This window comes from Corythoichthys intestinalis, chromosome 16 (assembly GCF_030265065.1).
Source record: "Corythoichthys intestinalis isolate RoL2023-P3 chromosome 16, ASM3026506v1, whole genome shotgun sequence".
NCBI classification, from domain to species: Eukaryota; Metazoa; Chordata; class Actinopteri; order Syngnathiformes; family Syngnathidae; genus Corythoichthys; species Corythoichthys intestinalis.
The window spans coordinates 4,588,951-4,733,129 of NC_080410.1; the positions used below are offsets into that span (position 1 = coordinate 4,588,951).

Sequence of the window (144,179 nt, forward strand, 5' to 3'; positions counted from 1 at the left end):
ATGGTGAGAGGGGTAGCGGGAGCCGCTCTGACGTGCAGCCGGTGCAGGGAGAGAGAAAAGAAGAGGGAGGGTGTAATGATAAACTGGTGGAAGTTTCCCCAGACAAGCGCAGGGCAAGTAAAAAGGGATGAAGAGGGTCACTTGCTCAGTATACTGGCAATTGTTATCCACCAGGTAGCTACATTTTAAATGAAATAAATGACAATTAAAGGGTTGGTGCCAGCTAGTCCGTTTGCAATCTTGTCAAGTTACAGTATGCTAGTCCTACTATCACTCTCCTAAGGAAAAATATTTTAGCTGTAAAACAACGTATGCACACGCAGCAGCAATATTAATTGAGAAGAAATATAACAAAATATTATTAAATGAATGGTTTTACGTTAAAGTTTAGCAAGTTAAATTGATATGATATATTTTTTAATCATGTATATATCGTTTTGTTTTCTGGTTAATATTTTCCAATGAAGGTTCTGTATCCAGGATTTATCTTGAAATGTTTATTGTATTTTCAGTGAAATTTATCATTTGTATGGCAAGATTAATTATGGCAGGGGTCTCCAAACCGGTCCTCAAGGGCCGCTGTGGGGCCTGGTTTTTGTTTCAACCGATCGAGTACCGACAGTTTAACCAATGAAGTTTCTGCTAAAACAAGCGGCACCTGACTGCAATCAAATGATTGCACTTGTAAGACACCAGATTGGTGCATAGGTGTTGTCTTGTTTTGTTGGAATGAAATCCTGCGCCCGCTGCGGCCCTAAATCGAATAGTTTGGAGACCACTGAATTATGGCATAAACAATGAAATCATTTTATAGACAGATATATAGAGATATATTATAATAAATTAGATACATAAAACTTGCTTTGAAAAATAAATTCTTTCATTTGTTTTTTCAGGTTGATCATAGAGCTAGTACAGAAAATTAACCCAACTCCAGTTCAGCCTTGCAGTACTTTGAGCGCCCCAAGTCAGACAGTCACAGTTTAGACACATTTGCTTCATTTTCTCTCAAAGTGCACGAAATTGATGCATTTTACAATAAAATGTAAAAAAAAAAAAAAAAAAAAGTCTTTCTTGGCATGCCCCCGGACCCCTAGAGGGTCTGTGTTTCCCTTCGTATAGCGATTCTTGTGGGCTGGGCCGAGTCAAAGTCCTGGGCTGCTTTTTAGTCCCAGTCCGCCCCTGTAGGTACGAGCTTCGTCAAACTTTTTGAGGAGACTCTCAGCGACCTCTGGAGATTCGAGGCGCCCGCTGGAGCATACAGTATACAGTGCTGGTCAAAAGTATTGGCACCCCAGCAATTTTGTCAGATAATGATCAATTTCTCCCAGAAAATGATTACAATTATAAATGCTTTGATATTAATAGTGCTATATAAATAAATTTGCCTTGCTTTGCCTTGCCTTAATTTTTTTTGCTTGCAATGAAAAAACACAAAAGAGAATGGGGAAAAAAATCATTATCATTTTACACAAAACTCCAGACAAAAAAAGTGGCACCCTTTGAAAAATCATGTGATGCTTGTCGAATTTGTGTAATTAAAAGCACCTGTTAATTACCTGTGGCACATAAGCGGTGGTGGCAATAACTAAATCGCACTTGCAGCCAGTTAAAATGGGTTAAAGTTGACTCAACCTCTATATTGTGTCCTTGTGTGCACCACATTGAGCATGGAGAAAAGAAAGAAGACCAAGAACTGTCTGAGGACTTGAGAAGCAAAATTGTGAGGACGCATGGGCATTCTCAAGGCTACAAGTCCACCTCCAAAGACCTGAATTTTCCTGTGACTACCGTGTGCAGTATCATCAATAAGTTTAAAGCCCATGGCACTGTGGCTAACCTCCCATGATGTGGACGGAAAAGAAAAATCGACAAGTGATTCCAATGAAAGACTGTGCAGATGGTGGTTAAAGAACCTCGACTAATATCCAAACAAGTTCAAGCTGTCCTGCAGTCCGAGGGTACAACAGTGTCAACCCGAACTATCCGTCAACGTCTGAATGAAAAGGGACTCTATGGTAGGATACCCAGGAAGACCCCACTTCTGACCCAGAGACTAAAAAAGCTAGGCTGAAGTTTGCCAAAACTTAACTGAGAAAGCAATTAAGTTTTGGAAAAATCTCTGGTCAGATGAGACCGAAGTACAGCTTTTTGGGAAAAGGCATCAACAGAGAGTTCTCAGATTAAAAAAAAAAAGAAAACAAAAAAACCGAGGCCTTCAAAGAAAAGAACACGGTCCCCACAGTCAAAAATGGTGTAGGTTCCCTGATGTCTTGGGGTGTCTTTGCTACCTCTGGCACTGGACTGCTTGACCGTGTGCATGGCATTTTGAAGTCTGAAGACTGCCAACCAATTTTGCAGCATAATGTAGGGCCCAGTGTGAGAAAACTGTGTCTCCGTCAGAGGTCATGGGTCTTCCAGCAGGATAATGACCCAAAACACACTTCAAAAGCACTAGAAAATGGTTTGAGAGAAAGCACTGGAGACTTCCAGTGGCCAGAAATGAGTCCAGATCTGAATCCCATAGAACACCTGTGGAGAGACCTGAAAATAGCTGTTTGGAAAAGGCACCCTTCAAATCTCAGAGACCTGGAGCAGTTGGCCAGAGAAGAATGGTCTAAAATTCAAGCAGAGCATTGTAAGACACTCACTGATGGATACCGGAACCGGTTGTTCGCAGTTATTTTGTATGTGCTGAGGGTGCCAATACTTTTGTCCAGCCCAATTTTGGAGTTTTGTGTAAAATGATTATGATTCAACTTTTTTTCCCATTCTCTTTTATGTTTTTCAGTGCAAGCAAAATAAATGAAGGTATTACTACTGAAGCATTTGTAATTGCTATTATTTTCTGGGAGAAATTGAGCATTATTTGACAGAATTGCAGGGGTGCCAATAATTTTGGCCGGCATTGTACATAATAAATGCATAAAACTACAAATTTATGAATGTACATTTTATTCTCTACCAGTTTTTACATCAACCAGTATACTGTACGGTACACAGTACCATGTATACTGTACGGTACACGATTTGCAACCAATATGTGAAACCTACGTGAGTCGTCGTTGGTGTAACCAAGCACTACATGAGAGTCAGCCCAAAAATATTCTTGATCAATTTTCATGTCAAGCTCACTTCTAAGCCTGACGCTTATTTGTGTAGAAACTACAGCTGCCGAAAGTTCAAGTCTGGGGATACTAGTAATCTTCAAAGGTGCAACTCTTGCCTTTGCCATAACAAGACAGCAATAGACTTCATCCTTATCGGTTTTATATCTAAGATAAGAGCACATACTATAACCTACACAGCTAGCATCCGAGAAATTATGTAATTCTACTCTGGTAATGTGATGGAAGTTAAAGGCCAAATGTGAACTAAGGTTGGCCAACCATGTTTTTGAATAATATCAAAGGCTAAACAATTATAAGCATATTTTCATTATTTTTTTTAACGCAACCCTTCCAGATTCTTTGTTTAACCCATAGCAACGCCCTTGACAACGAAAATGTTTTTCTTCGGCAATCTTCAGAAATCTTCGAAATTACGTCACACCTAGACGTGCGAAGGAAGTCCACCATAGAACAGTATTGTTTGTTGCATTGCTTCTCGGTAAGATGCCACGGCGGTGTGTGGCGATGTTTTGTTCTCCCTCAAACGAAAAGTTGTATGAGTGGCCAAAGGATAGCAGGGCGCGTAAATGGACATCTTTCGTTTGCACGAAGCGAATGAATTTCACGCCATCATCGAGTAGTGTTCTCTGCTGAAAACATTTCGAAGATGCCTGCTTCCTTAACCGGTCTGCTTATGATCAAGGATTTGCCAAAAAGTAAGTGTGATTTTTGGATAGATGACTGATGACTTTGTCAAAGCAGAGCTGCCAACTGTTGTGGAATGAACAGTATAAGCTAGCGACATTAGCCGAGGCTATCCCCGATCATAGTTGTTGTTGCGTTCGCTAGGTTAAGCGTGTTTAAATTGTGCGTCATCTACGATCTTGTCCGAAAGGGTTAATCCACTGTCAATCGGGAAAGGGGTGTGGATGTGCACATAAGCGGGTCGGCGTCGCGGTAATTCACGGTCACGGTGCAGTAAGAGACACACACCGCCGGTGAGTTTGTTTATTTATTTTTTATTTATCTGTATTTGTATTATGTATTTCCACCTCCTTCATGCTTCAAGCATTGCATTGCATTTGTACGGTTCGCCGTTTCTTTCACGGTGATCGCTTTGAAGCCTTCTAGTTTGTGCTTCGCCTCTTTGCGAGAGCCGCTGACAGGTGACAAGTGTTGCTTTTAATGTCTGGCAGCGAATCAGCGAGCGCCCAGGCCACGCAGTGAATCATGGGAAATGTAGTCTCTGGACAACACTGAAGTGGTGCTTTGTAATTTGTTCGCTTGTGTGAAAAAACTATATTTCCTAACGCCATTAGACACCACTTTGTTTTCTTATTGTTGCCACAATAAAGTGGAGAAAGCCATCAGCGACTGTGATATAGTGGTTTTTATTTAGTTGTAATACGGGAGTTCACCAGTAGAGTGTACGCATGTCATTTAGATGTGTTATTGTTTGTGCCTTACTCCTTCACTAAAATAGAGAAAAGTTGTTCAGAGTCACTTGGCAAGACGTTGAGTAAAGTTGTAAAAGCCAATAAAGGTGTCGTGTGGGTCACTCGGTCAAGATATAACAATGACTCATCTCCTTCTTTCCCCCCAACGTTTTTATATTATTATTTTATATGCTCGAGAGCTGCCGGATCTGCCAAAATGAACATGAAGTCTGATTTTTTTTTTTTTAACAATGTCATCAGATAGACAAAAACATAAAATTATGAGCAAATATCTGCATCTTCAAATCATGAAAATAATAACAGCCTATATCTTACCAATGTTGTAATCTCGATGGGTCTTGTACAGGGCCGGAGTGGGACTCATTTTCGGCCCTGGAATTTCATGCCTCAGACCGGCCCACTCATTTAAAATTATGTCATTATGCATACACGTGTTAAGTTCAGTGTTCTCTAAAGCCGTGTACTGTAATTCTGTGTATTCCAATTCAGTGCAGGTCATGGTTGTTTAACAAGGTGGCTTTATTTTAACAAGTGCAACACAACATATTTTGAACAAATTTAAAAATGGATTTTAAAAAAAACTATATTAAATGATACATTTGAAAAATAAATTAGGCCTGTCAAATGATTAAAATTTTTGATCGAGTTAATTACAGCTTAAAAATTAATTGTAATTAATCGCAATTCAAACCATCTATAAAATATGCCATATTTTTCTGTAAATTATTGTTGGAATGGAAAGATGAGACACAAGATGGATATATACATTCAACATAAGGTACATAAGGACTGTATTTGTTTATTATAACAATAAATCAACAAGATGGCATTAACATTATTAACATTCTGTTAAAGCGATCCATGGATAGAAAGACTTGTAGTTCTTAAAAGATAAATGTTAGTAGAAGTTATAGAAATTTTATATTAAAACCCCTCTTAATGTTTTCGTTTTAATAAAATTTGTAAAATTTTCAATCAAAAAATAAACTAGTAGCCCGCCATTGTTGATGTCAATAATTACTTACACAATGCTCATGGGTGCTGAAGCCTATAAAATCAGTCGCACCCAAACGCCAGCGGAGGGCGGCAAAACTCCATAAAGCACAATTAACAAGTGGGCATGTCATTGTACTGTCATTTAAATCTGTCTGAGCAGGGCATGTGCGTTAATTGCGTCAAATATTTTAACGTGATTCATTAAAAAAATTAATTACCGCCCGTTAACGCGATAATTTTGGCAGCCCCAAAATAAATGAATAAATAAGACCTTTTCTGCAACATCAAATATTAACAAAATGAGTGCTTACAGATAAAACAAACATAGCAACATAACAATATGAAAAATAAAGAATACGTATTGCACATTGTAACAACTTCTAATGATACTATTATCCATTTTCCATTTCCACTTTAAAAACGCCACGTAATTGATTATATTAATTCTAATGTTCACTCGCTGAACGACATGGCAATCCTACCTTCCAGCTCTGCACCTGTGGTGTGTTCATTATGGCTAATGCTTGCTGCTACATATCCCTTGTGAGGTGCTACAAGAAGCCAAAGTTTCCACAATTACATATTGTCGTATCACACGGTGCAAGTTGCATTTTATTCGCCATCTGGCCTTACCACTTTCGTTGTAATCCTCTGTAGTTTGAGGCAGCAAGGTCGTTGCATGAAAAAAATTAGCTATTTTCGCGCATTTTGCCAATTCTTTCACGAGTGCTTTTCTCTTTTTAATTCTTATTTTTCAGCGCCACCCTTGCTCTTTTTATCCATCCGAGCACCGAGATAGCAGCTAATTTGGCTCAATACAGACTACAATTAGGGGGCGGAGCTGCATGCTGTATTTTTCGTCTGCACACGTGAGGATGAGTCTGGAAAAAAAAATAATACTGTTTTTTTTTTTTTTAAGACGGCCCACAGGGACAGCGGTAACAGAATGTAAGTTATACTCAGTGACACTGTCATAAATAAATACCAAACAAAAAATGATAACAGTGTAATTTTTTTTTTTTTTTTTTTAATAAAACGCGGACCGGCCCATCTGGCCGGCCGGCCCTTCTGGAATCGTCCAGAAGCTCCCGATTAGTCACTCCGGGCCTGGTCTTGTATCCATTCCATGTCAGGAAGTCTAGGCACATTGTTTGCATCATGATTAGCGTCTGGCTAATAACATGAAATTCCAATCTCCTGTTCTTCCTCCAACTCTTCAAAAACTTGGATCTCCTCCCTTGCGCTTGATCTATCGCTTATATCGCTGTTTGAATCATTGTTTGAAGGGCTTTGTATGGCGGCCGTATCTATGGAGGTGCCATCGCGTTCCCGGTGTGACGTATCACTTCCGGGTTCGTTCCCTTTCAGGCTCGAACTTCGGAAACGCGATTATTTTGTCAAATATACAACATATGAATTAATTTTTCATGGTTTATTTGTTGGACAATGTTTAATTACTTTACTTGTGTCCCTATTTGGCATGTGAAGAAATTACTTCACATTACTGCTTTAAATGGATCGTAACATCTCGGAATTACAACCTCTTTCAATTTGAGATCATTCCTCCATTCCTCCCACCGTGGCTTAATATCTTCTGGGAGTGGATCGTCCCATCCAATGTTGCGTTGACAAAGCTCTTGAAGGATTCGCTTTCCTGTTAGAATGAATGAGGCAATGAATCAAAGTGGTCAGCTACATATACATATATATGGCGGAAAACACAGACCAGGCTGAAAAAGCAGTTTCTGCTCTTGCAACCCTCTTTAAAATAAACTGCTGTATTTTAAGCCAAAAAAACTGTTGTATTTGAAAGAACAATATGTCTATTTGCTGCCATAGCATATTCATGGCACATTAAGCCCCCGAACTATTTTTAATTTGTCCGTTTTACCCTCAAAACCCTCGTTTACAGACATCATGCAACCGCTTTTGTTTCAACCCAGCCATAAAACTTAGGTAATTAATTATATTTATTATTCAAAATGTCTATCATTTTTAGCTTAGAATCATGAATTAATGTCTAATATTTCGTTTAAAAAAAAAAAGACTTCGAAAAATTATTCACTCGCATATTTTAAACTTTTAAACAAATGACGTCACAATGAAAAAATGGTGTCTGTAAAAAAGTCACGGATATCTACCTCATAACTATCGCTTAATTGTATTTTTTGTTACCATCACATTTTCGCCGATATGTTAGATGATAAATAATCGATCCAAACAAAGAAAAATTGAAAAACATTTAAAAGGGTAAATATATGAAAAAGAACATCTCGACCACTCCTTGGTGTCAGCAATTTCTGCATTGCGACCCTTGTTATATTACCATGTTTCACCCATAAAATCCCTAAAAAATCCAGCTGTGGCCATTCACATCTGTGTCTTGACATTTAGTGATACATGCTACGTGGAGTTTTTGGATCAAAACAAAGTAAGTACGCGATAATATCTTGTAAAAGTAATAGAGTCTTTAATTCTGCTCTCGCGTGCTCTCACGCGAGAGCAGAATTAAAGACAGAAAAATGATCATTCTCAGGCTTATCCTCAACCCATTTTTATTTTTTTTATGACTGTTGTCAAGTCCGACCCTTCCTAAAAAGCCGTTTTCAAGGCAAGCTAGGCGCTAATAACGCACAGCTGCACCGCTACCGTAGCGTCTCTTTCGCTTTTTGATGACGTAATTGCTGCATGAATTCTGATTTGAGAGACTGGACAGTACAGACCGCCGTGACCGTCTGGAAAAATGTGGCCCAGATCGGATTTGAATCACACACGAAAGTGATCCAGATCGGATTTGAAATAGTCCAGGTCTATGCGACTTGTCACATTCAGACCGTCAAGTTAATGCCTCACTCGAGTCGGGAAAACACGAAAAAATTGGATTCGTGCATTAAGACCTGTAGTATGAACGTAGCCTAATTGTGCAAGTTCTCCCACTTGAAAATATTACAGAGGCCTGTAATTGTCAACATCGGTAAACCTCAACCATGAGAGACAGAATGTGAAAAAAAAAAAACAGAAAATCACATTGTTTGATTTTTAAACAATTTACAGTATTTGCAAATCATGGTGTAAAATAAGTATTTGGTCAATACCAAAAGTTTATCTCAATACTTTGTTATGTACCCTTTGTTGGCAATAACAGAGGCCAAATGTTTTCTGTAACTCTTCACAAGCTTTTCACACACTGTTGCTGGTATTTTGGCCCATTCAGATCTCCTCTAGAGCAGTGAAGTTTTGGGGCCGTCGTTGGGCAACACGGACTTTCAACTCCCTCCACAGATTTTCTATGGGGTTGAGATCTGGTGACTGGCTAGGCCACTCCAGGACCTTGAAATACTTCTTACGAAGCCACTCCTTTGTTGCCCTGGCTGTGTGTGTGGGATCATTGTCATGCTGAAATACCCAGCCACGTCTCATCTTCAATGCCCTTGCTGATGAAAGGAGATTTTCACTCAAAATCTCTCGATACATGGCCCCATTCATTCTTTCCTTTACACAGATCAGTCATCTTGGTCCCTTTGCAGAAAAACAGCCCCAAAGCATGATGTTTCCACCCCCATGCTTCACAGTGGGTATGGTGTTCTTCGGATGCAATTCAGTATTCTTTCTCCTCCAAACATGAGAACCTGTGTTTCTACCAAAAAGTTCTATTTTGGTTTCATCTGACCATAACACATTCTCCCAGTCCTTCTGGATCATCCAAATGCTCTCTAGTGAACCGCAGACGGGCCTGGACGTGTACTGGCTTTAGCAGGGGGACACTTCTGGTAGTGCAGGATTTGAGTCCCTGGCGGAGCATTGTGTTACTAATAGTAGCCTTTGTTACTGTGGTCCAGGCTCTCTGTAGGTCATTCACTAGGTCCCCCCGTGTGGTTCTGGGATTTTGCTCACCGTTCTTGTTATCATTTTGACGCCATGGAGTGAGATCTTGCATGGAGCCCCAGATCGAGGGAGATTATCAGTGGTCTTGTATGTCTTCCATTTTCTAATAATTGCTCCCACTGTTGATTTCTTTTCCTATTGCAGATTCAGTCTTCCCAGCCTGGTGCAGGTCTACAATTTTGTCTCTGGTGTCCTTCAACAGCTCTTTGGTCTTGGACATAGTGGAGTTTGGAGTGTGACTGACTGAGTTTGTGGACAGGTGTCTTTTATACCGATAATGAGTTAAAACAGGTGCCATTAATACAGCTAACGAGTGGAGCCTCAATAGATCTCGTTAGAAGAACAATGTGATTTTCTGTTGTTTCCCCCCCCCCCACATTCTGTCTCTCATGGTTGAGGTTTGCCCATGTTGACAATTAAAGGCATCTATAATCTTTTCAAGTATGAGAACTTACACAATTGGTGGTTGAATAAATACCTATTTGCCCCACTGTATTTTCAATGGCATAAAAACGTGTGGTGATTTTGAACCATGCACTCACCATTCCAGCCTATTGACATTGAACTGGGTTGGAAGTAAGTTGATGCCATTGAAAGCCATGTATGTCCATGCCATTGACTGCAATGTATGTTGCTATTTTTGATGCCAATGTACTTGGATTCCATTAAGGCATATGTAAATTGATGCCATTGACGCCCATATACGTCCATGCCATTGACTGCCATGTATGTCGATACTATTGATGCCAATGTACTTGGATTCCATTGAGGCATATGTAAATTGATGCCATTGACGGCAATATACATCCATGCCATTGACGTCCATATACGTATATGCCATTGACAGCCATGGATGTCCATGCCATTGACGGCCATGTATGTCGATTCTATGGATGCCAATGTACTTGGATTCAATTGACACATATGTAAGTCGATGCCATTGTCGGACATTTACGTCAAATTTTCAACGGGAACTGTCCTGTTACCGACAGAAATGACCTGATAGATCTGTATCTATCTTGTAAAATCTGGAGAAATTGCAGTCCCTAGGTATAATCATAACATTATAATAAATTTTCCTCAAAACTGAATTAGGTAAAAACAAAAATTAGCAGCAATGAATTTCTTTTTAACCTCTCCTGTTTAGCTGATTTGACACAACGGGAATCTGAGTGTCCTTATGGTCTGAATGCAGCAATGTATTTTCAATACAAAAAATCGGATGAAGATGGACTATGTCCAGGGTCTCCAAACTGGTCCTCAAGGGCCGCTGTGGGTCCTGGTTTTTGTTCATACCGATCGAGCACAGACGGTTTAACCAATGAGGTTTCTGCTAAATCAAGCAGCACCTGACTACAATCAACTGATTACATTCCTGTTTTGTTGGAAAGTACCCCTGGAGTATATCATATATGTTACAAATATATGTAAATTCTTACTATCACTATAAGAGAGTCACCACATGGCGGTAAGGCAAGTCTGTTGCTATTTTGGATGCTATGCTGGAGAGTTGGTGTGTAAAATGTGGAGGTGACAGAAACAGCGTATGGATAACCAAGGTTGAACTAAGTGTTGCTGTTAAAAAGAAGTCACCAATGTCGACATTATACAATTTATTTCATGGTGTCAGAAGTGCTTGATGGATGGAACAATGGCCAAATTTAATCTGCTGGACAGTTGTGCCTTTGATTGCATGAATGGGGTGAGTGAAAACAACAGTTTTACTGCTACTGTCTTGCAATGAAACTGAATAAAGAAGATGGCAAAGTTCAAGTCAGTTGCTCGATACACGCCATGGGTCCAAGGGGCCGAAAATGTTTTCAAGTCATTCACGTCATCAGAGAATGATCAGAATAACTTTGACGTTGTGTTACAAAAAATACGACGTGTAGCGGATGAAGTGTGTGAGTAGGAGGCGGCGAGATGAGCCGGTGTGTCGCGTCTCTTCTGCTCGTGTCTGTAGTCTGTCTGACCCAGAAACTGCGCATCAAATCGTTCCCCCAGGAAAACAACCCCCCCCCCCCCCCCATTAGTTCTGTGGGTTAATTATGTAGAGAGATGTAGTGATCGCTACACAGGCCCCCCCAGAATACACCCACAAAGGACGCCAGGCGTAACCTGACCAACTAGGTGGACACCCGGGACGCCAGGTGGAAGACACACAATCGGGACAATCGGGTGGATGTCCAAGATGCCAGGCGTTGGACGACTGAAAGGGACAATCAGGGAGACGTCTGGGATAACAGGCGTGGGACGACCGAAACGGACAATCGGGAGGACGACCGGGATTCCAGGCGTGGGACAACCAAACGGGACAATCGGGAAGACGTCCGGAATGCCAGGAGTGGAATGACTGAACAGGATGAACGGGTGTATGACCAGGACGAGGAGCGTGTTGCGCAGCACTGCCCAGTCGTGGGGGTTGACGAGAGCGGTGTCATGTGTTGCCCAGCCATGGCCGGGGATGGGGGCAACCGGCACAATTAATCGAGCTCACCAGTTGTGGCAGGAGCGAAGGAAACACCAAAACTGGAGAGAAGTCAAGATTTGCATGAGCTGCCAGAGGAGCGACACCGGTGACTTCCGGAGGCGTTGGAGCGATGGTAGCAGCGGCGCCATCCAGAGACGCTGGCACAGAAGCGACGTCAGTTGTGACAAGAGACATTGGCACAGGATCGACGTCATCAGCGTCATCAGTAGAACCAAGAGCAGATGCATGGTCGCTCAGAGGACCAGGAACGGACGCAGCGGTGTCGTTGGGAAGGCCAGGAACAGACATGGCGTCGTCGAGAAAGCTAGGAACGGATGCAGTGTCATCGAGAAGCGGGGGAGCTCAAGCGAGCAGGAGTGGCGCTGGAGCCAGGACGGAGAAAATGGCGTCGGGAAGTCCCAGAGCAGGAGCTGGCACTGGGACGAGAGCATGACTGCAAGGAAGCGTGGTGGAAGGGCTGCCGTCGTCGTCAGGAACCTTGGGCAGTTGGGCCATCGTAACAGGTACCTTGGGCGTCTTTGAAGTCGCCAATGTGTACGACCAGTCAAAGATCCTGAGAAGGTACGTCTTGAGCCCCTGATTCTTGATCCCCTTTGGCTGGAAGACAATGATGCATTGATCCTTGACTGCCGCTGAGTACCCAAGCGCAGACAACACGTGCAATGTTGTCCAATGCAGAGTCTTGACTCTTGACAAGGTGATGATGCTGGAACTTTCGTTTGGTGCTGTTCCAGTGAGATTTACAAAGATGACAGCCTGAAGAAACATTGAAAATTCCTCAGTCCTTGATGATATGGGGCTGCATGTCAGGCAAAGGCACTGGGGAGATGGCTGTGGTTAAATTTTTAATAAATGCACAAATTTACATTGAAATTTTAGACAGCTTTCTTATCCGTTCAATTGAAAATATGTTTGTCATTTTCCAAGATGACAATGCATCATGCCACGGAGCTAAAACTGTTAAAGCATTCCTTGGAGAAAGACTCATACAGTCAATGTCATGGCCTGCAAATAGCCCAGATCTCAACCCTATTGAAAACCTTTGGTGGAAATTGAAAAAAATAGTCGGACAGCAAGGCTCCGACCTGCAAGGATGATCTGGCAACTGCAATCAGAGTTGGCACCAAATTGATGAGGAATACTCATCAAGTCCATGCCTCAGAGACTGCAAGCTGTCATAAAAGCCAGAGGTGGTGCTACTAAATAATAGAGATGTGTTTTGATTGTTATTTCTTCGTTTATTTCTCATGATTCCATATTTTTCTCCTCAGAATGGATTGATTCCATATACATTTCCCTGCACTTGCTCTCTTAAAGTAACATTTATTGACCACCACAATGTTTTTTATTCATTTCTTTCAGTGTTTCTCAGTGCTAAAGAGTTGCAGTTTTGAACTATTTTATTGTTTTTTCAAGCTTTTTGAGTTTGTTCTACATGATAAAATGTCTGAGTGATAGCCTGTCCGAGACTGGTGATTCCATACTTTTTGCTAGGGGTTGTACGACCCTCCGCTGTAGCCTGTCTTGTTCCTTCTCAATTTTCACTTCACGTCGGGTCAACGCATGTGACATGGTGGAAATGGACTGTGATTGGACCGCTCAGACTGTTATTTCCGGTTCAGCGCGAAATCACCGTCAAACATGATTTTGTTACACGCAAAAATGGACCAAGGCGACGAGAGTATCAACGAAGAGCAAGTACTACAACTTCTACAATGTCTCGTCAAGACATTATGAAGATTGCCAAATAGCAAGCAGTTCATGGGAGGAGATTGCTGCCAAATGGCAAGCAATTCATGAGAGTAGATTGCTGAAAATACGGGGCTGGAGGTCAGCCAGCGATTGAATAAAAAAATGTAAGAACCACCGAGACAAGTATGTGTGTGTTCGGAATCGAGTGGCCACACGAAGCGGTGACCCAATCAGCCAAAAACTGCCAGCTCTTCATCACTGTTTGTCGTATTTTCTATTGGTGCACTTCATCATTTATTGTGTACATATTTTTGATGCGAATCTGTGACTTATTTACGTGTCACACTTCAAGTATATGAATAATAAAGCACAGGTTTGGTGTCAAAAGAGTTGTTTTGATGTTTAATTTTCAACAACAGACAGTTCACAATCGATACATCATCACTGATTGAGAGTGCCTCGGTGCTTTTATGATAACGTTAACATCAAGGCTTCCAACGCAGTTTGGGAAGTTTCATAGCCGCCAGTAATCTGCTATGGCTTCCCACTGGCTGGTTGAAAGACACGGTAAAAAATCGGGCTGGAGGGCTTCACAGGCCTCAGACAAAATGCTGGACGCAGTGCTCAATGCCAGTTTAAAGCTAACCGCGACAGCTTGCTGGTTTCCACCCTAGGCTAGAACGCTGTGCGGCATCAAAAGTCAGACAGACCGGCTTTTGTATGATCAACATTTATTCAATGTTAATAAGCTGAAGATCCATATTCAAGCGTTCCATCTTGCATTGTTTATTTATTTTTCTCTGTTAAACTAGAGAAAATCAACAAGCGTGCCCAAAACCGTACAAACACAACGCCACACCCCTCTAGTGGCTTGGCGGTGAGTTACAGAGCAACGCGTTCCCTCACCTTAGAACTATCGAATGCTCATTGACGCCGTAGTCACTTCGCTGTCACCGCAACGCAGGAGCATAACTCACACTTGACTGAGTCACAACAAGAAAGTGTTGCTGACAGTGTTGATTTCTATTTACTGTTCCCCCCTCCCAATTAAAGTCCGTCACAGTCACAGCCAATTTATGCTGTAAAGCTGGTTAAACTGGAATTTATGTTGTTGTAAGGTGTATTACATTTTTGTTCATGTGCCCCTTTTGATTGATGAGCACCTACCCCTCCATCGGTCTCTGCAAGGTGAAGGGGATAGTTACCTTTCTCGCAGACACTGTATAACTGTTTGCATTAGTCTAACACATTATAGTAAAGCATTTAACCATAGTTTAGGCAGACTTCACTCCATGCCCTTTGACACAGTAAATGGGACCAAATTGTACCGGTCCGTGGCGCATTTGCTACCGGGCCGCACAGAAATAATAATTTATTAAGGACCGCATTCTGGCCGAATTAACCCTGTGCCCCTGCTTAACACACCAATATCCCTGTCTACTCTAGATATAATAACTACAGGATAGATTTGATGTCGTCATAGAAATACATTGATTTGACTGCTAGCAGTACATCTTGTTTTGTGTATATAATATATCTATATGCGCTTGTCCTCGATAGTAACGTATAACTAGGTCGCGGGCGCAGCACATTTGTTCCCGGAAATAATTAGCCCGCACACGAGCGAAGATGACTGGAAAACAGACGTCTTTGGACATATTTTCTTACGGCGAAAAGGGCACCTGACGAGCCAGAAGATGAGCCTACAACCTCGAAGACCCACGAACTACGAAGGAGTGAATTCGTGACCCGTCGGTGAATAAACTGAGTGATTCAAGCATGTCTGTGCAACAGGAGGATCAGCTTGTAGAGATCGCAAATGACGGCGACCTTAAACATACATTTGAGACACCAACTCTACCGAGGTTCTGGATTAAAGTCATTCCGAAATATCCTGACATAGCTACGAGAGCATTGAAAACCTTGCTACAATTTCCAACATCGTGTCTTTGTGAAGCGGGCTTCTTAATTAATGCTTAACGACAAGGCAAAGTCGTTAATGGTGAGAGAGCGGTGTGCAGTTGTTGTGTGCAGCTAACATGGCAGGATGTATCTGAGGAGAACTTTTCTACATGTCCTTCCATGAACAAACGTAAGTTTATATTCCTTTCTTTAAAGAAAGTTTGTTGTGTTTACTTTGGAATCGCTGCATTTACGGCTATGTTTAACGTTACGCGCATGCGCAGAACCGCATCGTTGCAATTTTTGATGGGTTGCAAAATTTGTCAGAACACCAGTCCGTGAAAAAAGACCCAAATAACACCGGTCCGTGGTGCAAAAAAGGTTGGGGACCCCTGCCTCAGACGTCAAGACGCCTCAGTTGCCATGGCAACCACGTCCCAGCCACGAAGGATGACACACGAACTTGACTGCCCAAACCTGCCACAGAAGGATTATCCCAAGACAACACCGAGGCACGCCTTCCGCCTGGCCCACTACACCACAGCTTTCAGAAGACTGAACTTTTAGCGAACAACTGTCGCTTCTCGGGAACATTCTGAAGTATCCTTTGTTTTGCGGACCCTGGATCCAGCATTGCCTCTCCGTCGTCTGTTTTTGCCTTGCTTTTTGATCACTGTCGACGGATAAATTGTCAACTTGTTCGCTGTGAGCTTTTCTTTAAACCGTTCAAAATGGAGTCAGTACAAATGGTTAACGCTGGAGTGAACGCGAGGGGTTTGGCCTTCCGGCCGATTTGCTGGAGCTGCGCCAGCGGGACGCCTTCTGGTTCGGCTGTCGCTGTTCCGGCGGCTTGGCTGGGAGGCCGAATTCCTTCGGCCTCCCAGCCAAGCCAAAGTAAGTTGAATAATCTGACACATTAAGCTGTTAACCAGTCTTTAACGCTCAAAACAAGATGGAGAAAATTATTTGCCTAAATTTAGAAAAAATAATCTCATTAAACCGTTAAAAATTTGCAGTGTGCTGCTGCCTGTCTTGGCTAGGACTCTCTCGTAAGAGATTTTTAATCTCATCTCCTTTTTTCCCAGTTAAGCAAAGGTTAAATAAATAAAATCAAGCCCATGAATGTCAGCTAATGAGTTAATCAGATGTAAGTGCAAAGGTGAACCATAATAAAGAGTCAAACACTCCATTTTCTGCTAAATGAAGTACACTTTATTTTTGTCCATTTTAGTACATAACCATTTCAGAAACATAAGACTTTTCAAGCAAAAGATCTACCCGGGAACAAACATATGTACATACAGAAAACGTTGAAAAGTTGAAATGTACAAACACTCAGTGCGACCCGGTAGGGAAAAAAAAAAACTGGCAGGCAAGTTACATAATAAGCATATATATTTATAAAACCCCAAAAACGAATCGAACAAAAACGACAACAGTTATACGTCGAGTCGGAGTGGAACTTTTGAACAAAAGTGGACAACAATAAAGAAAGACTAGTAGTTGGAGTAGGTGCTCGTGAGCCGCTCGTGTTAAAAAATGTGGTTGAATAACTATAAAATGGTCATTTGATCTTGTTTAAAGGCCGATAGGAATGAAGCGCTTGGCTTTGCGAGCGCATCAACCATCCTCGGGAGGTGTCAAAAGCTAAAAGGCGCGGCACTACATGGTAGCGTTCCTTCCTCTACTCTCTCCCGACACTCATTTTAGGATGATGAACCTTCATCTGATCCCAAGAGATGTAATGGCACTTGAATTGAAATACAGTGATCCCTCGTTTTTCGCGGTTAATGGGGACCAAAACCTGCCACGATATGGTGAAATATGAAATATATATATGTATATATGAATGGCGAAAAAACACAGACAAGGCTGTTTCTGCTCCTGCACCCCTCTTTAAAATAAATTGCTGTATTTTAAGCCAAAAGAACTGTTGCGTTTGATAGAACAATATGTCTATATGCTGCCATAGCAATTTCATGGCGCATTAAGCACCTGAACTATTTTTAATTTGTGCGTTTTACCCTGGAGACCCCCGTTTACAGACACTCTAACATTTTTTTTTTTTTTTTTTTTGTAACCCAGCCATAAAAAGAATTTAAGTAATTATATTTATGATTCAAAATGTCTATTATTCTTAAAATAATTAATTGATTTCCACTATTTAGTTTAAAGACAAAACAAACAAAAAAACAACTTTGTAAAATTATTCACGCGCATATTTTAAACTTTTAAAAAAATTACATCACAATGAAAAAAATAGTGTCTGTAACTAGGTCATGGATATCTACCTCATAACTGCCGTTTAATTTTATTTATTTTTTTGTTACTGTCGCATTTTCCCCGACATTTTAGATGATAAGTAATTGATCAAAAAAAAAAAAAAAGAAAAAAAAAGAAAAAAATGTTTAAAAGGGTAAATATTTGAAAAAGAAAATCTCGACAACTCCTTGATGTCTGCAATTTCTGCATTGCGATCCCAGGCACTTCCAATGTAATAATTATAAGTTTTAAACATGTTTCTGTCCCACTGAATACTTTTTAAACAAGAATAAAGTAGAAAAATGCTTAATTAATTGCTTCATTGAGTGAGTCCACTCAAGTCCGTTCAAGCTGCTCACTTACTCACATTGAGTTGCCACAGCAACTGTTTAACAAGTTAAATGATGATTGACGCATGTGGAGCTTTGAAGCTTCACAGATCAAACACTAAACGTATGTCAATCATCGTTAACCATAATAAGCAACTCCAGTGCACTGCCTGAGCAACAAAGAGCAGATTACGCGATCGGCTCAGCTCAGTTCATCTGTTTTTTTTTTTTGTTTTTTTTTTTTAATTGAAAAAATATCCACGATGGACTGAGGGCCCGAAGTCTGAAGCGCAAAGTAGCGAGGGATCACTGTATCTTAAAATTTGAAGGGAAGACTGATGGAAACAAATCAATAGCAGCCGATGAGCTTAGTATGAGGTGACAACTACAAAAAGGAATGCATGTATTAACAAGGGTACAAACAAAATACAGTCAAAAACAAAGGCAGTGACAAGGCGGATTTTAAAGGCAAATTGGCCTTTAAAATGATAATGAAAAACTAAAATATTAATAAGAGGCGGATTTTTTTTTTTGTAAGGCCATCATAAAAACAAACCAAAAAAATAATAGACATACTTTCAATTCTATTCCCGTCATAAATATAAATTCGTTTGACCAGTCACCACTTGAAGTGCTTCGGACACACTCGTCTACATTCTTATTTTTATTCCGCTAAAGAAAAATTGACGGGCAACATTTGAACGGGCCTGAATAAATACCAGGAGAGGCGACGAGCAGGCTTGGAGGATAAATTAAATTAGACAAAATAGAAATCAAATGAAAGGAGGTGGCCCTTTTTTTTTTTTTTTTATGTGAAACTAGGACAAGGAGTGTGAAAATAGCTACAAAAATACAAACAATAAATAAAAATAGATGAATTCCCTTCAACTTTGATCTACTTTTAAATGTTAGTTTTCAGGAGAGTAAGCCAAAGTCTTTTGAAATAAAAGACTTGGTTTTCTTCATATATATTTTTTTAATAATAAAGTCCATCTGTGACAGAATTACTTCATTAAATTGTCTGCTGGTTTGTCAGACAACACACGTTTCCCTTTACTGTGTCTCACCGGCCGGCCGCAAACGGTCCTTCCCATTGACGGTGATAGATGTCCAATCGTGTGGCGTTCAATCGTCTTTCTACTGTAAATTGAAATGAGTTTATCACGAGTAGACGACCAGTTTGGCTGAAGCGGGACGGTATTAGCGATTCCTCCCGCTTCGAACCGATTGGACGTCTATCGCCGTCAATGGCGGCCAATAAGTTAACAGGTCAATCCAAATCCAATAAAAAATCTTGGAAACAGGCTGACACGTGAACTGCATCTTTAAGCAAACACCTGCATGTTTTTGTTGGCCTCTGTGACTTGGGGGATTTGGGTCTGGGCGGAGCCTGCGACGGCAGGGCTGGGCGTGGAGTCTGACCAGTCGGACACGCACTGAGGGGAGGGGCTGGACCAGGCCTCGGGCGACTCGGGCGAGGGGGTCAGGTAGGGGTGCTCGGTGGGAAGGTGCAGGTAATGCTTGGGCGTGGCGTCGAGCGTCGACGTATAGCTGTGTTGCGACGGTGGGGTAGGGTAATCTTCCTGGTGGGGCGGGGCTTGAACGGGCGGGGCCACGCCCGGCGGGGCTTGAGGGGCAGGCTGCTGAAAGAAAGGGGGTGGCGGCGGGGCTTGCGAGGTCTGCGGCGTGGGCGGTGTGGACGAGGCCACGCGGGGCAGATTCTGCTGGCCGCTCATGTTGTGGCCCATGACCTGCTGCTCGGTGATGGAGGGCAGCTTGACCGGGCTCACGCTGGGCGTGGAGCCCACGGGCGTGGGTTGCAACATGGCGCCGCGGTACATCTGCTGCTGGTGCATCAGCATGCTCTGCTGCTGCACGGCCGGGCCGGGCGGGCGCATGACCGAGGGCTGGCCGTTCTGCACCAGGCTCAGCACCTGCTGGCCGCACTGGGTGACGGGCGCCCGGGCGTGCCAGTCGAAGGGCACGCTGACGGGGCTCACTAGGTTGAGCCCCATCTGGCCCGACGGGCTCAGGACATAGCCGCGCCCCATGTCAGGCGCCACGCGGCCCTGCAGGGACACGTTGCCCAGGTCGTTGAGCTGTGCCAGCGACACGGCGAAGGGTCCGCCGCCGGCGTCCAGCATGCCTGCGTGCACCATGGGCGTGCCGGGCACCGACATGGACGAGTGGAAGAGCCCTGCCGACGGCATGGCCACCGGGGACGTGGGGTTGGTGATGTAGCCGGCGTTGCTGGCCCCGCCGTGGGGCGAGTCCAGCGAGTCCACCGGGGATAGGGTGACCGAGCTCTCCAGCAAGGCGCTTTGCATGTCCAAGGTTAGCTTCTTGTTGCGGGCTTTGACAGAGTCCTTCAGACCGCCGGCGTGCTGACCACCCAGCCCGGAGCCTTTTGCTCCCGGCCGCCGGTTTTTCTTGCCTTGCGGGGTACTCTTCAGGCTGGGCAGGAAGGCGCTGGGCGGGCACATGAGGGGTGACAGTGTGTGCCCGCCAGAAAGGTGGAGTCCGGGCCCGCTGTGGCCCTGGGGGCTCCTCACTGTGTTGTACTCGTCCAGGAGCTGCACGATGTCGTGGTGCATGCGCTCTTGCGCGATGTCTCTGGGCAGCCTGTCCATGTGATCCGTAATCTCCCGGTTGGCGAAGTGGGCCAGCAGAACTTTGACCGCCTCGCAACTTCCCTCGCGAGCCGCTAAGAACAGAGGCGTCTCTTCCTAAGGGGCGCACATGCGGAAGTTTAGACACACGCTCGTCATATGACTGGGCTGGAGAAAAGGCAGACCACCGTACCTTGAGATCTTGCATGTCTTTATTCGCGCCGTTCTTCAGCAAGGCGACAGTTGCGTCCACGTTGTTAACGGCCGCGGCCCAGTGCAGAGCAGACTTACCTGAAGGAGAATACAATTTGAATTTTAAACCGTGTTTGATATCATCCTTCCTTTTGTAAAGATTTTTGGTACTCATATCAACTCTTTTGTCCAATTACGTGGCTTTTTTTATCCTTCTGCTGTGAATTTCAGTGAGTTTATCACTTGTTGTTTGTTGATTGTTCAATCCGTTGGAAGTGATAGCATTGAATGACTGCATTCGTTGCCACCCTCACACTTAAATTGGATTTGACTTTTAGTGCCGTCATTGGCAGCCAATGTGTTAATGAATGCACTTGAAAAGATTGCTCTTGTTTGTAAAAATAAACCTTGACAGACTTACCCAGTTCATCAACTGCATTGACATCTGCATGGCAAGTGATGAGTTCCTCCACCATTCCCTCCACCGCCAGCCTGGCGGCCAGTACGAGCGCAGTGGAGCCGTCGTACATGCGCGAGTCCAGATCTGTGGCCCTGTTTCGGATGAGGATCTACCAAAAAGCAAAAACAGGTTGAAATTAGGGCTGTCAAACGATTAAAATTTTTAATCGAGTTAATCACAGCTTAAAAATGAATTAATCGTAATTAATCACAATTCAAACCAACTATAGAATATGCCATATTTTTCTGTAAATTATTGTTGGAATGGAAAGATAAGACACAAGACGGATATATACATTCAACATATTGTACATAAGTACTGTATTTGTTTATTATAACAATAAATCAACAAGATGGCATTAACATTAACATTCTGTTAAAGCGATCCATGGATAGAAAGACTTGTAGTTCTTAAAAGATAAATGTTAGTACAAGTTATATAAATTTTATATTAAAAGCCCTCTTAATGCTTTCGTTTTAATGAAAAATTGTAAAATTTTCATTAAAACAATAAACTAGTAGCTCGTCATTGTTGATGTCAATAATTACACAAAGCTCATGGTGCTAAAACCCATAAAATCAGTCGCACCCAAGCGCCAGCAGAGGGCGACAAAACACCCCAAAAAAAACAAGTAACCAGTGGACATGACACTGTGCTGTCATTTCAATCTGAGCGGGGCATGTGCGTTAATTGCATCAAATATTTTAACATCATTAATTAAAAAAAAATAATTACCGCCTGTTAACGCAATAATTTTGACAGCCCTAGTTGAAATCGCTTGTCCTTTTCACATTCAACCTTTTACAGCAACTTGTAATAATAGTAAGGCTGGGCAAGTTCGTAATTTAACTCAGAGTTAACTCACAAATTATTAACGCGGTTTATAATTTTGATCGCATATTTTAATTTTATTGTATCTATTAATAATATTAAGGCCTGCCAAGTTAACCATTTAACTCAGAGTTAACTCACAACTTAGCAATTCCATTGTGAAACCCCACTGGCTAGTTTTATAATGATAAATGTAACAACTTCAAGGTTTTCCAATAAACATTCTGTGAAAAATAAGGGAACAACTTCAACTGAAGTTATAGAAAAAGTACCTATATTACACCACTATATTTATTGTTGAAATCAAAATATTGCAAACATCAGTTTTTTGGATGAAGTGAAAGTGCAAAGTGCCGATAAGGCACTGCCATTTCACATATGGCCCACACAATGCTTCCGGCTCAAAATAGCAACAAAGGCACAGAGCTTCAGTGCAGTGAACGAGGTATGTAATGTAATTATTGCTCATTTAATTTTTGCACCATGAATGCAAATGGTATGCTCAAATATCAAATCCCAAGCAGTTTACTTTAGAGACATCTAATGGTCAAACAGCAAAACTTCTGTGCTAAATCTGACCCACCCTCGAACAAAGGCACAAGGCTTCTACATTCACTTTGAAGGCAACATGCATTTTGGCCCAAAACCAATGTCGATATTATCCGATATCATTTTAAAGTGACAACTCCACTAAATTATGTAAAAAAACTTTTCTTTAACCATCAAGTTAACATAATTTTTAATGTCTTGAATTAAAGATGTCCCAAACGACAATTTTCCTCCTGATTAGTAAGCACTTTTTTTTAACGATTAGTCGACTATTTTAATAATATATTAATAATATATATATATATATATATATGTACTGTAATTTTTCCTAATCTAGCAATTAAGTTTTTGTTGAGCACTTATTGATTTACAAAAACATTTTGGAACACTTAAATTCTTTAATAAAGTACAAATAAACACGTAAATAACAATAATAAGTCACAAATAAACAAATGCTGATAGAATTAACTAATGCAAAAGAATGGAATGTAAACAGATTCATAACACTGACTTCGCTTTTCCAACATGATTCAAAACAATTATTAAAAAAAGATATCTAGCATTAATATTATAGTATACTACTCTATATAATAGTATTATAATAATTATAATATTAATTCATAGCCAATCAGATTTTTCATGAAGGGTGTCATTTTAAAGCTATCTTTAGTTTAGAATATGAATTCTGAAGTGTATGAGATTTACTCCAGAAATCGTTATTTATATGTTGAACATGCCGTGCTTTTATTTTGAAATGTTCACCGGAAGTACGTTCGCTAAACTGCTAACCGTAAGCTTTACATTCCGCAAAAAAAATTGCACTTTTCGTCATTGCATGTGGTGTCAGTAATAGATTTTTTTTTTTTCCCAATTTTTTGTTTGCAAATGCTGTTAACCGGCAATTTTTCATGTTTGAGGTGTCACCTTTGGAGAAGACTGCCAATGTTTTATAGCATGCTAAGTGGTAAGTTGTCTTTTTTCCCCATTAGCCTCAATGTAGCAATGCTAACGTTTACAGTGTTTAATTTCGATGGGTTTCCTTATTTTGTTTGTCTGAACTTTAATTCTACGGCCTGTTGATGACCAATAAACAGCTGTGAAAGGAACTGGAGTCTCATATGCCACCAACACGCACGTAGCCGCACATACAAATGTATGCAAGCATGCACGCACGCACGCACGCACGCACACACGCGGTGATAAAATGCAGCCGTGAAAATTACCACCCTCATTTTTATTTACCGTGCGATAAATTATTGCATATCACGACAGGCTTAGCAACTTCAATAAAAAATGTCACTACTTAGTTAGATGGATCTGCCAGCTTGTTGTCTCCTGTCGTCTTCCAAAATTACAACTGGGTGATGTCGCTTTAGGTGTTCATTCATGGCTGACGTGCAGCCTGGTATGCAAGCATGGCACTGAAGAGACAGGACACAAACAGTGTACCCTCCTTTGTTTCATTGAAATAAGTCAATGTTTTGGCCATTCTGGTGTGCTTTTTTGGCTTTGTGCCGCTTTCCCCGCTTGCATACAAAGCGTTCGCCATTCTCAACTTTCCATACATATATATTTTTAACCCTTCATTAACCATTGACGGGATATTGTGCTTGTTGATGCACTTACGTCATCGATGACGTCGACTAGTCGAGCAGCTCTATCTTGAATCTTTAGTTCAATGCTTTTTAATGCATGAATTTTGACAAAATCCATTCAACGACTTTTAATGCTTTTTAATGACCTGCATAAACCCTGAATTGATCGCAATTATTTTATACTATTAATCGCGATTAAAATTGTGTGATTGTTGCCCTGCCCTAAATGATGATAATAATGTTTACCTGGAACACTCCTTGGGCATCAGCGGCCACGGCGGCATGCAGCGGCGACCGTCCCGTGTTGTCTTGAGCGTTGGCATCCGCCCCGGCGTCCAGGAGTCTCTTAGCGGCATCGGCACGGGCGTAGCGGGCGGCCAGGTGGAGCGCCGTCTCACCCGTGCGATCCGTTTGGGCGGCTAGCGACGCGCCTTGGTAGATGAGGTCCGAAATAATGTTGGCTGAGCACTCCTCGGTCTCATCGTCTTCGGCGGCGACCTCAGACTCCAGGCCACCACCGCAGAACGACGCCAGCATCAGCGGAGTGAAACCATCTAGTAAAACAGCAGAGTAAAATAGCAGGGTTAAAATACAGTCAATTTGATAAGACTGATGTTATTTGTTGTCAACACCAACCTGGTCCCCGGACATTAACGTCCATGCAGTCACTTTCAAACTCTCCTTGTGGAGGTGTGAGCGCCATGGTGGGCGGCACCCGGATGTCCGCCGCCGCCAGGTGATGCTGCGTCCACTGTCGGCTGTCAACAGCGTCCTCGCCGTCTGACAGCATGCTTGGCTCTTCCATCTAAAAACACACCCAGCGGAAAGGTCAGTGTGATGACTTAACCGTAGTATGTGTAGTCTAATTGTGGTTGGATGAGCGGACTAACCTTCAGTCGTTTGGGCTCTGGACAGTCGGCTTCTATCCACTGGTCGCTGTGATCTCCGAGCAGAGATTCCTCGACAGTTTTGGGCATATGTCTGTTGATGATCCAAAAGCACAGGTGTCATACTGAGATGGCCATTCATGAACTTGTACAAACGGTACAATCACCTCATGTTATTACATAAAAAATTGTAAAGATACTTGTATTTAAATTTAGAAATCAGTAAAAGAAGGGCTGATTTTGATTGATTTGAGTGGATACACTGCCCTCTAGTGGCAACAGTGAATATGACATAACTCATCCAACATAGCTGAATCTAGCTGCTCCCTGTTCAGACCAACATAAGGTTATATGTTTTAGTTTGAGGGAATACGTTTGTTTATGTATTCGTAATTTAATTTAGAAGTATATTTAATTTTTTTTGTGGGAATACATGTTTGAACGATTTGTTAAACGCATTTAAGCTAGCGGACTTTTGCTATGCAAGTTAGCCAATTGTTCTTTTTTTGTACTTCGATCCTCATTTAGTTATTTTTTTATACCGTTTGAGGCTAAGCTCAGTTATTTTAATTTATTTTGAAATGCATTTATTGCTCTTGTAAAATGAAAGTGCAATTTTGCATAGTTTGATAAAACACTCGGGAATTTTATTTTGTATTCGCATTTAATGCTCTGCCATGCCCATATTTGGCCATATTTGTGTGCTTCTCTATGGCCTTGAATAACCACAATGGGTATCTGTTGACCACGCTTATCAGAAAGTGCTGATGACTCACTGTTCGTACCAGCAAGGACGGCTTTTGAAGGTTTCAACTTCAGATGTTTTCTGATGGAAAATCTCCAGGTTGTGCTAGAGTTTCGGCACCGCCCTTTCAACAGTATGAAAGACTTATAAAAGCCTCGTATTGTTTTTCCTTGCACTTTTGCGATATCACAGCCCTTGCCTGTATCACATTTGTGCCCAGAATATTCTGTAATAAAGCCTTCGAAGTGAATCTGTTCATCTCCAGCCTTTAATTTACCAGCATTCTCACAACCCGAAATTCAACGAACACGGGAAGGACGAAGGGGGAAAACGACGTCTTTAAACAGTTCCTAATCCGATTACTCGATTATTTGAACTAATTGATAGATTAATCGATCACTTAAATAAACGATAGCTGTAGCCTGACTTGCTAATGATTTGATTCTTGATATTCTGTCTGCCAGGTCTAATTTGACATTCTAACAATTACAGTGGTACCCCTACTTACGAACGTCTCTACAAACGATATTTTAAGGTTACGACACGCCTAAACGGGTACGAGTGAAATTTCAGGTTACGAAAGGCAAAAATACAGTACAGTATGGGGAGCTGTGTTTATGGCAGTTTCTCGTAGATCCCAGAGTTAACTGAAAGTAACATACTCATAGCAGCTATTGCCGAGCGTCTTTCTGGCATCCAATTAGGTAACATGTGGTGTCTTCTTTTTTAGCACTTCTGGCTGTAAACTGTCTCGGCGGGTTCTTGCGAGGGTACCTATATTTACAATGGCCCTGAAGAAAGTAATGGCGAAAAGTGGAGCTGTACCAACAAATCGGTGTAGTCGACGTCATCGATGATGTTAATGCGTCGACGAGCACAACATCCAGTCGACAGTAAATTAAGAGTTAAAAAAGTATATGTGTGAAAACTTGAGAATGTCGGACGCTCGGTATGCAAGCGGGGAAAATGGCACACAAAGCGGCTGACAAATTTGTGCAGAAATTCAATCAATTGGTGATTGATGAGGGCAAAAGGGGACGAGGACTGCGGTTAAAAGGTAAATGACCATCATTTTTATTCTTTTTTTTTTTTTTAACATGAACTCATTTTGTTTTTTGTACAATAATGTAATTGTAACATGCATTTATTACATGTTTTGATGTATTTTTATGCTTTTATAAAAGATTTGTCTCTGAATTTTGGGGGGCTCGGACCAGATTAGGGCATTTACATGGAAAACCCGTCTCTATTTACAGAATTTTCAGGTTAAGAAACTACTTCCATGTAGAACCAATTAATTTCGTAAGTAGAGGTACCACTGTATTGATAATTTTGTGGGGTTATCGTGAAATTTGAACCATTCAATTTCAAAATGGTCTTCAAAAGGTCTTGAAAAGTCTAACATTTCACTTGATGAATCCTGGAGGAATCCTGGTTTTGTCATTTGAGCGTGAAACGGGATGTATTTGAACATATGATTTGCTTTTGCGGACCACGCAAAATGATGTGACGGGCCGGATTTGGCCCAAAGGCCTTGAGTTTGGCACCAGTGATACACAGTAATATAAAGAATAACTACAACCAAATTATACGAGTTCTTCTTAATAATATACTGTATCCTGTACTGTATGTACATTTTATATTTAACTCAGTCAGGGCCATTGACGATGATAGACGTCTAAGCTGTATCGCTGTATAATTTAAAGTTCATCACTACAAAATGGGTTGGACATGTAGTTGTACAGTCAAGTGCAGTTAACAATCAATTCTCACTGTATGAACTTTAAAGTATTCCTCACATCCTTGCAACTTACTTCATTCCGAGAGCATCCTGGCCCACCGGCTCCCTTCGGTTCTTATTGCTGCTGGGTTCCTTCTTGAGGAAAAACCCCTCAGGGAACCACAGCGTGCTGTGCTCTCGCTTTCTTCGGGTAATCAGCATTCCAATAATCATGATGACCAGCAGGAAAAGCGAGGCGATGCTGACCAGCATTATCTTGCCCCATTGAGGAATCGGGTCCACTTCGTCCACAATTTTTTCACCTGCACAGGTTATGACAAGAGAGTGATTGCAAATACATTTTCACAGTTTCTGCCATGCTTCTCGAGTGAGCTTCTACCCACCCCGGACTTCTTTGAGCGGGTACGGGAAGCGGAGCATTTCGACGGCCGACAAGGCTCCGAGGTAGTCGGCGGCGCTCTCGGGCGATGGGAAGCAGTCTTCGTTACACAAGCGGTTGTCGATTTCCAAGTACACTATGGAGCTGTGGAGTCATAAATTAATTGAAAAACAAAATGTTAGCAAAACACAATATTATACTGTACCTTGTATTCAAATGAGTTTATCACTAGTAGACATCCAATACACCTAATGAGCTATGAAGAATTTTAGAGGTTTGTCAAACTATCATTTGAATGGAGCTCTGTGAAGTTGGCCCCACATCAGATGCAAATTTATATAAAAATGATGTCAATCATTTATGCTACGTTTGTGCTATAAAAATTTTCATTTGTGTTGTTATCGTCTTATAGATATTGAGTTATTAACCTGAGTGACGTCAATCGCAGCCCAACCGTTGCGGCTGACGGAGCGTACTAACTCTCTCAATATAGGGTTCCTACAGGTTTCCTCAAGTTAAATTTAAGACTTTTTATGTCCTAACCAAGACAAATTTTCAAACACTTAATACCTATTTCAGAGCCATATTGAAAAAGAAAAACAAAATCCGTGAATTTTCAAAGGAGCACAAACCTAGAACAAAAGAATCACATCATTTTTCTTTAAATTTGCGTCTGATGGGTGTTGAATGGCCGTTGTGCTGCTCTTTTTGGCGTTCCTCCTCTAGCCACCAGGAGGCACTATAAGACAGACGTGCTCACATACTGTACTTTTCATTGAGATTCGAGTTTCAGCTCCTCTCGGCTCATGGCACTTTCTGCATTAAGTCCTTTGCAGATGATTAAAATGACTGAGTTTTAAAAACAAAAAAGTTTAATCCACTTAGTTTGATAAATAGTTTGACAGTAAACTTCAGCTGAAAGTAGCACTAAACAGCGCGATGACTATTTTTGGAAGGATTGTTTACAATTTTACCAAAGTGCTTCTTATTGTGACATGAGTTGAGTCGAGTTAGAACGCTTGTATTTGAACTCTGCTTAGAAGTAAATTCTAAAAAAAAAAAAAAAAAAAAAAAAAAAAAAGCTCAATGACTGCTGAAAAAATCTTGAAAATCTCATAAAGTGAGACACTCACATCTCCAGGAACCACTATATTCAACTTTTTAGAGCAATGTATTTAATATTAACTCACTAGTTGCCATTGACAGCAATAAACATCCAATCCTTTTGCAGTGGGAGGGAACATCCGTTCTATCACTGCCACCCTCTCACTTCAAATCGATTGGATGTCTACAAGTGATGAACTCATTTCAAATAACAACACAAAGATGATTGGACAGGAATTAAAACTGTGTTTGACTGACCCAATGATTTCCTGCTGAGGCTGCAGCTCCCGCTTTAGCCTCGCCTCCCGCCGGGTGTAGGGCCGGATCATTGCCTCGCCGTTGTGGTCTAGCCGGAAGCGCAACGTGGTGTGAAGGATGGCGCTCAGCTTGAGCAGGAAGGCCGTGCTGGTGCGGAGAAGCTCCTCCGGGGGCAGCAGCACCACCAGGACCAAGGCGCCGTCCACAATGTCTTCAGGAACCTTTTGAGCGCAGTCCAGGCCGTCCCAGCCGCACTCCTCCGTGTTGCAACCTTGGTCACACAGGCCGTCGGCGTAGTGGTCGATACAGTAGGTTTCGTATATTGGACTTAATAAATCACAAAAAGAAGATCATTGAAGAAAGGATTATTCTGTGTTTCAGCAGGACTTGGAAATGAATACACATTTTAATTACGACTAATCGTGTGAGATTATCTGGGATTCATCACTGTTTCATACATAGAATCCGATGGTGAATTTGAGAGTAGTATTTAGCACACTTTTATTATGAAATAAGGCCGCTCTTAGTTGACTCACAAATTAATTTACACAGTTAACTCATTCACTGCCAATCATCATGGTTCAGCTCAAGCAACAGACGCCATATCCGTGACATATTAATCCATCAAATCATCAATTAATCTCAAAATTATTTGACAGATTAAGCTATCATTAATTGATTCACTGTCAATGACCAATCCATTTTGACTGTAAACATTAAAAATCATAGATTAATGGCAAAATTAGATTAATCGCAAAATTAGTCAACAGATTAATAAATCAAACTAGAAACCGCAATTTCTGGAGGAATTACGATGGGGCTTTGCTGTGGTAGGTACAGATCTATCAGGTCACATTTCGGGGACACGTCCTGTTAAAATCAGGTCACTTCCTGTTGATTTGGGGACATTTGGGGGATATTTCCTGCTGCATGGCTGTCAATGGCGTCGACTTACTTGGGCGCCAGTTGAATGCCAATGGGCTGTCATGGTAAGTTTTTGGTAAAAAATCACAACAAGACAGGTTTTTCTGCTATTGAAACGCAATGGCCATCGATGGCATGGACACACACGGCTGTCAATGGCATCGACTCCGCCATGGTCTGTTATGGCAAATGGTCAAAAATCACAGGACCTGTTTTCCAGGCATTGAAAATGAATGGGAAATTTGGACGCACGTGGCTGTCAATAGCATCCCATTACAAATAAATGGGCAAGTCTTTGGTGAATTTTGGGGACAACGTAGGTTTTTGTCAAATTCTGTATACAACTTTTATGCCGCTTACTGTCCTGGAATTTTTAATATGTAAATTTTGTGATTTGGCCAAAAAAAAATTTTTTTTAAACCTGCGTTTTCGGGTGAACGGCTTTTGGGGGTCATTCGAAAAATTCCCTGCATTGCTTGAAAATTCCGGTCATTTCGATATTCAAACGGTGCCGATCGGTCAAATAATTCGGGCTACACGGCGCACCAAATAAATGCCATTAAAAAAAAAATAAAAATAAAATTTTTTACTATCTGGGCCTTTGCCTTGCAAAGCCCCATCTAATTAATCACTTAATCTAAAATAACATCTGACCAATCCTGAATTTATTCACTGCCACGAATTATGTATCAGTGCAATTGACAGTGGTCCAATCCATTCGAACTGGCAGGGCCTTGCAGCGATAATTTAATTGTTGCTCTATTTTATCACAATTCTTTTTTCATATCAGTTGATCTCAATTATTTTCACGTTTCAAATAGCGTATTTCAAGTATTAGCAATAAAAACATAAGACAATCCAATTATATTTACAGGTTAATTAATTACAAGTAAATATTAACAAAATTAGCAGCACTGAATGACAGAATACTCCGCCTCTCGTAAACAATTTGCTGCTATGTTGGAGGAAGACACAAAAGCCACTCACTTGCAAACTTTCTCCTTGGTTTTGCAGTCAAAGTTGTCATAGAGGCAGTCTGCGTTATTGCACGACATGTCGCACTGACTATTGTTGAAGCCCCTCCAACAGCGAGGGTCGGCGCAGCGGGCCCAAGGATTGACCGCCAGGGAGCAGTCACCCCCATCCCAGCGGCAAGCCAAAGTGCTGCATTCCTTATCGCACACGCCGTCGTTGGCCTTGCCGTGGCAGTCGGCCAGCGGGCACGACGGGGCCGGGGTCTCGTTCACTCTCCCGGCCTGCTCGCAGCGTTTGCCCGTCCAGCCGCTGGGACATTGACAGTGGAAGAACGGGAAGGCCGTCTCCTCTGTGCACAGGCCGCCGTTGCGACAAGGCTGTGAGGAGCAGCCCTCGTTGCTGCGGTGTGCACACTGCGGCCCGCCGTAGCCGGGCAGACAGGTACAGCGTGCCCCGCGGGTGGTGAGAGCGCAGCTTCCGCCATTGTAGCAAGACAGCTCGCGGCAGGACATGCTTCGCTCGCAGTTGGGTCCCGTGTAACCCTGCAGATGACAGGTGAGCCCAAAAAATTCTCTTAATATCTTCAATCATTATTCAGAGCTGCAGTTATACTAGTACTACAGCAAAAAGGAGGTTTTAAGTGCTTAACATGGACTTACAAGCTGACACGTGCACGTATAGCCAACAACAGAACTGGATGCTGAGCATGCTCCTCCGTTTTGACAAGGATGAGATTCACATGCACTGAACCTGTTTTGACACCTTCGACCTAAGACAAAAGAACACAGAATGATCAACCAGGAGCACAAATCTTTACCAAGGTTTTGACACTTCATCTTAACTTTAATTTAACTTATTGGCTTCAACTGACAACGCTAGACGTACAATCCATTTTGACTGGGAAAGCTTGCAGAGATCGGATGATCGCTGCTATCCCTTCCAGCCAAAATAATTTGTCATCTAGTGTCGTCAGTTAGTGAAACTAACTAACCCAACTTGATTAGCAAATTAATCGACTGCATAAAATCATTATCAAGTGTGAGCTGATCTTTGTCAAAATCACACAGATGAAAAAAAGTGTCTGCTTTAACGAAAACCACCCAAATATGTATAGGTTTTCATAATTTAATGAGGATAGCATGCAAACAATGACAGAAGGGGGAAAAATAAGTAAGTGAACCATCACATTTAATATTTTTTGCACCCCCTTTGGCAGCAATAACTTCAACCAGACGCTTCCTGTAGCTGCAGAGCGGTCTGGCACGTCGATCAGGACTAATCTTGGCCCATTCTTCTCTACAAAACTGCTGTAGTTCAGTCAGATTCCTGGGATGTATGGCATGAATCACTGTCTTTAGGTCATGCCACAGCATCTCAATGGGGTTCAAGTCTGGACTTGGCCACTCCAGAATGAGTATTTTCTTCTTCCGAAACCATTCTGAAGTTGATTTACTTCTGTGTTTTGAATCATCCGAAACCATTCTGAAGTTGATTTACTTCTGTGTTTTGAATCATTGTCTTGTCTTTAACTGTATGACAGACAGCCTTAGGTTTTCCTGCAAAATATCCTGATAGACTGTTGAATTAATTCTTTTATCAATAATTACAAGTTGTCCAGGCCCTGAGGAAGCCAAACTGCCCCAAATCATGAGGCCCCTGTCACCATGCTTCACGGTGGGGATGAGGTGTTGATGTTAGTGAGCTGTTCCATTTTTCCTCCACACATGATGTTGTGCGTTACTCCCAAACAATTCAACTTTGGTTTCATCAGTCCACAAAATATTTTGCCAAAACATCTGTGGCGTGTCCAAGTGCCTTTTTGCGAACATTAAACGAGCAACAATGTTTTTTTTAGACAGCAGTTAAGTCCTCCGTTAAGTCCTCCCATGAACACCATTCTTGGTCATAGTTTTACATATAGTTGATGTTTGCACAGAGATATAAGACTGCGCTAGTGATTTCTGTAAGTCTGTAGCAGACACTCTAGGGTTCTTTATTACCTCTCTGAGTGTTCTGCCCTGAACTCTTGGTGTCATCTTTGGTGGACGGCCACTCCTTGGGAGAGAAGCAAAAGTGCCAAACTCTCTCCATTTGTGGACAACTTCTCTGACTGTCGATTGATGAACATCAGACCATCAGAGAGATGGTTTTGTATCCTTTTCCAGCTTTATACAAATCAACAATCATTAATCCCAGGTCTTCAGACAGCTCTTTTGACCGTGTCATGATGTACATCAGACAATCCTTCTCATCAAGACATTTGTTTCCCACTGTGTGTTTTATAGTGGGCAGCTTTAAACCACTCATCATTGATTTGGCACACACCTGACTTGTTTGGTAAAAATTGTTTTCAATTGCTCTTTAAGTCTCCTTAGGCAGAGCGTTTACTTACTTCGTTTTCCCCCCTTTGTCATTTTTTGCATGCCATCTTCATTAAAATATGAAAACCTATACATGTTTGGCTAGTTTTTGTTAAAGCAGACACTGTTTTTTGATCTGTGTGATTTTGACAAAGATCAGATCACATTTGATGGTGATTTTCCAAAAGTTTCAGATACTTTTTCATACCACTGTGCTTTTATATACATGGTTGATTTACGGGCCACACAAAATGATGTGGCGTGTCCTGCCTGTTAGTATGACACCCGTGATGGATGGATGGACAACACCTATAAATGCCATTTATGTGAAAGATAGTTGCTCAAAGCATTTAAGTATGTTAATGTTTGTACCACTAACAATGATAGCTATCCAATCATGTGGCATCCGGTTGTCCTTTTACTGTAAATTTCAAAAAGTTTGTCACTAGTTGACATCCAATCCATTTATGGCGTTTAGATATCCAATCCATTTGAAGTGGGAGTACTGGCAGCGAATTAACCAATATTTATCCACGGCCCTCTCCCGCAAAATAAACTCATTTAAATTCACAGCAGAAGTCTATCATTATCTAGTGTTAGCGTGCGTAGCTGACGACCATCTTGGGTAGGGCGACCAGCATTTGGAAACTCAATCTTTAAAAGTACAGTACACATGGCACAGCTTTGATATTTCTTAGTACTAGCCGATACCAATAACATCCTTTTAGTGCAGTATTGGTACTAGTTTCAGTATCGACTTATATTACCTGTGAAACCAGTCTTGCAGACACACTGGTAGTCATTGGGCATCTGGATGCAGTCCAGGCTATTAGAGGGGCTGCAAGGGTTAGAGAGACACTCGTTGATGTCCCCCTCGCAGCGCTCGCCAGTAAACCCGGGCGGACAGTTGCAGCGGTAGCCGCCCACTCGGTCCACGCAGGTGCCGTTGTTGAGGCATTTAGGGGAAGCGCTACGAGGTCTCATAGGCGGAGCGCAGTCGTCTTCGTTGATCTCGCAGAGTACACCTTGAAGGGAGATAATTGTTGAACTTATCACCTCAAAATGGTTGAAGGGGTCCATGTCTGCTTTGTGTCGACCATGCACGTGCATACCAAGTGTGCCAGGAGGACAGGAGCAGATGTAATGTCCGACCAGGTCGATGCAAGTGCCTCCGTTCTGACAAGGGTGAGACTGACATTCGTTGATTTCCAGCTCACAGTTTTGGCCAGTGAAACCAGGCATACACTGGTAGGACGAAAAAAAAAAAAGTGCACTTGTTAGCTAGTCAGCTTGGTAAAACAGTAATTTCATCGGTCCGTAAACTCACGTCACACTGGTATCCTCCAACGTATCCCCTGCAGGTGGCGCCGTTGCGACAGGGTTTGTCCTCGCAATGGTCCACTTGGCTCTCGCAGTAGCTGCCAGTGTAGTCGCCTGGACACTTGCAGTAGTGAGTGTTGCCCGTGTTGACGCAGTGGCCACCGTGGTGGCACAGCTCATCCGTCTGGATTCCTGGTGACAACAAAAGAAGGTGTGAGCGACTGCCGCACGGCAAACGGGAGGAGGTACGTCAAGACGAAAAGGACACCTCTTTGGCGAGCTGCCATCTCACAGGAGACCCTTGGGATGTCGCAGTAACGTCCGGACCAGCCATGAGCGCAGTCGCACATATAGGATGAGTCTTTTTGACGACATCGTCCTCCGTTCTGGCAGGGGGAGGAGCGCCTGCACCAGTCAACTGGTGTCTAGGGCAGGAAAGAAGCAATGTTTAAATATATATAGCAGCAGCTATCGATTATTTTTGTAGTCGATTAATCGATGAACTAGTTACTTTGAATAATCGAGTAATTGGATGAGGAACAGAAAAAATAGAAATACCTGAGCTGAGCCTCAAACGATTTAAAAAACTAAATAAATGAGGCTCTAAGTACAACAAAAGAACAATTGGCTAACTTACATAGCAAAGGTCCGCTAGCTTAAATGCTATAAAATGCTAACTTAAAATTTTTTTTTTTTTTTAACAATGCTATTAGCAAATGGTTCAAACACATCTTCCAACAAGAAATGGCTAAATATACCTGTAAACTAAATTACAAATGCATTAAAAAAACATAGCTCAAACAAAAACTTATGTTGGTCTTAAATGGGAGCAGCTGGATTCAGCCATGAGAAATGAGTTGTGTCATATTCACTGTCGCCACTAGAGGGCAGTGTATCCAACCAAATCAACAAAACTTAATGCAAACACTTTCAAAACAAACCATTACAATGCCACTTTAATTAAACAAATACTCAAAACAGCAAAATTTAATTCGAATCTTTTTTCTAATAGAATTACTCGAGCTAATCAAGTAATCGTTGCGACACTATTCATATACTGTATATTTGTGGAATTCCTGAGTACAGCCAAATCAATTCTGATTTAAGTCACATTAATTAACACTGTTATTATTCGAATAATAAACTCAGTCTCTGATTGTGAGTTAATATCGATTTATATTGGGCTCCAGACTAACATTTTTTATGAGGAGCACAATGTCCCCTAACTTAAAATTTTAGGGGCGCAAGCATTAGATTCAGGGGCGCACACTGTAAATCGACATGCAAAGTTTTCCTCTAATTTTCACTGTTTAACTGAGTAAAGTAAAAAAATAAGAGCCTGTGTGTCTGTTCACACAGCTAAAAAAACCAAAACAAAACAAAAAAAACGACTGGAGACAAAATGGCGGATGAGACTTCGGTGTCGTAAAGTCGAAATCACGGAAGTCGAGTACGTCGTAACCTGGTGACTACCTTTAACTCATTGGCTGTCATTGACAGCGATAGTTTTCCTATCCATTTTGGACCGGGAGGGCAGCAAATGCTGCCAGTCGCTCCAGTCCAAAAGGATGGGACGCCTATCTCAGTCACTGTCAGTGAATGAGCTCATCGTATATAATCTCACAGTTAATTATTTTAAGTCATTTGCTGACAACCTCCTCTAGTTCCAATGGACTGGACGTCTATTGCTGTCAATAGCATCCAATGAGTTATTTTTTATAATTATTTCATTAAACCTTTGAACAACAACAAACATTGTACATTTGAAATAAAAGTGTTCTAATTACTACTTTCGAAATCAAAATTACACAGAATGCATCAAATAGCAATTAACTTCACACCATTAGTCAAAATTAAAAGTAGAAACCATTGCCCAGCCCTAATTATTACCACTCAAGACTTTTACATTTGTGTCATTATGCTGTTGTACCTGACAGCGTGTGCCAGCATAGCCTTTGGGGCACGTGCAGCGGAATGACTCCAGGGCATCCTGGCAGAGACCCCCATTGAGGCAAGGCTGCGAGTCGCACTCGTTGACCTCGTACTGGCAGTGGGAGCCTGTGAAGCCTGAGCGGCATGTACACGAGTAGCCGTTGATCTTATCTGTGCACGTCCCTCCATTGAAGCATGAGCTGCGGACGTAGGATTGAAGTCACATCATAGCCACATTTGGATGGATTAAAATGAAAAAAATTAATTTGACTGAATTTGTTTGTTTGTTTGTTTTTGTTTGAAATTTCCCAGGATTGGGGGGGCAGTATTGTCTGGGTGGTTTTTGAGGTATTTAATTCAATTAAGGTAAATCAACCTATTTTTCATTAATTGGACATTTACAATGATGTTTTTTGTGTAAATGTATTTCCATAAGAATACGATACTACAACAGCCATAAACAATAAAACGTGCTGTTGCACACCAATTGCAACACTCGAATGCTCGCCTTCAGGCTTAAATATGGAAGTTATCATCACGTTTGCTCTTGTTTCTCAACTGCTTGAGGTGGATTCTTTCCAATTGTGTCCGTTAAAAATAATAGAGCCTAAATATTAAGAGAAATTAGAAGCTAAAACCCAGCAGAAGTCTGTAACAGCACAACAAAACTAATATTGTAAACAAAAAACATATTAAAACAACGGTAACAATCACTAATGCTTGTAAAATTAATGATATGCCTCTATTTCCTCATGTATTACCACCCACCAGCACTACCTGCTGACAGATGTCCGTCACTATGTCAGAGAACTTTAATCCATATTGGAACATTTATGCATCATTTGGCAAACAAAAAGACTACTCAAATAATCATTTATTTTTCTGGTTCTTTTACCTGACAAAAATGATGTGCTGTTAGCTATTTTATATAATTTTATTTATATTTTTTGCTCTTCGTTTCAACATTTAAATGAAAACAGTCCTATAATAGCACTTTCACTTCAGATCTTTTATGTTTTTGCCCAGATAATTGTTTTTCCAGTTTTGAATAGCTATCCAATTATCTGTAACATCCTAAATTCCTTTCAACTTAGTAAATGTAGCTTTAGGGGAGAAGTATTACTATGTGATTAATCAAGATTAAATTACCATACTTTCTGCACTATAAGGCGCACTTAAAAGCCTTCAATTTTCTCAAAAGCCAACAGTGCCCTTGTCTTTCTTCGGTTCTTTCTTCCTTCGGGCAAATCATATCACATTTTGTAATTGTCAATGGTACCGATGATGATGACAATAAATATTTAATTCATTCATTCATAATTTGATGCGCCTTATGTATTGGGTAATTATAGCATCATAGTCTCTTTAGCACAGCTCCATTTCGTGGATGCATAACACAATCCAAACTACTACTACTACTACCACTGCGCCTTATAATGCGGTGCAGCCTATATATGAAAAAGACTTTTTAAAAAGGCCATTCATTGAAGGTGCGCCCATAGACTTCAAAATGTTATTGACGGGTCAGATCGATCATGCACTGCGCCTCGCCTTCAAGTAGGGGGCCGCCCACATCAAGACGAGCTATTCACAAACAAACGCACACAGCGATCTAACGCCGGATTTCTGTTGAAAAAGTACGAAAGCTGTATAGCATACAAACAGGAAGGATTGTCAACATTCACTAAGAGCACTAACTGCACGTTTTTTTGTTGTTGCTTTGAACCAAGAATCGAGACTGTTTTACGTCCATATCTTTCAAGAATTCGGGGATTTAAGCATTTATTCACAAGAATTTTTACCGGAAAAGCTCTGTTTACATAAGGCGGCCGCTATCTACATTTACTAACAGACTAGCATTGTACTTGGACATATTCGCGTAAAATAAATGCTAACTGCATGTTTTTTTTTTTTTTTTTGCTTTTAACCAAGAATCGAGACTGTTTTACATCCATATCTATAAAGAATTCCGGGATTTAAGCATTTATTCACAAGAATTTTCAACGGAAAAGCTCTGTTTACTTAAGGCGGCCGCTAGCTACGTTTACTAACAGACTAGCATTGTACTTCGACATATTTACGTAAAATAAATGCTAATTGTATGTTTTTTTTTTTTCTTTTAACCAAGAATCGAAACTGTTTTACGTCCATATCTATAAAGAATTTGGGGATTTAAGCATTTATTCATAAGAATTTTCACCGGAAAAGCTCTGTTTACATATGGCGGACGCCACATTAGCCACGTTTACATGCTGACTTTTATTCATACCGAATCATTCATTCTTTTATTCATTCCGAATGGAAATTTCACATCAGCTGTTTACATGTCACTTCATCTATTCCGATCCAGCGTTTACATGTGACTGCCTTTATTCCGAAAGGACGTTTGACAACTGCCGTCGGACATGCGCAGATTAATCAAAACAAAGCGTCACGTTGCAAAACATGGAGATCAATCGTCAGATCAGCTGCTGTTTTAACTTTTCGAGTGGAAACAAAACTTCAGAATGACACGCCGTTCATTTAAAAAGTTGTGTGGGTGCGCTGTGCGTGTGCTTGGAAGCCATGTTGCAAGTGACGTTACTTACGTCACCAAGTGACGTCACCACGTCAGTACGGCGCATGTGCAGAAAGAACGCAACCAGACACCATTCCGCTTCCCTGTTTACATGATATAATTTTACTTCTAATCGGTTTGGGAAAAGGAATATCCCACCCCTGTGAAACGGAATGAAATTCCATTCGGTTTGGGCCTGTTCATTTCGAATGAGGTGTTTATATGGAACACATTTATTCGGTTTGAACAAATATTCCGATTGTAATTGGAATATTTGGCTCCATGTAAACGTGGCAATTGACTGACAGACAGGCATCGTACTTCCACATATTTACGTAAAATAAATGCTAACTGCTCGTTTTTTTTTTTTTTGCTTTTAACCAAGAATCGAGACCTTTTACGTCCATATCTATAAAGAATACAGGAATTTAAGCATTTATTCACAAGAATTTTCAATGAAAAAAGCTTTATGTCTATGATTCCACTCGGTCAGCTTTGACGGCCTCGCCAACAATGCAGGTCCCCTATTTATCGACCCCGTGCCCCATGTCCCGTCAATACATAATGAAGTCTATGGTGCGCCTTATACTCCGATGCGCCTTATAATGAGGAAAAATACGGTCGATTAATTTTAATAAAGTCCCATGCCTAATACTCTTTCCAAAAATATACAATATCATGGAAGAGTTTAATTATTTACTAAATAAATAAATAATTCAATTAAGTAAAATGAATATGGATAAGCGTATTTATTATGTAAACGAATAAACTTTTCAATATTCTTTTGAAATTAAATTTCTCTGTAAATGGTCTTGTATAGTGGTATCAAGGTGAAGACTTTGAAACTTTAATCTCCAGAATTAAAGCTTTAGATTTTACAATTTACACACCTTTCCGTGCAATCCGGTATGTTGATCTCGCAGTGGATGCCGGTGAAGCCGGGCCTGCAGGTGCATGTGTAGGAGTTGACGTAGTCTGTGCACGTGCCACCGTTTTTGCAGGGCAAACTCTGACATTCGTTGATCTCCAAAGCACAGCGAGGCCCGGTGAAACCCGGCAGGCAGCTGCAGTGGAAGGAATTGACGCTGTCTGCACACGAGCCTCCGCTTAGACATGGATCTATGTCAGTAAAGGAACAAAAAATGAGGGATTTTTGATGGACAACAGGTATGTTCACATTTTTGCGGGAAACCTACTGGGCGAGCAGTCGTTGATGTCCGTGTCACAAGTGGGCCCGGTGAAGCCGGGCCTGCAGGAGCACACAAAAGACCCGAGCGTGTTGGAGCAGGTGCCGCGGTTCTTGCAGGGATTGGAGAGGCATTCATTCACATCTCTGTTACACAGTTGCCCTGCGGACGGCGAAAAAGAGAAACGTCAAGCTCATGTTTTACGGATTTGAAGGCTTTCGGTCACGCAAGACCCACCTTGCCAACCGGGCTGGCAGTTGCACTGGTAGCCCAGGTAGTCTGGGGTGTGGTTGCAGACGGCCTTATTAGCGCAGGGGTTCGGTGAACACGGAGTGAGCACTTCAGCGCACGTGGGACCGCTGTAGGGCAGCTCGCACAGACAGGTGAAGCTAGCCACGCCATCTACACATGTGCCCTTGTTCAGACAGGGACTGGACGCGCACTCGTTGATGTTCACCTGGCACAGGTTGCCTACCCGAGGAATGGTTGACCCATTGTAAATGAAACTCATGTTATAGCTTATGTGCTACTTTGGTTCCAGTGTGGCTTACCTTTAAAGCCCTGGCGACACTTGCAGGTGAAGCCGTTGAGCTGGTCGATGCAGGTGCCCGCGTTCTGGCAGGGGCTTGGCAAACAGTCGTTCCGGTCCAGGTCGCAATTCTTCCCAACCCAGCCGGGCTCACAGTCACAGCGGTAACTTTGGAGGGACAAACATATTAAGTTTTTGGTGGAAAATAGGTGTCATACTGGTGGCACGGGGGCCAGATCTGGCCGTCACATCATTTGGTGTGCAAAAACCAATTATGTGCGTCAACTAGGCATGTGCCGATATGAGATTTTGATGGTATGATAACCTTAAGCCAAAATACCACGGTTTCACGGTATTGCAATTACAACTCTAAAATAGGGGTGTGACAAAATATTGAAATGGTGATATATCGTGATACTTTGTATCCCAAAAAGTTATCGATATGCTCCTGTCAAGAATCGAGATATCGTTTTACAAAGGTGTCAATTAAAAAAAAAAAAAAGCTGCCATTGACGGTGCTCGACGCCCAATCCATTTAGACTGGGAACGTTTGTTCATTACAAACCAGAGCATTCAGAGTCATTCGGTCTGATTTTCAGGGCATTTACAGGTCACTTGCTTTTCATTTTAGGACATTTACAGGTCATATCCTGTTGAGTTTGAGTCACTGCCCATTTATTTGGGTAATTCCCAGGTCACTTCCTGTTCTGTAATGCAAAATAAACAGCAAGTGACCCTTAAAATACCCCAAAATCAACAGGAAGTAACTGAAATTCAATAGGTAAATGACCTTAAATGGCCTAAAATTACTCATTGCCAGGCATTGGCTGCCACTGACAGCCATAGACGTTCAAACGGATTGGACGTCTACTAGTGATAAACTCATTCCAATTCACAGCAGAAGCTTGTTTTTTTGTTTAATAGTTTTTGAAGAATATCCTAGAATGATTTCCCGACCAACCTATCGAAAATCGTTGTATCGCTATATCGTCAGATCATCGTTATCGTGAGCTTTGTATCGCAAATTGTATCGTATCGTGATGTACCAAGAGGTTCCCACTCCTACTCTAAAATGTCTTGCTTTGAGATACCTTGGTTGAAAAAAAAACAAACAAAACTTAAGTCCATTGAACAGGATTTTAATTTTTCAAAACATATGACCAATTTGGAACATAAGTATAAATAAGTTAAATTTAAAAAAAAAAAAAAAATATTCTCAATAAAATTAAAATAAAGGCAGTCCTTTAAGTGAGCCTAAACCCATAGCTACAGCTCAACATAATTACCATTTTCCATTAAAAGCACGTGTGTATGACTCGTATCATATTTACATTATTCACACACTCTTTTTCTCAAGACAGACAGTTGCCAGTGAGAAAAAAAACACCACGTTTCACCACCGCTAGACACCTTATCACGCTGGAGTTGCCGCTTGTGGCTGGTGGGAAACGTGCGTGACAGTGTTTACTAACCTTTAATTTTGTATAAATGTGAAATCATATTGGAGGTATTGCCTCCACAAACATGTTTTGCTAGTCGGTTGGCCCTCCCACTCTTACTCGCAGCCGTCTGTAACTTTTTTGTAGCCTAAGTATTCCCAGCAATTTCGTTTTCTTTGATGGGGGAAAAACCAGGAGTTTCAACTCCTCAAGCCATCGTGTAGCACACCAGACTCATTGACACTGAGCAACAACCAGTGGGGGAGAATTGAGCCTTGCTGCTGCAAGTGAGGGATTTCTTCATGCATTTTCAGGACATAAAAAAAAGCTAATACCGTAGGGACGGTTTGATGGAAAAACTTTGCAGTTTTTATACCTTGACGTTTTCATACCACAGTATACCTTGAAACCGGTAATCGGCACATCTTTAGCATCCACTTCATGTTTCTCGCAAAAATAAAAATGTATATAACATTTCAGTCCTCAAAGAAATCTCTGTGACTCCAGAAAACGAAAATATTTTTTTTTCTTTTCTTTACAAAGAACATACTGTATATATACAGTATAAATAAAAAAAAAAGGAATATTTTTTAATTAAATACCAAAGATAAAAAATGAATTAAAAAAGAAAACATGAATCCATGAATAAATCGAGATAGAATATTATTTCTTCAATTAATTTTCATAGTCATCGATTAAATGGATTGGCAGCTAATGAGTGAGCTAATGAGTTAAATACTTTCAGGGGGTTCGGCTGACATAATGGCCCTCCAAAGGAAACCCCAACTACGACTTGGCCCATATAAATATATATACCAAAAATATGAATACCGTAAATCTAAATAAACATGAACGTAAAAGTGCATACCCGTTGATGTCATCCCTGCACGCGCCGTGGACACAGGGGCTGCTGCCGCACTCGTCCACCTGCGAGTAACAGTACGGGGGCTTGAATCCTTCAGGGCACTGGCAGTGGAAGCCGTTCTCCTCATCCACGCACGTGCCTCCGTTTCGACAGGGGCTCGAAGCACACTCGTCTATCTCCACGTTACACTTGGGACCTGACAAGATAGCGAGTGTCAAGAATGCTGCGCAAATGAAATGTAAAGCGTGGATATCAGGGATGCGCAATTTTTTTCCACTGAGGGGACAAACAGAAGGACGTACGCAACAGTTAAATGTACTGAGTGTGATTGATATCTTAGTTGTTTATGCGTATTTTGAAATTTATATTTATTTTTAAATGTGTGACACTTTTCCACATTTTTTCAATCTTCGGATACGCCCATTTATAATTTTATCAACAACTGCTTCAATGCCATTGGCCCAAAAAATGCATATTATGTCTAAATAAGTAACCTTTTTTTTCAAACATTAGCTTACATTGTTCCATCAATCCATTTCGCCGCCAGACTCCCAGTCAAAAATGGATCGGACATCTATTGTTAAGAAAATGCTAAAAGTAAATAACATTGGTAAAAAAAAAATAAAGTGTTGCATTGATGCTTCTTACATGATTTTGAGGTACTTAATACAAATCTAGTCTTAGGTATTTTTTCCGTAATCTTGGTTTTTTTTTTTTTTTTTTTTTTTTACCCTTTTTTAAAATATTTATTTCAACTTAAAGTGTACAGTATATACTGTATATGTTTTTGTGCAATGTAAAAATGATTTCAAAGTTATGTTTTTAACAATTATGTCATACTGCCTCAATAGCGTGCCGGATCCGGCCTCAGCTCGCCAGATCCATATAGCAATGTTGGCGCCAGATGTGGCCCGGATCAGCACTATGACAGTCCAAATGATAGGTTACGCACTGTTCTGGGGCGGACAGTACACACCGGACGTGCTCAAACTCCCGCTTAACGTCAGTGCGCCAGATGCGGCCCGGATCAGCACTATGACAGTTTTGACTTAACTGTCGCCTTGATTGCACAGATGGGTGAGCCTGGGACCAGGTGCTCGTGATCATCGTCAGCAGCTTACTTGAACAGGTCCTTGGCCTCAGATCATCGCTAGATCAACAACTCACCTACAGGTATGTGACTTTCAGCTAACAAAGAATCTTGTAAACCTGATACTGAGCTCATTTTTGTGTTTTTCCCCCCTAGATCATGTACTGCTCGTCTGGCAAAACGACTGCCTGCCCGTTCACCTGTTCTGTCACCAAACTGCCTACCGGATTCTTTGGACACTATCTTACACTCCCTGTCATTTGCCACGTTTACATGGAGCCAAATATTCCAATTACAATCGCAATATTTGTTCAAACCGAATAAATGTGTTCCATATAAACACCTCATTCAGAATGAACAGGCCCAAACCGAATGGAATTTCATTCCGATTCACAGGGGTGGAATATTCCTTTTCCCAAACCGATTAGAAGTAAAATTATATCATATAAACAGGGAAGCGGAATGGTGTCTGGTTGCGTTCTTTCTGCGCATGCTCCCTACTGACGTGGTGACGTCACTCGGTGACGTAAGTAACTTCACTTGCAACATGGCTTCCAAGCACACGCACAGCGCACCCACACAACTTTTTAAATGAACGGCGTATCATTCTGAAGTTTTGTTTCCACTCGAAAAGTTAAAACAGCAGCTGATCTGACGATCGATCTCCATGTTTTGCAACGTGACGCTTTGTTTTGATTAATCTGCGCATGTCAGACGGCAGTTGTCAAACGTCCTTTCGGAATAAAGGCAGTCACATGTAAACGCGGGATCGGAATAGATGAAGTGACATGTAAACAGCTGATGTGAAATTTCCATTCGGAATGATTTGAATCGGTATGAATAAAAGTCAGCATGTAAACGTGGCTATTGTCAATGAATTAGGTCCCCTGTTACCCCAGCACCTTAACAAATACATTATGTTGTTTACAGTCTAAAAATGGTTCATCTTTAATGTTGAGTTGCTTGTTCCAATGAAAATATTTTGTGAAAAAAAAATGTTATGTTGTACTTTGCATCAATATGTTAGCATGAATAAATGGCATGAAAAAGTGTTGTCATTATTGCTTTTAATACACAAATTCAATTTGCAATATAAACACATTACAGTATGATATATTGAACAAAATGGACTCCAAATTTAATCCTGAAAACGGTTTTGATACAAATCTGGCACAGACTGGGTAACATGTGCGCCATATCCGGGCCATACATTAATGTTGTGTCTGTTACTTTGGACCAGTTCTGGCCCAAAACCTGTTGCTAATCCAGTAAGTGACTCCTTACTGAGTTTGGGTCATTGTTCAGAAAGACACTGGGGCAGAGCCGTTTTACGAAGTAGTGCCGAAATTTGCAGCACATCTGGCCCATGTCCGCTCCAGTTATAGTTTGCTATCTGGGTGGGGTCACGATAGTAAAATTTCAACTCGATATCGATACTCCACAAAATATACCGTTTTCGATACCGCATAAATAAAAAAATTGTAATTGTATTAAGGGCTGTCAAACGCTTAACATTTTTAATCGAGTTAATTACAGCTTAAAAATTAATTAATCTTAATTAATCGCAATTCAAACCATCTATAAAACATGCCATATTTTTCTGTAAATTATTGTTGGAATGGAAAGATAAGACACAAGACGGATATATACATTCAACATATAGTACATAAGTACTGTATTTGTTTATTAAGACAATAAATCAACAAGAAGGCATTAATATTATTAACATTCTCTTAAAGCAATCCATGGATAGAAAGACTAGTAGTTCTTAAAAGATAAATGTTAGTACAAGGTATAGAAATGTTATATTAAAACCTCTCTTAATGTTTTCGTTTTATTAAAATTTGTAAAATTTTCAATCAAAAAATAAACTAGTAGCTCGCTATTGTTGATGTCAACAATTACACCATGCTCACTCATTGTGCTGAACCCCATAAAATCATTTGGACCCAAGCGCCAGCAGAGGGCGCCAAACACCAAAAAGCAAGTAACAAGCGGACATTACACTGCTGTCATTTTAATCTGTTTGAGCGGGGCATGTGCGTTAATTGCGTCAAATATTTTAACGTGATTAATTAAAAAAATTAATAACCGCCCGTTAACGCGATAATTTTGACAGCCCTAAATTTTATATTAACTTTTCAGTGCCATTGTCAATGACTGACATCTAATCATGTGGCTCTTAAAAACTAAATTAAAATTTTATCACTACGTGCAATCCATTTGAACTGGCTGAGTGCCAGCCCTGCCACCTCAAATGGATTGGATGTCTAGGGGTGTCAATGATACATTTTGATACTAATGTTATGCCATGTTTTAGACAACTGCAGACTCAGGAGAATAACAATAAGGCCAATAAAGTGACAATTGCTTTACTGCACTGCTGCCAAAATAGTCCAATATGTGAAAATGAGTCAGATAATGTTGACGGCCATTCAGAAAAATGGATAGAACTATCTGTATTAAATACCCCCAATATACTGTGATTAAAAAAATTGCATTGAAAACTGAAGTCAAAATGATTACCAGTGAAGCCAGGCTTGCAAACGCAGTCGTACCGGTTGATGCCATCTTTGCAGACGCCGTAGTCGCACGGGTTGCTGGCACAATCGTCAAAATTGATCTCACAGTTGGTGCCTGTTGCGATGACAACGTTTGAAATGCTTCTCTCCCTGGCAATTTTAAGGGAACTCCCACAATGACCTTTAGCTTTAGCTGTAAATATCGTACCTGATGTTCCATGCTGGCACTGGCAGATGTATTTGTTGACCAGGTCCACACATTTGCCTCCGTTCTGGCAAGGGTTACTGTGGCACTCGTTGAGCTGGTTCTCGCATCGGTAGCCCGTGTAGCCGGCGTCACATTCACATGTGTAGCTAGCGATGCCGTCTATGCAAGTGCCATGGTGGCACGGGTCTGGCTGGCAGTTGTTGATGTTGCTTTCGCAGAGCGTGCCCTCGTAACCTAACAAGAGGATAACTGATTAGTGGCGTGCTTGTGATTAACCTGTTCAGTGCCGATCGTTTGATTGTCCGAAAAGATGACCGCAGGGTGCAAGCTGTTTTCGACCATTTTGACTAATCTTTCAAAGCCGACCGATATTGTGTGTTACGACAATGTAAACATGAAAGGTAGCATATCTTTCTTTAAATAATAATAACTAGGATTTCCCGGTCCGACCATGTGATCGGAAATCGGGCCGATCAGGCCATTTTTAGAGGATTGGAATTTAATTTATGCTATTTACCGTATAATTTTTAAAAATCCGTTTTGGTTTTTTTCTCAATTTTATTGTATGATACTTTCCTGCCTTTTATTTATCATGAACTATATTTTTCGTTGTTTAAGCACTTTGAAGACCTTTCAGGTTTTTGTAAAGGGCTGTATAAATCAAATTGATTTGAATTTGCTTGTGATTGCTGCCAAATTGTGGCCATAGTTAACAGTTTAAATGCCACGGCAGGTTTAATAACATACAGCGGTACCTCGACATATGATCGCTTTGACACGCAATCTTTTCGACATTCGACGTAAAATTTGACTGATTTCTTTCCAAATCCGATGACATGCTCCAAATACGACGATATATGACAGCGCCGCAGTTTCTTTGTTTTCACGCAAGATGGACGCATGGTGGATTTTCTTTTGAGAGCAATCTTCATGGGTTCCAAGAATGTTAGTGTAGGTGGTGAAAAAAGGAAAAAGGTGCGACTTACCATTGAAATGAAGATAGAAATGATAGAAAAATATGAGCGTGGTGTGCGCGTCCATGGCTTGACAATACGACCGTAGAATGTCTACGATCTCGACGGTCCTCTGACCCCCGTTCGCCAGTCTTTATAAGTTAAGGTGACAATTATTATGATTTTAACATCGCCAAAGAAATCGTCAGCTTCGTCAGGTTTTTACTAATTAATTTCAGAAGTTGTGCAAAACAACATGCCTACTGTCTGTCGCAGCTGAACATGAAAAGTGAAAGTAAAAAGTCCTCTCTCACTCTGTCAAGTCAGCCACGTGGTGCATTCAGGTACACCACGCAAAACACATCTGCCACATTAGAACCCGATTTGTTACATTTTTTTTACAGGTATTATTACTATTACTATATTATTTTACCAATTTTTATTCATAATTTATTTGTTTTCCTCTGTGTAATTGCTGCCGTATTTTTCGGATTTAAGTCGCACCAGCCATAAAATGGCCAACGAAGAGGACAAAAAACATATAAGTCGCACCGGAGTATAAGTCTTTAAATTTCGTATAAATCGTATATACATTTTCATATAAATTTTTGGGGGAAATTTACTTGATAAAATCCAACACATGGAACATATATGTCATCTTGAAAGGCAATTTAAAATAAAAATACAATAAAGAACAACATGCTGAATAAGTGTACAGTATGACAATGTTACATGATGCATGAACAACGAAATGCGAAAGTGGCCGGTATGTTAACGTAACATAGCTATTAAGATTTATTCCGATAACTATAGCATAAAGAACCTGCTATCGATATAATAATGTTTTAATAATTTCACACATAAGTCGCACCCCTAGCCAAACTATGAAAAAAACTGCGACTTACAGTCCGAAAAATACGGTATTTGCAATAGCACCAGCAGTATTTATTAAGGATTTAATGTATGTTTTCGGGCTGTGGAACAAATTAATGGAATTATAATGTATTGTTATGGGAAAATCCCTCTCGACGTACGACCATTTCGATTTACAAACAAGGTCCTGGAACGGATTAAATTCATATGTAGAGGTACCACTGTAATTGGTTGAACTCAGGTGACCTGATTTTGAGGATCTGCCAATACCAAGTATCAATCTGGTACCTTGACAATTTACTAGGATAAAAAAAACGATCCAAATGTGTACAATATTTTTATACTTCAGACATTATCATGCTTGTATAACTGTTAGCTTCAGGCGACAGCTTGCAAAACATAAGTTTGTTTCTTTTGAGAATATCATTATCCCTCTGGATTATTTTGTTGCTTTGTAGCCCATAAAAACAAAAATAGAAAATAAAATCAATAAATAAAACCCACCCAATCTTTTTCATCTTCTGAAAATGACGGGAATCGGCCCAATTTGGATCGGGGATATCGGTATGAAGAACAACATCACAACAAACCAAAGAGTCTCATCCACCGATTCATTAACTGTTGGCTGTCATTGACGGATTTATGAACTCTTTCAATGCCATTGACGATTATAGTCAACCAATCATGTGGCTCTTAAAAACTAAATTGAAATGCTTTAAATGAGTTTATCATGAGTAGATGTCCAACAAATGTTTATACGCTGCCACATCCCATTTTAAATGGATTAATGTCAACAAATGACAAACTCACTGATATTCACAGCACAGCGATGAAAAGAGCCTCATATTTGGACGTCTATTATCGTTTGTGGCATTAAAATAGAAATAAAAAACCAACAAACTCACTCCAAACTCACTCTGGCACTTTGGATCGTAGTTAACGAGTTTTCCCATCATATGCGACTTACTAAATCTGCCAGCATGTTATCAAGATTCCTAATGAATGTCCATGTTCTCTGATCAATAGAAAAATTATTCTTCCTTTCACCAATGTTTGCCTTCTAAAAAAACGTATTTTTGAGACTAAGAGTACCGATCTCCCTGGTTTCCATACCAACAAGTTGTCAACAGGTCAGACAAGTGATGGGTTTGTTTGCTATGTTTACGGTGCACTGCTGAGTTGGGCAAAGCAGCAAAGAAAAGTCCTAACCAAGGCCCCCCGGGCCCGCTTTTGTTCTCAGCGGCGGAGGAAACAATGGCGGGCCGCAGCATGTCAAACGGAGCCACTTCTCCATGCGGGGGAAGGGAGTTATGGGGGTACAAATACAGGGAATACCAAGCAGCTGGCATTTGAAACAATGAAGCAGTCCAGTCTATAGGCAAAGGACCAAATAAACGTTTAGCATTAACAAATGCTGCCGTAGATCCCAACACTTTCCTGTCACGCCGACGCATTTTTTTTGTCAAGATAAAACTGCGCATATGTGATGGAATGAAGTACTTGAACGCCATACGGTGGAGTGGGGGTGGCGCAGATGAACAAATGAACAGATGTCTGGGTGACGACCAAGGTTCTTTTCTTGGTAACTACTGATTCTCAGTGACCCTGTGATCTATGGGGGGGGCTCGGTTCGGGAGGGGGAGGTTAGCGACCTCAAGTTTGAAAGAAATAGATGAAACCCTTCTGTAAAACAAACCCACAACAAGTGGTTAACTCTACGGGTTAAAGGCAAACTTACCTTCGGCGCAACGGCACTCGAAGCCGTTGGGTCGGTCGTAGCACTTGGCGCCGTTCTGGCAGGGCGTGCTGGCGCACTCGTCGATGTCGATCTGACACATGGTGCCGGTGAAGCCTGGGACAGTCAAACAGAGAGGTGACGGGTCAAAGGGCAGTTTTGTCACTTCTTAGTGGCCGAGAGCAAAGGTCTTTGCTGTGGTCAGCGACGTCTGGCTCAGACTGGTTAAGGATGCGTCATCTGGACACTGATGGAAATCCCATGACCTTGATGGTCTTTCAAGGTCATGGAAAGATGCTAATGCATAGTGCATCAACCAACTGTTTACCCGTGAATATGTATCATATTCACAGAGTATGCCTTAAATTTTAAAGCATTAATGCCAATAGAAGTAAAAAAATTGGCCAAAGAGTTAATGATCTGAAACTCTGATGAAGGACTTCAGCTATCAATCATTTACATAAACTATTAATGTATCGATTAGTTAGTTCAAATAATCGAGTAATTGGATTATGAGGTGTTTAAGCCCGCAATAACATTTATTTTGGCTTTCTATGATTGCACTTTCAAAAGAGCAATTAATACAAATACAAAATGAAATCCCTGAGTCTTTGTTTAAACTATGCAGAAGTGCACTTTCATTTCGCAAGAGCAATAAATGGATCTAAAACTAAATTTAAATACCTGATCTTGGCCTCAAACAGTATTAAAAAAAAAAAAGTAATTGAGGATCTAAGTACAGGTGAACAATTGGCTAACTTGTACAGCAATAATCCGGTAGCTTCAATGCTAAAAACTGATAACTTTTTACAAAGCTCTTTACAAATCGTTCAAACACATATTCCACAAAACTGGAAAAGCAGAGAGGCAAAGCATATCTCACATGAGTGATACGACCCAAACACTGAAACAATGCAAGCTGACGTACTCCACGTACAATTTGAAAATGTCATGCATTGTTAACATATGACACAAACGATTTTGCATTTTCGTGTCGTAGTCATCTCGTCAGACGAAAACTGGCATTAAGGCCCAGTTATGCTCCTGCGACAGACCTACGCCGCCAAGGCCGACCCGATTCATGACCCTCCGCTGTAGCCTGACCTACACCTCATCAGAATCCTGACTGGGCGTCACGTCAACACGTGGTGACTTGACGTAAATGGACTGTGATTGGTCCGCTCAGACTGTTGTTTCCGTTCAGCGCAAAATCACCACCATTTTCAAACATTGTTGTGCTACATGCAAAAATGGACCAAGCCAATGACAGTATCATCGAAGAGGTCCGGAAGTACGACATAAAGATTGCCAAATACCATTTGGCAAATGGCAAGCAATTCGTGGAACGAGATTTCTAAAAATACGGGGCTGGAGGTCAGCGATTCCATAAAAAAAATATGGAAAAACCTCCGAGACAAACATTTGTGTGTTCGGAAGCAAAGAGCCACATGAAGCGGTGACACAGTCGGCAAAAACTGCCAGCTTTTTATCACTTTATGTCGTATTTTTGGTTGGTGCACTTTATCATTTAATGTGTACATATGCTTGCTGTGAGTCTGTGACTTATTTACATTTTACACTTCAAGTATATGAAGAATATAGTACAGGTTTGGTGTCAAAACAGTTGTTTTGATGTTTAATTTTCAACAATAGTTCACACACTTGATACATCATCACTGATAGAGAGTGCCTCGGTGCTTTCATGATAACGTGTTTACCGTCAAGGCTTCCAACGCAGTTTGGGAAGTTCCATAGCCACCAGAAATCTGCTATGGCTTCGCACTGGCTGGTTGTATGATACGGCAAAGAAATCGGACAAAACGCTGGACAACCCAGCTTGCTGGCTTCCACCCCCCGAAGCTAGAAGTCGTAATGTGACTGCCAGTCTCTGTGCGTCTTTTCTGTCGCCTGCGCGTCAACATTTGTATAATCAACATTTTTTGTTCAATGTTGATGAGCTGAAGATCCACATTCAGGCTTTCAAACTCCGTTGCCACTGTTGCGTAACTGGAAGAAAACTAGAGGAAGTCGACAAGAGTCCCCCAAAACTGTACAAACACAATGCCACACCCCTCTAGTGGCTTGGCAGTGAATTACAAAGAAACGCAAATCCTTGCTGCAGAACTATCGAATGCTTATTCACACCATAGGGTGTACATCTGCTCTACGCTATCGATGCAACACAGTAGCATAACTCAGGCTTTAGTCTCGTTATGTTCTAGTCTCCGAAACCATGTTTTTAGCTCGCCGTCGTCACGTCATTGTCACGAAAAAAAATATTCGTCAACGAAATATTTTCGTTTTTGTGATTGTTGACGAAAACAACACTGTTGCCGCATCATTGGATGTGGCCCGTGAAACTAAATTAATCGATTAAAATAAAATATAAATTTTAAAACAAATCTGTTACTGAAATGTAATATTTACTGTTATTGTATTTATCTTTATTAAACATGAAAATTGTTCATTCATTCATTCATTGCCCCTGCTGCTGGTCATCCTCACAAGGGTCGTGGGGGTGCTGGAGCCTATCCCAGCTAACTATGGGCATTAACCGAGGTACAATTTCTTGCCCCCCAAAAAAAGACAATTTTTTTTTTAACCCTTTCAGTGCTATAGACGATGATAGACGTCTAATCATGTGGCCCTTTAAAACTAAATTAAAACTCTTTACATGAGTTCATCACTGATATACGCCCAGTCCATTTGAAGTCCACTTGGATTGGACGTCTAGCGCCATCAATGGCAGCCAGTGAGTTAACAAGGTAAATGCAGCAATATCCTCCATGAATATCAAGAGTAGATCAAAATCAAATTTACCTCATGACAACAAATTTCTGGTGACCTACCTGTACTAGTGCGAAAACAAATATATAACTGAGTATCGATACTTCTGCTATTAAGTATCAGACCAAGATACAATAACATTTCGGTATCGGTGATTCAATACTTTTGGATACTTTTTGACAAACCTACAACAATGTTTGTTTGTGCAATCTGATCAAATAAAATCCCCGCCAAAATACGATTTATATATGTTTTCTAGTCCGAAAAATACGGTATATTAATAAGACTGTGCTGCTTTGAAGGCTTGAGAAACTGTGCAGCCTTGAAATCGCTGGGCAAAGTGCCCAGATTGGGAGTGAATTGCTGCATTGGAAGCATGCTGTTGATTAACAATGTGAGGATGGGCACTGTGTTGGTGCTGATGGGGGTGTTGGTAGAGGAGACAGTGGGATTGTTTTCTCTTTTGGGTGACCCCACTACACCCTCCCCACCTTCCTACATCAGCTCCACTGGCTCAATGGCGAAATGGGGAGGCCGAGGGGGGAGACGTCTGTCCCAGATGTAAATTGCGGACCTGGAAAAGAATCTCATTAGCAGGACTGCTGTTCCCCCCCTTCGCCACCACCAACAACAAGCAGGGGCAGGTTCAGGGAGACTGCTGTCCCTTCTAAATTCCAAAGGGGAGGAGTCTGGGGGTCACAAAAGTGTCTTTGTCTAGGCAAGAGGCCTTTTTTTAATAAGTGAAGGTTCCCAAAACAGCAGGTTGGCCTGTCTTGGACTGTGGTGACATTCAAGTTACGTGTGCACAAATGAAGATAATTTATAAGTTTTATAAAATATCTTTCTATGCATTTTGGCCTTTCATCCTCAAGTAAAGCCAAGCCAGGAGAATGCCTTTCCCAAACACAGACGTTTTTTTTCCACTTTAAGCCTTCAGCCACTTGTTGGTCTTACATGCACGCTTTCTGTTTAACTGCGGGCAGGAATGTAATAAACTCATTGCTTGTCATTGACAACGATAGACGACATGTTTCACGTCAGAAATGAGAATTATGTGTGGACGCAGCAATGACTCATTTCAATTCACAGCAGAGGAATGATTGGACAGCACGAGATTGGATTTCTATTATCTATCCATCATCTTCAAGTCTTTACACAGGCAGACTTCTTCATCGATAAAAATAACTTTTAAGTTTTATTCGGGGCCATGACCAGTTGATTTCTCAAGGAAATGCCCCAAAATCAACAGGAAGGGACCCTAACCCAGAAATGACCATAAATCAACAGGTATGACCCTGAGAGCCAAAAAAAAAAATTGACGGAAAGTGATAAAAGTACGCAGAAAGTAACCTAGAAATAACCCAAAATACACAGATGTAGCCTAAAAAAGCCCCAAAATCAACAAGAAATGATGTGTATTTGAACCTAAATGAACTCATTGACTGCCACTGACGACAATTTGAAGTGAACTTCAAATGGATTGGACGTCTACTACTGTCCGTCATCGTCAATGGCACTGAAATAATTCAAATGTAGTTTTTTTTTTTAATTACACACAGTTGAAATGATTGACAGAGGATCTTACCAGGTTGACAGGTGCACGTAAAACCGTTGACCATGTCCCGACAGATTCCATCGTTTACGCACGGGTTGCTTTCACAGTCATCTATGTCCGTTTCGCAATAAGTGCCCATGTAGCCTAGGAGACAAGAGTTTGCACATGTTCAAATAATGTCCATTACTGTGTGTGTGCATGTATTCAACACTATGGGAACAGAATGAACCACAGGAACCGCTGACCTGAACTGCTAACTTTCCGCGGAGCTTCATCAGTGTCCCGTTCTTTCGATGCACATCATACATTCACTGTTAGCAAACTTACTAAGGCAGCGGTATCAAACTGGCGGCCCCTGGGCCAAATCCAGCCCACTGCATCATTTTGTGTGTGCCGTATTTTCCGCACTATAAGGCGCATCGGAGTATAAGGCACACCTTCAATGAATGGCCTATTTTTAAACTATTTTCATATAAACGGCGCACTGCATTATGAGGCGCATTAGTTAGTAGTAGTAGTAGTTGTTATGTAGCCACTAGATGGAGCTTCGCTAAAGGGAATGTCATGCCATGATTAACAATTAGAGGTCCATATATAAGGTGTATTAGATTATAGGCCGATAAGTGGGTTTTTGAGAAAATTGAAGGCTTTATAGTGGGGAAGATACGGTAAATGTAAATGTAAGTAGATGATGTGCTTAAACTTACTGTCTTTCGCCAAAATTAAATGTAAAATATCCATAGTCCAGAAATCGTTTACTGTTTTTCCTTCCTCATTTTCAATGGAAATAAATGGATATAACAACAACGCGAAGATAATAAGTAAAATGCAGTTTAATAATAACACTTTTTAAATTGAATTGGAATTCTATCGCCGTCATTGGCAGATTATGAGTTAAAATAATGAATTCGATGCCTTTTAAGACTTTTCAGGGAGCCGCGGGAACCCTGGGGCCTGTTGCTGGAAAGCAAAAAAAAAAAAAACCTGGAGGGGGATAGAGGAGGGAGTCTCTGGGAAAAGGCCTCCTTTCCCTCTCTGTGTGTATGAGGGTGCAAAGTGGAGCACAGAGGGGCCCTATTGTTCCGCTCCATTCCCACCACTCTACAACTCATTACTATTCACAGCACAGCGCTCCCCCTAACTGCTCGCCCTCTCTCACATCCAGGCCTATAGAGCCTACTCCCAGCTCTAATTTGTATAGTTCCCAAAACCCCGGGATGCATGTAGGACTGTGTGTGAGAGTTTCACTCTGGTTTTGTCACCCAAACCATCACTTTCTCCATGCAAATACCCTCTCCTGTCTGGCTGTACAGTCAGGCAAGTGCCCCATCGCCCTCCCAAAGTAAGGGTGCACTATTACAGTGTTTTTCAACCTTTTTTTCCCTGGGACAAGGCACACTTCAAAAAAAATCTAAGGCACACCGCTATCAAAAAATGTATAGATGAACCTCTGTAATCCACAGTGGTATAAAAAAGTACCTGAGCCATTTGGAATTTCTTACATTTCTGCATAAAATCACCATCAAATGTGATCTGATCTTCGTCAAAATCACACCGATGAAAAAACAGTGTTTGCTTTAACTAAAACCACCCAAACATTTATAGGTTTTCATATTTTAATGAGGATGGTATGCAAACAATGACAGAACTTAACCTCTAAATCTATATCTAACCTATCTAATCTAAATCTAACCCTCTCCCTAAGGAGACTAAACGAGAAATCGAAACCATTTCTTACCAAACAATTAAAGTCAGGTGTGTGCCCAATAACAAATGAGTGGTTTTAAGCTGACCTGCCCACTACAAAACACACACCTAGTAAGAATTTTCTTGATGGAAAGCATTGTCTGATGTGTATCATGGCTCGGTCAAAAGAGCTGTCTGAAGACCTGCGATCAAGGATTGTTGGTTTGTATAAAGCTGGTAAAGGATACTAAACCAACTCTAAAAGTTTGGATGTTCATCAATCGACAGTCAGAGCAGTTATCTACAAATGGAGAGAGTTTGAATACGTTGCTTCCCTCTCAAGGAGTGGCCGTCCACCAAAGATGACGCCATGAGTTCAGCACAGAATACTCAGAGAGGTAAAAAAGAACCCTAGAGTGTCTGCTAAAGAGTTACAGAAATCACTGGCACAGTCCAAGATCTCTGCACACACCAACTATTTGTAAAACTATGGAAATAACTGATGAAACCAAAGCTGAATTGTTTGGGAGTAACACACAACATCATGTGTGGAGGAAAAATGGAACAGCTCATGAACATTACACCTCATCCCCACCATGAAGCATGGTGGAAGGAGCATCATGATTTAGGGCTGTTTAGCTGCCTCAGGGCCTGGACAACTTGCAATCATTAATGGAAGAATAAATTCAAAAGTTTATCGGGATGCTTTGCAGGAAAACCTGAGGCCGTCTATCAGACAGTTGAAGCTAAAAAGAGGATGGATGCTGCAACAATATAATGATCCAAAACACAGAAGTAAATCAACATCAGAATGGTTTAAGAAGAACAAAATACACTTTCTGGAGTGGCCAAGTCAAAGTCCGGACTTGAACCCCATTGAGATGCTGTGGCATGAAACAAAGACAGTGATTCATGCCAGACGTCCCAGGAATCTGACGGAACTGCAGCAGTTTTGTAGAGAAGAATGGGCCAAGGTTAGTCCTGATCGATGTGCCAGACTGATCTACAGCTACAGGAAGCGTCTGGTTGAAGTTATTGCTGCCAAAGGTGGGGCCAAAAAATAATAAATGTGATAGTTCATTTACTTATTTTTCCCCCTTCTGCCATTGTTTGAATGATATCCTCATGAAAAATATGAAAACTATAAAATATAAATGTTTGAGTGGTTTTAGTTAAAGCAGACATTGTTTTTCATCTGTGTGACTTTGACAAAGATACGGTCACATTTTATGGTGATTTTATGCAGAAATGTGAGAAAATCCAAAAGGTTCAGATACTTTGTCATACCACTGTATATTAACTCATTCATTGTCATTAATAAGAAAGACATCAATTCCATTTGAACTGGACTGCTTGGCACTGAGTGATCTTGTTTTAGTGACAGTGCAAGATTTCCAATCCATTTTCAATCGGATTCAAAATGGATTGAACATTTTGTGCTGTCAGTGACAGGTAAACTAGTGAATTAATTCACTTAACGATTAGCCAGTGAATTTTCATCTACAGTGTTACCTCTACTCATAACATTAATCTGTTCTGGAAGCAGTTTTTGTAACCTGAAAATTCTGTAAGTAGAGACCCTAATCCGTTCCAAATTCCAACCCCACTAAAATTCAGACATAAATGGTAATCTTTTATTATGCATAAAAGTACATCAAAACATGTAACAAATACATGTTACAATTAGATTATTGCACAAAGAATACGGTAAAGAATAAAAATTAATACTCATGTAAAGCTGTCGGAACACGAGAGGGGAATGAAGAGGACGCTGGGATACACACATACAGTAGAAGTCCCTCTTAGCCAATTGGATGCCAGGAATGCTAGGCAATAGCCAATGGCAGTTCAGTAAGTTCAGTAAACAGTTGCAAGTAGCAGCCATATTTTATTTTTGAATTTCGTATTCTGAAATTTCTTTTGTAACAAGAGGCAATATTTTTACCTGAAAATTCTGTATGTAGAGACCTTCGTAATAGAGGTTTGATCGTCAATAAACTGTTTTTCAGCCTCTTAATACAAACTTTTCTTTTAATTTACTTTTATAGTTTTTTTCCTTCCATAATATGTTGAGGAATAAATATTTGCCTTTCTCTTAATTAAGTTTGAGTTTTTTTATTTTTATTTTTTAACCATAAAAAGAGTAAAGTATTTTATTCATATGTGTATAATTATGCCTTATTTTTCCTATTTATTTATTTTTCATTTTAATTTATTCAGTCTTGCTATATTTGTTATATGTTATAATACATTTTATTTACTATATTACATTTTGAAGAAAGAAAAAAAAAGAGAAAATAATCATTTTTCATTAAAAAAAAAAAAAAAAAAAAAAAAAAACAAAAACTGTAACTCAGAAAAATAAAGAAAAAAAAAAAGGGTTGTCCCGATCATGTTTTTGCATTGGCGTTTGCAACGTCACATGATTTTGAGGATGTGCCAAAATCTCGGACCGAGCCAATATTTCCGCAATTTATTAAGAAAAAAAAAGTACGTCCAAATGTAAAATATTTCCATACTTCAGACATTATCATGCTCGCATGGTGCTATCTTAACGTTAACTATCAATCACAGCTAGCTTTGTTGACTACATCTAAAGCCCTATTTTATTTTTATCCAACTCCTCTAAAAATGACATAATCTGGCTTGATTTCCGATCATGTGATCGAATCGTTTACATCCCTAGTAAATATTCTCTTCATTTTTTAAAATGATTGTTTATTGTATTTAGTTTGTTATCAAAGGGGGTAAAACGGTAAATATTCTCAGATTTTTAATTACTGACTTTGATTTTAGCAAAAAAGGTGTTGAACGCTCTTTAGGAGATAATCCATCGTCATACCTGGCATACAGATGCAGGTAAACTCTCCGATGCGGTCAAGGCAAGTGGCGTCGTTCTGACAGGGCATGGATAGGCATTCGTTGATGTCGATCTCACAACGTGGCCCGGCGTATCCGCGGCCGCATTGACATTGGAACGAGCCCTCGGTGTTGAGGCACTTCCCAAAGTGCTCACATGGGTTTGCGCCTGTGAGAGATCCGTATTTAACATTTAAAAATGGCTTATTTTCAAGTAAACTGGAACAATTTCCATTTAACTCAATTCTTAACTCAATCCTTAACTCTCTCAGTGTCATTCACAATACTAGACATCCAATTAGGTGGATCTTTTCATCCTTTTGCTGTGAATTTAAATTAGTTTATCGGTAGTAGATGTCAAATCCATTCTGACAGGGAGGGGCCAAATGAACATTAATTCATTCGTCTCTCCCACTCAGAATGGATTGGATGTCTAACGCCATCAATGGCAGCAACGATGAACTACAGTAGTTAGTTCGAATAATCGAGTAATCGGATAAGGAACCTAACAAATTAAAATACTTGAGCTGAGCCAAAAACGGTATAAAAAAATAAATGAATGACGATCTAACTAAAACAAAAGAACAATTGGCTAACTTACATGGCAAAAGTCTGCTAGCTTAAATGCTATAAAATGCTAACTTTTTTTTTTTTTTTTTACAATGCTTTTTATAAAAATGGTTCAAACACATATTCCCACTAAAAACAGCTAAATATAATTAACATAAACTAAATTACGAATGCATTAAAAAACATTAGCTCAAACAAAAAACTTCAAAACTTCAAAAAGCTTATGTAGGTTTTAACAGGGAGCAGCTGGATTCAGCCATGTGAAATGAGTTATGTCATATTCACTGTCGCCACTAGAGGGCAGTGAATCCACCCAAAATAAATAAAATAAATGCCAACACTTTCATAACAAAGAATTACAAAGCCACTTTAATTAAATGAATACTCAAAGCAGCAAAATTTAATTCTAAACTTTTTTCTATACGAATTACTCGAGTTAATCGATTAATTGTTGCAGCACTGAATGGCAGGTAGTGAGTTAAAATGATACTTAGAGGGGCAATTATTGACTGACTTGATGGAAAATACTACTGTCCATTTATAACAAAAAGCAGAAATACCAATGCTGCATTCGTCCATGTCCTGGTTACAAGCTCCTCCCACAAAGCCAGCAGGGCAGGTGCAAATTGCACGCCCGTTGAGAGGATTCGTGTCGCACACGGCACCCTCGTTGCAGGGGTTGCTCACACATGCGTCCTCCAGGTGGCACAGCAAACCTAAAGGAGACGTAAAGATCAAACAATATTGATGTATTAACATTATGTGGCCACTTTTTGTGTTAGTCGTTGGAATTGGATTATATAGAACTATTGTTTAGTGATATTTAGATTCTCAACTATCGAGTTGTCCCACACTTGCTTCAACACTATCTATGATACATTCGCTCACCCGTCTTTCCGACCGGGCACTCGCAGAAGAAGGAGGCGACTTTGTCGTGACACGTGGCTCCGTTGAAGCAAACGGCTATGGCGCAGTCGTCGATGTTCTCGCTGCAGTCGTCGCCCATCCAGCCGTTGACGCAGACACACGTGTGACCTCCGATGGTGTTGAAGCACGTTCCTCCGTTGTGGCAAGCGTTTGGCTGCATTAGACACTCGTTGACGTCCTCGGCGCAGTACTGGCCTGGCGTGGTGAAGCATTGGCATTTAATTAGCTCACATTACGCATCACATTCTTTAATTAGCCGGTAATTGACAAACAAAGAGTTGCTCTGAAAAAAAATGAACTGTTTTTACGTTTACCACACTGTGACTTGTGGCATATTACCACTTATAACAATGAAACTCAATAAACAGACAAACTTTGTACTGTAATAACACTGGACTTTAATTGCGTGAAACCTACCGGGGCAAGTGCTGTATTTTCCGCACTATAAAGCGCACAGCATTATAAAGTGCATAGAATTGACACTACAGTAGAGGCTGGGGTTACGTTAGATAGAGCTGCGCTCCAAGTTGCTGTGAGACCCCTTGCAACTCAATATTGATTCATATATAAGGCACTGTCGGGTTTTGAGAAAATTTAAGGCTTTTAGGTCCGCCTTATAGTGCGAAAAATATGGTATTCGCTTCCATATATCTATTTGTCCGTACGTTTGTGTTCAGGATGCTCAAGAATGATCACAGGGATTACTATCAAACTTTCAGAACATGTTTGTAAAGGGATGTCCCGTTCGCATATTTTTGCACCCAAGTCCGAGTTACCTGATTTCAAGAATCAGCCGATACCGAGTCCCGATCCGATACCGAAAAACATTTGTTGTTCCAAAAAGTTTTAAGCATGTTACTGTCCCACCGAATTATTTTAACACAAGAATAATGTAGAAAAATGCTTGTCTTTCTTATATGCTTCATTGAGTGAGTCCACTCAAATCCACTCACACTGCTGAGAACAGCCTCTCGTCACTTGCACAATGAATTGCCGCAGCACACTCCTGTTAGTGTTTTACAAGCTAAATGATGATTGACAGATCTGCGGCTTCGAATGTAGCGCTACCAAGCTTCTCTGGCAAGATCAAAGCAGCACCCCTGTCACTCATCGTTAACTTTAACAAGCAAACTCCAGTGCACTGCTGACCAAGAAAAGCAGCAGGAGGGAGAGAGAGGGGCTGTACGCGCATGAAAAAGAGAAACATAAATATATTTTTAAAATTAACAACCCAATCCTGTTCCACCTATTCCGATCCTCTGAAAAATGGAGCGATCGGTTTGATTTCTGATCACGTGATCAGATTGGGACATTTCTAGTTTGTAATATGAAACAGAAGAGGGAATTTGATTTTGGAGTACTAAGGTCAAAGGTTACAGAGGTCAGAAATTGATTTTTGCCATAATTTAGTAAGCAGATTAGTCTATTTAACTCAAATTTGCAGGGTAGGTGGTATGAGGAGAAGATAGAGACAAAGGTCAAAGAGGTCAGCAATAAGGGGACGCATTGAATTTGGCTGCTAAGGCTATAGTCTGCTCTCTCAGAGTGCTCCACTAGTGTTATTAATAAACCTAACTCATTGGCTGCCATTGGCGGCAGTAGACATCAAATCCATTTTAACTGGAAAAAGTCCTTACAGTAAAAAAATGATTGGGCATACATTGCCGTCACTGGCACTGAAATATGAGCACTCACTGCCAGTATTTTACATTGGACGTCAAAATCTACTAATGAATTAAATGTCAGGTAACTTACCTGTCCATTCAGGTGGGCACTGGCAATTGTATGTGTTGACGCCATCTACACATATCCCTCCATTCAAACACTTGTGGCCCGGGCAGTCATCCACATTATTCTCACAGTTGTGGCCCTCAAAGCCTGCGAATAGAGAGAAAAGGTTATGACAAACAAACACATTAAGTCACCCCCCCGCTCGTTCAGCAACGTAATCAATTTAACTCAACCTCGAGCCACGTTTCCCACACTACGGGCGGCACGAGGCAGTAAAAAGGTCGAGAGGGTGTCCGACTGTTTACATGCACTCGTGATGGTTCCCACACGATGCCGGCAAAAGCCACGATGGCCGCCTCGGAGGCTTGCACTCCCTGCAGTGTTTGCTTGTTTTATAATCTCTCGGTTTCAATGACTTCCTTTCTGGCAAGAGACATTTCCTGTCGGCTCCCCAGTGGCAAGCCAGAGGCTCCATAAAGTAAGTTCCTTCTGTTATGGACATAGTGGAGTGCGGGCGGGCGGCCTCTAACTTCTCACTACCGCCGCCACCCCGATTCTCATCGGGGGCTAAAAATAGCAGGCGGGAAGCTGACCTGCGATGTAGGAGTAAATCCCAGAAGCGGCGCTCGAAACTGCGTCATCTGCCCTGGGAAAAATCTTTGGTCTTGGGAAAACAGTGGGCCTATGCGCCGTGATCGTGATGGTTTACATGTGTGCAAAGCAACAAACCCCCTGACTCACACTTGGGATAGTGTAGTAAAGCAATGTAGAGGAGTAATAGTGTAACATTTTCAACTCAATATCAATACTTAAAATAAAATGCAAATATAAAACAACGACTTATGAGATTTGGACTTTACAAAGCCGTAGTCTTATCCGCCATTTTGTCACCAGTCGTTTTTTGTTTTAAACAGTACCTTATTGTGCCTCACAGTATCTTATTTCATGCTTTATTTTATAAATACGAATTTTCTGCCCTTTGGCGAAATGTGTATTTCATTATAATGTTGACTTCTGCTTTGGTATGCATGCTTTTATTTTGGCGCAGTAAGCGTAGAGCAGGTAGTGCTTCCACACGCGATTAAGAGCAAACGTACACGTCAAAAGGAACGTATTTGTGCACACGAAGAAGAGCGCACACACAAGGAAGAGCACATTTGCTCCCACGAAGAAGTCGGGCAGCAGAGTGAGGAGAAAGATTACAGCTTTACATATCTAGCAAGAACCTAGCTCCAATGTCTTGGCAAGGACAATCCAATGACACATAATATATGTATTTGGATAGGTGTTTTGAGGTTTTGAGGGTTTTTAGGGGTACTTAAAGCAACACTTGGCAGCTTTTGAGTTTTGGTCGATTTTAGCGACACCATTGGACAAAAGCGGTAGTGTTTTGCCTTAAGGAAGACTGCGTTTCCCATGAGGACCAGCACACACACGAACAGTGCCGTAAAATCATCAATGAATCAAAAATCAATCTCCCTGTTGCCTGCAGACGATAGTTAGATGGATTAAACAACATTTCTGTTTCCAGCAGCTCTGTGAAGGACGAATTGTAAAAATGTAATGAACCCAGTTGTGGCTAAACAATAGCATATGACGGTTAGCAACCATGTGGCTTAGCGTGGCTAACACCCACACCCCACCCGAACTCGTCAGCACTGAAAGCCGGGCCAATGTTTATTTGGTATATTCTGGTAGCTTCCATTTTTTCCTCCTGAGATAAAACTTTTTGTCTCTTTTGTTGCTCTGCCATCTTTGCAACATCCGCGCGAAAATGTTTGCGTTGACGTCCGTCTTTCTAATGAATGGGGAAAGTGACGTATGCTGTAAAGCAGTCAGCACATTTGTAGTTTTGTTTTTGTGTGGCAAGATTCCTGCCACCCCCTCAAAGTTAATTAGTGCCGGTGAAAGCGATACAGACCCCTTCAAGATACAAAAGAAGTTTCATTCAACTAGTTGTCAGTCAACATGCAGTATTATCACAAATGTTATGAAAATATTTGATAACGGTTGAAAAGTTACTTAGTGTTGCTTTAAGGGGTTAATTGTGACACGCTTAAATTTGGTTTACGTCGCCAGCATAGGAACAGTACGCGTTCGTAACCTGGGGAGTACCTGCTTAATGTTCTGAACAAAGTCTCTTTTATTCTGACAAAAAAGATAATACTAATAATTAAGAAATAACGCCTATTAATGTTTCTGGCCTGGATTTTTGGGTCACTTTCCATGAATGACAATAGAAAAAGAAGGGATATATAAAAGTGCGCAAATCAAATCAATGAATAAATATTAAATCAATGATAAATAATATAATAAACCAATGGTTATTCACCCTACCTGGCAGGCATGCACATTCATAGGAATGGTCGCTGATCTGGCGACAGGTGCCGCCGTTGAGGCACTGCGAGGGAGCGCAAGGCTGGGTGGACACCTCGCACGTGCGTCCACTGTACCCGGGCGGGCATTGGCAGCGGAAAGACCCATGGGTGTTGAGGCAGAGGCCGGCATTGAGACAAGCGCCGGGTTTACGGCACTCGTCAACGTCGCTACGGCAGTTCTTTCCCTGGAAGCCCGGTGGGCAGGAGCAGTTGTAGTGGTTATTCCAGTTGGCACAGCGGGCACCATTGGCACATGGACTCGTGGCGCAGGCGTCAATGAGTGAGCAGTCTTGGCCTGAAATTAAAGGTGTATGTTTTTGTAAAAGAGCTGATACTGTATTTTAAGACTATGAAGCCCACCAGGTTATAAGGCATAGTGTACTGCATTCGTCATTTGTTATCTTTTAACATTGTGATGATTATTAATTAATTTATTATTAGTTTTTTGTGTTATTTATGGAGTTTTACGTCCTGTCCAATAACAGGTTATCGATGAAAAAAAACAACAACACAAGAGTAAATGTTATTTTTAACCATTCAGTTCCACTCACAATGACAGACATCCAATCATGTGGCGTCCATCCTTTTGCTGTGAATGGACCTATCGCAAGTCCCGCCCTCTTGTAAAAATCGGTTCGAACGATTTATGAATGATGGCGGGTGTTCAAATTTCTGAATTTGCACTACCACAGCTCGCGATAGACTTTTTTTTTTTTTTTTTTTTAAATACATTTCATCTAGAAGCAGGCAGAGAGGGTTGCAGTATGCAGTGAAGCGGTATGTCTATGGTATTAAACTTTATAATTTATTATTATTATTATTTAATATGTATTTATTTTATTATTATTATTATTTACAATAAGAGTGTAACGGTACATGTACTTGTATTGAACCGTTTCGGTACGGGGTGCTCGGTTCGGAACTCGGAGGCGTACCGAATGAGTTTCTGACGTCATGTAACCCTTACTTTTCGAGGCTGTTAGTTGATTGGGTTACAGTTTCTTTGTGTAGATTATATTTACTCCATCTTCTCTACTATAATGAGGACCAACATGGTAGGACAGTATATAACCCAGAAACGTCAACGGCGCGATAAGGTGGCCGCCACGAGAACGCAATGAAATGCGGGCGTTAAAGTCAATCAGCCAATGCACACCAGTCGCAGTGCGGCCGCGTGTTAGACGCATCCCAGAAGTGGCTCAACGCGACGCAGGCGAAAAGAGCGGCAGAGTTTATTATTTGACGTGAGACGTGGTCCTCCTGCGTCAATACTACTAGCTAGAAACGGGCAGACCGGAAGTCACTCATGTAAAAATACGGTGGATCCGGTCGATTTTCGAACTAATATGCAATCGTAACCCACTTTTTGAGACCATCAGATCTCTTGAGTGGCAGATCGGGGCACAGTTGACTTGTCTTTGTTGATTTACTGCTGTCTTCTCTGCTATAATAATAACCAACACGGCCCCGTGTTCAATACAAAACCCTCCTACGACAACAAAACAAGTAGTAACTAATATTCACAAGGAACTAAACTTTTATAACATAAAATACATAATATAAATGAATACTACATCACATTTGCAAAATATAAACACATAATAAAATAAATAATATCCCATTTAAATAAAATAAATTGAAATAAGCTAAAACACCTGTAATTAAATAAGAATAATACACAGATCCTGCTTACACAATTAAATTTATTAATTTCTGTGTGGCGCTTTAACTTAAGAAAATCCAAAAATAAAGCTTTTGAAAACCATTCATAAGAAAAAAAAAAAAGATTAATTGAGGCATTTCATTTGTAAAATACATGTGAAAATCTTTGTCATTGGGATTGCTTTTCTCTTTAGCACAGGACTTTTTTTTTCTTTATTTCAGAAAGAAAGCTGACCAATTCGCGGGGTCTGAAAGGCAAAATGTTGTTGGATTATTATCTTTAAATGCCCGCTACTTTTTGAGCAGAATTCTAGCTTTGTATAGGTTAATGTTCCTATTGTTGAAAGCACAAAAGTGTGTAATAAACAACTAGCACATTTATATTTTGCATTTTGTTTTCTTACTGTCCCGAAAATGAACTGGACCGTGACCTCAAAACTGAGGTACGTACTGAACCGAGATTTTTGTGTACCGTTACACGCCTAGAATACAATGTAAATAAATGTTCAACATTGAGAGAGCGGCGTGCATTCGAGTTGAATCTTTCAGTGTACCAGGTGTCGGAATTGCAGGTACTCAGAGCATCTAACCATTTGGTTTTTGCTATTTCAGTTAGAAAAAAGATGTTTTAAGTCACGACCACACAGTATTCCAATGCAACTCTATGGCAAGGTGTCCGACTTTTGTGATTTGGGGGCGGGGTTTTGCGATAGGTTCATTGAAATGAGTTTGTCCCTCGCAGCCTGCCACCCTCCCACTTTAAATCGTGTAACACCATCATTGGGGGCCGATGAGTTAACTATACTCAAAATAAATACTAAATACTATTTTCAATACTACATGAATTAAAAAGCCCAAATCAAATGTTATTTGTTATTATTGAGGTAATTTCAAAAATATCATCCAGTACCATTACTAATACTACTCAAAGTGTTTTACACTATATCGTCATCTACCTACTGGTGAAACCGCACCAGGAGCAACGTGGGGCCTAGTATCTTGCTCAAGGATATGAGGTCACGAGGCTGGAAAATGGAACCCACAACATCTGAGTTGGGGAACAACTACTCTACCAATGAACCACGCCACCCCCATATTATTAGCTATTATTTTCTATTTGTGTGATTCAATAAACAGGTTTTAGGCATTTTAATGAAGTTCAGTTTTTGCATTATTAAATTTTTTTGTGCTAAATTTTGCTGCAAATGTATACCGGCTCCAAAAATCGGTTATCGGCCCCTCTAACTACTAATAATCGGTATTGGTCCTGAAAAACCCATATCGGTTGATCTCTAGACCTGACAACCTTAGTTTGATGAATGTTAAATGAGTGTCTTAAGCATTTTACTGTATTAGTATAATACTGTTATGCTCCAACAAAATTGCACAACCAAAGTGCATACATAAAGTGCACTGGATTATAAAGTGCACTGTCAATTTGGTAGAAAAATAAAGAATCTTAAGTGCGCCTTATTGTCTGAAAAGGCAAAAGATAGACATACCTCGGAATCCCCTCTGGCACACACAGCTATATTGAGGGATACCGTTGACCACTTGGCTCCTGCAAGCTGCCCCATTAAGGCACGGCGATCGATGACAGGGATCCGGGTGCTGACAGAGTGGACCGATGAATCCCATACGACATCTAGACAAAATAATGCACACGTGAGCATCAAGCCACTGAGCGGAGCAAGAAAACAAGTAGCAAGCAATAACAAAAGAAGGAAACCTTCAGATCCAACTTATAGACTGTCACTGACAACACAACAACCGTTTAAAATAGCTTGCTGTGAATGTTTTCAGTGCTGTTCACAAACCTATGAATGAATGAATATGAATTAATGTTTATTCACCTCCCCCAGTCAAAATGGATTGGACGCCTAGGCAGCAAATGAGTTAATACTTAAAAATAGAAAGAAAAATACATTTTAAAAACCCGATCTTTTTCCCACGATTCCGATCTTTTAAAAATGACGTGGTCGGACTTGATTTTTTATCACGTGATCGGATCAGGGACATCGCTAGGCAATATTGTGCAACATACTCCAAAAATAAAAGTAACACAACAGTTCAGATGGGCTGATTCAATATCAATATTTTTGCAATCAAATGTCGATTTTAGCATTTTAGCATCGATACGTTTCGACAACCCCATTCATTAATATTAGAGGTTGACCAATATATCATCTACCCGATATATCAGGGCGACATATGGACTTTTTTCCAACATGGGCCATCGGCCGACTGACATAAAAATTCGCCGATAAAGAAGGATTCTGATCAGGCATCTGTGTGAGCAAGTGCGACCGCTGACTGGCGGTAGGAGCCCGGAAGGACCCTGCAGCAGCTTGAAGGCAGGCTGCCAGAGAAGGGACTGTCTGCAGCCGACAGCCGCTACAAAACACGACTCAAACCTGTCTGTTTGTAAATATTGTAAAATTATTTTTTTATCGTGCATGACAGAATATGTAATTTTGCTTTAGCTTTTTAAGGTGTTTACTGAGTGATCTGTACACTTTAAATGTAACTCATAGCATTAGCGTAGCATTCGCATAAACTCTCACTCTCACCTGTTTACATCTCATCGTGACGTTCTGTTGGGTTTAATTATTTGAAAAATAATGTACTGTTCTTGCTGTGTGTATAATCATTAAAAGAAATGCAGCATTCGTTGGTTTGGTAGCACAAGACCGAATTAATCCTTTAAGTCTCAGATCATCAATGTAAATTTGAAGCCGTCGAATTAACTAAAAAAAAAAAAAAATGCCTTTCATAATCTACGTGCTTAAAAAACGTATATCGACCTCAAATATCGTCTTGCAAAATCAGCTTTGGATAACGGCAATCGGCTGAAATTTTTTTTTAGATATCGACATGGGCTTTTGAAAATCCCATATCAGTCGACCTCTAATTAATATACCACATCAAGCAATTCAGCAATTCCTTCCTGATTCATATTGTGGTCCAAGACTGAAGTCTACGCCCTGGAATTATTTCATATTAGCGCTGGTTCCTTCAAAAGTGCAACGCGGTTTTGTGGAATGAGTGATGCACTCAAAAACGGAGCCAGACCATATCCTGAAGGACGGGATTTACCAAACACGCAATTTGCCTTTCCAGCTGGCGAGACCCATTTTTTCAGCGTCAGCTAACATTCCTCCATCGTTACGGCTTTTCCGCAGGTCGGCTCTTAAGACTAACACACCCAGCGATGGGCTGCCAGGAAGCCCTAAATGATTCCGCCCCTACCGACATAAGAAAAAAGGGGTCCGCGCTCACCACGTGTTGAGTAAATAGGAAGAGACAGCTGTGATATTTGAAGACGTGAGCTTAACCGCTTCCAGGAGACACTATCTGTTCTTGCCTTTTAGCTAAACATATCAACATAGAAATGGAGTATCTGATTGCTCTCTACGGGCCGATGAAAGTCCAGAGGAGGTTTGTGATAACTCAGGTTAGTTTGAGTTGGAAACCTGACACCCAGTGGAGCCTCTGGCTGGGGACAAGCCCCCTCTTCAAACAGGCTGATGACAGAGCAGTGATGGCCGGGTTTTGGTTCAAACCGAGGCTTTGTCTTTTCTTTCATTGGGGAAGAACCCCTGGGCATAATCAACAATGGATTTTCCCTCTGTTCTACTTTCTACAATCATCATTTCAGTACATGATTGTGCACTCCACAACAAAAGATATTTTCATCCTCCTGCTGTGAATTCATATGCTGTGAGTTTATCACTTGTAGATGTCAAGTCCATTTGAAAGGGGAGGGTGGCAGTTCACTCGTTGCCAGCCCTCACACTACAAGTACATCATGCTGTCAATGGCAGTCAATGAGATATTAGGAAAAGCGAACTTGGAGACTTCATCCACAACACAGGTGGGTAGTAACTAGAGGTCGACCGATATATCGGCTGGCCGATATATTGGGTCGATATTTGGACTTTTACCAACATTGGCCATCAGCCGATTAACAAAAACATCCAATAAACAAACAAAAAAATAAACCGATTAAAAAAGGATTTTGATCTGGCCTCTGTGTGGGCATCTGTGGCCGCCGTTGACTGATGGTGGGACCCCGGGAGGACCCCACAGTTAGCGGCGGCCATAACTGCCCACAGATGCCTGATCAAAATCGTTTTTTTATCGGCTTATTTTTTTTGTTAATCGGCTGATGGCCACTGTTACAAAAAAATCCATTTATCGGCTTGAGATAACAGTCGACAGCTGTCCCAAAAATGCTTTGGACACAATCAGTATCCAATCACATGAGGGTTTTTGTTAGTTACCAATAGTGCTTGAAAGAATTGACACGCCGCCATTCATTTGAATTAAAAATGACACAAACCGGCATGAAAAAAGAAAGGGTAATGTATGAATGTGAGAATGAAGCCTGTACGTACAAAAAATATGACACGGAACTCACGTGCTGGTACAGCTGAACATGTTAACTCACTGAGGCTGCAACTTGATTTTTTCCATTTTCCTGGGTGAGGGATCTAATCCATTCATGAGTCATTTTGTATCTAATTTCTAAGCTATAGAGAAAGAGACAGAAGCCACCTCACGATAGGTAAGAACATACATCTTGCAAGATATTTCATTGCACATATTCTGGTTTGAAACAATAGCTACGTTTAAATGGACTAAATTTCTTTAAACCGTTTAGAATTAGGATTGAAATTATGATGGGTTGCACTTGATTCATGTACACAAAAAAATCATTTTATTTTTATTTGATTTATGTGTTTAGCCATCATGCGAGGTTGTAGTTTTTTGCCTGTTTTTTATTGAACTGGGCAGGTTTTACGGTGTGGACGGGCTGCAGACCGTTATTCCAATTTGGCAACCATGGCGGTAAATGCCATGAAAAGTCAGTTTTGCGTGTTCTACCGTTTAAAATAAGACAACAGGGCAAAGCGTCGTTAATATTTCAACTCTGTAAAGAGTTTTCAGATTTTTGTGGTTTTAACCTCCACAAAAAATGCTGTCTCCATCTAAACGATATTGATATCTGGGAAAGCTGTTGTTATGCTTCTTTTTCCCCCATTAAAGTTGTCATTGAAATGGTTATTGAGCTGAAAGTAAACTACTAATGTTCCATTAAATAGTTTACCAAATAGAAAGTCAGTATTGTACACTTACATTGCTTTCAGACAAGTGCTGCAACGATTAATCGATTAACTCGACTAATTCAATTAGAAAAAAAGCCTCTGATAAAATTTTCCTGCTTTGAGCATTCGTTTAATTAGGGTGGGATTGTAATGGTTTTTTTGGAAAGTGTTTGCATTCATTTTTAATGATTTGGGTGGATACACTTCCCTCTAGTGGCAGCAGTAAATATGACATCACTCATTCAACATGACTGAATCCAGCTGCTCCCTGTTAAGACCAACATAAAGTAAGTTTTTGCTTGAGCTAATATGTTTTTTTTTTTTTTAATGCATTCATAATTTAGTTAATAGTTATATTTAGATTTTTTGTGGGAATATGTGAATTTTTTTTCGGAGCACTGTTTTTAAAAAACATCTTAGCATTTTATAGCATTTACGCTAGACTTTTGCGATGCAAGTTAGCCATTTTTTTGTACTTAGATCCTCATTCATTTATTTTTTGATACTGTTTGAGGCTAAGCTCAAGTATTTTAATTCATTTTGAAATGAAAGTGTATTTTCGCATAGTTTGAAGAAACACTCGGGGAATTTTATTTTGTATTCGAAATTTAATGCTCTTTTAAGAGTGCATTCTTATCAAGCCTTTGTTTTACATCTGCTAAAATTTATTCTGCAACACATTAAATGTTCCTAATGCGATTATTTTGTTATTCGAACTAACTAGTTGATAGATGAATCGACTACTAAAATAGTTGATAGCTGCACCCCTAGTTTCATTTAGTTTCATTGATTTTGGTGGATACACTGCCCTAAAGTAGCAACAGTGAATATGCCATAACTTGTCTAACATGGCTGAATCCAGCTGCTCCCTGGTAAGACCAACATAAAGTATGTTTTTGTTTGAGCTAATATGTCTGGCTATGCATTCGTTTTTTAGTTTAGAAAATATATTTAACAGATTTTTTGGGGGGGTTTTTAAGTGTCCTAGCTTAAATGCTATAAAATGTTTTTTCCTTTGTAGCACATAGAGCCTCTTTTATTTATTTATTTTTAAATCGTTTGAGGCTAATCTTAGATATTTTAATATATTTTTAAATGCATTTATTGCTGTTGTGAAATAAAAAGAAACACTCTGCATAGTTTGAAGAAACACGCAAGGTGTTTTATTTAATATTCTCATTTAATACTTTTGAAAGTGTAATCTTAGCAAGCCAAAATAAATGTTATTGCAAGCATAAACACTTGTTTTGCAATTTTTTTCCTGTAATGCATTATATGTTTGTAATCCGATTAATCGATAGTTCGAACTGATTTTTTAAGTCTGCTAGCTTAAATGCTATAAAATGTTTGTTCCTTTGTTGTACATAGATTCTCTTTTATTAATTTTTTTATATCATTTGAGGCTAATCTCAGGTATTTTAATGTATTTTTAAATGCATTTATTGCTCTTGTGAAATAAAAAGGGCAACTCTGCATAGTTTGAAGAAACCACGCTAGAGTTTTATTTAGTGTTCTCCTTTAAAACTTTTGAAAGTGTAATCTTAGCAAGCCAAAATAAATGTTATTGCAAGCATGAACACTTCTTTATTTGTTTTACATGTCCTAAAATTTATTCGGCAACGCATTAATTGTTCGTAATCCGATTAATCGATTGTTCAAACTGATTAATTTAAAGACTAATCGATTATCTAAATAATCGATAGCTGCAGCCCTATTTCAGACATTGTGAAATGTAGCGGTACTTTATTGGCAGTGTGTGACTTGGGCACGAATTTAACCCGTTTTACCAAAAGATGGTGCAAAGAAGTAACTACATGAGGCACCATATTTGCAGTTCTAGTTTGTTAAAAGTCAACAATGTCCTTGTAGCAATTTTGCAAGTTTGGCGCTTAAATGGTTCAATGAGTTTATCACGAGTAGACGTCCACTTCAAATGGATTGGATGTCTATGGCTGTCAGTGGCAGTCAATAAGTTATGATTCAGAAACTATTTACTTCTTGTCAAATGTTGTTATTTCATCACAAGGTCAAGAAAAAATGAGCTAATGTCGTGCACTCTTTTGTCGGATTATCTGCTAAATTTACACACAGCGCACGAACTGAAGTAACAGACTTGTAGCTCGGTTGCGACCTGGTTAAATTCTGGCTGATGCGGATCTCAGCTCAGCCGGCAAATAGTGTTTACACATAACGCGTACCGGGTAAATAATCGGTCTTGATTGTATGTCTGAAAGAGGCTTCACAGTCAGTCAACACAGAGGCTCAAAGAATGGAAGCTAAAGTTGTCTCAGCTCCTAACCCCCCCTCACAAAAACGCCAGCTTGCCCCCCCCTCAGTTCAACCCCCCTCACTACTGAGAGGTCAAATGTCAGAGGTCCCCCGTCTGATTGTGATGATAATGTCACTCAGGCAGCAGGGCGAAGGGAGGAGCTACGCCGCGGGAGAGAATGTCTCCGGAGGCTTCAACTGGTGGACGAAGAGGGGGTGAGGGTCCAGGGGGAATGCCATGTCATATTTCCTGTAATCCCTTGTCCGCTGCTCTGAAAACACAGCACTCGCTCCGAATCGCAGGATCCCCGTCGCCCTGACAACGGAGCAGACGAAAGAACAAGCCTGACACTCGACCAATCACCCGCCTGCCCCTTGGTACCCATGGCTATTTGTCATGGCTTGGCTGGGTTTATTTAGAGGCAAATTAACTATGTCTGGAATCTAGGGGGTCAGGACAAAAATGAAACGTGGCACATAAAGGCGACTCCACGAGAGCAGAGGCGACTATAACGCAAAATATATAATACAGAAGGTGGGATCCCTCTTGAAGTTGAGAGATTTGACTCTAGTGGCAAGGCCAAAGGTTGTTAAAATGTTTACAGACCAAGTTGTTGTGAGAGACTTGGCGTCCATCGGCTATTATCTGGAACAACAAGCAGGGTTAATGTCTAAGAAACATACCAACACCTGATCATTTTTTCTATTCCTGCGCGACATTGCATCGAGATGGTGTTCCAGAACCTACATTCCTTTGTCTAGACTTGACTCATGGCCATCATGCTTCTCCCATAACACACCAACTCCACTGATACCGGCACACAATTTGGTACAACTACACCTAAACATCTCCTTATCTGACTCAACAATGGATTCCTCTGCTTCTGGGAATGTGACGAGGCCAGCAAGTGTCATTGCTTCTACTTGACCTTTTTAGGCGCTTGTGAGGGGCAGGTGCAGGCTGGTGACTTCTGACCCCTCAGAATGTGGGTGCCAGATGATAGCGAGGAAGAAGTGTTTGATTGGCCGAGTGGCTAATCCCCCCTTGTGTCACAACATGAGGGATTTTGCCAGCTGCAGTCCTCAGCAACAAGCATCTGTCCACATCTGTCATTGCGCTAGCGAGAGTCTAGTTTTCTCTGAGACAAAAGAACAACTGCTTTTGCTCAAAAGACAGGGATACACACACACACACACACACACACATAAAAACTTCACTTCACATCACATCACAGAAGAGACACATCACCCGATAAAAAACATGCATTAACTCTTTCAGTGCTATTGACAATGACAGACGTCCATTCATGGCGTTCTTAAAGACAAAAACTCTTAAAATGAGTTTATCATTTGTAGACGTCCGATCCATATCAAGTGGGAGTTTTAGCAGAATGTTCATTAGCTGAAAACCCTCCCACTTGAAATGGATCAGACGTCTGCTACCGTCAATGGCACTGGCAGAGTTAACAGTTCCTTTTAGCATTCTGTTCACACAATAGAACAAACAACTGCCACACAGCATGCAAACATACACATGCCTTAACACAAAGAGGAGAAACTTACAACCAGGGAGGTAGCATGAACCCCCAAAGGATGACATCCAAACAGGGAATTGCAGAGGAAAGAAGAAGAAAGAAGTTTAACCCTTTATTGGGCACTCATTAAGGTACTGTGAATAAATAAAAACAAATAAACATCTGAGCATTTCTGGGTTGATTTGTCATGGAAATGGCCCCAGATCCACATGTAGTGACTCAAACAGACAGGGAGAAACCAAGAAATGACCCGAAATCAGCATAGAGTGGCCTGGAAATGCCCAATAGACAAAAAGGAAGTGACCTAAGTTAACTAATTGGCTGCCATTTAGGATAAAGTGGAAGAGCTAGCAGCAAATGAACCCTCCTACTTTAAAATATTTGAATGTCTACGACGTGTGACAAACCACATGATTGGAAATCTATTGTCATCAATAGCACTGATAGAGTTACCAGGACGTGACCTGAGTGAACAGGAAGTGACCAAGAAATGTCCCAATATCAGCAGGGAATGACCTGAGGTTTTAGTTTAGTTTAGTTTAGTTTCAACCATAGACTTCATAATGATATTGACGGGACACGGGGCGTGGGGCCGATTAATAGGGGGCCTATCTGCGTCAAAGCTGACCAAGTGGAAACACAAAGAGCTTTTTACGTTGAAAATGCTTGTGAATAAATGCTTAAATCCCTGAATTCTTTATAGATATGGGCGTAAAACAGTCTCGATTCTTGTTTAAAAACAAAAAAAAAATGGACAGTTAGCATTTATTTTAGGTAAATATGTCGAATGTGCTGCTAGTCCTTAGGCCATGTAGCGCCACGTTATCACCACAAAGAGCTTTTACGTTGAAAATTCTTGTGATTAAATGCATAAATCCCTGAAATTTTGATAAATATGAACGTAAAACGGTCTCAATTCTTTTTTAAAAGAGAAAAGAACCAGGCAGTTAGCATTTATTTTAAGTAAATATGTTGAATGTGCTTCTAGTTTTTAAGCCACTGTGGTGCCGCCTTATCAGCACAAAGAGGTTTTACGTTGAAAATTTTTGTGATTAAATGCATAAATCCCTGAATTCTTTATAAACGTGGACATAAAACAGTCTTGATTCTTTGTTAAAAAAGCAAAGAACCAGGCAGTTAGCATTTATTTTACATCAAGATGTTGAATGTGCTGCTAGTCTTTACGCCGCTGTGACGCCGCCTTATCACCTCAAAGAGATTTTACGTTGAAAGTTATTGTGAATAAATGTGTAAATCCCTGAATTCTTTATAGATATGGACGTAAAACAGTCTCGATTTTTTGCTGAAAGAGCAAAGAACAGGGCAGTTAGCATTTATTTTACGTAAATATGTCAAATGTGCTGCTAGTCTTTAAGCCACTGTGGCGCCGCCTTATCACCTCAAAGAGATTTTACGTTCAAAGTTATTGTGAATAAATGTGTAAATCCCTGAATTCTTTAGATATGGACGTAAAACAGTCTCGATTTTTTGCTGAAAGAGCAAAGAACAGGGCAGTTAGCATTTATTTTACGTAAATATGTCAAATGTGCTGCTAGTCTTTAAGCCACTGTAGCGCTGCCTTATCACCACAAAGACCTTTTTCCGTTAAAAATTCTCGAGAATAAATGCTTAAATCCCTGAATTCTTTACAGATATGGACATAAAACGGTCTCGATTCTTGCTTAAAAGCAAAAACAAACGTGCAGTTAGCATTTATTTTGTGAAAATATTGCGAACTATGATGCCAATGCCGTAGTGGCTAATTTCTGCCATTGATTTTTTTCACAACATTTCAATATGCATGCATGGTACGAAAAATATAATAATTACCTTGAATCCTCGAACAAATCACTCCTGAGACAATCCTTCCTGTTTGTATGCGTTACAGCTTTCGTACTTTTTCAACCTAAATCTGGCGCTAGATCGTTGCGTGGGTGCGTGTGTTTGAGAATAACTCCTCTTGATGTGAGCAGGCCCCCTACTTGCAGGCGTCGCACAGTGTCTGACGGTTGTGACCCGTCAATATCATTATGAAGTCAATGTTTTAACTTACCAACCGGCAGCACAAAGCATTCTTCTATAAATTGCATTTTCTACTAAATGTCGTTGGATTAACATTTTATTCATTTATAAATGAAGTTATTCACAAAAAAATATAAAATTTCAATAATTTATCATAAAAAATAGCCTAACTATGTTACTATTATTATTATTTTTAATTAACAAAAATACTCACATGCCCCAAATATAAGGGGTTAAAAAGAGCAATCTTAACAGCATGGATATCTGATTTATGAGGGCGAGGGCAGTCACTGGTGGAACCTAATGCCGATTTTCCTGCTCTCTGGTTCATTGAAGCATGGGTAACCTGAGCTCATCCTCTCCCATACAATAGCAGAAACTTTGCCACAGGTCAGAGGGCGACTCACCTGTGAACAAAGACCCTGAAATCTGTGACATGGTTCATACTTTCAGTCAAGCTCCACAAAGCAACATGTAAAGAAGCTTTTTACTATCTCTCGGGTCATTTCCTTAGAGAGCAATGGAGCTCAAACAATAGGCCTAGAATCTTTTTACTTTTTTGTAGAAACTAACCAGTGCTGCTGTTAATCACTAGCTTATAGCTAATAGACGTGTAATCCATTTGAAATGGGAGGGTGGCAGCGAATGACTGCCAACCCTCCCACTTCAAATGTATTGGACGTCTAGTGCCATCTAGTGCTGTAAGATATGACAATACTTTTCACTAAAACCACATAAAACTTTCTACCGATATTTTACATCTATTGTCATTGTTGCTATAAATAGACCTGTTCCTGTAATGCATATTTTGGCCAGCAGATGACACCCCTTTTTTCCTGACTTGCTGCATTGACTCCAAATGCTAGAGTAGCAGTGTTGTTTTCGTCAACAATGACAATAACGAAAATATTTAGTTGACGAACCATTTTTTTTCATGACGATGACGTGACAAGCTAAAAACGTGGCTTGGGAAACTAGAACATGACGAGATGAATGCCAGTTTTCGTCTGATGAGACGACAACGAGACGAAAATGCGATATCGTTTCTGTCATATGTTCAAAATGTGTGACATTTTCATATTGTATGTCACATTGCATCGTAGCAGTGTTTGGGTCGTGTCAGTCATATGACACATGCTGCGCCTCTCCCTCTTCAGTTTGGGGTGTGTCTCAAGCTAGGCTGTGCTCAATCTTGCTTGTTTGAAAACACAGTAAGATTTGTTTTCTTGGCAAGAGAGAATATACAATGTTGCTTGAGCAATAAAAGGTCTGTGCTGAGTGATCATTAGATGGTAAATATAATCCTAGCATTAGCATAGCATTTGCGTTAGCATTAGCTTCAGAATGGCAAGCGTCCTCTTAAAACACTGGCCAGTCTTAAGTAGAGCCAACTGGCTTATCTGGTCAGTAAGTCTTCAAGACGTTAAACGCTCCGACAACTTTTTTTGTACATACAGTTTGTGGCATCTAGGTAGGTTTAATTAAAAATAAAAAGGGCTGCCAAAAACAACACTGGATAGTAGAAACGCCAATCGACCTCAAGAGTTCCCTACCTTCACTCAATAGTTAGCTAATTGGCTCCCTTTGAAAACCGTACGTGAGTAATACATGCAAGACAATTGAAAACAACGCAAATTCAACACATAGCGCAATTCATTCCGATAGCAATATTAATTAATGTACTATTAAAGATATTGTGCTAACTTTAATAAGTACGTGATTAGTAATACAGCAGGATTAAAAGTCTAAACCACTGTTCAGAAATAGAAGATATCTTTGCATTTAAGCATGAATATATTGAATATGATATAGGTTGCAGCACTACATGATGCATTTAACATTTGTGGCAGGCCAGTTGAATATCAATTCAAAAATTAAGCTGTCATAATTGTTATACAATTTTCACCAAATAATTTTAAATGTATTTTACCGTGACATAATGATATCGTGATATAAATTGGCCCATATCCTGTTTTTTTCCCCATATCATACAGCACTAGCGCTGTCAGTGGCATAAAATGATGTAAAGTGTGCAGGAACAACATCTATTTTCACATGATAGTACATAGTGACATAGCACTGCCAACTTGAGCCTATCCACATCCCCCTCTTTCCAGCAGGCTCCTTTTCTCAGCAAACAGCCACATTGGGGGTGGTGCTAGAGTTTTTTTTTTTTGTGGCCCCCAAATAAAAGAGCTAAAGTAGTCAGAACTCCTTTGTATGAACAGGTTGGAAAGAGGAGAGAGGTAGGGAGGGAGGCACGGGGTGAGCAGTGACCCAAGCAGCAAGTCTTTCAGGTCTGGGCTGCCATGGACCAACAGGCCTAGGCCGTCGCCTGGCAACAGTATCCCATGGAGAGAGGGCGCCTTAGTGGAGAGAAAAGGGTGCGCTGGGAATGAGGGTTTTGTAAGGACAGTTTGAGCACTTTGGAGGGACGACCGCCGCACAAGCAGGAAGCTCGTGACACACGACCACTCGCTTCTTGTAATTGAGTTCCTTCCGAAGCCGAGCGAGGAAGTTTGTTTGAACAAATTATGCTCGTGGAAACATAATCAGGGCCTTCTCCAATTGAGTTTTTCGACACACGCGTTATCCTGAAAAGTATCAGTCAGTTCAGTTCTACATCAACAAACGAAGAACCATCGCGATAAATGTCCTGTACAATCAATGCTCACAACACACCCAAATTTGCCTCAGCTATTAGATTTTTTTTTTTGAGACAGTTCCTTTGGCATTGCTCAAATAGCATCAATAACCACATAACATGCATCTCAAGGCTGGAGTCTCTCCGAACATTCTGCATCAGACACAACCACAGCACTTGCTCCAACCACCAAAGTTGAACCAGATTTCTTCTAAAACTTTGAAATTCAAATCAGAACTTGAATTGTTTCTCTCCCCCAAGTCAAAATGAAAGACAAAGCCCTGTCCAGAAATCCTCTGACCACTCACCACAAAGCAACATAGAAAGATCATAAGAACTCCTGAAGGCTTTTATTACTGTTTTAAAAAATAATGATAAACACACAGAGAGTGGTGTAGGATTTAAAAAAGCATAATTTGATCTGAGAACACAGCCCAGACACAACCTTGTCCTGTTGCTCATGAAAATAGGAGGCACAAGGAAGGGAGTCAAGTAAAAACCTCTGTAAAGGAATATTATAGAGTAGACATTAAGGCTGCAACAACTAACCGATTAAATCAATTATAATTGAATAATAAATTAGTTGCCCACTAATAATTGATAATCAATTTTTGCCGGCAGCTGTGAGCAGTCCCGTTTGAGTTTTTGTTTGTGTGTAATGTTAGGCTGCAACACTCAGGCTGAGTGCTGAATCAATAATATTAGTAAGTGTTGAAAGTTAGCTTGTCCTTTGTGTTATTAGATCCATTGGGCCTCCGTCAGAGGTGAGTAAATGAAGTAGTGCTGCAACGATTAATTGATTAACTCGAGAGTTCGGTTAGAAAAAAAAAAAAATGAATTAAATTTTGCTTCGAGTATTCGTTTAATTGAAGTGGCGTTACAATGATTTATTTTGAAAGTGTTTGCATTTAGTTTTATTGATTTGGGTGGACACACTGCCTTCTAGTCTGCCTCATTTCACATGGCTGAATCCAGCTGCTCCATGTTAAGACCAACATAAGCCAAGTTTTGTTTGAGCTAATGTTTTTTCTCATGCATTCGTAATTTAGATTATTGGCATATTCAGCCGTTTTTTTTTTTTTTGGTTGTCTTTTTTTTTTGTGGAAATATGTGTCTGAACCATTTGTTAAGAGCATTGTAAAAAAAAGAAAAAAAAAAACAAAGCATTAGCGTTTTATAGCATTTAAGCTAGCGGACTTTTGCTATGTAAGTTAGCCATTGCTCTTTTGTTGCACATAGATCCTTATTTATATATATTTTTTATACCGTTTAAGGCTCAGCTCAGATATTTTAAGTTTTCATGTTCCTTATCCGATTACTCGATTATTCGAACTAACTGGTTCATCGATAAATCGACCACTAAAATAAGCGATAGCTGCAGTCCTAGTTTCAACAATTTACATCGAAAATAAAAACGAGTGACTGAAAATGGTTCAATATTAGATGAAATGTCTTGTTTTCTCATGTATATTTATAATTGCTCTCTACCTTAAAAAATTGATTTATCCGATTACTCGATTAATTGATAGAATTTTCAGTCGAATACTCGATTACTAAAATATTCGATAGCTGCAGCCCTAAAATGAAGCCAATTGTATTGTTTATATTCTTTGTTGCTGAGACATTACTACTTAGCACCGAGTGTTAAGCTAGTTCGCGATTATGCTAATCAGTGTCTTAAGTGTCTGTTTGTATTAGGTTTTGAGGAAGCATAATAGCACTTGAGTAATTGTTTCTTGTTCTTTTTAGAATGAAACCACACACATAAACCCAGCTTAGAGTTTCCTTTCAACTGTAAATTGTCATACAAGAGAGTGTGCTTTGAAATTAGATTTGGATTGTATCTATGAACAACAGTTGGATAAAGAAAACTCATTCATTACAGTCTGCCTCCTCCTTATTCGATTTTGTTGTAGGCATGTGCCTGTAAGAGATTTTGACGGTATGATAACCTTAAGCAAAAATACCACAGTTTCACTGTACCAGGTATTGCAATTATACCTCTAAAATGTGTCATTTTGAGATGTATGGGTTAAAAGTAGGGGTGTCAAAATTATCGCGTTAACGGGCGGTAATTAATTTTCCAAATTAATCACGTTAAAATATTTGACACATTTAACGCATTGTGTAATTATTGACATTAACAATGGCGAGCTACTAGTTTATTTTTTGATTGAAAATTTTACAAATTTTATTAAAACAAAAACATTAATGGGGTTTTAATATAAAATTTCTATAACTTGTAGTAACATTTATCTTTTAAGAACTACAAGTCTTTCTATCCATGGATCGCTTTAACAAAATATTAGTAATGTTAATGCCATCTTGTTGATTTATTGTTATAATAAACAAATACAGTACTTATATACCGTATGTTGAATGTATATATTCCGTTTTGTGTTATCTATCCATTCCAACAATAATTTACAGAAAAATATGGCATATTTATAGATGGTTTGAATTGCGATTAATTACGATTAACTTTTAGGCAGTAATTAACTCGATTAAAAATTTTAATCGTTTGACAGTCCTAGTTAAAAGCAACAACTTTTTTCTATTAAACAGAATGTTTTTTTGTTTTCTCAACATATTCACAAATTGGAACATCAACATGAATATAATGTTCACATAAATAAATAAAATAACAAAAAATCAAATTGATATAAATAGAATTTATTGACTAAACTCACAGCCACAGCTGAAGTTGCTCAATATTAGAACAAGAACAAAAAAAAAGGAACTGGACTTAAACAATACAGTATGTGATTAAATTGATTTTATGTAAAAAACATACCACTACCTTCTACTATCAATATTAGTTAGTTGAATATTAATGGATAGCGAGAGCAAGAGACAGAGCGTGTGTGTATGACTCGTATCATTATTTACACATTATATACACACACACACACACCAACTCTCTCTCAACACAGAAAGTCACCAGAGAGAAAAAAAACAAGCTGTATTATAAAAATGTTATTTTGAACAGATTTTTACAACTGCAGAAGACTTCACAAAAGTAGGCTAATGGTATAGAGGAAACTTGTTAGCCATCTTGGCATGCTAACTAGCCATGTTATCTGCCTCATTAACAACAATGGGACATTATATATAGTTAATACCGTACTACGGTATGACAGAATTTTTTTGTGGTTTTGAAACTGTGACATTTTCATACCACGGTAAACCTTGAAACTGGTAACCGGCACATGCCTATTTTGTTGTTTAGTTTGTTTAAATAAAATAAATGAGTAATTGGCACAATTTACATCAGCGCTTTGCCCAAAAGAAAAAAAAATGTCAATAAGCAGCACTTTGTTTTATTTGAATGAACAGGACTTAGGTATAATTTGTGTTCTGTGAAATTCATTTAATGTTTTATACTTGAACATTTATTAAGAAATTAATTTTTTATGCACTTAAAACAGTATGATAATAACAATTAATCAGAATGATCTGGACAGTTTTGAGGGCATCAATGTCTAAACTGATATTCGTCCCCCCAGTCAAAATGGATTGGACGTCTAGCGCTGTCAATGGCAGCCAAATGAGTTTAAAATTCATATGGGTTAGAGGAAGGAAGCCAGAACTACAATGTGGCATCTCTTCTTTACAACAAACCCATATTATATTCAATTTTTTCACTTTCACCCAAAATGAACTGAACCTGATGGTTGAGAAAGCCACTGTGATTAAACAGGATGTGTGGTGCACAAAGGGTCAGAAGGCAGAATTTCCTGTGGAAGGGCATGGGAACCACAGCTCCCAGTTTAATTCAAGACAAATATCAAGTTTAAATCTAATCAGATATGCCCAATGAATTCCTTTTAAACCATTTACCTCAAGCTTTCTGCAATCCATCGTGACATGACTCGTAGCTAATTGTTAAGTAAAGATTCCAAAGATCAAGACCACAATGAGACTGTATTGTCACAGGCATTCCTGAATAGGCTTCCAGGGTGAATGGCTGGAGGTGTGGACAATAACCTGTAACTTCCAGAGGGACAGGAGGAATCTTAGCCAGCATTCCTTTTCTAATCCGCCGTAAAGATGCCTAAAGAAAACACCAACTCCCTAGCCGGTGCGCTGGACAAAGAGATAGTCACTCAACCCTGTCCATCCAGCCAGTCAGGCAGGCAGGGAACATGTGACTTGGCATTGAAGAGCTGCATTATTGCAACAATATCAACATACTCTCATTGAACTCAAACAAATACTGTATGCCTTTAACTCTGTGATTAGCCATTGACAGCGATAGACGTCCAATCCAATTGAAGTGGGAGAGATGGCAGCGAATGAACACATTACTGATGAACTCATTTAAAGAGTTTTCATTTCATTTTCAAAACCACATGATTAGATGTCAATAATTGTCAATGACACGGAAGGAGTAGCATCACAGGGACTTCTTGTTATCACAGCATAAACCTCTTTTCATGATGTCTTCAGGGCCTGGGAGTAGCTACAGGGTCACAACACAACACACAAAATTTATATGCTAACTCGTCAATTGAGGTCAAAGATAACACCTTCATAAATAAGAAACAAAACCAGCCTGTGCGTCACATTTTTCCAGCTATTTTTTCTTTAACATTTATTACAGAGCAGTGGTTTATCTTGGAAAATAATACAATTAGGGCTGGGCAACGATAAAAAAAAATTGTGATTAATAGCATGAAATACTTAGAGATAAATTGCAACACAAAGCCATAACAAATCCAAAGGTACAGAAGGTCAAAGTTTTTGAAACACTTTCTCATCTTTACTGAATGATGATATGCTGCAAAACTTTTGACCCTGGGTAAAGTATAATGTATTAATAATCATACCCCAACATGTCCTGACTTCCTTATTCCTAGTGATTGGTTACACTGGTCTGAAAAATTTTGGAAAATATCTGGTTCAGAGATAAAAATGGCTAAATCGTACTTGGTGTGGTGACACATATTGTGAAAAAAAAAGATTTTAGTGCTGGTTTGCTTAAGTATTTAAAGAATGTTAATTTTTTTTGTTTTGCAACACGTCACTTCCGCTCATTAATGGAGACATGCTCCCATTTGTCCCAAATAGGAAAAGAATGGAATTAGTGTACGAAGGAGATGTTTACAGAGCTAAACCTACCAATTCTGTCCGAAAAAGATTTAGTTTTATTGATTTGGGTGGATACACTGCAAGAGTGAATAAGCCATAACTCGTCAAACATGGCTGAATCCAGCTGCTCCCTCTTAAGACCAACATAAGATAAGTTTTTGTTTGAACTAATATGTTTGTTTATGCATTCATTATTTTGTTTAAAAGTATATTTATCAGTTTTATGTGGGGGATATGTATTTTAACGATTTGTTAAGAGCTTTGTTTTATAAAAAAAAAGTTAGCATATTATAGCATTTAAGCTTGCATACTTTTGCTATGCAAGTTAGCCAATTGTTCTTTTGCTGTACTTAGATCCTCATCAACTTTTTTTATATCATTTGAGGCTAAGCTCAGGTAATTTAATTTATTTATGAATGCATTTATTTCTCTTCTGAAATTAAAGTGCAATTCTTCATCGTTTGAAGAAATAATCAGGAATTTTGCACTCGCATTTAATGCTCTTTTGATAGTGTCATCTTAACAAGCCAAAATAAATATTGTTGCAAGCTTAAACACTTGTTTATTTGTTTAACATATCATAAAATGTATTCTGCAATGCATTAAATGTTTGAAATCCAATTACTCGATTACTTGAACTAACTAAATGATAGATTAATCGAAGACCTAAATAATCAGTAGCTGCATGCCTACTTTACAGAAGCAAGTTGCAAGGAAAACACAACATGAAGGATCTGTTCAATTATGAAAGAGCAAAATGAATTGCCCCACCATGTTTCAAAAGATGGAGAGATTAAAGTTTTCCTGCTAGGTGGTGAGTGACCCAGCATTTTTATTCTTTACAACAATAGATTCCAAGCTGTGCCACAGAGGAGGATGTCAACATGTGGAGATAAAGAATGAGTATCAGCAGTCGCTCTGTGAGAAAATTAACATGTGCTAGCAAGCTAGTTGACTAGTGCGCTCCTGTCTCCCACAACATGGGGCCCCGCATGCTACTCAATGGCAGCACCTGGCCCTGCGCTGTCCCTTTGTTGAGATCTGACTTCACTGGATTACCATCACAACATCCACCAGCTGTCCTCTGCGCTGCGCCCACCCCCATCCTTCGCCGGACCCCCGCTACTTGTGCACCACCAACATCCAGCGCCCCCCCCCCCCAAAGTCTGGCTCCTCCAGCTGGATTCACTCCGAGTGACACTCTCTCAATCTGCCTAATTATCTCTCCTACCCTCAAACCACTGTCGCCTCACTATCCAGACTGCACGTCTTTCTCACTCGTCACCTTGAAAATAAGTGCTTTCGATGGACTTTTTCAGAGATTTTGCATCAAAACACAAATGTCGATGTCCTACTCTGTTAACTGTTTCAGCGCCATTGATGATGATAGACGTCCAAACAAGTGGGGTCCAATCACCACATCATTTTCAGAGAATCGAAATCAGGTGGAAAAAATTGTGTTTTTGAGATTAAGATTGTTTATTGTTGAAGCTGCAACAACTAATCCAGGGGTTCCCAACCTATTCCACTAAGGCACACTGTGGGTGCAGGATTTCATTCTTACCAAACAAGATGACAACACTTTTTCCCCAATCTGGTGTTTTACAAGTGCAATCAGTTGATTGCAGTCAGGTGTGGCTTGTTTTAGCAGAAGCCTCATTGGTTCAACTGTCTCTGCTGGATCGGCTGGAACAAAAACCAGGACCCACAGTGTGCCTTGAGGACTGGGTTGAAAACCCCTGAACTAATCCATTAATTTATTGGTTGCCGAATTTGATAATCAATTTTTGCCGGCAGCTATTAGCAGTCCCGTTCGGGTCCTTGTTTGTGTGTAATGTGAGGCTGCACGCGCATGGCTGTGATTAGAGCAAAAGAGAGAGAGTTCACTGCTACACTCAGGTTTGGTTGCTGAATCAATAATATTAAGAAGTATCACGAGTTGGATTGTCGTGTGTGTTGTTAGATCCAGTGTGCCCATTATCACAACATAAGCTTCTTTTCATGATGCCTTCAGGGCCTGGGAGTAGCTACAGACTCACAATATATTTTTGAAGGATAAAGTCATCCATTTTGTTTTCATTGTTACTTACAACATGTCTATAACAACTTCAAGTTAAAGTGCCTGTGACACAAAAGAAGCATGTTCATTTCATTTTTACACGCGATATTTTATGCTCCTGAATGAAATGGACAGCTTGGATGTCTGTGGAAGCGATCGATGTATTTATTGAATTTTTTTAATCTCCCACTACGAAAACGAGACTTCCGGCCACGGTCTACGATTGAGGAAAAAGGCGAAAGTGACGTCAGCGGACTACTCATCTCCCAATACAGCCATTATTATCGTGTGCAGAAGGACTGTGAATTCAGCAATTTTTGTGGATTAATTCGTTATTTTTTTTAAGTCACATCAGCCCAATGTGAAGCAGGCTTTTGTTGCTACACAGGGAGAGGGGTGTGAGGTGTTTTGGAATTCCAAAACATCTTTGTTCACAGCAAAGAATGGGCAAAACAAGTCTGACAATCAAGAGACAATTGGATGGATGACTAAGTGAGTAAGATACTTGTTTTATGTTATGTCAAATACTGGGATCATGGCAAATGTTAGGAGGTGGCTTTCATTTTGCGGGTGACAATGCTCCCTGTACACCGAGAAGGCCACTCGGCTGACGACCGGCGCCTTGTCGAACACCATGGTCGCCAGCTGACAAGCCGAAACTTGCTCACTGCTGTGGGCTTGCCGATCGGTGAAGACAATCAACCCCACCGCCGTGTGTGACAGGTTTTGGGGGAGTTTTGGGTGATTTTTCATTTTCAAAATGCGAGGAAAGGACTTGGAAGAGCCACTCAGTTCGGGTTAGCTAGGTAGCTCTCACACTCTTTCCTCCATCTCCAAAGCCAGGGCAGGGAAATGACAAAAGCCGGACAACTTCCGGTGGCATAAAACACCGTTTGGGAGGTTTAAGAAGTAGGGAGTCTTGACCATTATGCAGTAATTTAGACCTGTCATACCGAATAAATGCATTTTTAATATTTCATATTCCATTTAGCACAAGACTTATTTGTCATGACCGTACAATTTATTTAGCAATTGATGAAAACTACTTAGATAACAAGAATATCCTGTAAAAATATTGGGGTACAGAAATTAAAACAATGATGACATTTTGCTGCTTTCTGTCGCGTTTTCCACATTCTGAATCTTCCCACTCGATGGGCTGAAGTCTAAATCAGCTGTAATCGTTACTCTGCTGACGTCATCATCCAGCTGGAGGCGCTAGAGCGCTATAATGACAGGCGGGGCTAAACGGCAGATTAAGAGACAAATTTTTCGTCATCTGCGCTTTGCCAATTTGTTGTATATAGTCAAATCATCTAAAATAAGATTTAAATTTACATAATAACGCTATTTGAGATTTTTTTTTATCAAGTCACGGGCACTTTGAATTGTGAAAGCAACTGAAAAAGGTGGCATGTATCTGATTAGTCGATTAATCATTTTATTAATCATCAAAAAATAAAGGAATTACTATCAAATTTGCAGGATACATTTGCAATATGAAAAGGAAGAAGTGATTCAATTTTGAGGTAATGAGGTCAAAGGACATAACGTTCAGAAAGGAAATTTTCAACAAAATCAACAAAAACTCAACAAAATATGGCGATGCCTTGAATTTGGCTGCTTAGGCAGGAGCTGCTTATAGTTGACAAAAATAAAACATTGAAAACTTTTGGTGAAAAAAATTTGAGCTTTCATTTTTTGGCAATGTTGCCCATCACTATGCTTGCATTCCTTTTTTAAATTCAAGTTCAGTTTATGATTACTATTTGTCTATTTTTCTTCACTTGTCTTTTTTTAAATGAATAATTGGACCCCCCCCCCATTAATCAACTCACACACCGATTCAAAATGTCGTCTTATTTTCAAAACTGCAATACCTTCATGCAATTCAACCGTCCGCTGTCATGTTCAATCTCTATTTTCAACTGCTCGTAAAAGTCATACACATGCTTTTCATTTAGCCGTAAAGTCTAGTTACTAAGTGTTGGACTCCGCTCTGCGGCCTAAAGTGACTCACCTGTGCAGGAAGTCGGAACACTTGTTGCAAGTCATAAACATTTTTGATGTACCGCCGTTAAGGTGATACAGCGTGACATCATGGCTGTGTAAGACATTAGATACACTGCTATCTGGGCCAGTAACAAAGGCAGCTGCCGTATACAATGTGTGACTGTCACTTGAGAAGACTGTAAAAAATTAAATTTTGAAAATGATACATAGTGGAATATTTTTTAATGAAGAGATTCTTCAAACTAAATGTGTTCTATAAGAAATTTTATTTTGTATGTAATTAGCTACAATTAAACCCAATTTCTGTGGCCTTTTCTTCCCTACGCTTTGTTCCCTCGGTATCAGGTATCTGCAGGAAGAAAGGGTCTTTTCTACTCTTGTACATCTTTGTTCTTTTCTCCCAAATGTGGGGGTTAGATCGGCACCTCAGTAGCGAACTCGTCTGACAACTCCGTCCTTCTTGGCTACTGTGCGTGCTGTAGTTTGATGTTTACCGTCCTCCGTTTGTGGGAGACACATTCTTTCTATTGAAATTACACTTAAGTGCATCCAGATGCTCTGCTTTCATAAAAGGGTCTTAATATCATTTTAATACTTGTTACAACATCATAAACAAAAGCCTTCCTTGTTCTTTTTCAGGGTTTGTTGGCTCAAATTGCACATTGACCAACTTAATGGCACGCCCAACAGCAAATGATTGATAAAACGCTACCAACGTGGTACGAATGCAGGCAGAGTATTTAAGTCTGTCTCATATTGGTAACTGAGATTTATGCATAGAGTTGTAAAAATGATTCTTATCTTATCTATTGCTGATGTGTTGCCTGACCTCTTATTGCACTAAAATTCCTTTTGGACGGAAGCAGGTGGCCTAGACTTCTTCTGGACTGCATTGTATCTCCTCGGTGCAACACTCAAGCATGCTTCCCTTAAAAAAAGCTACAAGGGGGTTTAAAAGGGGACAAGTGACCCCCCCGGGCAAGACACTGTAGCCTATTTCACTTGACTATTGTCAAGGCTTTTCCCACACAAACCTCCTTCTCCATGCCAGCCAACCCCTTCACCCTCAGCAATTTGAAAAACAAAAGCCTTATCATTGTCAAAAGATGCCCAAAGCAAGCGGGAAATAAGGACACTTCAATTAAATGAAGCTTTTAACTCTTTTGCTGCCAGTGACGATGATAGATGTCCAATCGTGTGGCTCTGATTAAAACTAGGAATGCTTATGACGATCCCCGCATTACTTTTGTTTATTTTCTTTTTTTTTTCATTGCGAACTGACAGTTTCGTTTTCATGCCTCTGGCGCAATCGATAAGCCCCGTGCAACTATACCCTAACTGAGCACTAGAGGCAGCAACACGAGTACAAGCAAAATTAAGCAGGTGAACAAGATCTTGACCAATAAAAAACACCAAACTTTTGTACAGTAGGTGGCAGTATGCACCGGATAGTTGCTTGCAATCTGCCATTAAACTAAGTTTTGGAGTTTTTGAGCTTGTTAAGCTTTAGTTTACAGGACAGTAAATTTCATTATTCTGCACAGTTTTAAATAAAACTGAGCAGGCAATGAATTTTCTGGTTCTTTCTTTGAATATTGACTCAGATCTCTGTATGTATGTATGTATGTATGTATGTATGGATATGAAATACACATACTAGTACAGTATATACTGTATATAGTATTTTTTTCTTAGATACTTCTACTTTTACTTAAGTAAAAAAAAAGTGAGTACTTTATCAACCACTGGTATTCTCTGCTTTAGCTGCCATTGACAGTACTAGCTAGCTAATCCATTTTGACTGGGAGGAATGACCGTGAATTGAATGAACTGGCTGTTGGTTCATTCGCCTCTCCAAATCAAAATGAGTTGTATATCTAGCGCTGCAAGGGCATAGGTTTGGTCTCAACATTGGTAGGGATGATATAACAGCATAACCTGCATGTACACTTTTTGCTTGGGATGGGACATTAGTAAGACCAAACAGATTGGGTGAACGGGGGTCAGGGCTACATTTATCACAAATATAAACCTAATTCTTTGATATGCTAAATCAGCGGTGTTCGTTACGTTGATTACGATCGCCCAGTCGATCGCAACGCTGGTGTGGGTAGCTCGTGACATCCCAATTTTTTTTTTCATGTACATAGTTAATTATGATTATGTTTTGTGCTTTTTGTGTTGTGTGAGCGACATATGAAGTTATGCAGCACCCGCCTCTCTCTAAGCAGCTTCTTGCTCATGTTTTTCTGGTTGTATAGTTTCCAGCAGAGTTCACTACATTTCTCACAGTTCAATTAACAATAACAGTAGAAAACACAAACAGAGGGACATTTCTCTCTAAGCAGCTTCCTACTCGAGTTTTGCAGGTTAACAAACACAGTTTAATGTTATGTTAATGTTATACACTCTGAAGCAGGTCGGACTTCCAATAGTGAAATTTGTAGCGTGTTCCCCACCTCCACTACATTGATGTCTTTTTACAATACTTACAGTGGCTGCTGCTGCTGGCTAAAAAAAAAAAAAAAAAACCTATAATATCCCTCCTCTTCAAGGAGGCTGGGGGGGGCGGGTAGGAGGAGGCATGTTGTCGGCATGTATTTCGGTCAGGGTGTGCCTTCGTGTGAGTGTTGGGGGTGGGTCAAGTCATCAGCTAATCAAACGTGCATTTTGGGGAGGGAAATGGACCGGCGCATTCAGCAAGTGAAAAGGGGTAAATATAAGTTCGAACATAATGAAAATAATTCACGAAATAATGGTGGGGTCAATTCTATCTAATGGGAAGACAGTCTAAAATATCTGTACAACTGAACTCATTATACAGGTTTATCAAAATAGAATGTGTCGAAACCATTGCGGTATATTTAGAAAAAAAAAACCAACAAACAAACTAGCTGGACACAAGTATTGTATATAACTTAAAGTTTTAATTTCATTCTTTACAAGTGCTCAATGTGACCACCACCAGCGGCACGGACAACATCATATATGATATGTTGATGATGATATGATAAGCCAATATGACTTTTAATTTGTTAAAATGACTTACTTGTTAAAAAGACTTTTAATTCTTATTAAATTATTAATTAGTTTTAATTAGTTAAATTAATTAATTAATAATTCAGTTTTAAAGATGATGAGATTTAAAAATGAATACATGCGTGATGATTTTGGCACGTTCTTTTTGAATCACCCTGTATAATGCATATAAGGTTGCTTAAAGGGGACAATTTGAGCATCCTGAAAAGTTGGTGGTGTTATGTCCCTACCGTCCCTATGCAAACGTACGCCCTTGTAGCGCTGTCAATGGCACTGCAAGATGAGCATTCACAGCCAGTCCTCCTAGTTCGGAGGATGTCTATCATTGTCAATGACAGAAAATGAGATAAAAAGAAACAACAAACGGGGAATACTCTGACAAATACTCAATTCCTCCTAGATAGTTATGATTTAGTTTCATCTCTAATTAAGGGTGGTAGAATATTTTGATAGTTCATATTAGGGTGGTCGCATTTTTTGTATAGTCCACCAAAAAAATGTTCCCATGAGTTTGTGAGTCAAATGACTTGCACTTACATGCATCGTGGGGGCGACTCTATGCAGGTCCCTCCGTTTTCACACGGCCTGTAATTATCTGTGCAACGAAAACCTGAGGGAAATGTGAAAATGAGTTACACTGAACACACGTAGCAAAAAAAAAAAATCTCCCAAAAGTAAGCTCCTACTGCAGCATGAAGATCAACTGAGGTGAGCCCATTCCTCTAATCTGAACTCAGGCATGCAACCTGTGGCATCCTACAGCTTTTGTGCACTAACTCTGCCACTGACGGTGATAGACGTCCAATTCATTTGAACTGGGAGGTCTAGAATGTTCATTCGCTGCCATCCTCTCAGTTCAAATGGATTTAACGTCTACAAATGATAAGCAGTAGAAGGATGAAATTGAAAGAGACACGTGATTGGACGTTTATCATCGTCAATGGCAACGCCTACCTGATGCACTCACTTTGCAAGTACTCCAGCTTGAAAGAATACTCGTTGAAAGTTGTAATTTAATTTTTTAGGAGAAAAGTGGGGCTATTTAATTCATTTGACCAAAACTTTAAACAAATGAATTTTCTTTTGAACATACTTGTGCAACCTTGTAATCGTATAAATATTGCTGAATTAGCACAATAGCAGTGACTACACGTGCCCTTTTAAATACATAAATAGCATGAGGCACAGGTTCATTAACATTCAAAGTTGCAGTTCGCGACACTGCATTAAAATTCAATATCCAATACCATCAAACTAACATGAACCACATCTAAAATAGCAATAACTATATTCTGTACGTTTTAAAGACATATTTTAAAACAAAGTTGGCCATGTCGAGACATCCAGGCAAAACAGTGTAAAAAACATAAAGCGTGATTTACCTTCGGAAAGATGCATGAACAATAAAAATGACAAAATAATCCACGGAATATTCCCTTCCATTTCGGTGGAAAAAGGTTTCCAGCACTTTGTGGCGCTCTTTCAGTACAAATACATCCTTTAGGAATCAAATTGGCGCGTGAAAGAAGGCTCCGCACTAAGGTGGCCGCTTTACGGTCTTTGTCATAAAGTCGACCGGGAAGGGAGTCGCGTTAAATCCCGCATTAAAAAAAAAAAAAAAAAGTGCTCCGCAGCTCATCCACCGCGGATACTCCTCGTTTGAGATTCCTTGGAAAACTTTGGCTGCACGGTGAGAGGCAGCTGCACACTGGGAACACTCCGCCTCTCCCTGTCTCTTTCCCCTCTCTCTCTTTCGCTCGCCCACTCTCGCTCTCTCACTTTCTGCCTCACCGCAAACTCACACATGCGCTTGAAGACCTTTAACAAGTTTTACTGGTCCCAATATCAATGAGAGTAAGCTTCAGTCAGTTAAAAAAACACGCACATTATTGTCTGAGTATTAGGGCCACACAAAGAAAGAAAGAAAAAATGCCTACAAGAAATATATTATCATATTATTCAGATTTAAGTCGTAATCATAGGCGGAGTTTGACTTTTGTGCTAGGAGGGGCAACACATGTTGATCACCCCAAAATCACCAATAGAATTAACTAACAATAGACTGTACATTAGGCCTGTGGCGAAAACAAACTTTTGTAGGCGATATATTGTCTCATAATTATTGCCGATATGCAATTTATTGCCTGTTTTTTTCTCCAACTTATTCAACCACGAATATAGTGACAATACATCCTAATAAATCACCGATTCAAATGCAAAAAAATGTTATTCTTAAATAAAACAAAAACTATATTAAAATGTATAAACATAAAAAAAAATCTCACAATGCATAATGAGTCATTTTAAAACTAGAATATGTTATTGGCGAGAATTCCAATGTCATTTTTGTTATCTATCAATTGAGCCCAATAAAAGTGTTAATTTTATCCAAAATGACCGTCATCTTGTCCTGCAAAGTGTGCATGCAACAAATTTGAAGCCAAATTCTTATAATTTATTATATCATATTATCATTGCCAATCAGATTTTTCATAATGGGTGTCATTTTAAATGTATTCTTAGTATAGAATCTGAAGTATAGTGGTACACCTCTACATACGAAGTTAATTCATTCAAGGACCTTGTTTGGAAGTCGAAATGGTTGTATGTAGAGCTAATTGTTAGGGCCTCTGCCCCTCCTTCCTAATTACACGTCAGACGGGTGGAGCGGCCGCAGCTGTGAGCAGTTACAATCAGCCAGCTATAAAAGACCAGCGGACGCACCATCACGTCGCCAGATCAACTCGTCTAGTCCTGCTGTCAGTTGTATCCCGCCTTACTTGCATTTTTGTCTTCTCTCTCGGCTCACGATTTTTGCTTTTGTCCCAGGACCTGTTTACGCACGCCCCTTGTCGGATCTCCACGCCTGATTCCTTCCCGAGCTTTGCCTGCCTCTCGTCGGTCTGGATCTCGCCAGCAACGCTCAAACAATAAACAAAACATTTGGTTTTCCACAGCCTATCGGTCCCGTTGTCTGCTTTGGGATCCTCTCCCATCCACGAACCCTAACAGTTTGATCTGGCCAAATGGATCCCGCGGACAACGCCAGCTGCCCGCCCGCATGGCTGGACGGACACCATCAAGCCATCCAGCAACTCTTCGAAATGGTAACGAACATCGGGCACACACTCCAAGCCGTCCAGGCGCGGCTTACGCCGCTTCCTCAACCGGATCGCCCGGTCGAACCACGCACACGCCTGTCACCTAACTTTCCACCCGCCACAGCCGTTCACCGCGAGCCCTACGTTCCCGCCCCAGCTCCCTATAGCGGCGACCTCGGAACCTGCCGGGCATTTCTCGTGCAGTGTAGCCTGGTGTTTGAACAACAGCCGTCTACTTACCGGGACGAAAAAGCGAGGATAGCCTATCTGATAGGCTGCCTTCGTGGTGTCGCGTTGGAGTGGGCTTCCTCTATGTGGCAGCAGGATTCCCCCGTGTGCAAGTCCTACGTCGAGTTCACTGAGGAGATGAAGAAAGTCTTCGACCACCCCGTTCGTGGCAAGGAGGCTGCTAAGCGACTCATGTCGCTACGCCAGGGATCCCGGAGCGTCGCCGAGTTTGCCGTGGAATTCCGAACGCTGGCGGCCGAGAGCCATTTTAATGACGAGGCACTACAGGAAGTATTTACCCGTGCTCTCAGCGAATCTCTCAAAGATGAACTGGCAACTCAAGATGAATCCCCCTCGCTCGATCGTTTGATCGCACTGTCGATTAAATTGGACAATCGGCTTCGGGAACGCCAGCGACAACGCCGGGAGCAACTGAAGACTCCTCACGCCCAGTTCTCTCTCCCCCGGCCGTTTCCGCCTCCCGACCAGGCACCCAGCGCGGCGTGTGTGCGCGCAGGCGCGCCTCCTGCTGACAACCCGGAAGCCATGCAACTGGGCCAAACCAGACTAACACCTCGTGAACGTGAGCGAAGATTCAATAGCAGATTATGCATCTACTGTGGAGCCGGGGGACATTTCCTTCGCGATTGCCCAATACGCCCGGGAAGGCCAACAGACTCACCAGTAGCAGAGGGGCTACTCGTGAGCCACATGAACAATATTCCAGGTCGCCGACTTCAACTCCCAGCCACCCTCTCCTGGAAGAGCCAGTCACGCACAGTCACCGCCTTGGTGGACTGTGGCTCAGATGAGAACTTCATCGATGGAGAACTGGTCCATCAGTTAGGGCTTGCGACACATCTTCTCTCGGCCCCTTTACAAACCACCGCTTTGGACGGCCGAGTCCTGTTCCAGGTGACTCGTCAGACGGACGCCATCAACCTCCTCACATCGGGTAATCACCGGGAGGTGACCCCTTTCCTCGTTTTCAAGAGCCCTCGCACCCCCCTCGTCCTCGGGCTGCCATGGTTGAAAAGACACAATCCGTCCATTGACTGGTCCCACCCCAAAATAACAGCCTGGAGCCCCTATTGCCATGCTCACTGTCTCAAATCCTCCCTGACGCCGTCCTGCCCTGTCCGGGAAACTGAGCAGCCCGACCTCTCCGCGGTACCTGAGTGTTACCATGATCTCGGGCAGGTCTTCAGTAAGGAGCACGCAGCTTCGCTCCCCCCACACCGCCCGTACGACTGCGCTATCGACCTCCTACCAGGAGCAGCCCTCCCCAGGGGGCGCCTGTTTTCCATTTCTCAACCTGAGAGGGAGGCGATGGAACAGTACATCAAGGAATCCCTGGCAACTGGTGTTATACGGCCATCCTCTTCCCCAGTGGGCGCGGGGTTCTTCTTCGTGCCGAAAAAAGATGGCGGCTTACGTCCCTGCATCGATTACCGGTCCTTGAACGATATCACGGTGAAGAATAAATATCCCCTCCCGCTCATCGATTCCGCTTTTACACCCCTCCAGGGTGCCACTATATTCTCCAAACTTGATCTCCGCAGCGCCTACCACCTTGTCCGCATTCGAGAGGGGGATGAGTGGAAGACCGCGTTTAACACACCCCTGGGTCACTACGAATACCTCGTCATGCCATTTGGTCTCACGAATGCCCCCGCAATCTTCCAGAACCTCGTGAATGATGTTCTCGGTGACATGATCAATCATTTCGTGGTAGTCTACCTAGACGACATCCTGGTCTACTCAAACACCCAACTTGATCACGAGCGTCATGTCCGCCAGGTCCTCCAGCGTCTACTCGAGAACAAGCTCTTCGTTAAGGCAGAGAAATGTGAATTCCACGTCCCCGAGACCACATTTCTCGGCTACATCATCGGCAAAGGCATGTTACGCATGGACCCAGCCAAGGTCTCTGCGGTCCAGGATTGGCCTCTTCCCACAGACCGAAAACAGCTCCAGCGCTTCCTGGGCTTTGCAAATTATTATCGTCGGTTCATTCGTAACTACAGTCGGATTGCTGCTCCTCTCACTGCCCTCACTTCCACAGCCACGCCATTCCGCTGGTCTCCCTCTGCCAGTATGGCATTTCAAGAACTCAAGACCCGTTTCTCCTCAACTCCTGTGTTAGCCAACCCTGACCCAGTGCTTCAATTCATCGTGGAAGTGGACGCCTCTGAGGTAGGAGTGGGTGCTGTGTTGTCCCAGCGCGGAGCCGACGGCAAGGTGCATCCTTGCGCCTTTTTCTCCCGTCGGCTGTCCCCCGCCGAACGTAACTACACCATCGGCGATTGGGAACTCCTTGCTGTGAAGCTGGCCCTGGAGGAGTGGCGCCATCACCTGGAGGGAGCATCGTTACCGTTTGTCGTACTCACAGATCATAAAAACCTAGAATACCTAAAATCTGCTAAACGCCTCAACCCGCGTCAAGCACGGTGGGCTTTGTATTTTTCCCGGTTCAATTTCACCTTGTCCTATATTCCAGGTTCCAAGAACACAAAACCAGACGCCCTGTCCCGGCAATTCCAAAAGAGCCAGTCCCAAGAAGAACCGCCGACTATCCTCCCGCCAACCTGCTTCCTCGCCTCGGTGGAGTGGGAAATCGAGGCTAAGGTTAAAGAAGCGCACAGAGCGCACCCAGACCCTCGTGAGGGGGACCAGTCCAACCTTTTTGTGCCTCCAGACCTTCGCCCCCAGGTACTGGACTGGGCACATTCATCGCGCTTGTTTTGTCATCCTGGCATTAGGAGAACACTGGCGGTGCTACGCCAGCGGTTTTGGTGGCCCACCCTGGCGACGGACACCCGATCGTTTGTCCTTGCATGCACGGTCTGCGCACGTAGCAAGACGACTACCCGACCCAGCGCTGGACTCCTACGGCCATTACCCATCCCGAGTCGCCCTTGGTCGCATATCGCCCTGGACTTTGTAACCGGTCTCCCTCCGTCCAAAGGCAACACGGTAATCCTCACAGTGGTGGATAGATTTGCCAAGGCAGCCCACTTCATTCCTCTCCGTAAGCTTCCTACCGCCTCTGAGACTGCTGACCTCCTCACACAAAACGTCCTCCGTCTGCATGGCATTCCAGCGGATATAGTGTCAGACCGGGGACCGCAATTCACCTCCCAAGTGTGGAAGGCTTTTTGCTCAGCATTGGGCATTGAGGTGAGTCTTTCATCCGGCTATCACCCACAAACGAATGGACAGTGTGAGCGCACCAACCAACAACTAGAAGCTGCCCTCCGATGCACCACGCAAGCCGATCCTGCCTCCTGGAGCGACCAATTGCCATGGATCGAGTACGCACACAACTCCCTTCCGAACTCCTCATCCGGTATGTCCCCGTTCCTCTGCTCCCTTGGCTACCAGCCCCCGTTATTCCCCACACAGGAACAGGACATCGCCGTGCCCTCAGTCCAGGCTCACGTCGACAGGTGCTCCCAGGTCTGGAACCAGGCTCGCACTGCGCTTCTACGGGCCTCACAAGAGTCCTGCACCCAGTCCAACCGCCGCCGCACGCCAGCTCCGGTCTACAACGTGGGCCAGAAGGTCTGGCTCGCGTCAAAGTCTCTGCCGGTGAAGTCGGGTACCGCTAAGCTCACCCCCCGGTTTGTGGGCCCATATGAGATTATCAAGGTGGTGAACCCCGCGGCTGTACGCCTCAAGCTCCCTCGGCATTTCCGCATCCATCCCACATTCCACGTCTCCCAGGTCAAACCTGTTTCCTCGTGTCCCTTGTCCCCCCCTGTTCCGCCCCCTCCTCCACCTCTGTCAGTCGATGGGGGCCCTGCGTACCGAGTGAGGCGTCTGTTGGACGTCCGCCGACGCGGCAGGGGGCTTCAGTACCTCGTGGACTGGGAGGGCTATGGTCCTGAGGAGCGTTCTTGGGTCCCATCCCGATGGGTGCTGTCTCGGGCCCTCATCCGGGATTTCCACCGCGCCCATCCCGATTCTCTCCGTCGGTCGCCAGGTGGCGCCCGTGGGAGGGGGGGTCCTGTTAGGGCCTCTGCCCCTCCTTCCTAATTACACGTCAGACGGGTGGAGCGGCCGCAGCTGTGAGCAGTTACAATCAGCCAGCTATAAAAGACCAGCGGACGCACCATCACGTCGCCAGATCAACTCGTCTAGTCCTGCTGTCAGTTGTATCCCGCCTTACTTGCATTTTTGTCTTCTCTCTCGGCTCACGATTTTTGCTTTTGTCCCAGGACCTGTTTACGCACGCCCGTTGTCGGATCTCCACGCCTGATTCCTTCCCGAGCTTTGCCTGCCTCTCGTCGGTCTGGATCTCGCCAGCAACGCTCAAACAATAAACAAAACATTTGGTTTTCCACAGCCTATCGGTCCCGTTGTCTGCTTTGGGATCCTCTCCCATCCACGAACCCTAACACTAATAAACAGAAAAGCAAGCTTCTGCTGTGAATTGGAATGAGTTTATCATTAGTAGACGTCCATTCCAAACGGATTGAACGTCTATGGCCGGTAGTGGCAGCCAATGCCAGGCAATGAAGTAATTCTGGGCCATTTAACACTAGAAAACCCAAGGAGGGATCAGTTGATGAATATACCTTTTGTGCCCAGAGAGGGATCATCTGATCCTAATTTGCACATCTATTGTGGTCGTTGATGGTGGTCGTTGGTACTCACGCCTACGGACATTTTGGAATGATCAATCAGCCTAGCATGCACGTCTTAGGAATGTGGGAGGAAACCGGAGTGTTTTTCTATCTCTACATAGAGAAAGAAAGAAAAAAAAAAAAAAGCAAACGTGTACGTATGTGGGAATGAAGCATTTAGCTACAGTAAATATGCCACAGACCTAATGTGGATGTGTAGCTGAACAGGTTGACTTTCATAGTATATTGAACTATATTTTAGCAATCCTTTTTTTTTTTTTCATCTTGAATCCATTTCCAGCAGGCTTATAATGTAGACTCTAAGCCTAAACCAATGTAGGATAACAAAGACAAAATAACCGGATTTCAATCTCTGAAAGATTTATTTAGAGCAAAACAAAAAACTGTACAGTGTACTGTATACAATCCTGACACATCACTGGGTAAGGCGTACAGCATGAGCACAAGTCAATCGGCCACATTTCTGACAGACATGAGACATTATTTTCCCCCCGTACACTTCTTTATTTTGCAGCGCCTCGTTTTTGCTGGTGGACTGTGTGTCATGGGAACAAATAAATCTTTCAGAAATTAAATTTGGGTTGTTTTGTCATTGTTATCCTATGTTGCTTTACATTAGAACCACCAGGGGTTTTGGTGCTTCCTAAAACTACCAAGGGTGTCCCATTTTGGGACACCCTGGGATCCCCCCCCCCAAGCCGAGCCCATCTCATTTCTAGTCACAAAGCACAAATAGCAATATAAAAAGTGTCGTCCTTTTTTTTTTTTTAACTTCCGGTCATCCTTTTGCCGAGTCCTTGCTGAGTGAGGCTGCTTTCTCTTTCGCTACTACTACTAGTCAGGCTACTTTCAGACACTTATTTCTTACTTGCCTACTGTAGGTTGATAAATTTGTAGGTAGATTTGTGTATGTCTTAGTCAATCCCAAAAAAAGGTTCCTTCAATCAAAGTATATATTTTCAATAGAAAATAAAAGTCACTTGAATGAAAGCAAAATGTGTTTGAATGCAAAAGTTGCCTGAATGATAGCTTGTTTCTGAATCAAGAGTGGTATTTACTAGTTTTGCATATTTTTTTCCAGCCATTTCATGTGAGGTGTTTTTCTTGTTACCACTGTTGCTTGGTGTGCTTAGTTGTAGTATTTCTAAATATCTATGAATATAAATGTATATCCACAGTAAATTGTTAACTGATCTTTTCAAAAATGTTTTTTTAACATGTAGAGGGTATTCAAACAAATACATCCGAATGAATTAGAATTATTAAAATACTTTTATCAAAATATTCTCAGAAGTTTAGCAGTTAGTGTCAAGTAAGAAATAAGTGTCTGATAGTCAAGCTACTTTAGCTGAAGAGGGGGTTGGGGCGAAACAGGCTAAGTCAGGCTACTTTAGCTGAGTAGGGGGATGGTAGAAACAGGCTCAGTCAGGCTACTTTACCTGAGGGGGGGTTGGGCAAAACCTTGCTGAGTGAGGCTGCTTTCTCTTTCGCTACTACTATTAGTCAGGCTACTTTCAGACACTTTATTCTTACTTGCCTACTGTAGGTTGATAAATTTGTAGGTAGATTTGTGTATGTCTTAGTCAATCCCAAAAAAAGGTTCCTTCAATCAAAGTATATATTTTCAATAGAAAATAAAAGTCACTTGAATGAAAGCAAAATGTGTTTGAATGCAAAAGTTGCCTGAATGATAGCTTGTTTCTGAACCAAGAGTGGTATTTACTAGTTTTGCATATTTTTTTCCAGCCATTTCATGTGAGGTGTTTTTCTTGTTACCACTGTTGCTTGGTGTGCTTAGTTGTAGTATTTCTAAATATCTATGAATATAAATGTATATCCACAGTAAATTGTTAACTGATCTTTTCAAAAATGTTTTTTTAACATGTAGAGGGTATTCAAACAAATACATCCGAATGAATTAGAATTATTAAAATACTTTTATCAAAATATTCTCAGAAGTTTAGCAGTTAGTGTCAAGTAAGAAATAAGTGTCTGATAGTCAAGCTACTTTAGCTGAAGAGGGGGTTGGGGCGAAACAGGCTCAGTCAGGCTACTTTAGCTGAGTAGGGGGATGGTAGAAACAGGCTCAGTCAGGCTACTTTACCTGAGGGGGGGTTGGGCAAAACCTTGCTGAGTGAGGCTGCTTTCTCTTTCGCTACTACTATTAGTCAGGCTACTTTCAGACACTTTATTCTTACTTGCCTACTGTAGGTTGATAAATTTGTAGGTAGATTTGTGTATGTCTTAGTCAATCCCAAAAAAAGGTTCCTTCAATCAAAGTATATATTTTCAATAGAAAATAAAAGTCACTTGAATGAAAGCAAAATGTGTTTGAATGCAAAAGTTGCCTGAATGATAGCTTGTTTCTGAACCAAGAGTGGTATTTACTAGTTTTGCATATTTTTTTCCAGCCATTTCATGTGAGGTGTTTTTCTTGTTACCACTGTTGCTTGGTGTGCTTAGTTGTAGTATTTCTAAATATCTATGAATATAAATGTATATCCACAGTAAATTGATAACTGATCTTTTCAAAAATGTTTTTTTAACATGTAGAGGGTATTCAAACAAATACATCCGAATGAATTAGAATTATTAAAATACTGTTATCAAAATATTCTCAGAAGTTTAGCAGTTTAGTGTCAAGTAAGAAATAAGTGTCTGATAGTCAGGCTACTTTAGCTGAAGGGGGGGTTGGGGCGAAACAGGCTCAGTCAGGCTACTTTAGCTGAGGAGGGGGATGGGCGAAACAGGCTCAGTCAGGCTACTTTACCTGAGGGGGGGTTGGGCGAAACCTTGCTGAGTGAGGCTGCTTTCTCTTTTGCTACTACGACTAGTCAGGCTACTTTCAGACACTTATTTCTTACTTGCCTACTGTAGGTTGATAAATTTGTAGGTAGATTTTTGTATGTCTAAGTCAATCCAAAAAAAAGGTTCCTTCAATCAAAGTATATATTTTCAATAGAAAAACAAAAGTCACTTGAATGAAAGCAAACTGTGTTTGAATGCAAAAGTTGCCTGAATGATAGCTTGTTTCTGAACCAAGAGTGGTATTTACTAGTTTTGCATATTTTTTTCCAGCCATTTCATGTGAGGTGTTTTTCTTGTTACCACTGTTGCTTGGTGTGCTTAGTTGTAGTATTTCTGAATATCTATGTTTATCAATGTATATCCACAGTAAATTGTTAACTGATCTTTTCAAAATTGTTTTTTAACATGTAGAGGGTATTCAAACCCCCTTCCACAGCTAATGGCTGGTTGCAAGTAAAGAAACAGCAGCCTGACTTGTTCAAACACATTTTGCTTTCATTCAAGTGACTTTTTTTTCTCGATTGAAAATATATATTTTTATTGAAATAACTTTTTTTGGCTTGACCAAGAAATAAACAAATCTACCTACAAATTTATCAACCTACAGTAGGCAAATAAGAAATAAGTGTCTGAAAGTAGCCTGACTAGTAGTAGTAGCGAAAGAGAAAGCAGCCTCACTCAGCAAGGACTCGGCAAAAGGATGACCGGAAGTTAAAAAAAAAAAAGGACGACACTTTTTATATTGCTATATGTGCTTTGTGACTATCTGTACGGACCTCTGTGAAGTCCCCCCCCCGACGCAAATTTATATAGAAATAATGTCAATCGTTTGTGCTGTAAAAGTTTTGTTTGAGCTGCTTTCGTTGTAGAGATACTTACAATTCTTTTATATAGGTAAATCTGAGGTCAGCTAGCCCCCCATTTCAATTAACAATTGTGTCAATCGTTTGTGCTGCAATGGTTTTGTAGATCAGTATTATGCTTTTATTCAGATATTAATTTCGAGTGGTTACGTCACTCGTAGCTTTTCCTTAGCTTAGCTCCCGCGGCTAATGACGCATACCAACTCCCAATAACAGAGGGGTGTCCTAGCTACCTACCTAACAAGCAAGATCATAACACAAACAAATTCGGGTCCGTTTCGCAGTAAATTGGGGGGCTTTAGATATTAATTTTGAGTGATGACGTCACTCTAAGCCCCTCATTTACTGCAAAATGGTCCTGAAGTGCTGCCATTCGTTTGTGCTACGTTCGTGTTAGTTGTTAGGACACACCTTTGTTATTGAGAGAGTTGGTATGCTCTATTAGCCACGGGAGCTAAGCTAAGGAAAAGCTACGAGTGACGTCACCACTTAAAATTAATATCTCAATAAAAGCATAATACTGATCTACAAAACCGTTGCAGCACAAACTAGCACAAATGACAGACACAATTCTGAATCGAAATGGGGGGCTAGCTGACCTCAGATTTACCCAAAAAGAATTGTAAATATCTCTAGAACGAAAGCAGCACTAACAAAGCTTTTACAGTACAAACGATTGACATCATTTTTGTATAAATATGTCTGATGGGGGGCAGGGGGCCAACTTCACAGAGGTCCGTAGAGATGGTCACATAGCACATACAGCAATATACAATATGTCGTCCTTTTTTTTTTTTTTTTTTTTTAATCTTAATTTTTTTGTACTTCCAGGTCATCCTCTTGCCGTCGTGTTGTGGGATTTTGCTGTTCTGTTGCGGGATTTTTGCTGCGGTGTCTTTGCATTTGCTGTTGTGTTGTGGCAATTAGGGTTCGTGCTTTTGCCAATTTGCAATCGCGCTTTAGGAACTGGGGATCGTGTTGTGGCGGTTTGCATTCATGCTTTTTTTCTTTTGCAAAGCGTTTGCAATTGGGGTTCATGCTTTTTTTTATTTGCAAAGTGTTGAGACTTTGCATTTCGCCTGACACCTCTCAGCCATCATAATTTCCTGCTCCTGTTCAAATCCACCCCGCCAGTCGACGGTCGTTCGCGCACACGAGCTCGGTCATCAAGATAAGCACATCCCCCGCCCCTTGACGTAGTTAGCACTTTGCATTCAGAAAGCCACATGGCAGAGCTGATCACACTTGGGTTGGGTTGTGAGACCAAAACATTTGAGATTTTTTTGTCGTCACAAATGTATTGATTATTTCATTCATTATAACTTTATACACGTTGCAATGGTCTGTGCGTTTGTTTATTTCATTGCAGTAATTTATACATAAAGTTGCCTGTGTGTGCTATAGGAGAAGAAAAAATGGGCAGAGCAGTGAATGAATAAAATAAAACCATATTCAAAAATAAAACTCTCAAATAATAACTGAAACTATCATGGCAAGAGTCAGTGTAAACTGACCAACCCTTGTGGGTTAGAGTAAGGTTGTTTGCTTGTGTGCTTGAGTGGCCTATTTGAGAGACAATGACACACTCATTTGCACATATACAGATGCTAATTGTGGATACCCAGAGTTGTGGGGATCATCTGATCCCCTTCTGGGCTTTCCAGTAGGCTAAAAAAATGTTGGGTTTTCTACCTTAAGGTCATTTACATGTTCATTTTCAGGTACTCCCTGTTGATTTTGGGGTACTTTATGGGTCTCTTGCTGTTTATTTTGAGTTACAGAACAGGAAATGACCTGATAATCACCCAAATAAATAGGCAGTGACTCAAACTCAACAGAAGATGACCCGTAAATTCCCTAAAATCATAGGCGGAGTTTGACTTTTGGGGCATGGGGGGGCACAACATGTTGAAGACCCCAAAACGCAGTGTCAGCGATAAAATTAATTTACAAGAATATTTATAATAATAAATTGACAATGAACATTTATTGTTTCCCATCTAATTCTAATCCTAATTCTAAATCAGGCGCTTAGGCAATACTTTTCACCAAGATCGTCATTCATTGAATATGGTACGCCCGCCGGTGTCGTGCCAATGTAGTTACCCCAGTCAAAAATTGTATCCCTGGGCGGAGCCATATGGAGGTATATTTGTGTCTTTATTATTCAATCAAAAAAAGTTGCTTCAATAAAAAAAAAGTTGCTTCAATTAAAATATATTTTCAGTTAAAAAAATAAATTTGAAACTAAAAAAAAATGCATGTGAAAATTTTTTTTTCTTTGATTTTTTTTGATTGAAATAATGTTGATTTGTGTTTGGGCCACATTTTGGCTAGGACGTTTTTGTCTTTATTATTCAATCAAAAATTAGTTGCTTCAAAAAAAAAAAAAATTTTCAAAAATAAAAATCACTTCAATCAAAAAAAATAAAAAATTTCAATCATAGAAAATGTTTTTGAATGCGAAAAAATATTTGAGATTAAAAAATTTGCAACACTTAATTTTTCATTGAAAAGGTTTTATTTGATTGACGCAATCCTTTTTTGTGTTTGGGCCATATTATGGGTAGGACATTTGTGTATAAATCATTCAATCCCAAAAAATGTTGCTTTAATCAAAAAAAATATTTCCAATCAAAGAAAAAAAAATCATTTGAAAAATAAATTTGCCCTCCCCTATTTTTTTTTCTATTTTATTTTTTGAAAATTATATGCAAAGGAAATGACCGTCTAAAGTGCTAGTCACATGGTCTGTTTGAAAAATAATTTTGACCCATTATAAAAAATATTTTTTTTTGCTCATTTCATTCATTTTTGTTGCAGTTTTATTGTTTTACAACTTTTACATATATATAAGAAAGTCAATTTCATGCAATGATACCTTCCGGCCACCAGGGCGGGGCCTGGCCCCCCCTTAAAATCAGCTTATGGCTAAAATGAACAGCAAGTTACCTGTAAATGCCCTGAAACTCGGACAGAATGACTGTGAATGCACTGGTTTCCAATGAAGAAACGTTCCCAGTCCAAATGGATTGGGCGTCGAGCACCTTAGAGTTAACTGAGACACTATTATGGTGGAAAATTTTATTAGCAACTTGTTGGTTCATTTTTAATTTTTTTTTTTTTCAGACATTGACACCTTTTCAAAATGATAGCTCGATTCATGGCAAGAGCATATCGATAACTTTTTGGGATACAAAGTATCACGATATATCACCATTACGATATTTTGTCACACCCCTATTATAATTCCATTAATTCGTTCCACAGTCCAAAAACCTACACTAAATCCTTAATAAATACTGTTTGTACTATTACAAATGGCAATTAAACATAGCAAAACAAATAAGTTATGAATACAAATCGGAATAATATAATAATAATAATAATTAATAATGATTCCTGTAAATAATGTAACAAATCGGATTCTAATGTGGTGGACACTTGTTGCTGTACCTGAACGCACCGTGGGGCTGACATCACAGTGAGATAGGTCGGAGCGGTAGAGATAATACTTTCGTTTTCTTGAGAGCACAGTCAACTGCGGAGGACAATGGGTGTTTTGTGTTTGATAGGTTCTTTAAAAAAATGATAAAACCGTGACGAAGCTGGTGATTTCCTTGGCGATGTTACCACAATAAAAATCGTCACCTTAACTTATAAAGACTGGTGAACGGTGGTCGGAAGGTGACCGTGGCGTGGAGCTGTATTGTTGAGCCGGTTGACGGATGCGCACCCCACGCTCATATTTTTCAAGCATCACTTTTTTCCTTGTTTCACCAACTGTACCAACTTTTTTGAAACCTGTGTTGATTTCTCACACAAGAAAATCTGCCGTGCGTTCGTATGCAGTGCTGTCATGTCGTCCTATTTCGAGCATGATTTAAGAGGGTACAGTGTACAGTGGTACCTCAACATACGATTGCCTCGACACACCATCTTTTCGACATCCGACGTAAAATTTAACTCGCCATTTGTTTCTACATCCGACGACATGCTCGAAATACGCCGATTTTTGACAGCGCCGCAGTTTCTTTGTTTTGCCTGAAGACGGACGCACGACTGATTTTCTTGTGAGAGAAATCAACACTGGATCCAAAAAGTTAGTGCAGGTGGAGAAAAAAGAGAAAAGGTGACGCTTACCATTGAAATGAAGATGTAAATGATAGCAAAATGTAAGCATGGTGTGTGCATCCATGAACTGGGTAGACAATAGGGCCGTAGAATGTCGATCTCAGCCGGCAATCTTACTCCGTTTGCCAGTCTTTATACGTTACGGTGACAATTCTTATTGTGGTAACATCGCCAAAGAAATTGCCAGCTTCGTCAGGTTTCTAATCATTTATTCCATCAACTTGTGCAACACTGACGCCAGCATCAAAACAAAAAGTAGCTCTCTTGCCCACGTCACGTCAGCCCCGCGGTGCGTTCAGATACAGCAAAAAAGACCGCCACATTAGATTTGTTGCATTATTACAGGTATTGATTATTATTATTACTATTATTATATTATTATTATTCAGAGTTTATTTGTTTTGCTCTTTGTAATTGCTATTTACAATCATAACAGTAGTATTTATTAAGGATTTAGTGTGGGTTTTTGGGCTGTGGGACGAATTAATGGAATTATAATGTATTCTTTTGGGAAAATCCTGCTCGACATATGACCATTTCGACTTACAAACAAGGTCCTGGAACCAATTAACTTCGTATGAAGACTATATGGGATTGTATATGGGATTGCCTCCAGAAATCTGAACATGACCCACTTTTATTTTGAACTGTCCACCGGAAGTACGTTTGCTAAGTCACTAACAGTAAGCTTAACACTTAGTAAAAAAAAAAGTGCATGTCACTTTCGTCATGCATGTGGTTTCGTAATAGATTTTTTTTTCTTTTGTTCGCATCGCTTGCTTTAATCCAGCAAGTTTTCATGTTTGAAGTGTCACCTTTTAACTGCAATTTTGCATTGTTAAGAAGACTGCTATTGTTTCATAGCAAGCTAAAGTGGTTAGTACATTGTCTTTTTCCTATTAGCCTCAATGTAGCAATGCTAACGTTTTACAATATTTAACATAGAAGTGTTTCCTTATTTTGTATGTCTGCACTTTAATTCTACATCTTGTCTATGACCAATAAACATCTGTGAAAGCTACTGGAGTCTCATATGCAATTAACATGCACGTGTGCCGCGTGCACGCAGCACACGCACGCACAAATGTATGCAAGTACGCACGCGGCGATAAATCACAGCTGGGAAAATTACCGCCTCATTTTTATTTATCGTGTGATAATTTGACTTATTGCATATCACGACAGGCTTACTGTACATACGTATGTATGAGGAGGATTCAAAAAGTATGTGCATAGCTCTTACAGGATTTTACCAATCTTGTTTGTATTTGGCACAAACATGATAGAACACACCTTTTTGCGATTGTTATATGTGTTTTTCTTATTTTCAGATTTTTAAAGCTTAAACTAGCTTCCAAAATGGCTGCCCCTCTTGAATCTCGTCAGAGGTGGATGGGCGACCACTACGGGGTTTATCGGCTATGCTGGCTTTACCCACCTCTTCTTGGTCTTCAGTACTGTTTTTAAATTACTGTACCCATCTTTTTACAGTACTATAGTCTATGGTATCATCCTTGTAGACATTTTCCAGCCGGTTGTGAATCCTCAGAGGGGTTTCTCCCTCTGCAACAAGGAATTCGATTACAGCTCTTGGTTTCTGACGAGCTTCAAGGGGGGCAGACATTTTGGAAGCTAGTTTAAGCTTTAAAACTCTGGAAATAAGAAAAACACATAAAACAATCGCAAAAAGGTGTGTCCTATCATGTTTGTGCCAAATATAAACAAGATTGGTGAAATCCTGTACGAGCAATGCACTTGAGTGCATCACTTTTTGAATGCCCCTCCTATATGGCGGAAAACACTCAGGTGACTTGAAGTTCCGCTCTGAGACCCCCCAAATTTCAAAATTCTCTTATATGTATGTGTGATACATAATTGGAAAGCTTAAAATCTCAATTTTCTGGGGTAAGAAAATTTTTGAACAGGAGGGCATTTAAAAAAAAATAAATAAAAAAAACCTTTTTTTAAACAGCAAAACCCTAACTGGAGGTGAGAACACGCGAGAGCATAATTAAAGACGCCATGATTTTAATGCGATATTATTGTGTACTTACCTCTTTTTGATCCCAAAACTATATGTAGCGTTTATCACCGAGTGTCAAGACACAGCTGTGAATGGCCACAGCTGGATTTTTTAAGGGGATTTTATGGGTGAAACATGGTAATATAACAAGAGTCGCGATGCAGAAATCGTAGACATCAAGGAGAGGTCGAGATGTTCTTTTTCATATATTTACCCTTTTAAATGTTTTTTTTTTCCCCCCATTTTTTCTTTGTTTGGATCGATTATTTATCATCTAACATATCGGGGAAAATGCGACAGTAACAAAAAGAAAAATAATAATAATTAAGCGATAGTTATGAGGTAGATATCCGTGACTTTTTTACAGACGCCATTTTTTTCATTGTGACGTAATTTGTCTAAAAGTTTAAAATATGCGAGTGAATAATTTTTTAAAGTCGTTTATTTATTTATTTTTTAAGTGAAATATTATTAATCAATTAATGGTTCTAAGCTAAAAATGACAGACATTTTGACTAATAAATATAATTACTTACCTTTTTTTAATGGCTGGGTTGAAATAAAAGCGGTTGTGCGACGTCTGTAAACGGGGGTTTCCAGGGTAAAACGGACAAATGAAAAACAGTTCGGGGCTTAATGCGCCATGAATCTGGTATGGCAGCATATAGACTTATTGTTCTATCAAACACAACACTTCTTTTGGTTTATAATACAGCAGTTTATTTTTAAGAGGGGTGCAAGAGCAAAAACTGCTTTTTCATCCTTGTCTGTGTTTTCCACCATATATCTCTATATAGATACTGTATATAGATCATACAGTATATACACTGAGGAGCAGAAGTATTTGCACCCATTGTGATTTCACAAATTCACCCACTTAGAAAATAGGTAGAGGCCTGAAATTTCAATAATAGATGCATTTCCATGAAGATTATATATATATATATATATATATATATATATATATATATATATATGTATATATATATATATATATATATATATATATATATATATATATATATATTATAAAATTATTTGTAATTTTCTGGGGTTCATAAGTATTTGTACCCCTGAGAATTAGCAATAATTATGACACTCAAAGAGTTGTCAGTCTACCTCAAAAAAAGTTTTTTACCCCATGAGTAACCACCCACCCACCACCCGTTTCAGCCCAATATTGTCATCTGTGCACCCAACAGTCAGTCATAATCCAACTGCTACCATGGGCAAGACCAGAGAGCTTTTGAAAGACACCAGAAAAATCTTTGAGCTCCACAAAGCTGGAAAAGGCTATGGGACGATTGGAAAGTGGCTTGTTGAGAATAAACAAACAGTTGCAGCAATTGTTGGAAAATGGAAAGTGCTAAACATGACAGATAATCTACCTCGGACTGGGTCTCAATGTAAAATCTCTCCTCGTAGGGCATCACTCATGATGAGAAAAGTGAGGGCTCACTGGGAGGACTGGCCGTGAATTTTCTTTTTTCAATGCCATTGCTGTTCGTTCACCCGCCCCTCCCCTTAAAAAAGGATTGGACGGGTAGCACCATCAATAGTATGACTTAAACGAGTGCCCTGTTAGGTTAAAAAAAAAAAAAAAGTCAATTCAGGCATGAAAAGGTTAAAGTCATTATATTATGAGGAACATGTTGTAACATAACAAGATTTAAGTCCTACATCGTAGTGTTAAGAGATTCAAATCGTAATATTGTGAGAATAAAATTGTAATATTAAGGCAAAAATGTAATATTACAAGATTAAAGTCGTTATATTACAATAATAAAGTCGTAATATTAAGACATTAACTCATTATGAAATATACTCAAATTTGTTGGAGGGCAGACAGCAACTTTGCTTTCAACCTTTCCACTCCAAAAAGATTGGACCTCCATCGCCGTCAACAAAAGCCAATGATTTAAAACGTAAATAGAATCATTATTATTACAATCTAAACTTTGAAGTGAAAGTTCTGAGGTGAGAGTTGACATTTTTTACAAAATATCCCAACACACATTGCCTCCTAAAGGTGTCATGTCTCATTTTGGCGAGAGGAGTCTGGTTTCGGTTCACAGATGAAAGCGGTGTTGTTTGAATTATTGTTGTTGTTTATGGACAGCTTAATTTCACTGAAATTTGCAGCAGGGCTGAGAATGAAAAGTGTTATTTGCCATGTGGCAAAATGGATTTTGCCATGTGGCATTTTTTTGTCCATGTGTCAAAATGGAATTTGTCAAATATCATTTTTTTTTAAATATGACAAAATGGATTTTGCCATGTGTCTTTTTTTCTGCCATGTGGCCAAACTGATTTTGCCATGTGGCACTTTTTTTGTAATGTGGCAAAAATGATTTTGCCATGCGGCATTTTTTTTTTTTTTTTGTGGGAAAATTGATTTTGCCATGTGGCATTTTTGGCCATGTGGCCAAAATGGATTTTGTTTTGTGGCATTTTTTTTGGTATGTGGCAAAATTGATTTTGTCATATGGCATTTTTTTGGCCATATGGCCAAAATTGATTTTGCCATGTGGCATTTTTTTGACCATGTGGCCAAAATTTATTTTGCCATGTGGCATTTTTTTGGCCAATGGTCAATTCATTTTGCCATGTGACATTTTTTTTTACCATGTGGCCAAAATGTATTTTGGTTTGTGTAATTTTTTTGTGATTTTGCCATGTGGCATTTTTTTTGGTCATGTGGCAAAATGGATTAGGTATGTGGCAAAATGGATTTTGGGTTGTGGCATTTTTTTTGCCACGTGGCAAAACTGAATTTGGCCATGTGGCATTTCTTTTTGGCACGTGGCCTCTTTTTGTCACGTGGTAAAAATTAATTTTGCCATGTGGCGTTTTTTGCCATGTGGCAAAATTGATTTTGCCATGTGGCATTTTTTTTTGGTATGTGGCAAAATTGATTTTGCCATGAGGCATTTTTTTGCTGTGTGGCATTTCTTTTTGCCATGCGGCAAAATTGATTTTGCCTGTGGCATGTTTTTTTTGCCATTTGGTAAAAATGCATTTTGCCATGTGTCATTTTTTTGGCCATGTGTAAAAATGCATTTTGCCATGTGTCATTTTTTATGCCATGTGGCAAAACTGATGTTGCCATGTGGCATTTTTTTGTCATGTGGCAAAATTTATTTGGTATGTGGCAAAATGGATTTCGCTATGTTGCATTTTTTTGCCACGTGGCATTTTTTGACATGTAGCAAAATTGATTTTGCCATGCGGCATTTTTTTGGACATGTGGCCAAATTTGATTTTGCCATGTGGCATTTTTTTGGCCATGTGGTCAAAATGGATTTTGGTTTGTGGCATTTTTTGGCTATGTGGCCAAAATAGATTTTGTTTTATGGCATTTTTTTGGCCATGTGGCAAAAAATATGTCACATGGCAAAATCCATTTTGCCACATGGCAAACAAAATGCCACTTGGCAAAATCAATTTTTGCCACATGGCAAATGCCACTTTTGGTTCGCGCTGTCTCTAAAAATTTGTAGAGTGTGGGCCAGCATGCATGCTGTTGTTTGTTTGTGCCTTTACATTTATGCGTGACACATAAAATTGCCAACTGTGTTTATGTGGTTGTTCTCAATAAAACGAGCCAAGCCCCCCTCTTTTTAACACCCCCTTCTTACATCAGGCTCCCAGCATGCAACTCACTCAGCTCGTACCTTGTATAGAGCCTTGGTTGTTCAGCGGCCAGCATGAGTCGCTCTCTTCCAGAGACAATAGCCTTGATTTGAATCATAAAAGGAGTCCCGTATTATGACACAGTTTCTCCCTGCAGGGGAAGGCGGAACAATAATATTCAAGCAAACTGCTCCGATGCAACAACCGTCTCACCATTGCCACACTGGAGCTGGCTTGAATAAATTACAAGCATGGGTAAGGCTGTGAAAATTCTAAGTCATACGTGTACACCTTAGGCAGTGTCCTACCTATACCCAAAAGTAATTAGACCAACCAAGTACTATTTAGCTGGCCTCAACCAATCAGAGGATAGGGATCATGTCGACGCCATTTCCTGTCCTTAGGAATCTGACACGCCCGTGAAGTTGGCCCCCCCATTAGACTGAAATTTATATAAAAATGATGTCATCTTTTGTGCCACGTTTGCACTTGCTTGTTGTAAAAAAGTTTCGTTTGTGCCCCTATGGTTTTTAAGATATTCACGATTCTTTTCTAAGTCAATCATGAGGTCAACCAGCCCCCGGTTTTGATTAAAAATGACTGAAAATGGTGTCAATCGTTTATGCTTCGTTTGAGCTGTAAAATGTTTAGTTTGTGCTGCTATCATTTTTGAGATATCGAGATATTAATTTCGAGTGATGACATCACTTGCAGCTTTTCCGTGTCCAGCGTACCAATTCTCTCAACAATAGAGGGGTGTCCCAACAACTAGCACAAACGTAGTACAAACGAATGGCACTGCTTTGGGTCCATTTAGCAGTAAATGGGGGGGATTGAGATATTAATTTCGAATGATGACGTGACTCAATTTTGTCAGGCATGGCATTCAGTTTCCCCTTGAACAGGAAACAGGGCTTTGTCACACACAATGTCACACAGCCCACTCTTCTGCCGTTTGTGCAATGCTGTCACTTCTCACTCGCTGACTCATCTGAAGAAAACAACGACAAATCTGGCCCATCCTCTTCCTCGAGTTGATGAAATAATGCATTGGCTTGCGCTAAATTTAGTTTTCGATTCATTCCGCACGTTTCAAAGTCGTTCGCCCAATCCAACCGGCCGTCTCTCACTACCTCGCCTCCTTCTCATTAGGTGGCGCCCTGCTCGGCAATTTATTAAAAATGTTCACATTACGTCTGTCCTTCATGACCTCACAATGGCTCCTAGGATATGTAGTTTTTTTTTTGTGGTGCTTTCAGTTTTGAAAAAGGAAAGAAATGATAGAATGATGGTGTTTTAATGTTTATTTATGAGGGCAATACAACTATAAAACTCAAATGATATGATCTCCCGTTTTACTTGGTCGATTGACTTCAAGTAAAAACGAGCGTGGACCTCAACTTCGGCACTTTCAAAGGAGACCAACCAGTGGCACGTGGGTGATGGAATTACAGAGTGACGAGGCTTCAAAGGTGATATGCGTAAATGCGTCGATGCCAACACGTCCGGTGTTAAAGTGTTAATTTGGATTACTTTTTTACGAAAATGGATACAGAATATAAAATTTACCTGAAAATAGTATTGTCTGGGCATTGAATTGATCGCAAATGAAACCACAATATAAACAACCTCAATTAGAGTCCACAAAACTCTCATGTGGCACATTAGAACTGTTCAGCCAATAAAGACACTCAGATGCCCATTTTCTGTGTCTTAACAGCTTGACAGGAGAGGGTAAGAACACAAAAACCGGAAAATTACAATTCATAGCATCCTCAACAGCATATGGCACATCCTAACTGACCCCCAATGACCATTTCCAATGCAAAAATGTAATTGCTTGACCAAAGAAACAATGGTAAAACTTCACTTGCTCCTCTGATGTCATCGGGAGAAAATAAGCCGAAATAATTCTTCCCTGTGGAAATGTGATCTGGCTTGTATTGTTGTATTGTTCAAGAACTGAAAACAGAACTAAATCACGGAACTAAATCACGCGTGAACAGCAGCGCTGGGACAGCCTCCATTCTTTTTCTTCAAGTAGTATAGCCAACAAAACTCTTTTCAATAGAAATCCAATGACATCTCACAGGGTTATTTATTTGCTTTCCCTCCTCTCTCACGCGCGCACAAACAAACATTAAGTATCAGGGTTTTGTTTGGACTGCAGTCAAGGTGTGAGAGTGGAAGCTCTAGTGGCAAAGTTCTCGCGCACGACTCAGGGGGATTCTACGATCGCACTAACAAACCCGTCAGCTGGGCGATTTATAACCTTGTTCTCCGCTGGAGAGACAATCCACGGCACTTCACTTCACCCCAGTTTACCTTTCATGTGACGGGATACAACATTCTTCCTGCAACCTCTTCTTAACCGAGTGGCTACCACTGACAGCGCTAGACGTCCAATGTATTTGATGGCAGCGAATGAACTAAGGCTCTCACGTCGAATGAATTGGACGTCTGCTAGTTATAAACTAATTTAAAGAGATTTTATTTTGATTTTAGGAGTACATACTGGAAGAGTTAACATTCAATGCACGTGTTACTTGAGGGGCGGGATCTTGCCCTTGGGCCTCAAATTTGACACGTGCTCTGACAGGTGAATGGGAAAAAAAGTCTAAATTTTTATATGACAGCTTGTCCACATATAATATTTAGCATGTGCAGTGTTGGGCACGTTACTTTAAAAAAGTAATTAGTTATAATTACTCACTACTTCTTCCAAGAAGTAACTGAGTTAGTAACTGAATTACTCTATAGCACAAGTAACTAGTTACCAGGGAAAGCAACTATTTCCGTTACTTTAAAAAGAAGTTGGTGTATGTCAAAGAATTTGAAATTTTCTGAGCAGTATTCGAGTCAGTTGAATAAAGAACAGACAGGTAGTTGTGTAATAGAACCTTGTAATATTTATTGCACCTCACCAGCAACAGATTTATCCTACACTTGAAGTGCAACAAAAATAAACAGATTTGAATTGCTTACCACAGATGTCGACAAAAGCTTTGCCTCGGGACATAAATTACACTTTACATGCACGTTCCTTCCTTTAATTTCGACCAACTTGAAATCGTGTTTATATCTCCACCTCGTAAAGGACAAATTTTCCTCTGAATGCTCTGCCATCATATCCCTCTGCATCTGTTTTGCGTGTGTGTGTTTGCCGCACGCGCTGTTCCGGTTTGTGTGTGAAAACACCGGCTCTGAAGTACGTGCGCTATTAGGCTCGAGCTTTTACATCACAGAATGGGGCATCACGTGAGATTTGACAACAACGCAGCCATATTGGAAGCAGGTCTGGCTCGCGGGACATTAAACTTTAACTTGCCAGTTCGATAAAGAAAGAAACTCGTTACTAAGGCGAAGAACAGATATGTGATCAAACTTAAGGATGTGAACAATGTTGACCCTTACCAGCAAGCCGAAGACAAATGGAGTAAATATGTCGACGGGCTTCCACAGTTACGCGAAATGAACATTCTTCTGTATTTATTGTTTAGTGTATGTTACTAAACTCATCAGCGATTCCGAAATTACAAATCGCTACAAAGCTACGAACAGTTTTGCTGCGGATGGGTGCAGGACCTGCGCATTATGACCGTATCAAACGGGAACTCCATCGTTCTTGCAAAGGTAGGCTATGTGTGTTTACTATTTTCATTGCCATGTACCTGAACGCACCCCAAGTCTTGGATGACAAATAAACAGAGCAGAGTAGACTCGCTGCGGCTGGTAGTTTCTTCAATTTATTCAAAGTAAGTAATGCACCGGTTTTGACCGTCAGTAACGGTAACGGCGTTGTAACGGCCGAAAAAATAATTAGTTAGATTACCCCGTTACTGTAACGGCGTAATTTATAACGGCGTTATTCCCAACACTGAGCATGTGTCCAAACACTTATCTTGATTTAGTCATATTTTCAGAAAATTAACAGCAATGCCAAGAAGGTCAAAAACTATTGATTTTGCGTAATCCATCATCTACTTCTTCTCTTTGTGTTTGTGTGCTCATGTTTGTGCATGTGGGAGCACAAAGTGGACGTGATGACTTTACCACCCAAGCCAGACTGATTTATGACCAAGAACCACGAGAGCACCCACAGAGAGTGTTTAGAGGATTAAAAAAGCCCACCGCCTAATAAAAAGTGGTCACGGCCGATCGTGGCGCCAGGACAGGCACAATCGGAGTGTTGATAAGCTTTCATAATTTAATCCGGGGGGCACTAGATCGTCAAGTGTTGTTGGCACAATGTTGTTGTTGCAAACAAGCAAGGCACACATGGAAAACACAGAACAGTGGTACCTCAACATACGATCACATCGACATACGATCCTTCCAACATCCGACATAATATTTGACTCGTCATTTGTCCTGACATACAGTGAAGAAAATAAGTACCGTATTTTCCACACTATAAGGCGCACCTAAAAGCCTTACATTTTCTCAAAAGCCGACAGTGCACCTTATAATCCGGTGCGCTTTATAATCAATCAATCAATCAATCAATCAATCAATCAATCAATCAATCAATCAATCAATATTGGGCCGCAAGGTTTTTTTTTTTTGTATTTTTGACAGATTTATACAAATTTGAAAAACAAAAACGGGCTTACAAAATTGCACCATTATAATAAGAAACCCACAAATAACACTCTCCATCATAATATACAAAATCTTACTTGCTTGCCATGTTTGTATTCATATACGCACGCACATACACACAGCCGCCGACTCCATTTTCCCCTGAAGAAGAAGTAGTGCGTGGTGCATGCTGGGATATATAAAACGGCATTTCATTTCCATTTGTGTGTTTGTGTAAAGACCTTGAAATGGCTTCTATTAAGAGACACGCTTACAACGCTTTAAATCCTTTTTTCAGGACACCTTGAACTTCATGTAGAATCTGTTGTTTTCTTCTCTGACCAATTACAAATCAACATTTTGGGACCAAAAAGACAAAAAAAATCACCCAAAAATTTGAATAAATAGTTTTATATTTGATAATTCAACATAAGCAGCAGGTATAGTCATTGGCGTTTTTGGCATGTATACATGCTCTGCTCAAATACAGTGCATACATTGCAAAACAGTGGAAAAATTATAACCCATCTAACACAAAAAGGTTGACTGTGGAAGAGAAAATAGTTCCCTTCCACTATGTGATCTAAATGTTGCACTACATGTTTTACCTTGCTGTTGTGTTGCTGTTTTGTTGACATTCCCTTTAGCGCAACACCGTCTAATGGATGCATAAAATAACCCCAGCCTCTGCTGTAGTGTTTAATCTATGTGCCTTATAATGCGGTGCGCCTTATATATGGAAAAAGTTTTAAAATATGTCATTCATTGAAGGTGCGCCTTATAATCCGGTGCGCATTATAGTGTGGAAAATATGGTATTTGAACACCCTGCTATTTTGTAAGTTCTCCCATTTAGAAATCCTGGCGGGGTCTGAAATTTTCATTGCAGGTGCATGTCCACTGTGAGAGAGAAAATCTAAAAAGAAAAATCCAGAATCACCTATTTGAACACTTGAAAAAGGAAGGTTAATATTTGGTACAGTAGCCTTTGTCTGCAATTACAGAAATCCAATGTTTCCTGTAGTTTTTCACCAGGTTTGCGCACACTGCAGGAGGGATCTTGGCCAACCCATCCGTCAGATTTCTGGGCTGAGAAACACGGAGTTTCAGCTCCCTCCAAAGGTTTTCTATTGGGTTTAGGTCTGGAGACCGGCTAGGCCATGTTATGAACCTTGTTATGCTTCTTAGGGAGCAACTCCTTGGTTTTCCGGCTGTGTGCTGGTCATTGTCATGTTGGAAGACCCAGGCACGGCCCATCTTCAATGCTCTGACTGAAGGATGGAGCTTGTTCCCTAAAATCTTGCAATACAGAGCCCTAGTCATCCTCTCCTAAATACAGTGCACTGGTCCTGTCCCATGCGCAGCAAAATACCCCAAAGCATGATGCTATCATCCCCATGCTTCACAGTAGGGATGTTATTCTTGAGATAGTACTCTTCATTCTTCTTCCTCCAAACACGGTTCATGGAATTATGACCAAAAAGTTCTATTTTACTCTCATCTGACCACAAAACTTGCTCCCATGACTCCTCCGCATCATCCAAATGGTCAAAGGCAAACTTTGACATGTGCTTGTTTAAGTAGGGGAACCTATTGTGCCATGCATGATTTCAAACCATGACATCCAGTGTAAAACCTCGGAAACAGTGGTCTCAGCGTTTTTCAGGTCATTGACGACTCCTGTCGTGTATTTCTGGGCTGACTCCTCACCTCTCTTAGGATTACTGAGACCCCACGAGGTGATACAGTGGAGCAAATAAGTATTTAGTCAACCACTAATTGTGCAAGTTCTCCCACTTGAAAATATTAGAGAGGCCTGTAATTGTCAACATGGGTAAACTTCAACCATGACAGACAGAATGTGGAACCCCCCCCCCCCCCAGATAATCACATTCTTTGATTTTTAAAGAATTTATTTGCAAATCATGGTGGAAAATAAGTATTTGGTCAACACCAAAAGTTCATCTCAATACTTTGTTATGTACCTTTTGTAGGCAATAACGGAGGCCAAACGTTTTCTGTAACTCTTCACAAGCTTTTCACACACTCTTGCTGGTATTTTGGCCCATTCCTTCATGCAGATCTCCTCTAGAGCAGTGATGTTTTGGGGCTGTTGTTGGGCAACACGGACTTTCAACTCCCTCTACAGATTTTCTATGGGGCTGAGACCTGGAGACTGGCTAGGCCACTCCAGGACCTTGAAATGATTCTTACGAAGCCACTCCTTTGTTGCCCTGGCTGTGAGTTTGGGATCATTGTCATGCTGAAAGACCCAGCCACGTCTCATCTTCAATGCCCTTGCTAATGGAAGGAGATTTTCGCCCAAAATCTCTCGATACATGGCCCCATTCATTCTTTCCTTTACACAGATCAGTCGTCCTGGTCCCTTTGCAGAAAAACAGCCCCAAAGCATGATGTTTCCACCCCCATGCTTCACAGTGGGTATGGTGTTCTTCGGATGCAATTCAGTATTCTTTCTCCTCCAAACACGAGAACCTGTGTTTCTACCATAAAGTTCTATTTTAGTTTCATCTGACCATAACACATTCTCCCAGTCCTCTTCTGGATCGTCCAAATGCTCTCTAGCGAACCACAGACGGGCCTGGACATGTATTCTTCAGCAGGGGGACACGTCTGGCAGTGCAGGATTGGAGTCCCTGGCGGCGCATTGTGTTACTGTGGTCCCAGCTCTCCGTAGGTCATTCACTAGGTCCCCCCGTGTGCTACTGGGATTTTTGCTCACCGTTCTTGTTATCATTTTGACGCCATGGGGTGAGATCTTGCATGGAGCCCCAGATCGAGGGAGACTATCAGTGGTTTGTATGTCTTCCATTTTCTAATAATTGCTCCCACAGTTGATTTCTTTACACCAAGCGTTTTACATGTAACCCGAGTGTCAGCACCGCCCCGCGTTCCGCTCCCACCTGTGACCAGGCTGGGACGCGAACCCGCGCGCCGCGACGGTTCTACATGGCAGGCAAGGACGTTAACCACTGCGCCAATAAGCTCGAGCCACCGGCGCAGCCGTTAGAGCCCTTACATGAAGGGATCGGCGGGGAGGTTTCCACATACCACAAGGGATACAAAGTGTACCCGTTACATACATATTGCAGATTCAGTCTTCCCAGCCTAGTCCAGGTCTACAATTTTGTCTCTGGTGTCCGTCGACAGCTCTTTGGTCTTGGCCATAGTGGAGTTTGGAGTGTGACTGACTGAGTTTGTGTACAGGTGTCTTTTATACTGATAATGAGTTAAAACAGTTGCCATTAATACAGCTAACGAGAGGAGCCTTGTTAGAAGACGTTAGACCTCTTTGACAGCCAGACATCTTGCTTGTTTGTAGGTGACCAAATACTTATTTTCCACTCTGGTAATAAATTCTTTAAAAATCAAACAATGTGATTTTCTGTTTTTTTTTTCCACATTCTGTCACTCGTGGTTGAGGTTTACCCATGTTGACAATTACAGGCCTCTCTAATATTTTCAAGTAGGAGAACTTGCACAATTGGTGGTTGACTAAATACTTATTTGCCCCACTGTATCTTTCATGGGGCAACACTCCGATTGAGATTGACTGTCATGTTTAGCTTATTCCATTTTCTAATGATTGCTCCAACAGTGGACCTTTTTTTTTTCCCACCAAGCTGCTTGGTAATTGCTCTGGAGCCCTTTCCTGCCTTGTGGAGGTGAACAATTTTGTCTCTGGTGTCTTTGGACAGCTTTTCGGTCTTGACCAGGTTACAAGTCTGAGTCTTACTGATTGTAAGGGGTTCACAGGTGACCTTATGCTGGCATCGACCTCAAAAAAGTGCATCTGATTCAGGATAACACATGGAGGTGGACTTTTAATTGCAGACTAACGGGTCTTTCAGGTTCAGAATTCTAGCTGATATACAGGTGTTCAAATACTTATTTGCAGCTGTATCACACAAATAAATTGTTTAAAAAAATCATGCTGATTTCTGGATGTTTCTTTTTAGATTCTCTCACAGTGGACATGCACCTAAGATGAAATTTTCAGACTCCATGATTTCTAAGTGGGAGAAGTTGCAAAATAGCAGGGTGTTCAAATACTTATTTTCTTCACTGTATGACGACATGCTCGAAATATGACGATTCATCAATCACAGATATCTTCTCTTTCTGTTGGGAAAATTACATCATCCAACTGAAAGAAAAAAAAAACAATTTCCCAACAACAAGAAAAATGGTCAGATATATGACGAAGTATTTATGATGAATCACTCAGAGTAATATCAATATCTTCAAAACGTAGAATATTGTCTGTAACAATGTATCAAAATAAATTGGGCATCATTTCGGAGTTTAGCTCGCTGCGTAGTAAGGACTTAGCTCCAACATATTGGCGAGGACAGTTCAATGACGTACAATATATGTTTTTGGATAGTTAATTTGGGTACTTAAAGGGTTAATTCTGACTTACACGGAAATTTGGGTTACTTCACCAGCGTAGGAAAGGACCTCGTTCGTAACCCGGGGACTACCTGTAATTTGCTAGTTTTTAGACCTCAGATAAAGGAGAAAATCATGTTAAACACAAAAAGTGATGCAGCTTATGGATGCAGCCATTTTGTGATGTCAGTTAGATACATACTTTTATGTTTCTGGGTGAGGAGGCAGGAAGGCAAGGTGGCAGTGGTAGCAATTGTTTATTGGTGTATGAGAAGGCAGTCTTTGTCCAGATAGTCAGGCGGGCGGTTGGTGTGTAAGCAGGTGAGCTGTGAAGACAGGCGAGCAATGTAGGATCTATGAACAAAGGTAAAATGAGCTAAAGCAAGGCAATACAGATTTCTAGAATTATCAAGGGCTAGTGTCACAAACTCTGGGAGTGGAGTTGTTGAGCTGGCAATGAGGTGAGGTGAGGCCAGGGACCAGCTTAAGTAAGCCATTAACGACGATCACCTGCACCTGGTCCCAGGCTCACCCATCTGACCAATCCTGCAATCAAGGCAGACTCACATACACACACACACAAAGAGGACGAGCAGGGCTCAGGGGGCAGGATCCCTATCACATACACTCTCATAAACAAAAAAGCATGTCTTGTTTTTCTTTATCTCTGGAAAAGAAAGTGATTTAATTGCAGGTGAACAACAGAAATTAACATTATTTTACTCATTAAACAAACTATATCAACAAAAATACATATTCTAACTGAAGAAAAAGTTAGGACAACCTACATCAGGGGTGCCTAAGTCAAGTCCTCGAGAGCCCCTATCCAGCTTGTTTTCCATTTCTCCCTCCTCCAACACACCTGACTCAAATAATCAGGATCATTATCAGGCTCCCGCAGAGCTTGCTGATGACCTGATCATTTGATTCAGGTGTGTTCAAGGAGGGAGACATGGGAAACGAGCTGGATAGGGGCTCTCGAGGACTGGACTTGGGCACCCCTGCCTTACATCTTAATGGCTAGTGTTACCCCCTTTGGCTGAAATAACTTCAGTGAAACGCTTTTTGTAGCCATCTACCAGTCTTTGACATCAACATGAAGACAGCATGCCCCCCCACTCCTCAACGCAGAATATTTTCAGCCGTGAGATATTTGAGGGGTTTCTTGCACCTACAACCGGTTTCAAGTAACCCCACAGCATCTCAATTGGATTAAGATCTGGGCTTTAACTCGGCCATTCCAGGACTCTCCATTTCTTCCTTTTTAGCCAGTCCTTGGTGGATTTACTGGTATGTTTTGGGTCACTGTCATGTTGCAGGGTCCATTTTTGCTTCAGCTTTAATTTTTTTTCACAGATGATCTCACATTTTCCTCAAGCACCATCTGATACACGATAGAATTCATGGTGGATTCTATGATGGTGAGCTGGCCAGGTCATGCTGTAGCAAAGCATCCCCAAACCATGACACTTCCAACTCCATGCTTCACAGTTGGTATAAAGGTTCGTTTCCTGGAATGCTGTATTGGGTTTATGCCAAACGTGTCCTCTGTTCTGGTGTCAAATAATTCAATTTTAGATTCATCTGTCCAAAGAACATTATTGCAGAAGTCCTGGTCTTTGTCTACATTCACTCTAGCAAACTTCAGTCTGGCCCTCATGTTCTACTTGAAGAGCAAAGGTTTCCCTTTTGTGAAGTCTCTTTCTGATTGGAGAGGCATGCACTTTCACATCAACAGCAGCAAGAGCCAGCTGTAGGTTCTGTGATGACATTTTAGGGTTTTTGGAGACTTCTTTTTGCGTCTTGAGGTCTGCTCTCGGGGTGAACTTGCTTGGACAGCCAGACGAGGGCATGTTTGCAGTTGTTTTGAATGTCCTCCACTTGTAGACTATTATTCGGACAGTGGAATTGCTGATTTATATTCTTTTTAGATCTTTTGAAATCCCTTACCAGACTCATAAGCGTCTACAATCTTCTTTCTGACGGCCTCAGACAGCTCCTTTGATCTCACCTTGGTGTTTTCTCTCACTTCAACAATCAGTGGCACACCAAACTAAATGTGAGGTTTAAATAAGGCAAGCCTGCTTCAAAACACTGGGTAGTGATGTTGTAATTATGTGCACCTGATGTGATACCCCTGTGTGTGATTTTAGCCATTTTAAGTGGGATTGAATGTGGGGTATACTAATTTATTCCTCAACATTAATTGTATTTATTTAAACTTACATTTACAGAAAGATATAAAAAGCTTTTTTTTTCAGTTTTAATTGTTTAGTTCTATCACTTGAATCTCTCAAGATTGCTAAGATTGATATTAAATATCCATATGACCAAATATGTTAGAAAATACGCAGATCTCCATAAGTTGTCCTAATTTTTTCACATGACTGTAATTTTATTACCATTCCAATTTGTTATACTAATTTAATTCACCATTTTTATATCAGGTTCATAATTAAAGGTCTAATACAAGCGTTAAACTTCAGTATCCTCTTTTTTTGCACTCTTTTCTTCCCCACCAACTCACCCAATACACACAAATGCAGCAACTGGAGCTTTTTGACTAAAGTAAACATGAGCAAATGATGAATCTTCTTTCAGATTGTGGGAAGAAGTGTTTGACTTTCACACAAGCTCTCTAAACGGCTATTAAATCCACAATGTGTACACAAGTCCAGAGATGGGCTCGAAGCGAGTGGGGAGAAAAAGAATGTTTTACCTAGGTGGAAGTTAGTGTTTTTCGTGGCTTGTTCATCATTTACACAAAAGCTTGGAATGATATCCATCAGCGGAATCTGTGTTCACAGATCCAAACGAGAAAATCATTCGTCTCCCTTGTATGGAGACAATTCACAAAAATTGTACTAGTTTGTAGAAAGAGTAGGTGATATACCCTTAAAATCATATCACACTTGCCACGTTTACATGGAGCCAAATACACTGTATTCCAATTACAATCGGAATATTTGTTCAAACCGAATAAATGTGTCCCATATAAACACCTCATTCGGAATGAACAGGCCCAAACCGAATGGAATTTCATTCCGATTCACAGGGGTGGAATATTCCTTTTCCCAAACCGATTAGAAATAAAATTATATCATGTAAACAGGGAAGCGGAATGGTGTCTGGTTGCGTTCTTTCTGCGCATGCTCCGTACTGACGTGGTGACGTCACTCGGTGACGTAAGTAACGTCACTTGCAACATGGCTTCCAAGCACACGCACAGCGCACCCACACAACTTTTTAAATGAACGGCGTATCATTCTGAAATTTTGTTTCCACTCGAAAAGTTAAAACAGCAGTTGATCTGACGATCGATCTCCATGTTTTGCAACGTGACGCTTTGTTTTGATTAATTTGCGCATGTCAGACGGCAGTTGTCAAACGTCCTTTCGGAATAAAGGCAGTCACATGTAAACGCTGGATCGGAATAGATGAAGTGACATGTAAACAGCTGATGTGAAATTTCCATTCGGAATGATTTGAATTGGTATGAATAAAAGTCAGCATGTAAACGTGGCTATTGTTTCAACAAAATTTGCAGTGATGCATACCTCTCAACCCGAGGCTGTTGGCAATCTTAGAAATAGTGACGTATGCCCTTACAAATTGGTGACTAATCTTACAACGTCGAAACAACGTATGAAACAAAAATAAAACTCAGTTTTTAAAATAATATGAATTAATTGGTAATATTGTAACATGTAACCTGCTGCTATCAAAGAACAATCTATTTCTTCAGCTACATCATGATTAGTAAAATTTATCTGTGACTTTTGTTATAATTGTATATAGCAATTTCTATCATGTCTTTTGATTGCTGCACTTCATGGCACTTCAGCACGCAATCCAGTTTGACTTGAAGGTAGTTCGTTAGTGTGTCCAATTATAAATCAAAAAGGTCAATTGATAAAATTAACTTTCTGATGCAATCTTTGAGTCAGGGAATTTTTTTTTTGCTAATTCTGAGAAGTGATCAGCAATGGTTGTGGGCAAATTGTGTTCGCCAACAAATTGGCAGAATAAAATCTGCGCTTTCGTCACTTTTCATTCTGCAGACCTCATCTTTATGACCAGTGTTGTTAATCTTACTTTTAAAAAGTAATTAATTATAGTTACAAATTACTTCTCCCAAAAAGTTATTGAGTTAGTAACTCAGTTACCTGAATGTAATAGTAATTAGTACCTTGGCAAAGTAACTGGTGTTACCTTTCATGTTTTTTATTCATTAAAAAAAAAAAAAAAAAAAAAAAAAAAAACATAGTAACCTTTGCTATGTTTGGAAGTCATTTAATGTTGTGAATCAAACGTTCAAGTTGTTAAAATTGATCCTGTTTTTGCATTAGTTCCCTTCCGTCTACTTTAGACATGTGAAAGTTTTAAAACTGTTTCATCATTCAGAGATAGATTCAAGTCAAGATTTTGCCGATTTAGGAGTATTTTAGATAAAAAGTTACTTAGGTTTGCTAGGAAGGTTTACTACAACAGAACCTTTCTGAGAAGTCTACTGCTTTAAAATGGCGGCTGTTTACCAACGCCGCCGTGTCTGTCATTTTGCATGTAGTTCTATATGCATTTGATATCTAGGCGTAGATTGTAGGCTGTCGGCTACAGTCAGGAAATACTAGTATTGGAGTCACCTAGTCTAGCATCGCATTTGCTACCGCGTCACAACAAACACTCTCCTCTCTCCACGTCTCTGACTTTTCTCGCGTCATTCAACCAACGTAACGCATAGTAACGCTCAATGTCTCGTTGCCGTAATGGTGGCATAATCCGAACGGAGAAAAAAAATGGAATGCACGAAAAACGTACAGATTTTGAACGTACGGCGTACACATTTAAAAATCAGTGCTCACTTGTACAAATTACGCAGAAACCGTACAACTTCACAAGTATGATTGATAACAGGGTAACAAAATACTGGAAAATGGATGTGTCATTTTTCTTTCGGAAATAATACTTTGTCATTTTTATTGTATACAATACATTGGTACCTCGACATACGATCGCTTCGGCATACGATCCTTTGAACATTCAACATAAAATTTGATTAGTCATCTGTCTCGACATATGACGATATGCTCGAAATTTATTTAAATTTTTTTTTTTTTTCGAGATTTATGACAGCGTCACAATTTCATTGTTTTCACACAAGAGAAATCAACATGAGTACGCAGCAGTGACGTGCGGTGAGGTTCATGGTTGGTGAGGCACTGACTCCTTTAGTGTCAGATTTCCAAATATATAAACCAAAAAGGGTAGCCTATTCAATTGGCTACTGGTTATTTCATATCTCATCAGCATTCTTCACAAAACACGCACACACGGTACATATTATGGATACGTAAAAGTAAGAAAATAACATGCATTTGCTCTACACCCTCAATGTGTTGGCGGTCGCAATTCTATAATTCATGCAACATAAATGAGAGTAAAGAGTGGTGTACAAAACCACAGAATTCAATTCTGACCTTTAGTGAAATATTCAGTTGTTTTTAAAACTTTTAATTCTGATACTTTAATCCATTTATTATAGATTGCTAAACAAAAAGTGTGAAAAGAAAAACAAAGAATATTTTATTTAAGGCCAAAATTTAGTTTTTAAATATTCTATTGTATTTTTCTCAGTCTAAGCTCTTTTTTAAAAAATGTTTTTTATAAGATTAAAATGAAAACTGTTTGTGGTCTTACGCCTGTCCTTCACCACAAAAACCGCCTTTACTTTGGAAGGGCGTAGGTTTGGTCTTAATATTGGTAGGGACAATATAACAGCATGACCTGCATGTAGGTACACTTTTTGCCGGGGACGGGACATTAATAAGACCAAACAGATTGGATGAAGGGGGCAAAGGGCCACATTTCTCATGTATATGAACCTAATTAATTAATAGGCAAAATAATCAATGCAAAATAAATGCTTATCTACTGATAATAACTTTTACGTGCATTGGTTCAGATGATACACTGTTCGATTCAAACCTTTGTTTTCAAAAAATACTAAAGAAACATTTTGAAAACTTCCTGAATAAATGTCTGATTTTTATTAGCAAACATAAACATAATGAAAATAATTCACTTAATAATGGTAGGGTCAATTCTATCCCTACAACATATGGAATTATTGAATGATCTAAATTCTCTATATAACTGAACATTATATCATGCAAAAAAGGTAAGGTTGCTTAAAAGTTGGTGGGGACAATTTTAGCATCCTGAAAAGTTGGTAGTGTTATGTCCCTACCGTCCCTATGCAAACCTACGCCCTTTTTGTAAAAGTCCTCCTTATTTTCCTTTACTTTAAAAAATCTCTCCGCCTCAATTGAGAGGATTGCTTCAATTAGATCATTCTGTGTTCTATTTGACAAGCCAGAAAACACAGTGGATGTGTCCAAATGTCTAGCTAACCTTTCATCTTTCTCAGCAAAACCATGTAATCGTTCTACATATATGCCACGTTTAGAAGAGCTTACAAGCTCATCGTTACCACGAAATGTTAACTCCTGTTTAGCTAGGATGCAGGTTGCATTAATGAGGTCTTTTAAATTCTTTCGGTGTTCCTTTACCCTAGCCTTGTGGATGCTACCGTTGAGCTTCCACTGTTCGTCAAAGCCAAATCGATCCTTGAGCTTCCAAAAGTTTTTAAGGCAGTCAGGCTTTGAATGTGAGTGGTCGAGCTCTCCTGTTTCCTGAGGCTTCGTGGTAGTTTTTTAATGTCACGATATCTCGTGTTAGTCCAGACATTGGCACAAGTTGAGAAGAAAAGGCAGGGAAAGCAGCAAAGGCGATTTTTCGAAGGACAGCCACGTAGCCAGTCTTTTCGGGTGTACCAGTCCGTTTGAAAAGCGCGAGTTATCTTCTGTCCCATAGTTTGAAGGAAACCTTTTAGCTCCGGTGTTGTGTTAATCGCGTCCACTTTTGACGGAAAGTCCAGTTTCACGTACGCCCCCTTTCAGTGCAGCAGAGTACTATCTGCCGCAACCTGTGCCTTTTCACTGCGGTTTTATTTCCCATCAGCAAAACTAAATAAGTCGCTAACAAACATTAAACTTTAAGGGTTAAAGACATTAGCCAGACTGTGGAAAATCAGGTCAAATAAACGTATCTGGAAACATTATAATGGCGACATCCAGATGTACGGCAACCAGCACGCTCCAATTCCATGTATCAACCCAGTTTGTTATGGATAGCCCATTCAGAGGTGAGGCTTTACTCGTTGCTGCCGCACCTCTCGTTTCATTTCTTTATTTGAACAGGAAATAGGCAAATTCAGCGATTTTTACTATAAAAAGGCCCGCTGTGGATCCTGGATTTTGTTCCAGCCGACCCAGCAAAGACAGTTGAACCGAAGAGGTTTCTGCTAAAACTAGCAGCACATGACTGCACTCAATTGATTGCACTTGTAAAACACCAGACAGGTGAAAAGGTGTTGTCATCTTGTATGGTTGGAATGAAATCCTGCACCCACAGCGGGCCTTTGTGGAATAGGTTGGAGACCCCTGCTCTAGTCTCTTGGATAAAAGCAAAAAACAGGGAGTTATCATTCATTTTATGCAAATATTTCAAGCTAAAGCTATTTTTTTCCCATTCATTTCATTCTATTCACAACGTTTCAAAGCGAATGCATTGTGCGAAAAAGATAATAATTACCTTGAATCCTCAACCAAATCACTCTTGCCTGCTTGTAAGAAATGAAACATTCGTCCTATTTCCACTTAAATCTGGCATTAAAGTGCAGCTTGTGTTTGAGTATATCACAGTGAATGCCAACTGAACTTCTGCATGGGTCCGGCCCTCTACGGTAAGGCGTGGCGCAATGTCTGTGGGAGCTTTCTTGTGAACTGATGGTGGAGTCTATGGATAAACTCAATTCATTTCACAGCAGAAGGCTGAAAAGAGCTTGTTTTTCTGTTTATTACTAATATAGTAAAATGCTGTAGAATTATTAATTATTATGTATCAATGATTGTTATATCGCCAAATTGTGAGATCATCATTACCGTGAGCCTTGTATCTTACCCAGACATCCCTGTTTGGAAATATATCACAGACAGAGTTGGAGAAAGGCCAGCTGGAGGAAGCCATGGCAATGTTTCCATGTGAAATAGCTGCTTAAGGCCACTATGAACAGCTGCCGGACAGTGCCCTGTGCCCCACACCCCTCCTTGCCTCTCAGAGACCCTGTAAATCTTGAGCGAGTACGGAGGTGCTGGCGACTTGCTGAAAGGGATCCAGGGAGGATCCTGGGGTTTAGTGCTAAAGGTCACTTGTGTGTAAGTAAGGCCCTGATGCAAGTGACCCAACACACGCTCAAGGATCAGCCGCCGGACACCCATGACGGACCCTGCACTTCCTGTTCGGATCGGGAAGATACTGGCTGGACGAGGACTGCGGCCAGAGGGCTTATGTTAACAAAAGCCAATAGCAGTCATTAAGCGTATTTGACAAAAAAAGGAGCTGAAAGCATGTAATGGGACAAATAAAGCAGCAGAAGACCTGAGTTAACTCGCGTCGCAATTGCACTGACAGCCTTAAAAGGCGCTGGAAGCAGCATATGCTCCAGTCAAGATGTCAAATAAAAGACATATTGAGAAAAATGACTGAATTACAACTGCGACTGATCCCACATTTGCCTGTGAAAACGTCAGGAGAAAGACGCCGAGGGGTCCCGAGCGCCCTGTTCGTCCCGTCCCTCCTGAGTCAATTGTTGGGGAAGCGCGGTGTCAACCCCACGCCATCAATCACCCCGTTTCAGAGGAGTGCAGACAAGGCAGGGACCCGCCCCGCAGGACTAGGGGGTGGAAGTTCTCATGCCCTCCCCGCCTCTCAAAGCCCCACGCCCCTACAGACTGGACTCGGACAGCTGGTCCGGCCATTAGGGTCGGCCCGGGACCCGAAGGCCCCTGTGCGGCGGCGACAGCTGCCGGCCCGCTGGCCCCCCGCCGCCCCCGCTCGCGCTACTCTATGAAACCCGTATTTGAACATTCCTTTGCATATCCTCACAAAGATGGCGGCAGAACGCAACATTAGTTGCACTTCTTCGGCTCAGTTTACCGTGAAATTGTCAGTGTCGTTTTGCGTATGTGTAAGGCACACGGTTTGCTAAGCGTCATGCTTGCCGCGGCACTCAAATGCCCATTTTGCAATTATTCTTCTCAGTGGGTGGCTTCAAGCCATAATTCAAATTTTACCCATATTCTACAATCAAAGTGTAAAAACAAAGCTTAAAAAGTTCAGTGTCATTGATAGTGAGACATTCAATACCTACATGACGTTGGCCCCTGATCAGACGCAAATTTATAGAAAAATTATGTCATTCATTTGTGCGAGATTTGTGCTCATTTGTGCTGAAAAAAATTCTTTCGTGCTGTTATCTACATACGAAGTTAAATCGTTCCAGGACCTTGTTTGTAAGTCGAAATTGTCGTATGTCGAGCAGGATTTTCCCAAAAGAATACATTATAATTCCATTGATTTGTTCCACAGCCCGACAACCTACACTAAATCCTTAATAAATACTGCTGGTACTATTGCAAATAGCAATTACACAGAGCAAAACAAGTAAATTATGAATAAAAGTTGGAATAATGATATAATATTAGTAATAATAATTATAATCACTGTGATAATTGGGGTTGGGCATCGTTTGAAATTGAACGATTCTGGACGAATTCATGTTTCGATTCCGGTTCCGAACGATTCTCGATTCCGTTTCTTCCAAGAGGCAGGGTTAAAAAATAAATAAATAAAAAAAAAGGGAGGGTAAAAAAAAATATTTTATATTAATGTTTTAGTTATTAATGTTATATTAATGATTTTTTAAATTATATGAACTTCTCACAAGGTTTTTTTTTTAACTTGTATATAAATATCAGCCTTTGAACTTGAACGTGATGAAGTTTCTTCCATTGGAGTGCACTTTCACAAAGATGTTTATTTTTCAAAAGCTCACGGAGAAAACATTTACACATATTATTTTGCCATACATGTACCTTAGCTGAGAGCTACGACGAAGCATGAGTATAAATTCTTTTATTGATGATAATTTGATGATCTTTTAATTCTGTTGAATTTAACGGAGGCGGCAACGCGCTACGTAAAGTATGTAGCTGTTTATATAGGGTATATAGACTGAGAAGTCTACTGCTTTAAGACGGCGGCTGTTTACTAACGTCGGCGAGTCTGTCATTTCTCATCTAGTTCTCTATACATGTGCTAACGCCCCCAAGTCCTTCATTTCGCATCTAGTTCTATATACATGTGATATCTACCATAGCCCAACGTAATAATACGACTTCTTCTCGTACTATTCCGTCCGTCCATCCATCCGTCCGTCCGTCTGTCCGTCCGTCCTTCCGTCCGTCCATCCATCCATCCATCCATCCATCATCTACTGCTTAATCCGCGGTCGGGTCGCAGGGACAGCAGAAGACAGATGTAATTTATTGTTTTACTTATCTGGTTCTGACCTCGTCTTTTATCTATTTTATTTCTTATGTGTTTCTTTTATCTTTGAATGTTAACTTACCGTAATTTCCCGAATATAAGGCGCATCCGTGTATAATGCGCACCCCAAATTTACTTGTAAAATCTAGGGGAAATTATTTTACCCGTTTATAACGCGGACCCTAATTTTAGCACCAATAAATAGAAGAATACAAGAAAACAGAGCTCGTGTACAGATACAGAAATGTCATTTTACTGAGTGGTGTAACACAGCACAAGCATAGCACATTGGTAGTTCAAAACATTGCCATAAACTGACAATATTTACGGTAGTAATATGATTTGACAACTTCTCAAACTTACCAGAATCTAGGCGAAAACAAAACAGATGTGACTTTTCTTTTAAAGGCTGCTGTATAACTTGCTCATTTCATCATGATGAATAAATGTTTCTTTCATGGATTGATACGGTAAAATGAAAGTGAGAACGTACTAAGTCGGAAATCCGTGAGAGCTCATCGCCGTCAACACGACAGTAACAATAGGAACTATTGTTATTTGGGTTTGAGTTTCCCGAGGGACAGATATAGTTGACTGACACACACAGGAAGTCTGTTGTTACGTTTGTTATGGTCCGAGTTGCGAAGCTGCAATAAACTTTGACTCAAACGAGTTCAAGAAACTAAATTCTGTGCTTTATGAAGAGTGAAAAAAGCAGAATTTAACACAGACGAAATCATTCGGCCGATTAGAGTGAAGTATTACCGAAACAAAATGGTGACGTCACGTACCGTAATGGTGGGCAACGGGTCGCCACATACGTTTCTTCAACACAACGTGGCCGTGTCAATAAAAAAAAAAAAAAATCGGTTTATATATATGTATAATATATATATATTTCTGTCTCCAGCCATGTACCCGTTTATAATGCGCACCATGATTTTACAAGTTGATTTTGGGGAAAAAAGTGCGCGTTATATTCGGGAAATTACGGTATTTAGCTGTTTTATGGCATGTAAAGGACTTTGGACTCCTTTGCGCATTTTTTAAATGTGCTATAAAAATTAAGTTGATTGATTGATTGATTGATTGATTGATTGATTGATTGATTGATTGATTGATTGAGTGAGTGAGTGAGTGAGTGAGTGAGTGAGTGAGTGAGTGAGTGAGTGAGTGAGTGAGTGAGTGAGTGAGTGAGTGAGTGAGTGAGTGAGGGAGCAGCGCGTCAAAAACGTGGTACTCAGCTATTCACTTGGCACTTGGCACTTGTATTCCATGATGTTTAATTCCATGGTGTTTAATCATATTGGTCGTGCAGCCACCTTTGCATGATGTAGTTGTGTTGCAAATGTTGCACTGAGCTGACTGGTCTTTTTTTTTTTTTTTTTTGTAAAGTTGAGCCAAACTTTTGAGCACTGCCGCACCATGTTCACGGTTGTAATCAAGTTGCAATGCACAAACACTCACTTCTTGTGGCTTCTTCTTAGTGGTTTTCGGCAGCAATTTTTTTCTGCTCGGCGGTCAGGGCATCAAAGCATGGAGCATCTGTGTGTTAAAACCGAATCCAATCGATGCTCGATGCCCAATCCTAGTGATAATATAACGAATCGAGTTCTAATGTAGTGGATGTGTTTTGCGTGGTGTACCTTCACGCACCGGGTGGCTGACGTGACAGTGAGATAGAAGTTTTTACTTTCACTTTTCGTGTTCTGTTGTTGCCGTCAGCTGCGGCAGACAGTTGCTCAAGTTCTGAAATAAATGATTGAAAATCTGACGACATTACCATAATAATAATCCATCCATCCATCCATTATCTTCCGCTTGTTCCGGGGTCGGGTCGCAGGGGCAGCAGCTTTAACAGGGAAGCCCAGACTTCCCTCTCCCCAGCCACTTCAACCAGCTCCTCCGGCGGGATCCCAAGGCGTTCCCAGGCCAGCCGAGAGACATAGTCTCTCCAGCGTGTCCTGGGTCGTCCCCGGGGCCTCCCGCCGGTGGGACATGCCCGGAACACCTCTCCAGGGAGGCGTCCGGGAGGCATCCAAACCAGATGCCCGAGCCACCTCAGCTGGCTCCTCTCTACGCGGAGGAGTAGCGGCTCGACGCCGAGTCCCTCCCGGATGACCCAGCTTCTCACCCTATCTCTAAGGGAGAGCCCGGACACCCTGCGGAGGTAACTCATTTCGGCCGCTTGTATAGGGGATCTTGTTCTTTCGGTCACGACCCAAAGCTCGTGACCATAGGTGAGGGTAGGAACGTAGATCGACTGGTAAATCGAGAGCTTTGCCTTTCGGCTCAGCTCCTTCTTCACCACTACGGACCGGTGCAGAGTCCGCATTACTACAGACGCTGCACCGATTCGCCTGTCGATCTCCCGCTCCCTCCTACCGTCACTCGTGAACAAGACCCCAAGATACTTGAACTCCTCCACTTGGGGCAGGATCTCATCCCCGACCCGTAGAGGGCACTCCACCCTTTTCCGACTGAGGACCATGGTCTCGGATTTGGAGGTGCTGATCTTCATCCCAACCGCTTCACACTCAGCTGCGAACCGCTCCAGTGAGAGTTGGAGGTCACGGCTTGATGAAGCCAACAGCACTAAATCATCTGCGAAAAGCAGAGATTCAACGCTTCGGCTGCGCCTAGAAATTCTGTCCATAAAAATTATGAACAAAATCGGTGACAAAGGGCAGCCTTGGCGGAGTCCAACCCTCACTGGGAACGAATTCAACTTACTGCCGGCAATGCGGACCAAACTCTGACACCGGTCGTACAGGGACCGAACAGCCCTTACCAAGGGGCTCCCGTACTCCCGGAGCACCCCCCACAGGACTCCCCGAGGCACACGGTCGAGCGCCTTCTCCAGATCCACAAAACACATGTAGACTGATCGAGCGAACTCCTATGCACCCTCGAGGACCCTGCCGAGGGTGTAGAGCTGGTCCACTGTTCCACGGCCGGGACGAAAACCACACTGCTCCTCCTGAATCCGAGATTCGACTTCCCGATGGACTCTCCTCTCCAGCACCCCTGAATAGACTTTACCGGGGAGGCTGAGGAGTGTGATCCCTCTATAATTGGAGCACACCCTCCGGTCCCCCTTCTTAAAAAGGGGGACCACCACCCCGGTCTGCCAATCCAGAGGCACTGTCCCCGATGTCCACGTGATGTTGTAGAGACTTGTCAGCCACGACACCCCTACAACATCCAGAGCCTTTAGGAACTCCGGGCGGATCTCATCTACCCCCGGAGCCTTGCCACCGAGGAGCTTTCCAACCGCCTCAGTGACTTCAACCCCAGAGATCGAAGAGCCCACCTCGGAGTCCCCAGACTCTGCTTCCTCAAAGGAAGGCACGTCGGTGGAATTGAGGAGGGCCTCGAAGTATTCTCCCCGTCCCGAGTCGAGGTCAGCAGCACACCATCTTCACTATACACAGTGTTAATGGTGCACTGCTTTCCTCTTCTCAGGCGCCGGATGGTGGACCAGAATTTCCTCGAAGCCGTCCGGAAGTCGTTTTCCATGGCCTCGCCGAACTCCTCCCATGTCCGGGTTTTTGCCTCGGCGACCGCCGAAGCCGCAGTCCGCTTGGCCAGCCGGTACCTGTCAGCTGCCTCCGGAGTCCCACAGGCCAAAAAGGCCCGATAGGCCTCCTTCTTCAGCTTGACGACATCCCTTACCGCTGGTGTCCACCAGCGGGTTCGGGGATTGCCGCCACGACAGGCACCAACCACCTTACGGCCACAGCTCTGATCGACCGCCTCAACAATGGAGGTTCGGAACATGGCCCATTCGGACTCAATGTCCCCCACCTCCCCCGGGACAAGGGAGAAGTTCTGCCGGAGGTGGGTTTTGAAACTCTTTCTGACAGGGGATTCTGCCAGACGTTCCCAGCAGACCCTCACAATACGTTTGGGCCTGCCAGGTCTGGCCAGCATCTTCCCCCGCCATCGGAGCCAACACACCACCAGGTGGTGATCAGTTGACAGCTCCGCCCCTCTCTTCACACGAGTGTCCAAAACATGCGGCCGCAAGTCCGATGACACGATGACGAAGTCGATCATCGAACTGCGGCCTAGGGTGTCCTGGTGCCAAGTGCACATATGGACACCCCTATGTTTGAACATGGTGTTCGTTATAGGCAAACCGTGACGAGCAAAGAAGTCCAATAACAGAACACCACTCGGGTTCTGATCGGGGGGGCCGTTCCTCCCAATCACGCCCCTCCAGGTCTCACTGTCGTTGCCCACGTGAGCGTTGAAGTCCCCCAGGAGAACGAGGGAGTCCCCAGAGGGGGCGCTCTCTAGCACACCCTCCAAGGACTCCAAAAAGGGTGGGTATTCTGAACTACTGTTCGGTGCATAAGCGCAAACAACAGTTAGAACCCGTCCCCCCACCCGAAGGCGGAGGGAGGCTACCCTCTCGTCTACCGGGGTAAACCCCAACGTACAGGCGCCAAGCCGGGGGGCAATAAGCATGCCCACACCTGCCCGGCGCCTCTCACCATGGGCAACTCCAGAGTGGAAGAGAGTCCAACCCCTCTCGAGAGGATTGGTACTAGAACCCAAGCTGTGTGTGGAGGAGAGTCTGACTGTATCTAGTCGGGACTTCTCTGCCTCACACACCAGCTCAGGTTCCTTCCCTGCCAGAGAGGTGACATTCCATGTCCCAAGAGTTAGCTTCTGCAGCTGGGGGTCGGACCGCCCAACTCCCTACGCACCCGAACCCTTTGGCCCCTCTCACAGGTGGTGAGCCCATGGGAAGGGGAACCCACATTGCCTTTTCGGGCTGAGCCCGGCCGGGCCCAATGGGGACAGGCCCGGCCACCAGATGCTTGCCTTCGAGCCCCACCTCCAGGCCTGGCTCCAGAGGGGGGCCCCGGTAACCCGCGTCCGGGCAAGGGAAACTGGGGTTCATTTATGTTGCTCATCATAAGGGGTCTTTTTGAGCCATACTTTGTCTGGCCCCTCACCTAGGACCTGTTTGCCATGGGTGACCCTACCAGGGGCTTAAAGCCCCAGACAACATAGCTCCTAGGATCATTGAGACACGCAAACCCCTCCACCACGATAAGGTGATGACTCACGGGGGGATAATAGGGGATAATAATAATAATTGTCACCTTAAATTATAAAGACTGGCGAACGGAGGTCGGAGGGGGACGGTCGAGATCGTAGACATTCTGCGGCCGTATTTTGTAGCCAGTACGTGGACACACGCATAACGCTCATATTTTTCTATCATTTCCATCTTCATTTCAGTTGTAAGCATCACCTTTTTTCACCACCTGCCCTAACATTCTTGGAATCCATGTTGATTTCTCTCATAAGAAAATTTGCCGTGCGTGCGTCTTGCGGGAAAACAATGAAACTGTGCGCTTTCATAAATCGTATTTTTAGCATGTTGGCAGATGTAGAAACAAAAGATCGAAAAGATCGTGTGTTGAAGCGATCGTATGTCGAAGTACCACTGTATTAACAATTGTTTTATAGGTCAATCTGAGGTCAACCAGCCCCCCTCTTTGATTTAAAATGGCTTAAAATGGTGCCAATGGTTTGTCCTATGTTTGTGCTGTAAAAATTTTCGTTCTTGCTGCTAGCGTTTTTGAGATATTGATATGTTAATTTCTACTGATGACGTCAATCGCAGCACCTCCGTCGCGGCTGATGAAGCGTACCAACTCTCTCAGTAACAGAGGGGTGTCCCAACAACTAGCGCAAACGTAGTACAAACAAATGTCACCCCTTCGGGTCCATTTTGCAGTAAATGGGGGCTTGAGAAACTACTTTCGATTGATGAAGTGACTCTCAGCCCCCCATTCTGAAACACAATCGTTGCGTCTTGATGTTGCAGCGTCACCAATTAAGGGGCCCCTAAGTCCTAGCTAGATAGCGAGCTAAACTGTAATCTTTCCCCTCTCTCGCTCACTCGGCTGCGCAACTTCTTCATGGGAGGAAATCTGCTCTCCCCCATGTGCACAAATGTTTTTTTTCTTTGTGTGTACATGCACTCTTAGTCCCGTGCGGTAGTCATACCTGCTATACTTCCTGCGCCAAAATCAAATCATGCATCACAAAACAAAGGTCAACATTATAATCAAATACACATTTCGCCAATGGGCAGAACGTTCATATTAATAAAATAAAAAGTAAAAAAATAAGATACTGTGAGGTACAATAAGGTGATGTTACGCAACTAAAAAAAACTAAACTTAAAAAAACAAAAAACGAGTTGAGACAAAATGGCGGACAAGAGCCTGGCGTCGTAAAGTTGAAATTACATATGTCGGGTACGTCGTAACCCAAGGACTACCTGTATTTTAATCATTTTAATTATTATAGACTTCATAATGATATTGACGGGACACATTCCCCAGACTCTACTCTACGCCTTCAAGTAGGGGCCGTCCCACACTCCGCTTCAGTCGGTCGAAGACTGTCGCAATTATGCTCAAACACATGCAGCGATCCAAGCCGGATTTATGTTGAAAAAGGACGAAGCTGTACCGCATACAAAAAGGAAGGATTGTCTCAGGAGTGATTTGTTCGAGGATTCAAGGTAATTATTATATTTTTCTTACTATGCATGCATTTTGAAACAAAAAAATCAATGGGAGAAATTAACCGCTGCAGCATTGGAGTCATTATCCGCAATATTTACGTAAAATAAATGCTAACTGCCCGTTTTTTTGCTTTTAACTCAGAGTCGAGACTGTTTTACCTTCATATCTATAAAGAATTCAGGGATTTAAGTATTTATTCCCAAGAATTTTCAACGTAAAAAGCTCTCTGTGGTAATAAGGCAGCCCACAGTGGCTTAAAGACTAGCAGCATATTCGATATATTTACGTAAAATAAATGCTAACTGCACGTTTTTTTGCTTTTAATGAAGAGTTGACACTGTTTTACGTCCACATCTATAAAGAATTCAGAGATTTAAGTATTTATTCACAAGAATTTTCAATGTAAAAATCTCTTTGTCTGTGTTTCCACTCAGCTTGGCCCTCTATAAATCGGCCCCGCGCCCCGTCAATATCATTATCAAGTCAATGAGTATATTTTATATTTACTTAAAAATATGTTTTCAACAAACCACAAAATTCATACATTTGAAACTGAATATGAAAATCCCCGGCATCTATGCATTCGTTTTCTAAACAGATTACGCTCTTTAGTGAAAAAACTCAATTGTATGTCACATCTATTATATGTAGATTGCCATATTACAGCAGTTTCAGTGCAGGCCTGTATAATCAACATGGGGATCATTCTAAATTTAAATAAAACAAATGCATTTAGGGGTAAACTTACTCCACAGCAAGCTCTTTTTTTCCATATTGTAATTGCGTTCACAATCCAAAAATGCTCACGTCGTTTTTGTGGCTTGCAAATGCACGCTGATTGACATAAACCCATGAGTGTGCGGTCTTCTCTGTGTGTGTGTGTTCCATGAAGAGCGGGAATACAGAGGCGTTAGAGGAGATTATGACACAATCCCTCAGGGTACTTGTTACTCATGCACCACTGGCACCGGCGTGGTTCCCACACTTCCACGGTAGTGAGGTGAGTGCGGCTGCACCCAAACCGCCCCACCTGTATCTTTACGTGTCCCAGCAGAGCCCATCTGATCGTCCATCATTAAGAAAACAACAGGGGAAGAGGGAAAAAAAACACTCTACCTGGTTTATGCGCAATCCAAACAACTGTCAGTGAATTACAATGTAATGCATTGATAAAGTATGGTTATTACAAAAGAATCCCATTAATGTTTAGTCCACAAACCCCCAAAGTAAACCTCTAAATTTCACCACGTGCACACGGAATTCACAAGCTTAGTGACTACTCACTTAAGAAATCATATAAGTGTGTCACTCTTCCAAGAAACCATGGAATGAAACTGGTTTTCATGCAGGCACAGTGGAAACTCAGCCAGCTCATTTCCCTGTGTGCATTCTGTTCCGTGGTAACTCTACTTAAGAAATTAATCGGTTCTGGAAGTAGATTCATAACCTGAAAATTCTGTAAGTAGAGACGCGATTTTCATGTAAATGCCCTAATTTGTTCCAAGCCCCCCAAAATTCAGACATAATTTTTTTATAATGGATAAAAAATGCATCAAATCATGTAAAAAAAAAAACATGTTACTATTATATTATTGCACATGCAATTAGAGTTGGGGTGTATTTTTATGTTTGAATGTTCTTCCTATGCTTGCGTGAATTCATTCCAAAATCATGTATGTCTGTTTTTTGAGGTATCTTAAAGTGCCTGTGACACGATAAAAAACCCCCCAAAAATCTTTAATGGCATTATTATGTGAATTAAAATCATATTTTGAGACAATTTGACTATATACAACAATTTGGCAAAGCGCAGATGATGAGAAATGAGTCTTTTAATCTGCCATTTAGCCCTGCCTGCCTCTAGTGCCTCCAGCTGGGTGATGACGTCGGCAGAGTAACGATTTCAGCTGGTTTACAATTTAGCCCATTGAGGGGGAAGATTCAGAACTAGTACAATGCGGCAGAGAGCAGCAAAGTACAGTGCCTTGCAAAAGTATTCGGCCCCCTTGAACCTTTCAACCTTTCGCCACATTTCAGGCTTCAAACATAAAGATATAAAATTTTAAGTTTTTGTCAAGAATCAACAACATGTGGGACACAATCGTGAAGTGGAACAAAATTTATTGGATAATTTAAACTTTTTTAACAAATAAAAAACTGAAAAGTGGGGCGTGCAATATTATTCGGCCCCCTTGCGTTAATACTTTGTAGCACCACCTTTTGCTCCAATTACAGCTGCAAGTCGCTTGGGGTAGGTTTCTATCAGTTTTGCACATCGAGAGACTGACATTCTTGCCCATTCTTCCTTGCAAAACAGTTTGAGCTCAGTGAGTTTGGATGGAGAGTGTTTGTGAACAGCAGTCTTCAGCTCTTTCCACAGATTCTCGATTGGATTCAGGTCTGGACTTTGACTTGGCCATTCTAACACCTGGATACGTTTATTTTTGAACCATTCCATTGTAGATTTGGCTTTATGTTTTGGATCATTGTCCTGTTGGAAGATAAATCTCTGTCCTAGTCTCAGGTCTTGTGCAGATACCAACAGGTTTTCTTCCAGAATGTTCCTGTATTTGGCTGCATCCATCTTCCCCGTCATTTTTAACCATCTTCCCTGTCCCTGCTGAAGAAAAGCAGGCCCAAACCATGCTGCTGCCACCACCATGTTTGACAGTGGGGATGGTGTGTTCAGGGTGATGAGCTGTGTTGCTTTTACGCCAAACATATCGTTTTGCATTGCCAAAAAGTTCAATTTTGGTTTCATCTGACCAGAGCACCTTCTTCCACATGTTTGGTGTGTCTCCCAGGTGGCTTGTGGCAAACTTTAAACGAGACTTTTTATGGATATCTTTGAGAAATGGCTTTCTTCTTGCCACTCTTCCATAAAGGCCAGATTTGTGCAGTGTACGACTGATTGTTGTCCTATGGACAGACTCTCCCACCTCAGCTGTAGATCTCTGCAGTTCATCCAGAGTGATCATGGGCCTCTTGGCTGCATCTCTGATCAGTTTTCTCCTTGTTTGAGAAGAAAGTTTGGAAGGACGGCCGGGTCTTGGTAGATTTGCAGTGGTCTGATGCTCCTTCCATTTCAATATGATGGCTTGCACAGTGCTCCTTGAGATGTTTAAAGCTTGGGAAATCTTTTTGTATCCAAATCCGGCTTTAAACTTCTCCACAACAGTATCTCGGACCTGCCTGGTGTGTTCCTTGGTTTTCATAATGCTCTCTGCACTTTAAACAGAACCCTGAGACTATCACAGAGCAGGTGCATTTATACGGAGACTTGATTACAGACAGGTGGATTCTATTTATCATCATCGGTCATTTAGGACAACATTGGATCATTCAGAGATCCTCACTGAACTTCTGGAGTGAGTTTGCTGCACTGAAAGTAAGGGGCCGAATAATATTGCACGCCCCACTTTTCAGTTTTTTATTTGTTAAAAAAGTTTAAATTATCCAATAAATGCTGTTCCACTTCACGATTGTGTCTCACTTGTTGTTGATTCTTGACAAAAAAATTAAATTTCATATCTTTATGTTTGAAGCCTGAAATAGGGCGAAAGGTTGCAAGATTTACGGGGGCCGAATACTTTTGCAAGGCACTGTATCATCATTCTTTTAATCTCTCTACTCCAGTATTTTTACAGGATTTCTTTTTATCCAACGTTTTTCCCCAATTGCTATATAAATGGTATGGTCATGACAAATAACAGTCTTGTGCTAAATGGAGTATGAAATATTAAAAATGCATTTATTCAGTACGACAGGGCAAAATTACTGCATAATGGTCAAAACTGACGACTTCTTCCTCTCCCGAAAGGTATTGTAAGCGACCGGGGTTAGTCTGGCTTTAGTATATTTCCA

At 40.9% G+C, this 144,179-nt stretch overlaps 1 protein-coding gene and 1 long non-coding RNA gene across 2 annotated transcripts; one reads left to right on the forward strand and one right to left on the reverse strand.

The window, feature by feature from the left end:
- Positions 1-16,722: 16,722 nt before the first annotated feature.
- Positions 16,723-94,572, reverse strand: notch3 (notch receptor 3). Its single transcript, XM_057816968.1, has 33 exons — positions 94,260-94,572; positions 93,415-93,487; positions 68,601-68,743; positions 65,396-65,731; positions 63,083-63,205; positions 61,289-61,522; positions 60,961-61,116; positions 59,814-59,999; positions 55,316-55,429; positions 50,947-51,060; positions 47,383-47,616; positions 47,179-47,289; positions 43,566-43,758; positions 41,281-41,426; positions 40,967-41,200; positions 40,739-40,891; positions 40,433-40,661; positions 36,984-37,185; positions 35,322-35,478; positions 35,061-35,245; positions 34,846-34,978; positions 34,501-34,758; positions 32,033-32,142; positions 31,386-31,915; positions 29,475-29,801; positions 28,117-28,256; positions 27,807-28,035; positions 25,251-25,341; positions 24,997-25,165; positions 24,607-24,914; positions 21,347-21,494; positions 20,927-21,024; positions 16,723-20,850 (listed from the first exon to the last, which is right to left on the reverse strand). Exons 1-33 carry the CDS (start codon positions 94,318-94,320, stop codon positions 19,450-19,452), a joined length of 7,326 nt encoding a protein of 2,441 aa, XP_057672951.1. The 5' UTR covers positions 94,321-94,572; the 3' UTR covers positions 16,723-19,449.
- Positions 44,462-45,633, forward strand: LOC130904299 (uncharacterized). Its single transcript, XR_009060833.1, has 3 exons — positions 44,462-44,564; positions 44,636-44,735; positions 44,809-45,633. It is a non-coding gene; the product is annotated as an uncharacterized LOC130904299 (long non-coding RNA).
- Positions 94,573-144,179: the final 49,607 nt, after the last annotated feature.

What these genes read in the sequence shown, in the direction of transcription:
- notch3 (XM_057816968.1), bottom strand. Translation starts at nt 94,320, where the DNA reads ATGGAAGGGAATATTCCGTGGATTATTTTGTCATTTTTATTGTTCATG. An exon ending in TGCAGGGATGACATCAACGG is followed by an intron (nt 41,427 to 43,565) that starts GTATGCACTTTT and finishes GTCCCTCCAAAG; the next exon opens with TTACCGCTGTGACTGTGAGC. An exon ending in AAGACATGCAAGATCTCAAG is followed by an intron (nt 20,851 to 20,926) that starts GTACGGTGGTCT and finishes TGCGCCCCTTAG; the next exon opens with GAAGAGACGCCTCTGTTCTT.